At 42.6% G+C, this 101,226-nt stretch overlaps 3 protein-coding genes across 4 annotated transcripts; 1 reads left to right on the top strand and 2 right to left on the bottom strand.

The window, feature by feature from the left end:
- The first annotated feature begins 4,022 nt into the window (after window positions 1-4,022).
- LOC109905340 (guanine nucleotide-binding protein G(t) subunit alpha-2-like) lies at window positions 4,023-20,793 on the top strand. The gene is made up of 9 exons (XM_031820790.1): window positions 4,023-4,806; window positions 12,576-12,618; window positions 16,325-16,466; window positions 16,687-16,844; window positions 16,966-17,094; window positions 17,268-17,397; window positions 17,904-18,057; window positions 18,249-18,455; window positions 18,707-20,793. Exons 1-8 carry the CDS (start codon window positions 4,689-4,691, stop codon window positions 18,437-18,439), a joined length of 1,065 nt encoding a protein of 354 aa, XP_031676650.1. The 5' UTR covers window positions 4,023-4,688; the 3' UTR covers window positions 18,440-18,455; window positions 18,707-20,793.
- Window positions 20,794-22,387: 1,594 nt separating this feature from the next.
- LOC109895913 (guanine nucleotide-binding protein G(i) subunit alpha-like) lies at window positions 22,388-47,380 on the bottom strand. Of its 2 annotated transcripts, none has more exons than XM_020490020.2 (9): window positions 47,153-47,380; window positions 46,613-46,777; window positions 45,585-45,627; window positions 45,227-45,368; window positions 43,458-43,615; window positions 34,546-34,674; window positions 34,172-34,301; window positions 33,904-34,057; window positions 22,388-23,694 (listed from the first exon to the last, which is right to left on the bottom strand). In XM_020490020.2, the coding sequence occupies exons 2-9, from the start codon at window positions 46,728-46,730 to the stop codon at window positions 23,504-23,506; spliced, it is 1,065 nt and encodes a 354-aa protein (XP_020345609.1). In that variant the 5' UTR covers window positions 46,731-46,777; window positions 47,153-47,380; the 3' UTR covers window positions 22,388-23,503. The 2 variants fall into 2 exon arrangements, with proteins under 2 accessions (XP_020345609.1, XP_020345600.1); XM_020490011.2 differs by having other exon boundaries at window positions 46,613-46,781; window positions 47,153-47,361.
- Window positions 47,381-55,604: 8,224 nt separating this feature from the next.
- LOC109874315 (G-protein coupled receptor 61) lies at window positions 55,605-61,635 on the bottom strand. The gene is made up of 2 exons (XM_020466212.2): window positions 61,235-61,635; window positions 55,605-59,298 (listed from the first exon to the last, which is right to left on the bottom strand). The coding sequence occupies exon 2, from the start codon at window positions 59,095-59,097 to the stop codon at window positions 57,709-57,711; it is 1,389 nt and encodes a 462-aa protein (XP_020321801.2). The 5' UTR covers window positions 59,098-59,298; window positions 61,235-61,635; the 3' UTR covers window positions 55,605-57,708.
- Between the last annotated feature and the right edge of the window lie 39,591 nt (window positions 61,636-101,226).

Genomic DNA, 101,226 nt, shown 5'->3' with positions numbered 1-101,226 from the left:
CTGTCCAGGTAGCTAAGTGTGCCACACATTTGATTTACAAATAACGTTAACAGCTTCTGTTCTGTCCAATGTGGCTCTCTAGATATTTTACATTTATAAGCTAACTTAGCTACTACTGTACTCATGAAAATAACGAACTGTGTATTTTACATTGTTTAGCTAGCCACAATACATTAAGTCACATACCAAATAACTCAAGAGGATTGGTCATGAAAGTTCTGACATCAACACGTGGTTAGAAAAACACTGGTTTAGCTAGCTATCTACTTAACACCTGCCATTGTTGCGACCCCAGTCTTAGCTCGAAGAGGTGATACAGATAGTCGCTGTAGCTTGCCTTGCCCTAGGAAACAACTGGTAACCTTACTGTAGCTGACAGTTGTTGTTTTTCTCAGACGTCCGTAGTACAGCCTTCTAACAACTTCTCACTGGTAACTAACTTAGCTTGCTAGCGAGCTAGTTTTGTTAGCTCCAACTGACCAGTCATAAGAGAATGTGGAAATATCCAGAAATGTGAATTTATTGTCTAGCTATAGACACATCTATTTTCTTGAGTAAATATATTTCCCCCACCGAATGTATATCTCATATCAGATAGCTATGTTAACTAAACAATAAGATGTGTGTTTTTGTTTGTTTCGTGTGTGACTGAAGACTGCACACATTACCATTTGGCTGCACTTTTGACTGGCAAATGTATTAGCGGTTTTGACGTCATGTAAAATAAAATAAAATAAATCACATACAGAAAAAAGTGGAGAAAGTTTTAAAGGGGCCGTGTTAATTAGTTGTGCACAGGTCAGAATTCAAGTAGTCCTACTAGTAGTCCGTGGCTTTAAAACAAAAATGCTGATACATTTTAAACTTTGTTTGACAAGTGGTTCTGAAAGGTTATGACATTAGCTTTCATGTTATATATAATACAGTGCATTCGGAAAGTATTCAGACACCTATACATTTTCCACATTTTGTTAAATTACAGCCTTATTCTAAAATAGATTCAATCGTTTTTTCCCTCAATTTATATAAAGAAAATAAAAAAGGAAATATCACATTTACATAAGTATTCCGACTATTTACTCAGTACTTTGTTGAAGCACCTTTGGCAGCGATTACACCCATGAGTCTTCTTGGGTATGACGCTACTAGCTTGGCACACCTGTATTTGGGGGGTTTCTCCCATTCTTCTCTGCAGATCCTCTCAAGCTCTGTCAGGTCTCTCCAGAGATGTTTGATTGGGTTCAAATCCGGGCTCTGGCTGGGCCACTCAAGGACATTCAGAGACTTGTCCCGAAGCCACTCCTGCGTTGGCCGGGGGGGCTTTACTTGGATCATCGTGCTCTAGCGACTGCTTGTGGCGGGCCGGGCGCCTGCAGGCTGACCTGTGTTGTAAGTTGAACAGTGTTTCCTCCGACATATTGGTACGGCTGGCTTCCAGGTTAAGCGGGCAGGTGTTAAGAAGCGCGGTTTTGCGGGTCATGTCTCATATCGAATAACTCGACCTCCGCATCCTTAGGCCGTTGAGTAGTTGCAGCGATGAGACAAGATCGAAATTGGAGAGGAAAGGGGTAAAAAAAAAAGAATAAATAAAAGAATAAGGCTGTAATGTAACAACATGTGGAAAAGTGGTTTGAATACTTTCCAAATGTATAACCAATTTTCAAAGCATCAGCTACAACTATTGTTTAAAAATTATCCATATTGTGCCATTGACATTAGAATGTTGGAAGCTTAGCCATAAAATTCCATGTCCTGGGGCAGCTGTTTTTGGATTGTAACTTTGATGATAGAGGCACCAGATTTCACACAAACAGCTAGAACAGGGCTTTAAAAAAAAATTGTAGATACAGGGTCATCACAGAATTCACTCATTAACCCACAGGAGACTTTCCCAATATGCCTGCCAAACACCTCAATGGGGTCTTGGACAATTTCGCATGACAATACCTGGATAAAATATAATTGCAGTGTGCCCCAAAATATCTTAAAATGTTCATAGTGGGCCTCCCGAGTGGCACAGTGGTCTAAGGCACTGCATCACAGTGCTAGCTGTGCCACTAGAGATTCTGGGTTTGAGTCCAGGCTCTGTCCAGGCCGCGACCGGGAGACCCATGGGGCGGCGCACAATTAACCCAGCGTCGTCCAGGTTAGGGGAGGGTTTGGCCGGCATAGATGTCCTTGTCCCATCGTGCACTAGCGACTCCTGTTGCGGGCCGGGTGCAGTGCACGCTGACAGGGTCGCCAGGTGTACGGTGTTTCCTCTGACACATTGGTGTGGCTGGCTTCCTGGTTAAGTGGGTATTGTGTCAAGAAGCAGTGCTTCTTGGTTGGGTTGCGTTTCGGAGGACGCAAGGCACTCAACCTTCTCCTCTCACGAGTCTGTACGGGAGTTGCAGTAATGAGACAAGAATGTAACTACCAATTGGATAACATGAAATTGGGGAGACAACAGGGTAAAAAAAAAATGAGAAGAAAAACTTACGAGAAAAAAAAAAGAAGTTCATAGTGATGTAGAATACACAAGTCAGGTGTGCCAGATATAAAGCTGCCAATGGATGACATCGCTGCACCTCAATCCACCTCAAATGCCCTCAGATGAACAGTAATTCGTATTGCACAGAATGAGGCCAGAATCCTGAGGCAAGAATAGTAAGAAAGTTTATTTATCCACTCTTCCTCACTCACTTAAAGGCTCTGTAATACTTTCCCAGGCATTTCTCCCACTCAGACAAGTAGGGCAGAAAGACACACACAAAATATTGTCTATTTATAGTCTATATATGTTGTAGCCTGCACATAGTGACACACTTTTTTAATCCAAGAGTTGGATGAGATGTGAATGAACATATTTAAAACTTGTCTAGGGTGTCAACCTCAGTCACTCTCAGATTAACTCAAGTAGTTCATACTGAACAGTGTTCTGGGGACAGTTGGATGTGCATTTATCCAATCACCCTCTTACTTCCTACTTACTTTCAAGGGTCTGACTGGCCGACTAGTCACTCAGGTGAGCAGAGAGGGAAGAGCTATTCTGAAAGAGGGGTGGACTAGTATCATTACACTTGTTCCCTGCTACTGTACCACCAGCACTGCACTGCACACCCCAGCATCTCTCAACCAGCGCCCCTCTCACAGTAAGTGGCCATCTGCTGGCCTAAGCTGTGGCCCAAGATTTAACAGGGGCCTCTGGATAATCTTGTCAACAGATCAGCTACACCAGGCCAATCCCATGATAAAGTAGGTAGCATATAGTCAAAGATCGAAGGGTCAGAATTAGAAAGGGACAACGGAATTGGAGGATGCCCTAATTAGCAACCCGGTTCTAGCCATGAGACCAATCTCTCTTTCTTTCTTTTTCTCTCTTTCACTGCACGTTGAGCAATCTCATAGTATCTGCAGGTGGAAGGGCCAATGTCTGGATTTTTGTCTTCATTCAGCACAGTTAGAGCCACCTACCTAGTTGGTTAACCACAACTACAGCGCCACTCCATTTGAGTTTGTTCACATAAAGTATGAAATGCTATATCAGGTGTATGAAGCATTTTTACATTAGAATGGCCTTTGTTACTCTGTTACAACCAAGCCCAGTCAAACAGTAGCTAGCTGTTCATGGCTCTTTTGTTTTGTCGCAGAGGTAATCCACTTTGGAGTTCACTACATGCAAAGTTATTGGAGATGAAAATTCCTGACAAAATAGATCTATAAAGAACAGATCTATCAATTAGGCACATGCAAGCACAGAAGGCACTGTGCACAGAAGGCACACTACTGAGTACAGTAAATCTCTGTGCTGACCCATGACACAGTTTTCTGAGATGAGTGAAATCTCCCTCTGTTCACATTGTCTCTCTACTCATCTGAGTGCAAAAGGCCAGTGACGTATAATTTATTGTAAGTGGTAGAGCTTGACCAGAAAGGCAACACTGTTGTTTAATGCGTTCTATCCTCAACGGATCACTCAACCCGTGCCAGGAAACGAGACCTGATGCCTGTTAAACTCTCCATCCTTCACCAGCATAGTCACAAAGCTAAGGTCTTACGTTGTAGAAATGCCTTATGATCACACGGCCTTCACAGTCAAATCACAAAGTGACAAATAACGTATTTTCATGGCTCAGATTTGCATGCCAATTGTCACTGGCCATGGAACAAAAATAACACCTGACACCATCTATTTTTGAGTCATACTTGACAGAAGCTGGGCGAGCTAAATTGTGCAAGAGGAAGTCAACTTGGAACATCCATATGTTCTCTATTTCTAATCCACCCATCTCTTTCTAAATCCAATGGAGTTTGCCATTTTTAACCTTCACTTTTGCCCTCTGCTTCATCCTAATTGGATCTAACGGTTCCCATGGGAACGCCAGAAAAAGCCCTACCCAATCCCAACCTGACGGCAAGATGTCAGGTTTAGCGTAGGGGAATTAGGGAGGGCTAACACCAGAGAGGACAGCTTCCCTTAGTCCCCAAGCAGTGATTGTCTGACTGTGTGTCAGTATACATCTCCGGTACCCTCTTCCTCCAGTCACCAACCACGGACTGAGGCCAGGATCCCCTGTTCCCAGCCCCCACCTCTGCCTCCCTCTGTCCCGGTCTCCCAGTGCACCCCTCAGACGCCGGGAGCGGCCGGCCGCATTTCCGTACCACACAGGATCTTGGCTTGAAAGAGTGATAAAAAAAAGTAAAAAATGGGAGCCGGAGGAAGTGTCGAAGACAAGGCATTAGCCGCAAAGTCCAAGGAGCTGGAAAAGCAGCTGGCGGAGGATGCGGACAAAGAATCCAAGACAGTCAAGCTTCTGCTGCTTGGTAAGGAGCTGTTGTGCTTGTGGGGCTTCTTCTGAAAGTGCAGAAAAGTAGAATGGAACACTCAACTGGCTTATGGTCTGTTAGCATATAAACCTGAACAGTGTCTGATGCAAACGCTTAGGATAAGCATAATCTTCTTTAAAAAACTGGGGAAAAAAGATATTGGTTGGAGATGAGAAAGTATGCAACTACAGTATGTGCCCTGTTTTTGGAGAAATAGTCACACCTCTTTTTTTCTTGTCGGAGTTGGGGGGCATTGTATTGGAAATTTCCCAGCAATAAAAGTTACAAATAAGTTTAAGTTTACATTATGTAAACATTAGAGTTTTTGCGATGAGGCAGCCATAACAACCTGTAGCTTAAGCATCAGCCATAGCAAACCTTTATGAGCATAAGCATAATATAAGATTTACATTGGTAGGTTACACTAATGACAACAGTTGTGAAAATTCACTGGTGAAGTTGACATAGTTGTTGTGAAGTCTTTAACACTTTGATATGGTCACTTGATCGGTGGAGCTCTTTTCTCAAGGACATTCTGGAACATTTTCAGTAGCTAAATAGAGGCTCTTGTGGAAGCACCTCTGAAATTATCAGAATTTGGATAAATGTAATACGCGTTTCCATTTGTGTAACACTTCCAGACTTGTGGAAACTTGCCAATGCTGAAATGGTACATTCTAGCGTTGATCCTGACATTGTATCTAAGTCTCCGGTATATATGAAAAGAGTTTAACAGTAAAAGTTATTAAAGTAGTTCATAATCTGTTATATACTGTATTGGTGTTCTGTCTTTGCACATTTACTATATTTGCACATTCAACGTGACCCATGTCACTATAATGGATGCAAACAGATAAACATGTCAAGCTGAAAGTAGCTTACATTAAGTCAGATAAGCCCAGAGTGGCTGCTGCTGTTACCTCAAGACTGAGATGAGAAATCATGAGCTTGTGAGGTCAGAGGTGTAAAAATAAAACATAGTAAAAGGCAATACCATTTCTATTGACCGAAACAACAAGTTCTCTCATACTGACATAATCTGTATGACAGTCGTTACTGTAGTATAGGGTGTATGGGATAATTTAATGTTTCTCAGCAGCAATAAAGTTAATAGGTGAGTAAGTTCCCCTGAAATGGAACGTGTTGATTCATAACTAGGCTACTAGAAGGGAAGTTGTAAGTATATTTCTATATTAGTGACATCAAAATACATTTTGATTCTGAGAAAGGTCTGGAAAGTGTAAAATATGGAGCACTACCTAGCAGGGAATCAGATTAGTGTTAATGTTTGGTTCTGAAAGGATTGGAAGAGCCCTATGTTGTCTTCATAGGTTATGAAACCAGGCTTATATATTTATATATTTCTGTATAAGTGGCCAAGGTTATGAATGTTGACATATCAGATGCATTTTTTCAATAGAGTATGTAAAACAATGAGCCGTAGATACGTGTCATGAGCTCTGGTTATAAATAGGTTTGTGAGAGTTCAGGGGCAGGATTTAGTAAGCTTTTCTCATAGGATCATGGTAACCCAATTATGCTTTCTTTCCTGCCACTTAGACTCCCTGTAATCATTTCTTTAGCACTGGGTTACAACATGGCCCCACCATGCAAAATGCATAGTCAAATGAGACAAAAAAGTAAGGGCCAAGCTAATTGACAAGGGCCAAATAGATCAATACTGCAATTCTGAGGAGCCAAATACAACAAGTACCAAGCCACTAAAAGGTTGCAGACTATAGAGTCAACAGAGGACTTCCAGAGAAACTCAGTTGGGTCAACCATCAGAGTAACCAGAGCTAGCAGCAACAAAGCTCATTAGGATAAATTACAAGAGCCAATTACTATCTGGGCCATAGATCATGCATTTACAATAATGGAGCCAGAACATCCACCTGAGTTTACAACAGATCAAAGATGCAGATGTTACATCCTATACACCATAACCCCTGTCTACACCCCTCACTAACAGTAAATAGGGGCCATGGTCCACATTTTAAAGTAAACAAAAGAGATACAGTGGCAGCTGAAGCAATTGGTCAAATATTGACACATTGCAAAAGTGAAGTCCTGTGAAATGACTGACCCACAATCCAGGTGGCAGTACTGCAACCATAACATTGTGAGTTGAGGCTCTGTGGACGAAAAACAGCAATTTAATGCCATCAAAAGTCATGTCTCCTGTTGCTCCTGCAGAACACAACACAGATGCAACACAGCCAACTCTCTGGCAGAACTATGGAGTAACAATTACTAAACACAGAGTTGTTCTGTATTTTGAATTAAATGTGAAACATCTGTATTACTTTTGTCATATTCAACAACATTTGCTGTCAGAGCTTAGTGTATGATGTGTGTCTTGGGTGCAAGAACAGTGACTACTCAACTCTTGCTTAAAAATAAATAAGCAATTGAACATTGCCTTGGCAGAAGGACATTTTCTGTAGCTTCATGGGTGAGCCACTTTATCTGATACACGGTGCCATCTTCTGGTTCTAAGCTGGAGTTGAGAGATGCTTCGGGTATCAATGACAGATTAGTATTTACAGTATTATTAGGCCAACAGTTTATTTCTGTGTCAGCTCATTATAGTCTTTTCTTTCATCGGGAGGTAGGGATTCAAGAGTTAGGTATAAGTTTAAACTAGGTCTCTGTTTATCTAAAGCAGTTTTAAAACTAAATTGGTGGTGAAGTGTTTTTACAGGATGAAAATATATTTGGCTTCATGGGAAACATGGAACCTCAAGAGACCATCAAAACAACTATGAAATCAGAGAGGCAATTGCTTACAGACATTTGGCACAAATAAAGCATGGATTAGTGGAGACGTGTTGCAGAGACAGCCCCTTAAGCATGGACCCACACATGTTTTTGGACATCTTGTTTTGGTCCTGTCCGGACCGGCGGTCTTTTACTTTGTGTGGTCCGAACAGCCTTGATTTCAACGTCGGACTGGACTGAATCTTAACCAAATTTCACAAGTTTGGACAACACAGTACAGTAGAGCACAGTACATTACAGTACAATAGATAACATCTAAGTATAGTGTACAGTACAATAGAGCACAGCAGAGCACAGTACATTACAGAACAGAAAATAAAAGTTCAGTACAGTACAGAAGAGCACAGTAGAGTGAAGTACAGTAAAGTTTAGTAAAGTTCAGAACAGCAAAGTACAGTATAATGCGCTCTACTCTAATGTACTCTACTGAACTAAACTGTACTCTACTGAATGAAACTGTACTGCATTGTGCCCTACTTTACCGTACTCTACTGAATAAAACGACTGTCCTGTACCATACTGTACGCTACTTTGCTGTGCTGGGCTGTTCAAGCTTCTGAAACATAACCTAAACATCTATCTGTTCAGATTTCAGATTTGTATTTGTTTGGGTGCAGAGTTTATTAGAATAATGCCCAGCAAGGTCTGCAAGTGTTTGTTTTTACATTTTGGCCATTCAGCAGACGCTCTTATGCAGAGTGCATTCAACCAAGGTAGATAAACAACAACATATCACAATCATAGCGACAACAAAAAAAGATCTGTAACTGTTGCTAAGAATGTTATTGTAGTTGAAGTGGTCTGTTGGATAATTCCATAGGTTGGACTACTTTGAACTAGCCTGGCTGACTTGACCCATGTCACTCACAGCGCAGGAAGAGTTGTGACACACATTAATATTTGTTAATGCAATATTTGTTCAGAAAATCTGTGACGGGTTTGATTGGTTCTCTCAAATGTTTTTTTGTTGAAAATCCAACTGTTGTAATAGAAGGGGGTGGAGCTCAGGGGCAGTGTGTGACTGTGGTTGTTTGTGAGAAAGACACAAAGGAGAGCCAATCAGTAAAAGCACAGCCACCTTTCATTATCGACACATTGTGCTGACAACATCAAAAGAGCCATTCAGGAGGACTTGAGAGTTAGGTCTTAGCCAGACTAACTTTGAACATCGTCGTTGCCAGTTTTAAAGCTTTTGATCTTCAGTTGGCTCCTCTTTCCTTTATGGATTTAAAAATAATTATTGTGATATAATGCTTACTTCATTGTGCAGTGGACATTTGTCATTGTAAATTTCCTACATTGTAAATAATAGTGAAGACATCAAAACTATGAAATAACATTCATGTAGTAACCAAAAAAGTGTTCAACAAATCAAAATATATTTTAGATTTTAAATTCTTCAAAGTAGCCACCCTTTGCCTTGATGACAGCTTTGCACATTATTGGCATTCTCTCAACCAGCTTCATGAAGAATGCTTTTCCAACAGTCTTGAAGGAGTTCCCACATATGGTGAGCACTTGTTCCTTCACTCTGCGGTGCAACTCATACCAAACCATCTCAATTGGGTTGAGGTTGGGTGATTGTGGAGACCAGGTCATCTGATGCAGCACTCCATCACTCTCCTTCTTGGTCAAATAGCCCTTACACAGCCTGGAGGAGTGCTGTGTAAGGGAGGAGTGCTGTGCCTGGAGGAGTGCCTGGAGGAGTGCCTGGAGTGAGTGCTGTGTACACAGCCTGGAGGAGTGCTTCTACACCTGCATTGCTTGCTGTTTGGGGTTTTAGGCTGGGTTTCTGTACAGCACTTTGAGATATCAGCTGATGTACGAAAGGCTATGTAAATACATTTGATTTGATTTGATTTGATTTGTTGGATCACTGTCTTGTTGAAAAATAAATGATTGTCCCAATAAGTGTAAACCAGATGGCATGGCGTATCGCAGCAGAATGCTGTGGTAGCCATGGTGGTTAAGTGTGCCATGAATTCTAAATAAATCACAGACAGTGTCACCAGAAAAGCACCTCCACACCATCACACCTCCTCCTCCATGCTTCACAGTGGGAACCACACATGTGGAGATCATCCGTTCACCTACTCTGCGTCTCACAAAGACACGGCGGTTGGAACCAAAAATCTCAAATTTGGACTCATCAGACCAAAAGGAGAGATTTCCACCGGTTTAATGTCCATTGCCCTTTAGTAGTGGTTTCATTGCAGCAATTCGACCATGAAGGCCTGATTCACGCAGTCTCCTCTGAACAGTTGATGTTGAGATGTGTCTGTTTACTTGAACTCTGTGAAACATTTATTTGGTCTGCAATTTCTGAGGCTGGTAACTCTAATTAACTTATCCTCTGCAGCAGAGGTAACTCTGGGTCTTCCTTTCCTGTGATGGTCCTCATGAGATCCAGTTTCATCACAGCACTTTATGGTTTTTGCGACTGCAAAGTTTTGGACATATTCCGGATTGACTGACCTTCAAGTTTTAAAGTAATGATGGTCTGTCGTTTCTCTTTGATTTTTTTTAGCTGTTCTTGCCATAATATGGACTTGGTCTTTTACCAAATAGGGCTATCTTCTGTATACCACCCCTACATTGGCACAACACAACTGATTGGCTCAAATGCAATAAGAAAGAAAGAAATTCCACAAATTAAATTTCAACAAGGCACACCTGTTAATTGAAATGCATTCCAAGTGACTACCTCATGAAGCTGGTTGAGAGAATGCCAAGAGTGTTGCAAAGCTGTCATCAAGGCAAAGGGTGGCTACTTTGAAGACTCTCAAATATAAGATATATTTTTATTTGTTTAACACTTTTCTGGTTACTACATGATTCCATATGTGTTATTTCATAGTTTTAATGTCTTCACTATTATTCTACAATGTAGAAAATAGTACAAATAAAGAAAAACCCTGGAATGAGTCGGTGTGTCTAAACTTTTCAACTTTCATTCAGAACCGAAAATTTACCTGATTTCAACGTCAGGAAAAAACATATTTTCACCTTTTATTTAAAGGATGGGCAACCGGCTGTTTTATTGTCACATATATTGGATAGGTGCAGTAAAATGCGTTGTTTTAAAGGGTCAGCCATAGTAGTACTGCACCCCTGGAGCCTTGCTCAAAGACACATTTTTCACCTCTCGTATTCAAACCAGCGACCTTTCTGTTACTGTCCCAACTCTCTAACCTCTAGGCTACCTGCCGCCCTAATAGTAGAATACAGATGCAATTTCAAAATTTGGTTGTGCATCAGTCTTCCTATTGTTATGTCAGTCACTGAGAGTCACTCAGTTAGCTAAACATTTTAGTCTAGCCGGCTATCTAAACGTAGTAATCATGGTCAAATTACCGACCGGCGGGGCCTCATTGATTTTGTTAGTCACTTTCACTCAGATATAATATATTTTTTAATGGAAAAATGACTCTCCACCCTATGGCAACGTGTATAATTGCAAAATAAATGCTGTAAAACTGCAAAATTATATCTCCGCCCCATGGAAAACTGTGTAGAATTGCAGCAAACTTGCTTTAAAATTGTAACATGTTCAATGCCCCATGGCAAAATGTGTAGAATTGCAGGAAATTAACTCAGTTTTGTCCCTACACTGTCAAGAGGGGGTCCACTAAAATGTTTTGCTCACAAGGTGGAGAGGTAAACAAAATTCCACTTAGTGCCCCCAAAAGGCTATAGGGCTGGCTCTGACTGCATGTGTGGGTATGAATGCTGGTACACAGACCTGCGAGCCACTGCGGCTCCTCATGAGGAGTTTTCCTGGCGTCCCCCACCCCCATCAAAGTTGCCTATCCTTTGTTCAGAACCTAAAATGTACCAAACTTCAACGTCTGGAGAATACGTCTTTTCAACATAATTTTGCCTACTGGGAGACTTCTGGTTAATACCTTAAACCTTTACCTACACATAAGTAAGAGAAGAATCAGCAACAGAGTGTAGAGGAAAACCAACCATCCTGCAGATATTAAACAGTTGTGATAACTGACATGAGGTCAAGAAGACAGAGCAGTGACGTCTTCGCTTATCGGACAATCCTCTGAGAGGCTTTTCAACCTCAGGCCTCCTTACCCAAGGCCTCTCAAATCCCTCCATTTAGGCCTGAGCTAATAAGGTCACTGGCCTCTGCTAAACCATTGGGACAGATGTCAATCACATTAGCCATAAACCCTTTCATACGCCCAATTCAAAATAGTCAGGAATCTTAGATGGCCCCCTTGAGGTGGTGTGTGGAACAACAAATCAGCTCGTGGTGACAATCTCGTTTGATATAAACCCAGTGAAATTTGCTTACTGGTATTATTACATTAAAATTCACTGCTCATCTAAGTCTGCCCTACGGCCCAGAACTTGTTTACTCTGTTCCTATTCCCCCCCAACTAAGTGTGTTGTTACAGTTCATGCAGAGAAATGGGCTAAGCTGTTAGTGTAGTGTGTGATGGGAAATGTCCTATAGGATATGCAATGGTACAAATGCAACAACAACATGCAGAAACAAAGCTAAACACAAAACAGAAGATCATGATAGAACGGATGTGAAAGAACTGTAACTGTCACTTTTGCAACACCACTGAATGCTTGTCATGTCGTGTGTCTAAAAGCACTGGATCTGTGGCAGTGGAGGGGAGGGGCAACTGCTGACGTTCCTCTTTCACTATGTGCCATCATTATGAATCTCTTTGCTCATGCTATGTTTCAGCCCTTGGGTTCCCTTTAACCAACTACAGGGTGAATGATGATGATTTTTACCTTTATTTAACTAGGCAAGTCAGAACAAATTCTTATTTTCAATGACGGCCTAGGAACAGTGGGTTAACTGCCTGTTCAGGGGCAGAACAACAGATTGTGCTTGGGGGTTTGAACTTGCAACCTTCCGGTTACTAGTCCTACGCTCTAACCACTAGGCTACCCTGCCGCCCCAACGTGGGAAAGCCCTTGTAACATATCTACTTCTTAATTTGTTTCACCAGGTGCTGGTGAGTCTGGGAAGAGCACAATTGTTAAGCAGATGAAGTGAGTATAACAAAACAAATGCATTGTATCTCTCATTCCTCCTCACTCACATGCAGGCAACCTTGTCCAAATACTGTAACATCACTCTAAAAGGTATAAACTGGGTGTTCAACAAGATGGACTAAGTTAATAGCTCATAATCACAACAGAATTAACCATAATATAATAGATTGTGGTGGCTGCAATTGACATGTACCCTTACAGAACAAAACACTTGCTGCAACATGCAACAAGTACCAGTTCTTGCCACTAGTGATTTTTGGTATGTACACTGCTCAAAAAAATAAAGGGAACACTAAAATAACACATCCTAGATCTGAATGAATGAAATATTCTTATTAAATACTTTTTTCTTTACATAGTTGAATGTGCTGACAACAAAATCACACAAAAATGCTCAATGGAAATTAAATTTATCAACCCATGGAGGTCTGGATTTGGAGTCACACTCAAAATTAAAGTGGAAAACCACACTACAGTCTGATCCAACTTTGATGTAATGTCCTTAAAACAAGTCAAAATGAGGCTCAGTAGTGTGTGTGGCCTCCACGTGCCTATATGACCTCCCTACAATGCCTGGGCATGCTCCTGATGAGGTGGCGGATGGTCTCCTGAGGGATCTCCTCCCAGACCTGGACTAAAGCATCCGCCAACTCCTGGACAGTCTGTGGTGCAACGTGGCGTTGGTGGATGGAGCGAGACATGATGTCCCAGATGTGCTCAATTGGATTCAGGTCTGGGGAATGGGCGGGCCAGTCCATAGCATCAATGCCTTCCTCTTGCAGGAACTGCTGACACACTCCAGCCACATGAGGTCTAGCATTGTCTTGCATTAGGAGGAACCCAGGGCCAACCGCACCAGCATATGGTCTCACAAGGGGTCTGAGGATCTCATCTCGGTACCTAATGGCAGTCAGGCTACCTCTGGCGACCACATGGAGGGCTGTGCGGCCCCCCAAAGAAATGCCACCCCACACCATGACTGACCCACCGCCAAACCGGTCATGCTGGAGGATATTGCAGGCAGCAGAATGTTCTCCACGGTGTCTCCAGACTGCTGGAGGTCATTTTGCAGGGCTCTGGCAGTGCTCCTCCTGCTCCTCCTTGCACAAAGGCGGAGGTAGCGGTCCTGCTGCTGGGTTGTTGCCCTCCTACGGCCTCCTCCACGTCTCCTGATGTACTGGCCTGTCTCCTGGTAGTGCCTCCATGCTCTGGACACTACGCTGACAGACACAGCAAACCTTGCCACAGCTCGCATTGATGTGCCATCCTGGATGAGCTGCACTACCTGAGCCACTTGTGTGGGTTGTAGACTCCGTCCCATGCTACCACTAGAGTGAAAGCACCGCCAGCATTCAAAAGTGACCAAAACATCAGCCAGGAAGCATTGGAACTGAGAAGTGGTCTGGTCACCACTTGCAGAACCACTCCTTTATTGGGGGTGTCTTGCTAAATGCCTATAATTTCCACCTGTTCCATTTGCACAGCAGCATTTGAAATTTATTGTCAATCAGTGTTGCTTCCTAAGTGGACAGTTTGATTTCACAGAAGTGTGATTGACTTGGAGTTACATTGTGTTGTTTAAGTGTTCCCTTTATTTTTTTGAGCAGTGTATTTATTTGGACAGTGAAGATAAACATTTAATTTGGCTCTATACTCCAGCATTTTGAATATATGAGGCGGCAGTACAGGATTTCACCTTTTATTTTAAGGTATTTTCATACCTTTTTTTAGAAATGAATGCACTTTATGTATTGAGTCCCCACATTTGAAGGTTTCATAGTACACTATATATACACACAAAAGTATATGGACACCCCTTCAAATTACTGAATTTGACTATTTCAGCCACACCTGTTGCTGACATGTGTATAAAATCAAGCACACAGTCATGCAATCTCCATAGAAACATTGGAAGTAGAATGGCCTTCCTGAAGAGCTCAGTTACTTTCAACACGGCACCGTCATAGAATGCCGCCTTTCCAACAAGTCAGTTCATAAAATGTATGCCCTGCTAGAGCTGCCATGGTCAACTGTAAGTGCTGTTATTGTGAAGTGGAAACGTCTAGGAGCAACAACGGCTCAGCAGCGAAGTGGTAGGCCACAGAAGCTCACAAAACGGGACTGCAGAGTGCTGAAGCGTGTAAAAATCATCTGCAACACTCACTACAGAGTTCCAAACTGCCTCTCGACGCAACGTTAGCACAAGAACTGTCTGTCGGGAGCTTAATGAAATGGGTTTCCATGGCCAAGCAGGCGGATACAAGTCTAAGATCCCAATGCGCAATGCTAAGCGTCGGCTGGAGTGGTGTAAAGCTCGCCGCCATTGGACTCTGGAGAAGTGGATACGCGTTCTCTGGAGTGATGAATCCCGCGTCACCATCTTGCAGTCCGACAAACAGATCTTGGTTTGGCAGATGCCAGGAGAACGCTACCTGCCCGAATGCATAGTGCCAACTGTAAAGTTTGGTGGAGGAGGAATAATGGTCTGAGGCTGTTTTTCATGGTTTGGGGTAGGCCCTTTAGATCCAGTGAAGGAAAATCTTAACGCTGTAGCATACAATGACATTCTAGACGATTCTGTGCTTCCAACTTTGAGGCAGCAGTTGGGGAAGGCCCTTTCGTCTTTCAGCATGACAATGCCCCTGTGCACAAGGCATGGTCCATACAGAAATGGTTTGTCAAGATCGGTGTGGAAAAACTTAACTGGCCTGCACAGAGCCCTGACCTCAACCTCATTGAACACCTTTGGGATGAATTGGAATGCCAACTGCAAGCCAGGCCTAATCGCCCCATATCAGTGCCTGACCTCACTAATACTCTTGTGGCTGAATTGAAGTCCCCGCAGCAATGTTCCAACATCTAGTGGAAAAACCAACTCCATATTAATGCCCATGATTTTGGAATGAGATGTTTGACCAGCTTTGGTCATGTAGTGTATTTGGACAAATTCACTTATAGTGTATCGCATTTAGTCAAAAGTTTAGCATTTGGTCCCATATTTCTAGCACGCAATGACTACATTAAGCTTGTGACTACAAACTTGCATTTGCAGTTTGTTTTGGTTGTGTGTCAGAGTTACAGATGCACAAAGATCATGCCACCAAAACATACCTCTCGCCATTACCAATAACAGGGAAGGTTCATATTTTTGGTGGGGAATAATTATTTATGCTTCTTTTTCACTCATCTTTATTCACTCATCATTCATGATTGCGCGTAATCATGTTAGCATCCACATTAATGTAGAAGTGTTTAGAAACATATTATATTCTTATTTACAATAAAAGTGACTCCAAAATGACACAATACATTATTTAACATTCATTGCTTTTGGGCACAACAATCCAAAACACAACCAAAACAAACTGCAAATGTATCCAACAAGTTTGTAAAGTCACAAGTTTCATGTGGTCAATATAAGTGAATTTGTCCAAATACCATCAAATGGAAGGACTAGATACATAACATGCTTTCATTTCTTTACTGTAAACCAGATATGTATGAATATACTCTCAATTAAAAAGTGACATTCTGTACTGTCACCTCATATAAAACATTTGATATCAAATCCAAAATGCTGGAGTAGAGCCAAATGAAAAGTTATCTTCACTGTCCAAATAAATACATAGGGGAGTGCATAATGTCAGTTGTATTTGAAACTGTAATTACAACCCAACTGTTTTCTTCCTCTTATGTGGGGTAGAATTCTCCATCAAGGTGGTTATACCAAAGAAGAACAATTGGAGTTCAGGGCGATCATCTATGGTAACATCCTGCAGTCTGCTCTGGCCATCATCAGAGGCATGGAGATGCTGTCCATTGACTTTGGATCACCAAAAGGAAGTGTGAGTTCCACTCTGCATCTTTAACCTCTTCTGATCCTCCAAACAGACAATGACACACACTGATAGACATTGACACACCAGCAGAAGTTTTGGTAATTGCATGTTATTCCAATAGAAAGAACAACAATACATTGTTAGCTTAGCGAATTAGCTACTTTAGAATGGAAGGAAATTTAAGTTTTAGTAGCGGTAAAACTCACCATTTGACTTCATGGTGCAGGAAGACGGGCAGAAGCTGTCCAACCTGTCAGACTCCATTGAAGAGGGCTCCATGCCCCCTGAGCTGGCTGATGTCATCAAGAGGCTGTGGAGTGACAGTGGTGTCCAGGCCTCCTTCGAGAGAGCAGCCGAGTATCAGCTCAATGACTCTGCTGGCTAGTGAGTGTCACAGCAACTGTTATAGTCTGTTATGACAGTCATATCTTTGCTGGTACGTGTGAGAGTGATTATGTGGGTCTGGGGGTGTGGATGTATGCTAAACTGAAATCTCGCTAAACAGCTACCTTGGAGAATTGGACAGAATCACAAAGTCTGATTACCTGCCCAATGAGCAGGACGTGCTGCGTTCTCGAGTCAAGACAACCGGTATCATCGAGGAGCAGTTCTCCTGCAAAGAGCTGCATTTCAGGTGAGGGAATGTTTGCCAAGCATGGGAGACCACAAGCGGCCAATAGTGGATCTCCCATACATCCTTGTAGCGTGTTAATTCCCTTTGATCTTGGGTTTGATTTTGCACAATCACCGGTTAAGTCTGTACAGTCAGATGTTAACATCTCACTTCTTTAACCTCTCTTCTGACAGGATGTTTGATGTGGGCGGCCAGCGGTCGGAGAGAAAGAAGTGGATCCATTGTTTCGAGGGTGTAACCTGCATCATCTTCTGCGGAGCCCTCAGTGCTTATGACATGGTGCTCGTAGAGGACGATGAAGTGGTGGGTTTGGTTCTACAGTTGACATCTGAAAGGTCCATTAGTTTGTAACAGTTGTGGCCTTTTATGCCCAAATTCTGTATTTTTGTACTGTTTAGTTCCAGTTCTCTTTTTTACGCTGTGATCAATTTGGTATTATTGAAAGAGCATCATGATTTCTGATTCTAACTGAAGAGTATTTTCTCCAGTCTGACTTTGAAGTAAACAATGGATTATTCAGTCACAAGGTTACATAACTCTACTATCCCATCACATGTTAAAGTCCCTAAGGACATAGCTCAGATGACTAAACATTATGATTGCGTCACAGTCCTATGCCTGATACCACCACCCCAGTTCAAGCACAGAAGACATGTAGAGTTGTGTTTGTGTGATAGTCAAAGGCCCAAAATAGGAAGAAAGATCATATCTGTGGTTTAGAGTAGTTATTATACTAATCCAGCCTGAGGGAGGATTGATGAAACAGAGATTGTTGGCACTTAACCTAACTTTCCTACACTTCTCCACAGAACCGTATGCATGAGTCTCTCCACTTGTTCAACAGTATCTGCAACCACAGGTTCTTCGCCACCACCTCCATTGTGCTCTTCCTCAACAAGAAGGATCTTTTTGAAGAGAAGATCAAAAAGGTCCACCTCAGCATCTGCTTCCCAGACTACGATGGTAAGAGTAACCACAAGTAAAAACAGCATAGTACGATTTCCCACGAGCAGGAATGATGGAAACGTTCTGTCTCTTCTTCTGCAATATGATGTAGCAGCAAGATAAACAGAATAGGTACTGTCAATTTCATCACCTACAATTTTAAACAAATGAGAACCACTTTATAAGCTGCCCGCTTTCTCTACCACTAGGCCCCAACACATATGATGATGCCAGTGACTACATCAAGAAGCAGTTTGAGGAGCTGAACATGAAGAAGGGTGTCAAAGAAATCTATTCCCACTTGACCTGCGCCACGGATACAAAGAACGTGGAGATTGTGTTCGGAGCCGTGACAGACATCATTATCAAAGAAAACCTAAAATCTTGCGGTCTGTTCTAAGCAGATACACAAAGAGGTACAGTAGTTATTGCGTTGGTTCTTGAATTCCAAATCGACGCCTAGCCTGTACAGACACTTCTACTAGATTTGGACAAATCAGATAATAGACTTGCCTCAGACTAGGTGAAATTTTCACCATGATGGATACACCCATCCAATCTTTTCAGATTTAAAGTGCCTCAAGGGTAGGTTCAATTTGGAATTCAGCATCTTATTCTTTTATGTTCTTTTTTTTGCCTAATTTAAAAAAAACTTTCTTCCTCACAGATTGTATTTTTCCCCTCTTCCCTTCACTTGGATTCATGTTGAAGTTGAGCAGTAGGAACAGAAGGCACAACAGAAGGCTTTGTAATGTCATAAGACTCTTCAATTCTACACTATCCCTTCATTCCTAACTCAACACCCTAAATTATGGGTAATGATGGCAAATACTAAGAAAACAGCCCCAAACTTACTCCAAAGGGAGTCAACACATGTCCAACAAATCGAACAAAGATGGCAACATGTTCCTCACGGAGACAATGTGGATGATGTCCTTTAGATGGAAATGTGGATAAGAAGTCAGAAGAACAACCGAATGAACACGTTTGATATTAGGTACTTTATTAGATATTATGGGGTTATTTCTGGCTCTTAAATGGTTTGTGTTGAAGAAAGTGTAGAAAGCTGCTCATGGAATCCAATTGATAAACTTATGAAAGGATACATTTTGAAGTGATCCATCTTACTCAACATGGTCAGAGTGAAGTCCTTTCCAATTACACTGTTCTTGCCCAATGATTTTTAATGTTTATATCTAGTTCTGTTTGGATATGCTTACTGTTTCGCACCAGATGTAACACAGTAAAAAGTTATTCAGCTAATTTCAATCAGCGAGTTCAAATAGCTGAAATTTAAGAAAGAAAGTACCATCAAAACAAGTTAGCAATGTATTTTGTAAATAGGGGACCTTAAACATTAATATTCGAATACGTTATGAAAATGTTCAACATCAGTGACATGTTTAGTGATGTGCATGTATATTCCATTTTGACTACTGACAAATGAACCTGTAACTGACCGGTCTTGTGAAAGATAAACATTCAAAATAAAAATGTATACATAGCAACTGCCATTTCCGCATGTCATCATTCTTTGTTTTTTTTTTCTACAAAGATATGTGATGTGACCTTCATACAAAGTTGATTTACTGTTTAAAGGAATACTTTTTTTTTAAATGTGAGGTGAGCGAGCAAATAAAAATATGAACATGTAAAATAAAATTTCAACCCCTTGTAAAAAAAACGAAACAACATTAATACAAACACCTTACCAAGACATTTTTGCCTTTTTGTATAATGGTTTTGAAATTCACACTCACAGGGACCACAGTTTGAGTCCTGGTTAGGGTCCCCCTCTAATGAACTACATTGATGTTAAGTTTTGTAGCCACATAATGAATGCTCGACTTGGACTGTTACCATTTAGGTGCAGGATACCTACAATACTATTGAACTAAAATTCTATAAAGACGAACAAGAGCTCAAGCATTAGAACATTTGAGGTGCTGGTGCTCAGCTCAGCTCCGGTGAGCTCCTGTCCAAGTCAAGCACATAATCCAAAAGGAAGGCTACAGGTAATCTTTTTTCCTAAAATTACTGTTTGCGATTTACAAATGATTACTTTGATTAACCACGCTTCAACTGAATTCAACCGAACCGAATACTACAAGGGCAAAGTGAATAATTTAAAATATTAAATTCATATGAATCACAATTTTAAATGTATTTAACCTTTATTTAACTAGGCAAGTCAGTTAAGAAATGATTATTTACAACGACGGCCTACCCCGGCCAAACCCGGATGACGCTGGGCTAATTGTGCGCCACCCTATGGGACTCCCAATCACGGCCGGATGTGATACAGCCTGGATTCGAACCAGGGACTGTAGTGACGCGTTTAGCACTGAGATACAGTGCCTTAGACCACTGCACCACTCGGGAGCTCAATTGTCCCGTCAAAAAAATGTTTGGGGATGAAATGTGAAACGGGGCATCCGTTAAACAATAAATTAACTTTGTTAGACCTAAGACTTAAATGTGTGTTGTATGACATAACCCCCATTGCAGGTGGTGTTGTCAACCACTGACTCATATAACCTTGTGGAGAGATATACAATACAAACAAACATTTATATGACACTATATGATAATTACTGGTATAATAAGTCAAGTCTTTTACAATCTTGATTGTAATTGACACTATTGAATAATTAAAAGACAAGTTTGGGCCACATTCCATTTTAATGCAAGAAGGAACATTCAGTGTGTTCAATTTAGACAACTGTTCAAATGTCCATTTAGCAATAGTTTTTTGCTTGCTTATATATTTTGTAGGTTAACTATGTATTTTTATTAATGTTTTTTGTAACTTTCTACAGAAGCCCAGAGGACATATGAATAAAAATACAATTCCCTCCTTATGCCGAGATCATGACTTATGTATTTATCTCATGATTTCTACATAACAAAAGTTGTTTTGTCGAGATCACCAAAAGTAGCACACATCATCCATTCATATGTGCAGATGCACGATAGCCCCCTAATCAAGGAGCCCTGTGGCTGCGTTGAAGGTAATGCGGGGCATTTAAGCCCTGAATGCTGCCTGACAGGCAGCGGCATCTCCCAGGCTGCGTGCTGCCCCGAAGACCACAGCCAATCTCATGCAAGGAACAACGTAACTAACTAGGCTAGTCTTGTGAGCTCGCTAGTTAGCTAGGTAGTCCTGTTAGCTAGCTAGCTAACTTGTTATATTGCATAACTGATGTGTATAATTATAAAAAGGTAAATTAATATAACATTTACAGTGAGTGATGTCCATTCCTGACAGGCTGATCAGATTCAATTTCAGCCTTAGAGGCTGATAAATCAGGATGTTGCCTTGTAGGCGGTTTCATATGTAAGGTTCCTTGCAGACAGCCTACAAGGCAGCATCCTGACTGATCAGCCTCAGACACTACTACTGAATTTTATCAGCTGGCCAGGAATAGAGTGCACCCACTCTTGATCATATGCATAATGCACCAATTGCTAATCTGCCGGCAAGGAGCTTCACCTATGGAACAGAAGGAGTTTTACCTATGAAACAACCTACAAGGCAGCATCCTGATGTTTCAGACGGAGGCTACTTTTGAATCTGATCAGCCTGTCAGGATTAGAGCTCACCCACTCTGTAAATGTAAATATTATCCATAAAACAAAGTGGCCCTTACAATACACATATCAGTTATGCAAGCTAACAACCAGCATAGATAACAAGACTACCTAGCTAACTCGCTCAAAAGAGTAGCCAAGTTAGCTGCGTTGTTGCTTGCATGCGATTGGTTGTGGTCTTTGATGTGGCATACAGCCTGGGAGACAGAGGTGCCCGTCAGGCACCATGAGGGCTTAGCTGCCACATGAGCTTTTAGCTCAAGGTAACATAGAATGTTATCAAGCTAACTTATAAACGGATAATGAGCTCAAAACACAAATGAAAGCATGAGGTTAGTATTAAATGTACCATCCCTCAGTGTAGCAATCAATAAAAACGTATGCGCTGATCCACTGTGGGCTCTGCCACCCCAGTCATACTGTTATTCAATAGGTCTACTCCTATTTATATAGTTTCTCGTGATCTCAACAAAACAACTTTTGTGATCGACATAATGAGGGATTTAAAAAAATATATTCATATGTCCTCTGGACTTCTGTAACTTTCCCCAGGCCTTTGCTATAAATAAGAAGATATTTTCAGTCAACTCACCTGGTAAAATAAAAAAAAGAAGCATGTTTTCAAAAGGAGGAGCATTTAAAATGGCTTACAGGCAAATACTTTTAGCTTATATTAAGGCCATTGTCTTCAACGAAAGGCCATAATAATCTTTATACAAAATAGTTCTATCCAAAATAAAATAATACAAGTTAAGGCAACCATTAAAAAAAGCTTTTTCTTTCAAAGTGGTTTTAAAACATCAAGTGATGTCTTACAGTCCGCTAAGAGCTAGTATAATACTTCAGTGTTATGTAACGATCTGAATGGTGATATATTAAAACAATCAGAATTCAGCACATTAAAATCCCCACGAGAATACTGATTAACACTTGTGGACACAATTCCACAACAACAATTTAGGTTGAGCAATGACCATTTACACTAAGTGTACAAAACACTAGGAACATCCACTCTTTCCATGACAGACTGACCAGGTGAATGCTATGATCGCTTATTGATCACTTGTTTAATCCACTTCAAATCAGTGTAGATGAAGGTGAGGAGACAGGTTAAAGAATGATTTTTAAGCCTTGAGACATGGATTGTGTATGTGTGCCATTCAGAGGGTGAATGGGCAAGACAAAATATTTAAGTGCCTTTGAACAGGGTATGGCAGTAGTGTGCCAAGAACTGCAACACTGCTGGGTTTTTCACACTCAACAGTTTCCCGTGTGTATCAAGAATGGTCCATCACTTAAAGGACATCCAGCCAACTTGACACAATTGTGGAAGTATTGGTGTCAACATGGGCCAGCATCCATGTGGAACACCTTGTAGAGTCCATACGCCAACAAATTGAGGCTATTCCGAGGGCAAAAGGGGGTGCAACTCAATATTAGGAAGGTGCTCCTAATGTTTTGTACCCTCAGTGTATACAGTTATAAAGATAAGTTGTCAAAACTCAGAAAATGCATAATAGTTGTGATCCCTTATTCAACATTTACAATGTAATTAATACATTTGAACCCTTTACAGTGAATGCTGAAAGCCTAAAAAGTGCAGAATGTTTTAAAGACATTTTACAGAAAATCAGTCCATAGCTAAGGAATCCATAACAGCAAAAAGATAGAAAACCAAAACCACATAAGTGCTCCATGTAATCTTGTTTTGAAATATCCAAGGATTCATACATTATGGCAACAGTTTATAGTCTAAAAACCCATCCTGTATATGGTCTAACTGTCAATAAGGCAATGATTGATTTACACCGTAAATGTGTGATTCCTAAACACTCCAGCCCCGATGATGACAAGAGATGATGGTGCAGGAGTCTCAGTACAAGCCGACCTCCTTCAGGTTGGCTTTAATGATGACGTCAGTGACAGAGTCAAAGACAAACTGCACGTTCTTAGTGTCAGTAGCACAAGTGAAATGGGTGTAGATCTCCTTTGTATCCTTACGCTTGTTCAAGTCCTCAAACTGACACTGAATGTAGGTTGACGCCTCTTTGAATACGTTTGAACCTAGAGCAGAGGGGAATATGTATTCAATATAATTTATGCAATTATTCTCACAAGGACATGCAATATATGTGTGACTTAATTAATACATTGCTTTGAACAAACTAGTCATTTCCTACTATAGACTAAACTTGCTAGACTCAAATATCCTGCTTCAGCAAAGTGTGCCATGAAGCTCCTCCCATATTGCACAAGCTAATATTTCATAAGAGAGGTAGAACTCATTACTCAGACATCCCAAACAAGAATCCACAGTGTGCATATGCACTGCGGTTACTATAACAATCCCACAGGAAATTGTGCTTTGTGCTGTTTTATAGGATGCTGATTCCTAAATATCCACCTGTATATCTCTGAAATGTCAAAGACTGTATTAGTAGCCCTTTACACCCGTAAACAAATGGAAAATGGAAGATTTTGGTACTGATAAGTGCCTTAAAATTGGTACACAGTGGCTGCACAGTAACAGGCTAATAAACATGATGTCAGAGCTCAGACTGTGCTTCACAGTGCTGTATAGGTTTTGACTGACAGCCGTTGTGAACTTGAGCACCGTTGTGATTCATAATGGACCGTTTTTGGGTTGCATAAACAACAGTAATTGTGTGATGGCGGGGATGCAGGGATGTGTTCCAAACAAAAACTACAAGTGTGCTTGCTCTAGTTCCTCAACTGCATAGCTAGGATATCTAAAATAAAAAAAACACCTTAGTTGAAGACTCTTCTTTGAGTCATAAAAGTGCTTTGAAAATCAAATGTTACTTGTCACATGCACCGAATACAACAAGTGTAGACCTTACAGTGAAATGCTTACTTACAAGCCTTTAACCAACAATGTACTTAAGAAAAATGCGTGGTAAGTAAAAAAAAAAATTGATAAGTAAAAATAAGTATAAAATATTTAATGAGCAGCACTAAAATAGCAATAGCGAGGCTATATAAAGGGGGAACCGGTACAGAGTCAATGGGGGCACCAGTTAGTCGGGGTAATTGAGGTAATACAGTTGAAGTCGGAAGTTTACATTCACTTAGGTTGGTGTCAATAAAACTTGTTTTTCAACCACTCCAAAGTTCTTGTTAACAAACTATAGTTTTTGGCAAGTCGGTTAGGACATCTACTTTGTGATTGACACGTCATTTTTCCTACAATTGTTTACAGACAGATTATTTCACTTATAATTCAATGTATCACAATTCCAGTGGGTCAGAAGTTCACATACAAGTTGACTTTAAACAGCTAGGAAAAATGTCAGGGCTTTAGAAGATTCTGATAGGCTAATTGACATAATTTGAGGTGTACCTGTGGATGCATTTCAAGGCGTTCCTTCGCCTACCTTCAAACTCAGTGCCTCTGATTTAATTGTGACTCTACTTTGTCTCTATACTGACGCTTAGCTTGTTTGATTGCCTTGCGGAGGGAATAGCTACACTGTTTGTATTCGGTCATGTTTCCAGTCACCTTGCCCTGGTTAAAAGCAGTTTCAGTTTCGCGCGAATGCTGCCATCAATCCACGGTTTCTGGTTTGAGAATGTTTTAATCGTTGCTGTGGGTATAACATCGTCAATGCACTTTCTCATGAACTCGCTCACCGAATCAGCGTATTCGTCAATGTTGTTGTTGGACGCAATGCGGAAAATATCCCAATCCACGTGATTGAAGCAGTCTTGAAGCGTGGATTCAGATTGGCTCTGACCAACGTTGAACAGACCTGAGCGCGGGAGCTTCTTGTTTTAGTCTCTGTCTGTAGGCTGGACGCAACAAAATGGAGTCGTGGTCAGCTTTTCCGAAAGGAGGGCGCGGGAGGGCCTTATATGCGTCGCGGAAGTTAGAATAACAATGAACCAGGGTTTTACCAGCTCTGGTTGCGCAATCGATATGCTGATAGAATTTAGGGAGTCTTGTTTTCAGATTAGCCTTGATAAAATCCCCAGCTACAATGAATGCAGCCTCAGGATATGTGGTTTCCAGTTTACATAGTGTCAAATAAAGTTTGTTCAGGGTCATCAATGTGTCTGCTTGGGGGGGAATATATACGGCTGTGATTATAATCTAAGAGAATTCCCTTGGTAGATAATGCGGTTGACATTTGATTGTGAGGAATTCGAAGTCAGGTGAACAGAAGGACTTGATTTCCTGTATATTGTTATGATCACACCACGTCTCGTTAATCATAAGGCATACCAGAAAGATGCTCTCTCGAGTGAGCCATGTTTCCGTGAAGCAAAGAACGTTAGTCTCAGATCTCTCTCTGGAATGCTACCCTTGCTCAGATTTCATCAACCTTGTTGTCAAGAGACTGGACATTGGCGAGTAGTATGCTAGGGAGAGGTGCGCGATGTGCCCGTATCCGGGGCCTGACCAGAAGACTGCTTCGATCTCCCCTTTTACGACGTCGTTGTTTTGGGTCGCCGGCTGGGATCCGATCCATTGTCCTGGGTTGAAGGCAGAACACAGGATCCGCTTCGGGGAAGTTATATTCCTGGACGTATTGATGGTGAGTTGACGTTGCTCTTATATTCAGTAGTTCCTCCCGACTGTATGTAATGAAACGGAAGATTACCTGGGGTACCAATGTAAGAAATAACACGTTAAAAAAACGCGAAGCGAGGCGGCCATCTCTGTCGGCGCCGGAAGTACAGGAGGTATGTGGCAGGGTCTACAGTCAATCACGGGTTACAAAAAGAAAACCAGCCCTGTCACGGACCAGGATGTCTTGCTCCCAGACAGACTAAATAACTTCTCTGCTCGCTTTGAGGACAATACAGTGCCACTGACACGGCCCGCTACCAAAACATGCGGACTCTCCTTCACTGCAACCGACGTGAGTAAAACATTTAAACGTGTTAACCCTCACAAGGCTGCAGGCTCAGACGGCATCCCCAGCAGCGTCCTCAGAGCACGCGCAAACCAGCTGGCTGGTGTGTTTACGGACATATTCAATCAATCCTTATCCCAGTCTGCTGTTCCCACATGCTTCAAGAGGGCCACCATTGTTCCTGTTCCAAAGAAAGCTAAGGTAACTGAGCTAAATGACTACTGCCCCATAGCACTCACTTCCATCATCATGAAGTGCATTGAGAGACTAGTCAAGGACCATATCACCTCCACCCTACCTGACACCCTAGACCCACTCCAATTTGCTTACCGCCCCAATAGGTCCACAGACGACGCCGTCGCAACCACACTGCACACTGCCCTAACCCATCTGGACAAGAGGAATACCTATGTGAGAATGCTGTTCATCGACTACAGCTCAGCATTTAACACCATAGTACCCTCCAAACTCGTCATCAAGCTCGAGACCCTGGGTCTCGACCCCGCCCTGTGCAACTGGGTACTGGACTTCCTGACGGGCCGCCCCCAGGTGGTGAGGGTAGGTAACAACATCTCCACCCCGCTGATCCTCAACACTGCGGCCCCACAAGGGTGCGTTCTGAGCCCTCTCCTGTACTCCCTGTTCACCCACGACTGCGTGGCCATGCACGCCTCCAACTCAAATCATCAAGTTTGTGGACGACACTACAATGGTAGGCTTGATTACCAACAACGACGAGATGGCCTACAGGGAGGAGGTGAGGGCCCTCGGAGTGTGGTGTCAGGAAAATAACCTCACACTCAACGTCAACAAAACAAAGGAGATGATAGTGGACTTCAGGAAACAGCAGAGGGAGCACCCCCCTATCCACATCGATGGGACAGTAGTGGAGAGGATTGTAAGTTAAGTTCCTCGGCATACACATCATGGACAAACTGAATTGGTCCACCCACACAGGCAGCGTGGTGAAGGCGCAGCAGCGCCTCTTCAACCTCAGGAGGCTGAAGAAATTTGGCTTGTCCAAAAAGCACACAAACTTCTACAGATGCACAACCGAGAGCATCCTGTCGGGCTGTATCACCGCCTGGTACAGCAACTGCTCCGCCCACTTCGCCCACAACAAGGCTCTCCAGAGGGTAGTGAGGTCTGCACAACGCATCACCAGGGGCAAACTACTGGACCTCCAGGACACCTACACCACCCGATGTCACAGGAAGGCCATAAAGATCATCAAGGACAACAACCACCCGAGCCACTGCCTGTTCACCCCGCTATCATCCAGAAGGCGAGGTCAGTACAGGTGCATCAAAGCAGGGACCGAGAGACTGAAAAACAGCATCTATCGCAAGGCCATCAGACAGTTAAACAGCCACCACTAACATTGAGTGGCTGCTGCCAACATACTGACTCAACTCCAGCCACTTTAATAAGGGAATTGATGTTTCAATTCAAAATGTATCACTAGCCACTTTAAACAATGCCACTTAATATAATATAAAATGTTTACATACTCTATATTACTCATCTCATATGTATATACTGTACTCGATACCATCTACTGCATCTTGCCTATGCCGTGCTGTACCATCACTCATAAATATATCTTTATAAACATATTCTTTATCCCCTTACACTTGTGTGGATAAGGTAGTAGTTGTGGAATTGTTAGGTTACTCGTTGGTTATTACTGCATTGTCAGAACTAGAAGCACAAGCATTTCGCTACACTCGCATTAACATCTGCTAACCATGTGTATGTGACAAATAAAGTTTGATTTGAAATCAAAAGAAAATCAGCCAAGATCTCAGAAAACAAATTGTAGACCTCCACAAGTCTGGTTCATCCTTGGGAGCAATTTCCAAACACCTAAAGGTACCAAGTTCATCTGTACAAACAATAGTACGCAAGTATAAACACCATGGGATCAAGCAGCCGTCATACTGCTCAGGAAGGAAACGCATTCTGTTCCCTAGAGATGAACGTACTTTGGTGCAAAAAGTGCAAATCAATCCCAGAACAGTAACAAAAGGACCTTGTGAAGATGCTGGAGGAAACAGGTACAAAAGTATCTATATCCACAGCAAAACTAGTCCTATATCGACATAAAGTGAAAGGCCGCTCAGCAAGGAAGAAGCCACTGCTGCAAACCAGCCATAAAAAAGCCAGACTACGGTTTGCAACTGCACATGGGAACAAATATTGTACTTTTTGGAGAAATGTCCTCTGGTCTGTTGAAACAAAAATAGAACTGTTTGGCCATAATGACCATCGTTATGTTTGGGGGAAAAAGGGGGAGGCTTGCAAGCCGAAGAACACCATCCCAACCGTGAAGCACGGGGGTGGCAGCATCATGTTGTGGGGGTGCTTTGCTGCAGGAGGGACTGATGCACTTCACAAAATAGATGGCATCATGAAGAGGTAAAAATGATGTGGCTATATTTAAGCAACAGTCAGTCAGGAAGTTACAGCTTGGTCACAAATGGGTCTTCCAAATGGACAATGACCCCAAGCATACTTCCAAAGTTGTGACAAAATGGCTTAAGGACAACAAAGTCAAGGTATAGGAGTGGCCATCAAAGTCCTGACCTCAATCCTATAGAAAATGTGTGGGAAGAACTGAAAAAGCATGGGCGAGCAAGGAGGCCTACAAACCTGACTCCGTTACACCAGCTCTGTCAGGAGGAATGGGACAAAATTTACCCAACATATTGTGGGAAACATGTGGAATGCTCCCCAAAACATTTGACCCAAGGCAATGCTGCCAAATACTAATTGAGTGTATGTAAACTTCTGACCCACTGGGAATGTGATGAGCGAAATAAAACTCTGAAATAAATCACTCTATTCTGATATTTTACATTCTTAAAATAAAGTGGTGATCCTAACTGACCTAAGACAGGGAATTTTTACTAGGAGTAAATGTCAGGAATTGTGAAAAACTGAGTTTAAATGTATTTGACTAAGGTGTATGTAAACTTCTGACTAACTCTACCGACATGTACAAACAGTTGATGTGAATGTGCATAGATAATAAAAAAGGAGTTACATCAGTGTAAAAGAGGGGGGTGCAAGGCAAAAGGTCTGGGTAGCCATTTGATTAGCTGTTCAGGAGTCTTCTGGCTTGGGGTAGAAGCTGTTAAGAAGCATTTTGTAAATAGACTTGGTGCTCCGGTACCGCTTGCCGTGCGGTAGCAGAGAGAACAGTCCATGACTAGGGTGGGTGGAGTCTTTGGAAATGTTTAGGGCCTCCCTCTGACACCGCCTGGTACAGAGGTCCAGGATGGCAGGAAGCTTAGCCCCAGTGACGTACTGGGCCGTACGCACTCCCCTCTGTAGTGCATTGCAGTCGGAGCCCGAGCAGTTGCCATACCAGGCAGTGATGCAACCAGTTAGGATGCTCTTGATGGAGCAGCTGTAGAACCTTTTGAGGATTTGAGTACCCATGCCAAATTTCTTTAGTTTCCCGAGGGGGAAAATGCTTTGTCGTGCCCTCTTCACAACTATCTTGGCGTGCTTGGACCAAGATAGCTTGTTGATGCGGATGCCAAGGTACTTGAAGTGCTCAACCTGCTCCACTACAGCCCTGTTAATGAGAATCGGGGCATGCTCGGGTCCTCCTTTTCCTGTAGTCCACAATTATCTCCTTTGTCTTGATCACCTTGAGAGAGAGGTTGTTGTCCTGGCACCACACGGCCAGGTCTTTGACCTGCTCTCTATAAGCTGTCTCGTCGTCATCAGTGATCAGGCCTACCACTGCTGTGTCATCGGCAAACTTAAAGCTGGTGTTGGGAGTTGTGCCTGGCCATGCAGTCATCAGTAAACATGGAGTACAGGAGGGAACTGAGCACGCACCCCTGAGGGGCCCCCATGTTGAGGATCAGCGTGGCGGATGGGTTGTTACCTACCCTTACCACCTGGGGGCAGCCCGGTGTTTAGTCCCAGGGTGTTAAGCTTTGTGATGAGCTTTGAGGGCACTATGGTGTTGAACGCTGAGCTGTAGTCAAAGAACAGCATTCTCACATAGGTGTTCCTTTTGTCCAGGTGGGAAAGAGCAGTGTAGAGTGCAATAGAGATTGCGTCACCTGTAGATCTGTTGGGGCGGTATGCAAATTGGAGTGAGTCTAGGGTTTCTGGGATGATGGTGTTGATGTGAGCTATGACCAGCCTTTCAAAGCACTCATGGCTACAGACATGAGTGCTACGGGTAGATAGTCATTTAGGCAGGTTACCTTAGTGATCTTCGGCACAAGACTATGGTGGTCTGCTTGAAACATGTTGGAATTACAGACTCAGACAGGGAGAGGTTGAAAATGTCAGTGAAGACACTTGCCAGTTGGTCAGCGCATGCTCGGAGTACACGTCCTGGTAATCCATCAGGCCCTGTGAATGTTGACGTGTTTGAAGGTCTTACTCACATCGTCCAGAACAGCTGATGTGCTCATGCATGTTTCAGTGTTACTTGCCACAAAGCGAGCATAGAAGTCATTTAGCTTGTCTGGTAGGCTCGTGTCACTGGGAAGCTCGTGGCTGTGCTTCCCTTTGTAGTTTAATAGTTTGCAAGCCCTGACACACCCGACGAGAGTCGGAACCGGTGTCGTTTGATTCGATCGTAGTCCTGTATTTATGCTTTGCCTGCTTGATGGTTCGTCGAAGGGCATAGTGGGATTTCTTATAAGCTTCCTGGTTCGAGTCCTGCTCCTGGAAAGCGGCAGATCTACCCTTTAGCTCAGTGTGGATGTTGCCTGTAATCCATGGATTCTGGTTGGGGTATGTACGTACAGTCACTGTGGGGACAATGTCATCGATGCCCTTATTGACAAAACCAGTGAATGATGTGGTGTACTCCTCAATGCCATCGGAAGAATCCAGGAACCTATTCCAGTCTGTGCTAGCAAATTAGTCCTGTAGCTTAGCATCTGCTTCATCTGACCACTTTTTTTATTGACCGAGTCACTAGTGCTTCAGCTTTTGCTTGTAAGCAAGAACCTGGAGGATAGAATTATGGTCAGATTTGCCAAATGGAGGGCGAGGGAGAGCTTTGTAAGGATCCCTGTGTGTTCAGTAAAGGTGGTCTAGAGTTTTTTCCCCTCTGGTTGCACATTTAACATGCTGGTAGAAATGAGGTAAAACGGATATAAAAGTTTCCCTGCGTTAAAGTCCCTGGCCACTAGGAGCGCCGCCTCTGGATGAGCATTTCCTGTTAGTTTATGGCCGTATACAGCTCATTGAGTACAATCTTAGTGCCAGCATCGGTTTGTGGTGGTACATAGACAGCTACGAAGAATATAGATGAAAACTCTAGGTAGATAGTGTGGTCTACAGCTTATCATGAGATACTCTACCTCAGGTGAGCAAAACCGAGACTTCCTTAGATATCATGCACCAGCTGTTGTTTACAAATATACAGTGCCTTGCGAAAGTATTCGGCCCCCTTGAACTTTGCGACCTTTTGCCATATTTCAGGCTTCAAACATAAAGATATTAAACTGTATTTCTTTGTGAAGAATCAACAACAAGTGGGACACAATCATGAAGTGGAACGACATTTATTGGATATTTCAAACTTTTTTAACAAATCAAAAACTGAAAAATTGGGCGTGCAAAATTATTCAGCCCCTTTACTTTCAGTGCAGCAAACTCTCTCCAGAAGTTCAGTGAGGATCTCTGAATGATCCAATGTTGACCTAAATTACTAATGATGATAAATACAATCCACCTGTGTGTAATCAAGTCTCCGTATAAATGCACCTGCACTGTGATAGTCTCAGAGGTCCGTTAAAAGCACAGAGAGCATCATGAAGAACAAGGAACACACCAGGCAGGTCCGAAATACTGTTGTGAAGAAGTTTAAAGCCGGATTTGGATACAAAAAGATTTCCCAAGCTTTAAACATCCCAAGGAGCACTGTGCAAGCGATAATATTGAAATGGAAGGAGTATCAGACCACTGCAAATCTACCAAGACCTGGCCGTCCCTCAACTTTCAGCTCATACAAGGAGAAGACTGATCAGAGATGCAGCCAAGAGGCCCATGATCACTCTGGATGAACTGCAGAGATCTACAGCTGAGGTGGGAGACTCTGTCCATAGGACAACAATCAGTCGTATATTGCACAAATCTGGCCTTTATGGAAGAGTGGCAAGAAGAAAGCCATTTCTTAAAGATATCCATAACACAGCTCATCACTCTGAACACACCATCCCCACTGTCAAACATGGTGGTGGCAGCATCATGGTTTGGGCCTGCTTTTCTTCAGCAGGGACAGGGAAGATGGTTAAAATTGATGGGAAGATGGATGGAGCCAAATACAGGACCATTCTGGAAGAAAACCTGATGGAGTCTGCAAAAGACCTGAGACTGGGACGGAGAATTGTCTTCCAACAAGACAATGATCCAAAACATAAAGCAAAATCTACAATGGAATGGTTCAAAAATAAACATATCCAGGTGTTAGAATGGCCAAGTCAAAGTCCAGACCTGAATCCAATCGAGAATCTGTGGAAAGAACTGAAAACTGCTGTTCACAAATGCTCTCCAACCAACCTCACTGAGCTCGAGCTGTTTTGCAAGGAGGAATGGGAAAATGTCAGTCTCTCGATGTGCAAAACTGATAGAGACATACCCCAAGCGACTTACAGCTGTAATCGCAGCAAAAGGTGGCGCTACAAAGTATTAACTTAAGGGGGCTGAATAATTTTGCACGCCCAATTTTTCCGTTTTTGATTTGTTAAGAGTTTGAAATATCCAATAAATGTCCTTCCACTTCATGATTGTGTCCCACTTGTTGTTGATTCTTCACAAAAAAATACAGTTTTATATCTTTATGTTTGAAGCCTGAAATGTGGCAAAAGGTCGCAAAGTTCAAGGGGGCCGAATACTTTCGCAAGGCACTGTACATAGACCGTCACCACCTGCCTTATCAGAGGTTGCGGTTCTATCCTGCCGATAGTGTATAACCCGCCAGCTGTATGTTATTCATGTCGTCTTTCAGCCACAACTCAAATTACTTAACTGTGCACACTCTGGAGAGTTGTGTAGCCACTTGGAGACACCAGTTAGTCCTCTCACTCAAACAATTGTATTTTTGTTTTGTGTTGCATCTACCCCACATTTTCCAGGAATATTCATATCATGTTACTGAATGTACCCAGAGTATTTTCAGATTTCTTATCCACAAATGTGGCGAAAAGTACAGAAAACGTATAACGCACATCAAATCAACAGCGGCTTGTCCCTACCTTTAGTCTAATAATTTTTCCATAATTTACAAACTGTTTCCTTTCAATTGTTTAAATGGTTGTGCATAGGCTTTTCATATTTCTTCTGTAAGAAACATTTAAATGTATCCCTATCCATACAGGCCAATTCCAATGAGTGTAAAGAGTTAAAGATGTACCGGAGTACTCTGGGTAGCAGATAGTGAGGGGGCTCTTCTGGATCTTGTCCTCAAACAGATCCTTCTTGTTGAGAAAGAGGATGACTGAGGTGCCCGTGAACCACTTGTTGTTGCAGATGGAGTCAAACAGCTTCATGCTCTCATGCATACGGTTCTGTGGAGAGATGAGCAGTGTTGGGGTCAGCGTGTGGGCAATCTCTTTTGATAAAGAGTATCATGTCATTACCACAGGACTATAGATCTAGAGTTTATGCCCTGTCCCACTCACCATCTCCTCATCCTCAGCCAACACCAGGTCATAGTCACTGAGCGCAACACAGAAGATGATGGCTGTGACTCCCTCGAAGCAGTGGATCCACTTCTTCCTCTCAGACCTCTGACCCCCCACATCAAACATCCTGCAGCCACGGAGATTCAGACAGAGAGAAATAACATGAGGAATTGAGAGAAGAGGACATAAAAAAAAGGAATGAGTGGGAGAGAGAAAGACAACACTTTTACAGTAAATTGTGGTCACTAGGGTGTTGTACAGACAGCTTTGCGATTTTCTACATTAGTGAATCACTAACTGTAGGGACAATGGTCCTCAGGTATTATTAGTGTAAGTCGGCGCACGGAGTGCTGTGTTAACAGCTTACTGACTTGAAGTAGAGGTCCTTGAATGTGAAGTGTGTCTCCACAATGCCGGTGGTCTTGACTCTGGTGCGCAGGACATCCTGCTGCGTGGGCACGTAGTTCTGCTGGGATATCCTGTCCAGGTCATTCAGGTAACTGAAGAGGAAGAAAAGGAAACTGACTTAACATAAATTACTTACATACACCACTAGTTACCAATTGTTGGATAATGCCATTTCAAATTGATGAGCTAACACATGTAATAGAAGTTCTGGATCAACCATGGATGTGAACAATGCAAGTGAACAAATTAAGCCAATATGGGAGGAATACAAAGTAAACAAAGAAAACTATTCCCAAAACAAACTCAGAGTAATCATATGGGCAATTCTCACAAAACTGACACTTGACCCAAAAGAAATTGACAAAATATTTTCCACCATAATTCCTCTTGGATCACTAAGATTAGGATCTGTATGTATCCATTTCATAATCATTGTTATGTTTATTGCACATATATTATGCATTTCACCACAATTTCCACAACTACCCAAGCAAGAATTATCATTAAGTTCAAAAAGGTAAAACAAATCCCTTTCTAATACGTTTTAACATCGCTAACTTAATAAAAAGGCCTGAGTTAAACATGACACTTAACATGTACTTAGTAATTTCTCATAACACAACCTTTCCTGAATATTGTTTTTTGGTAATAATTACTTGTTATTTTTATGTACACGTATTTGGATAAAATAACAAAAAAGGCACACTATCAGATTAAGCAAAAATTACGAAACGCAAACATTTTATTTTTCCTAATATTTCCAAAATATTGGTGCATTACAGAAAAGCAGGTTTGGGAGAATGCATGTTGGGGTAATGAGTGTTTCCTAGTTTACCATTCAAAAACTGTACTGAGCTCTATTAGAGATTCAGTATTCCAAAACATCAAACTTTCATTTGTCAATCCCAAATGACTTGCATAAACTATTCTTTTAGGATAAGTACTGTAATTACGTGCATGTATTTTCACAAGTCACTTCAGCATAAAAATGTGACTTAAAAAAAAAAGGGAATTTAGGAATTTACAGGGAATATTCATGTATTAGGGCATGGATGTGTGGTTCTAATGTATTTTAGATGCATTTCTAAATTGAATGGGATTCTACAGGCAAATGGCACAACATGATATGCCTAAAACTTCTAAATACAGTTTCTTCAGAAAGTATTCACACCCCTTGTCTTTTTCCACATTTTGTTGTGTTACAAACTGGGATGAAAATGAATTTAATTGTATTTAAAAAAAAATGTTTATACCAAATACTCTCATGTCAAAGTGGAAGAAAAAAAATCTAACATTTGTAAAATAAAACACGAACACAGTGCATTTGAAAAGTATTCAGACCCCTTAACTATTTCCACTGTTACATTACAGCCTTATTCTAAATTCTTTTCTTTTTTTATAAATAAAGATCATTAATTTACACACAATACCACATAATGACAAAGAAAAACAGGTTTTTAGAAAAATGTTGAAATGTATTAAATAACTGAAATATGACATTTACATAACTATTCAGACCCTTTACTCAGCAATTACAGCCTTTAGTATGATGCTACAAGCTTGGCACACCTGTATTTGGGGAGTTTCTCCAGTTATTCTCTGTAGATCCTCTGAAGCTCTGTCAGGTTGGATGGGGAGCGGTGCTGCACAGCTATTTTCAAGTCTCTCCAGAGATGTTTGATCGGGTTCATTTCCTGGATCTGGCTGGGCCACTCAAGTACATTCAGAGACGTCCCGAAGCCTCTCCTGCGTTGTCTTGGCTGTATGCTTAGGGTTGTTGTCCTGTTGGAAGGTAAACCTTCACCCCAGTCTGAGGTCCTAAGCACTGGAGCAGGTTTTCATCAAGGATCTCTGTACTTTGCTCCATTCATCTTTCCCTCGATCCTGACTAGAATCCCAGTCCCTGCTGCTAAAGAAAATCCCCACAGCATAATGCTGCCACCACCATGCTTCACCGTAGGGATGGTGCCAGGTTTCCTCCAGGCGTGACACTTGGCATTCAGGCCAAAGAGTTCAATCTTGGTTTCATCAGACCAGAGAATCTTGTTTCTCATGGTCAGAGCCCTTTAGGTGCCTGCAGAAATGTTTTGGTACGCTTCCCCAGATCCGTTGACACAATCCTGTCTCGTAGCTCTACGGACACTTCCTTCGACCTCATGGCTTGGTTTTTGTTCCGACATGCACGGTCAACTGTGGGACCTTATAATAGACAGGTGTGTGCCTTTCCAAATCATGTCCAATCAATATAAGTTGTAGAAACATCAAGGATAATCAATGGAAACAGGATGCATCTGAGCGCAATGTCAAATCTCACAGAAAAGGGTCTGAATACTTAAGTAAATAAGGTATTTCTGTTCATTTTTAATAGAGATTTCTAGAAACCTGTTTTTGCTTTGTCATTATGGGGTATGTATGTGGATGGATTTTTTTTATTTTTATCACACATTTTAGAATAAGGCTGTAACGTAACTAAATGTGGGAAAAGTCAAGGGGTCTGAAGACTTGCGAAAGGAACTATCTTGATTAGAAAGTATTCAACCCCCTGAGTCAATACTCACCGTTGGCAGTGATTACAGCTGTGATTCTTTCTGGGTAAGTCTCTAAGAGCTTTCCACACCTGGATTGGGCAACATTTGCCCATTATTCTTTTCAAAATTATTCAAGCTCTGTCAAATTGGTTGTTTTCATCAATGCGAGATAAGCATTTTTCAGGTCTTGCCATGGATTTCAAGAAGATCAAATCAAATCAAATGTATTTATATAGCCCTTCATACATCAGCTGATATCTCAAAGTGCTGTACAGAAACCCAGCCTAAAACCCCAAACAGCAAGCAATGCAGGTGTAGAAGCACGGTAACTCTGCCACTCAGTAACATTCACTGTCTTCTTGGTAAGCAACTTCATTGTAGATATGGCCTTGTGTTTTAGACTATTGTCCTGCTGAAAGGTGAATTCATCTCCCAGTTTCTAGTGGAAATGTTTTCCTCTAGGATTTTGTCTGTGCTTAGCTCCATTCAGTTAATATTCAAGAAAAAAAGTGAATTGCGTTGACACATTTTTGCAGTATTACTTTAGTGCCTTGTTCCAAACAGGATGAATGTTTTGGAATATTTTTATTTTGTACAGCCTTAAATTATTTTCACTGACAATTAGGTTCGTATTGTGGAGTAACTACAATGTTGTTGATCTATTCTCAATTCTCCAATCACTGCCATTAAACTCTAACTGTTTTAAAGTCACAATTGGTCTCATGGTGAAATCCCGGGGTTATTTCCTTCCTCTCCGGATGCCTGTATTTTTGTAGTGACTGGATGTATTGATACACCATCCAAAGTGTAATTAATAACTTCACCATACTCAAAGGGATATTCAATGTCTGCTTTTTTATTTTTACCCATCTACCAATAGGTGCCCTTCTTTGCAAGGCATTGGAAAACCTCCCTGGTCTTTTTTGGTTGAATCTGTACTTGAAATTCACTCCTCAACTGAGGGACCTTAGAGATAATTGTATATGTTGGGTACAGAGATGAGGTAGTCATGTTGAACACTATTGCGCACAGAGTCCATGCAACTTATGTGACTTGTTATGCTAATTTTTACTTCTAAACTTACTTAGGCTTGTCATAACAAAGGTACACGACATCCCCCATTTTGACCTCCTTTAAAGTACATTCATTTTTTATTTAACTCGGCTGGTCAGTTAAGAACAAATTATTATTTACAATGACGACCTACCCCGGACGAGGCTGGGCCAATTGTGCGCTGCCCTATGGGATTCTCAATCACAGCGAGGATGTGATACAGCCTGGATGGCGGGTTGCACTTTGCTGAATCAAACTCCAGATTGTTGCCTTAATTAAAAATGGTGTTTATACACTCATATTTCATGACAACCCCTATTTAATCAAATAACGGATGTAACAAAAATGCTATACAATAGATGTAAGGAGTGGTACTAGTAAATAAAGTTACCAGCACAGCAAACCCATTGACTATATGTTAGAATTAAATTATTATAATTTGCTGAAATGAAAAATATCATTACTGAAACTGACCTAAAAAAATATGCGGTCATGAGAAGTGTGTGGTTCGGTAATGAGGCCAGTAGCTCAATCTGCAAGTAATAAGAGACGGCCACTATAATGAGCACACAAAAAAAAAGACCACATTGATGAAGCCCCATTCATGGCTCCATGTTGGTATGGTAAGTTTTCCCAATTTGAGTTGTCATTTCAGTATGTCAAGAGTCATAAAGGGGGTGTTTGAGAATAAGATTCTCATTCTGAAGGCATATAAGTGAAGAAATTAAATGAACTTCCGCTCGTCTAAGGACTTCTCCTCTAGATGATGCGTGAATAAAACAATAAACATGAGTTTTTACAGCAACTTGAAAAAAGTTAGACACTTAACGTAATAAATATTATAGTTTACATTAAACTTCAATTGGTATAAATGTTTTGATTTATGGACATTTTGCATTTTATAGAAATAAATTGCATTTTATAGAAATAAATAACATTTTACTTATTCAAATGACCTGAGAGGCATTTCGATAATGAGAATTTGGGGTGAAAATGTACAAAATTCAGGTGCCAGTGAGTTCAGGACAGACCAAGCTGTAGTGCTATTTGTGCAAATAAGAAGTAATCAAGTATTTATTATATTTCCACTGGATCAGATCATTAAAACCTTTCCCTTTCATGCCAAGTGGTTATCGAAAGGGAGAGAGAGCGGGAAATATTTTAAATACATTGAGGAAATAGTCATTCACAACAAATAAATAAATACAAATATATAAAAGTATGCTAAATAACCTAAATAATTTGATTTTAAAAAGTCAAAACTCATAAATAGAATGAAATAAACAAACTTTCTCACACGCGTGTGCTCTGCAATCATGTCCACTCTGACAATGAACGGTAAACAATTAATAATATTGAATGCATTAAACAGAAATGACCATAACCAAACAAACATTGTAGATTAGAAATGATCAGAATTAACGGTAAATGTAGGCTACTACTGGTGATATATGTAAATGGGGAATTGATAGACAGTAACAATCAAAGGGCAAACAATTCACACAATGAAGTTACAAAACAACAAATGCACACGAAATGGCGGGACAGAGAGCATTATGAGAGAGAGAGACGTGCCTTGTGCATCTTAGCCACACTCCCTTCTTGGACCATGGCATTCCAGCAGCCTCCTCAATGGATTAGTCCACTGAGACGGGCACAATTCAGACAGGTGTCTCCTGTGCAATAAAATATGTTTTAAATAATATATCTATATATTGCACACAGTACCAGTCAAAAGCTTAGACACACCTACTCATTCAATGGTTTTTCTTTATTTTTTACACATTTTCTACATTATAGAATAGTGAAGACATCAACGCTATAAAAATAACACATTTGTGACAAGGTAGGGGTGGTAATAGTCAAAGTCCATATTATGGCAAGAACAGCTCAAGACTGCGTGAGTCAGGCCTTCATGGTCGAATTACTGCAACAAAAAAAACTACTAAACGACACCAATAAGAAGAATAGATTTGCTTGGGCCAAGAAACATGAACAACAGACATTAGACCAGTGGAAATCTGTCCTTTGGTCTGAGGAGTCCAAATTTGAGATTTTTGGTTCCAAAAAAGCTGGTTGAGAGAATGCCAAGAGTGTGCATAGCTGTCATCAAGGCCAAGGGTGGATACTTAGAAGCATCTCAAAAATAAAATGTATTTTGATTTGTTTAACACTTTTTGCTTACTACATGATTCCATATGTGTTCGTTCAAGGTTTTGATGTCTTCACTATTACTCTACAATGTTGAAAATAGTCAAAAGAAAAGAAAAACCCTTGAATGAGTAGGTGTCCAAACTTTGACTGGTACTGTATATAAAAAGCAAAGAATATGCATGTGCTGCCATCATTCTATTTCTATGTGTGTGTAACAGTATAACTTTAGACCGTCCCCTCGCCCATACCCGGGCGCGAACCAAGGACCCTCTGCACACATCAACAACAGTCACCCTCGAAGCATCGTTACCCATCGCTCCACAAAAGCCGCGGCCCTTGCAGACCTACTTCAAAGTCTCAGAGCAAGTGACGTCACCGATTGAAACACTATTTAGCGCGCACCACCGCTAACTAAGCTAGCGTTTCACATCCGTTACATGTGCTGATGCTGACATGCGCAAAATGTAGTAGACCTTACAGTGAAATGCTTACTTACAGGCTCTAACCAACAATGACATTTAATTATTATTATTATTTTTTTTTTTTTTAAATAGGTATTAGGTGAACAATAGATAAGTAAAGAAATAAAAAAACAACAGTAAAAAGAGTGAAAAATAACAGTAGCGAGGCTATAATAGTAGCGAGGCTATATACAGGCACCGGTTAGTCGGGCTAATTGAGCAGAGAGTAGCAGTAGGGTAAAAGAAGGGTTGGTGGGTGGTGGTGCACAATGCAGATAGTCTGGGTAGTAAACGTGTGGGGTCACCAGTTAGTCGGGCTAATTGAGGTAGTCACTTTAACCATACATTCATGTACGTACTATGCATATGATAAACATAGGGTAGCAATGCATAGGGTAACAATGCAAATAGTCTGGGTAGACATCTTATTAGAAGTTCAGGAGTCTTATGACTTGGGGGTAAAAGCTGTTGAGAAGCCTTTTGGTCCTAGACTTGGCGCTCCGATATGGCTTGCCATGCGGTAGTAGAGAGAACAGTCTGACTGGGGTGGCTGGGGTCTTTGACAATTTTTAGGGCCTTCCTCTGACATCATCTGGTGTAGAGGTCCTGGATGACAGGCAGATTAGCCAAAGTGATGTACCTGCCGTACGCACTACCCTCTGGTTGGAGGCCAAGCAGTTGCTGCCATACCAGGCAGTGATGCAACCCATCAGGATGCTCTTGATGTTGCAGCTGTAGAACTTTTGAGGATCTGAGGACCCATGCCAAATCTTTTTAGTTTCCTCAGGGGGAATAGCCTTTGTCTTCACAACTGTCTTGATGTGTTTGGATCAAGAGAACTTGTTGGTGATGTGGACACCAAGGAACTTGAATCAAGGATGTGTTGTTAATTACCCTTACCACCTAGATGCGGTCTGTCAGGAAGTCCAGGATCCAGTTGGTGTTTAGTCCCAGGATCTTTAGCTTAGTGATGAGCTTTGAGGGCACTATGGTGTTGAACACAGAGCTGTAGTCAATGAATAGTATTCTCACGTAGGTGTTCCTTTTGTCCAGGTGGGAAAGGGCAGTGTGGAGTGCAATAGAGATTGCATCATCTGTGGATCTGTTTGGGAAGTATGCAAATTGGAGTGAGTGGGTCTAGGGTTTCTGGGATAATGGTGTTAATGTGAGCCATTACCAGCCTTTCAAAATACTCCATGGCTACGGACATGAGTGCTACGGGTTACCTTAGTGTTCTACAATTTAGGCAGGTTACCTTAGTGTTCTACATCTTGCTTGTTTCAGCAAGGAGCAACAAAGTTTAGTCACGTTGTTAGAGTCCACGTTACCGCAGAAACGGACTCAACCACACGAATGCCCGGCCACCCTCTTTTCAGTCAGCTGTTCGTTAAAAAAATAATAATAATAAAATCTAAATTATACTTAACACTAGATCTGCTAAAGCAGTCATTTTGACTGCTTATTAATTAAATTAAATCACTCAGTCAAGCCTCCGTCCTTCACTTTTCCTAAATAACACACTGCCGTTGTTAGAATCATAATATCACATACAGAACTGGAGCTATAACAAGTTTTCGGAGGGTATGTAATTTGTTTTATGGTCTTCCCCCCCCGTTGACCCTCCTCCTCCACCCATTCTCCCAACATTGGAAGAACAAGCTACGGGCCGATTATCATCACAAAATGTCATCACAGAGAGCAGGTCATACAGCTCAAGCAAAAACATCAGCAAATCATGTAACATGATCGCTTCAGAGAGATCATGTGTTACCTCCGTTTTGATGACACAGAAATGAGAAATCTGAAAACAGACACATTTGCCATGGTATCTGACGTTTGTATAGAACAGCATTGCAAACCAGGAGAGAAGATCCCTGTTGATTAACAATTGTTCACAACAAAGGCTTGTTGCTTTGCGCAATACATTGCGAGTAAACCCGACAAGTTTGGAATTAAGTTTTGGTTTGACGTGGACACCAAGTACATGCCGAACGGCTTTCTTAGAATAAGGCCGTAACGTAACAAAATGTGGAAAAAGTCAAGGGGTACTTTCGGAATGCACTGTATATTAAATGTATTTATTACACTGTAATGACTGCTCGTTAGCCTCGATTCTAACACCAGCAATTCAAGTGTTAAACAGTTCTGGCGTTTATTTTTTCATTACAGTCTTCATCCATAATACGGTCATTGTGCCAGCCTTACTCTTCACACACCCACACATTGTAATAGTGTATTGTTGTATTGTACATTTTATAATGTAAATTTGAAGTAATGGAGCAATGTACATACTGTATGTATAATGCAATGTCTAGTTTGATGTACTATTTTATTTATGATGTAGGCTATTGTTTAATTCCTGTTTGGACCCCAGACAGGCAGTGGAAAACAGAAAAACATTTCAATGTATACGAAATTAGTCCAGGCCGCATTAACATGATTAACATGTCACATAAGACCTTAGGTACAAGTTCATTACACTTCTCCCTATTTCCAATGATTTTCTTTTCAGATCATCAGGCTTTCCCTAACCTTGGATGAATTACAGTCATTTGGATTACAGTCTCGCTTCTCATGTTTGAGGATAACCAATATTCCTCCAATCAGTCACAATGGTTCTCTAGTCGTTATAATATTTGATTCAAGTTGTGTTAGAGCAGAGATTTGTAATGCTCTTACTATGAGGCGGAGTCGTTAAGCTGGTATTCTCTAGACCTGCCAAAGCAGATCTGGACCCCTCCGTCCTGCCATAACCTCTTGATGACCCCAGCCAGTTCAGGGGTCATGACCCCTTCCTCTGCAGAGCTGGCCAAGGCAAAAAGCTGGCGGGCATCATCCTGGAGACACAGCAAAACAAATAAAACCACAGTTACCAACAGGAAACAACAACGCTCGTCTATCGTGGAAACAAAGTATGACAACAGAAAAACGTCAATCCCAAATAGGGTTGGGCGGAATCCAGTTTTCCATACTGTGCCTGCGATGTCCTGGGAAATATGTTATTACTGGTAGTGCACACAGGGGGCGCCATCCCCCCCACAAAAAAATCATAATTTACCAGAATGCTAACAAGTACTAAGGAATCCCCATAGTGGATGCTTGGTAAATGCTAACAAGCTCATGGAAACATTTACTACCAAGAAAACCCAGTTTCTCAAAGCCTCTCAAAACGTAGTTTGCAGCACGCACAAAATAAATATTAAATAGCAGGGATCTTAATCCAGGAGGGGATTGTCTCTGCTGCAGCTACCAAGAAGCTTGAGCTTGCAAGCTAACATTAGCCACTTAGCTAAACCCAACTGGGGACAATTTATTTGGCACAATTTGATAGTTAACTTAATAGTTATACGATATAAAGCTGGGAAACAACAGTAGTGAATTTCACACAATTGCAACTTGATCACCTCACTTAGGTTGCACTACCAGAGTGACAGTACCCTTGTGAAGCGCCCATTTTGCTAGTTGTGTTTCTTTGTAAACAAACACATGTGACTGGCTAAAACATATGTTTTGTGAAACTAGTACCAGTAAGCTTAATAATGAAAAATAATCTAACAGGCAAAATGATTAACACGGTCTGCTTTATTCATTACCTAGTGCACAAGTTGACAGAAGGTATTTATTGAACAAAGTACTAATATTCAAATGTATCAAAAATTTTTTTTTACTGATGGTATTTCAAAATACACCGGGATACTGTATACTGCCCAACCCTACTCCCAAATGAACATGTTCGGTGCAGTCAGGTTTCAAGTGATTTACTTCACATGCTGACCATAGATGTTGTTCCTAGACTGTTGTCCTCTGCTACCGCATGGTAAGCGGTACCAATGCCCCAAGTTTAGAACAAACAGGATCCTGAAAAGCTTCTACCCCAAAGCCATAAGACTGCTAAATAGTTAACCAAATAGCTACCCGGACAATCGGCATTGAGCCTTTTTTGCACAATTTTTTTTGACTCATCACATACACTGCTGCTACTGTTTACCATCTGTCATTATATGCCTAGTACACATACATATACGTACATATGCATACACACACACCTACCTCGATTACCTCGTACCCCTGCATATCGACTCGGTACTGGTACTCATTGTATATAGCCATTACTTACTGTGTATGTATTATTACGTGTTTTACTTTTCTATTGTTTCTCTCTGCATTGTTTGGAAGGGCCTGTAAGTAAGCATTTCAGTGTTAGTCCACGCCTGATTTTTTTACGAAGCATGTGATGAATACAATTTGGAACAAAATGTCACTGCAGCCAGTAGATAATTCTGTACACTGTTCTTGTGAAATATGTACTTCCTTGTAGTCATAACAACATAAATAGAAACAACACTTACTATGGCATTTTCCAAGGAAACAATAGTAAATGAATCTAACATAATCTACTAAACTAATTAAGAGCACTGGAATGTAAAATAATCTTCAAGCTGACTCACTGATCGTGCTGTGTCCCCAAAGTCTATGCCCAGCCTGCCCATAGCTCTGATGATGGCGATGATGGACTGGATGGTGTTGCTGTAAACCACCACTCTGTACTGGCTGCACTCCTCCTGTGTGTACCCGTCCTCATGGATAATTCTGGGGGCAGGAAGAGAAGGTTAACATGCGCATCTTACTGGTGCTTGCGGTCAACATCTAATCTAGGCCTCGTGACATAGATAACATCATATCGCAAAGGCTCATAGCTGATACAGCACTTCACATGGGTTCCTAAATCAGTCAAAAGATGTAAACAGAATGCTAGTTTCTTATTTTCTTTTGGGTGTGCACAAAACGGTTGAAACGTGTACTCACTTCATCTGCTTTACAATTGTGCTTTTCCCAGACTCTCCAGCACCTTGAAGTGGAATGTTTAGAGGCAAAGAAAGGAGACATAATATCAGGAGAAGTTTCAAATCCTTAGCTCTACTAAATGTGTAGAGATACAACAACAAACATGCACAGTCAGAGCTCAGAAACAGCTGATTCCATCTGTGACAGTACTACAACCCCCTACTGTTTTGGGGCCTTTGCACCTGCCCTGAGAATCTAGGGGAAAACATCAGGCTACATCATAAGCATGAACGCTAAAGTGGTTTTTTAATGCAGTCTGTGGAAGACTGAATTGTAATGACAGCTTTCATTTGAGTAAAGTAGGTTCCACCATAACCATTGCCAGGTAGCATCTATGAACAGGGTAGGCTCATGACTAACTGCTTTAGCGCCTATTGACCATAGTATCTTCTGACTGGGGGTGTTTTGTTAAGAGCCCAGACGCTTGCTCTAAACATTAACACTTGCGGTATGTTTTTGGAAACATAAGGAACATATTTTTAAAATTAGCGAGCCGCTTGCTCTAAACATTAACACTTGCAGTATGTTTTTGGAAACACAAGGAGCATATTTTTTTTAATTAGCGAGAAATCATTTTCAAAAAACCGTGAAAAAAAAAGAAGTTTAAAACAATGTGTTCCCAGACGGCCATATCTCAATGTTACATCTCTTGTTTATGAAAGCCATAGGTGGCCACCTGCGATAATTAGCTCAAACAAATGTGTGCAAGGGGGGAGTATTTTTTAAATATATTTTTTAAAAGCATGTCTCGAAAACCGATTTGAAAGCGATGATTGACTTTTCAACATGTTAAAACCATAGCGTCGGAATTGTAGTTCACACGGAGCCAAATGTGGCCCAATGTAACCTCAAACCCTAAATACAGAAGAGTTTTCGAAAGCTAGTCATGAGCCATACATAACAGTAATTCGATCAGTTAGACAGACACTCTCCAGATCTCATATAATTGATATACTAGCTGCGAATGTCAGTCACATATGAACACTCACCTAGAAGCAACAGTTTGACTTCACTTGATGCCTTTTCGCCAGCTTCTCTCAGATTCCGATCAATATTTTTACTCCTCTCCATGGCAGCTTTATCTTCGGCACTTAGTGTGCAACCCATTTTGATCCCAGCAGGTAAAACCTATGAAAATGTCTCTTATAATCTACCTGGCTTTTGACAAGCCGACCAAATGGAAAAAACGAAGGTGTTCAGTAAAAAGAATGAATGTCATCCCTAATTCTACAAAATTGTATTGCTGTGTCTGTCAAGCGCTTGACGCAGAATTCTGTCAACTACGACACATTTTCAAACGAAATGTGTGCGACGACGAGCATGAGAAAAAAGGAAGGGAGAAAGGCGTTGGCCGGGAAACTAGCACATTAACCATACAAATATGTGTTAGCTTTTTCTATGCACATGGAAGAAGCCGAATACTTTTGATAGAAGAGTAAGAAATTCATACGAAGAAATTAAGTAGTTAACATTAGTTACTATATTAACTTAATTGGCTAGCTAGAAACGTCACTTTATAACGTTACTACCTGTATGTTCTTTCCGCGTTGCGTTGGCTGTGTAAAAATTTAGCTAGAGAGCTGAGTTATAACTTCACTAAAAATAAATAGCTACAATCTAAACACCCTTGACAGTGACTCAAAATACTCACACACTTCTAAATACTATTGTCTGTTAACTGTTCTAACTTGTCTGGTCCTACAATAACGCAGAAGAGCAAAATATGTTTACTTTCAGAGACACGTGACGCGGAAATTGAGGAAAATAATTGCCGGGCTAATGGGAAATGAAGTTAATATCTATCAGTAATTGATTATAGTGATTCTCAACCAGGGGGTATAGGAGAATTTCGAGTTTTCAGGGGTCCCTAAAAAAAATGCTTAAAACTAACACATAGCACCCAACCCCTCTGTAGTATATAATGCAGTATTTACAGTTAACTATAGTATAAATAATGTAGTAAAAGAACTGTAGTATATACTATAGTAATTAGTGTAGTGTTTTTGCAGACTGTACTATACTGTAGTATTTACTGTAGTGTTTTTTGAGGACTGTAGTTTACTGTAGTATTTACTGTAGTGTTTTTGCAGACATTACTGTAGTATTTACTATAGTGTTTTTGTTTTCTAATCCTTGACATAGAAGTGGAGGCTTTCTCTTTCAGGGAACATTCTGTAGAAATACTAAAATAGCACATTTTCCATAACCTGTAGGTAGGACTGGGGTCTGAATGGATAGTTCAGATCTACTCTTTTCTATAACCTGTAGGGAACACAATAAATGGTGTATACTTGGCATGTAGGTTTCTCACTTATGGGTGGAACAAACTGTGATTTGGGGGAGGAGATTGGGTAGGGCATATGAAAACTAAATATTGTAGATTTTATTATAGTTTAAAAAGTGTGGTGTTTGTGGACATTAGTGTTTTTGTATATATTACTGTAGTATTTACTACAGTGTTTTTTGTTCGGATAATGCTGTAGTATTTACTATAGTATTCTACAGTATACAGTTGAAGTCGGAAGTTTACATACACCTTAGCCAACTACATTTAAACTCAGTTTTTCACAATTCCTGACATTTAATCCTAGTACAAATCCCCTGTCTTAGGTCAGTTAGGATCACCACTTTATTTTAAGAATGTGAAATGTCAGAATCATAGTAGAGATAATTATTTATTTCAGCTTTTATTTCTTTCATCACATTCCCAGTGGGTCAGAAGTTTACATACACTCAATTAGCATTTGGTAGCATTGCCTTTACATTGTTTAACTTGGGTCAAATGTTTCGGGTAGCCTTCCACAAGCTTCCCACAATAAGCTGGGTGAATTTTAGCCCATTCCTCCTGACAAAGCTGGTGTAACTGAGTCAGGTTTGTAGGCCTCCTTGCTCGCCCACGCTTTTTCAGTTCTGCCCACACATTTTCTATAGGATTGAGGTCAGGGCTTTGTGATAACCACTCCAATACCTTGACTTTGTTGTCCTTAAGCCATTTTTCCACAGCTTTGGAAGTATGCTTGGGGTCATTGTCCATTTGGAAGACTCATTTGTGACCAAGCTTTAACTTCCTGACTGGTGTCTTGAGATGTTGCTTCAATATATCCACATAATTTTACTTCCTCATGACACCATCTATTTTGTGAAGTGCACCAGTCCCTCCTGCAGCAAAGCACCCCCACAACATGATGCTGCCACCCCCGTGCTTCATGGTTGGGATGGTGTTCTTCGGCTTGCAAGCCTCCCCCTTTTTCCTCCAAACATAACGATGGTCATTATGGCCGAACAGTTCTATTATTGTTTCATCAGACCACATTTCTCCAAAAAGTATGATCTTTGTCCCCATGTGTTGTTGCAAACCGTAGTCTGGCTTTTTTTATGTCAGTTTTGGAGCAATGGCTTCTTCCTTGCTGAGCGGCCTTTCATTGATGCATTTGTACCTGTTTCCTCCAGCATCTTCACAAGGTCCTTTGCTGTTGTTCTGGGATTGATTTGCACTTTTCGCACCAAAGTACGTTCATCTCTAGGAGACAGAACGTGTCTCATTCCTGAGTGGTATGACTGCTGCGCTGTCCCATGGTGTTTATACTTACTATTGTTTGTACAGATGAACGTGGTACCTTCAGGCATTTGGAAATTGTTCTAAAGAATGAACCAGACTTGTGGAGGTCTACAATTTTTTTTCTGAGGTCTTGGCTGATATCTTTTGATTTTCCCATGATGTCAAGCAAAGAGGCACTGAGTTTGAAGGTAGGCCTTGTAATACATCCACAGGCACACCTCCAATTGACTCAAATGATGTCAATTAGCCTATCAGAAGCTTCTAAAGCCATGACATCATTTTCTGGATTTTTCCAAGCTGTTTAAAGGTACAGTCAACTTAGTGTATGTAAACTTCTGACCCACTGGAATTGTAATACAGTGAATTGTAAGTGAAATAATCTCTGTAAACAATTGCAAAAACTAGATGTCCTAACCGACTTGCCAAAACTATAGTTTGTTAAAAAGAAGTTTGTGGAGTGGTTGAAAAACAAGTTTTAATGACTCCAACCTAAATGTCGTGTCTTTGGCTATGCCGGATTAAGTGATATGGCATGCTATTCTATAAAATAATTTCTCTGTAATTAATATTACCTCATTGAGCTAATCATGTAAATGTAAATAACTAGAGAGTTGGGCACCACAAAATAATATTTATAGAGCTGTTATCTTCCAAATAAACTCTTAAAGACCTAGTAATATTTTACATCAATAGCAGTCAATATTAATCGTCCTCTTAATTCAGTCTCATCTGAAAGTTGTAAATTCTTAGTTATCTGCACAAACCCTGGCTAACAAGTTGAATCGGCAATACAAAATTGGGTTTAATTATTTACAGTGCCTTGCGAAAGTATTCGGCCCCCTTGAACTTTGCGACCTTTTGCCACATTTCAGGCTTCAAACATAAAGATATAAAACTGTATTTTTTTGTGAAGAATCAGCAACAAGTGGGACACAATCAGGAAGTGGAACGACATTTATTGGATATTTCAAACTCTTTTAACAAATCAAAAACTGAAAAATTGGTCGTGCAAAATTATTCAGCCCCCTTAAGTTAATACTTTGTAGCGCCACCTTTTGCTGCGATTACAGCTGTAAGTCGCTTGGGGTATGTCTATATCAGTTTTGCACATCGAGAGACTGACATTTTTTCCCATTCCTCCTTGCAAAACAGCTCGAGCTCAGTGAGGTTGGATGGAGAGCATTTGTGAACAGCAGTTTTCAGTTCTTTCCACAGATTCTCGATTGGATTCAGGTCTGGACTTTGACTTGGCCATTCTAACACCTGGATATGTTTATTTTTGAACCATTCCATTGTAGATTTTGCTTTATGTTTTGGATCATTGTCTTGTTGGAAGACAAATCTCCGTCCCAGTCTCAGGTCTTTTGCAGACTCCATCAGGTTTTCTTCCAGAATGGTCCTGTATTTGGCTCCATCCATCTTCCCATCAATTTTAACCATCTTCCCTGTCCCTGCTGAAGAAAAGCAGGCCCAAACCATGATGCTGCCACCACCATGTTTGACAGTGGGGATAGGGTGTTCAAGGTGATGAGCTGTGTTGCTTTTACGCCAAACACAACGTTTTGCATTGTTGCCAAAAAGTTCAATTTTGGTTTCATCTGACCAGAGCACCTTCTTCCACATGTTTGGTGTGTCTCCCAGGTGGCTTGTGGCAAACTTTAAACAACACTTTTTATGGATATCTTTAAGAAATGGCTTTCTTCTTGCCACTCTTCCATAAAGGCCAGATTTGTGCAATATAAGACTGATTGTTGTCCTATGGACAGAGTCTCCCACCTCAGCTGTAGATCTCTGCAGTTCATCCAGAGTGATCATGGGCCTCTTGGCTGCATCTCTGATCAGTCTTCTCCTTGTATGAGCTGAAAGTTTAGAGGGACGGCCAGGTCCACGTGAATCCGATAACTCTGATGTGTAGACTTTCCACTGTAGAGTTGATCAAATTAAATTTATTGATATAGCCCTTCGTACATCAGCTGATATCTCAAAGTGCTGTACAGAAACCCAGCCTAAAACCCCAAACAGCAAGCAATGCAGGTGTTGAAGCACGTTGGCTAGGAAAAACTCCCTAGAAAGGCCAAAACCTAGGAAGAAACCTAGAGAGGAACTAGGCTATGAGGGGAGGCCAGTCCTCTTCTGGCTGTAACAGAACATGGCCAAGATGTTCAAATGTTCATAAATGACCAGCATGGTCAAATAATAGGTCTAGGACAGGTAGCACGTCCGGTGAACAGGTCAGGATTCCATAGCCACAGGCAGAACAGTTGAAACTGGAGCAGCAGCACGGCCAGGTGGACTGGGGACAGCAAAGAGTCATCATGCCAGGTAGTCCTGAGGTATGGTCCAAGGGCTCAGGTCCCCCGAAAGAGAGAAAGAAAGAGAGAATTAGAGAGAGCATACTTAAATTCACACAGGACACCGGATAAGACAGGAGAAGTACTCCAGATATAACAAACTGACCCTAGCCCCCGACACATAAACTACTGCAGCATAAATACTGGAGGCTGAGACAGGAGGGGTCAGGAGACACTGTGGCCCCATCCGATAATACCCCCAGACAGGGCCAAACAGGAAGGATATAACCCCACCCACTTTGCCAAATCACAGCCCCCACACCACTAGAGGGATATCTTCAACCACCAACTTACCATCCTGAGACAAGGCCGAGTATAGCCCACAAAGATCTCAGACAGGAAGATCACGTCAGAGACTCAACCCACTCAAGTGACGCACCCCTGTAATAGGGTTTAAGGCAGAGAATCCCAGTGGAGAGAGGGGAACCGGCCAGGCAGAGACCGCAAGGGCGGTTCGTTGCTCCAGAGGCTTTCCGTTCACCTTCACGCTCCTGGGGCCAGACTACACTCAGTCAAATGACCCACTGATGAGATGAGTGTTCAGTAAAGACTTAAAGGTTGAGACCGAGTTTGCGTCTCTCACATGGGTAGGCAGACCATTCCATAAAAATGTAGCTCTATAGGAGAAAGCCCTGCCTCCAGCTGTTTGCTTAGAAATTCGAGGGACAATTAGGAGGCCTGCGTCTTGTGACCGTAGTGTACGTGTAGGTATGTATGGTAGGACCAAATCAGAGAGATAGGTAGGAGCAAGCCCATGTAATGCTTTGTAGGTTAGCAGTAAAACCTTGAAATCAGGCCTTGCCTTGACAGGAAGCCAGTGTAGGGAGGCTAGCACTGGAGTAATATGATCACATTTTTTGGTTCTAGTCAGGGTTTTAGCAGCCGTATTTAGCACTAACTAAAGTTTATTTAGTGCTTTATCCGGGTAGCCGGAAAGTAGAGCATTGCAGTAGTCTAACCTAGAAGTAACAAAAGCATGGCTTAATTTTTCTGCGTAATATTTGGACAGAAAGTTTCTGATTTTTGCAATGTTACGTAGATGGAAAAAAGCTGTCCTTGAAACAGTCTTGATATGTTCGTCAAAAGAGAGATCAGGGTCCAGAGTAACGCCGAGGTCTTTCACAGTTTTATTTGAGACGACTGTACAACCATTAAGATTAATTGTCAGATTCAACAGAAGATCTCTTTGTTTCTTGGGACCTAGAACAATCATCTCTGTTTTGTCTGAGTTTAAAAGTAGAACGTTTGCAGCCATCCACTTCCTTATGTCTGAAACACAGGCTTCTAGTGAGGGCAATTTTTGGGCTTCACCATATTTAATTGAAATGTACAGCTGTGTGTCATCCGCATAACAGTGAAAGTTAATGTTATGTTTTTGAATGACATCCCCAAGAGGTAAAATAGATAGTGAAAACAATAGTGGTCCTAAAACGGAACATTGAGGAACACCGAAATTTACATTTGATTTGTCAGAGGACAAGCCATTCACAGAGACAAACTGATATCTTTCCAACAGATAAGATCTAAACCAGGCCAGAAGTTTTCCAATCTGTCCAAAAGAATGTGGTGATCGATGGTGTCAAAAGCAGCACTAAGGTCTAGGAGCACGAGGACAGATGCAGAGCCTCGGTCTGATGCCATTAAAAGGTCATTTACCACCTTCACAAGTGCAGTCTCAGTGCTATGATGGGGTCTAAAACCAGACTGAAGCATTTCGTATACGTTGTTTGTCTTCAGGAAGGCAGTGAGTTGCTGCGCAACAGCCTTTTCTAGGAATGGAAGATTCGATATAGGCCAATAGTTTTTTATATTTTCTGGGTCATGGTTAGGCTTTTTCAAGAGAGGCTTTATTACTGCCACTTTTAGTGAGTTTGGTACACATCCGGTGGATAGAGAGACGTTTATTATGTTCAACATTTGAGGGCCAAGCACAGGATGCAGCTCTTTTAGTAGTTTAGTTGTAATACGGTCCAGTATGCAGCTTGAAGGTTTAGAGGCCATGATTATTTTCATCATTGTGTCAAGGGATATAGTACTAAGACACTTGAGTGTCTCTCTTGATCCTAGGTCCTGGTAGAGTTGTGCAGACTCAGGACAGCTGAGCTTTGAAAGAATACGCAGATTTAAAGAGGAGTCCGTAATTTGATTTCTAATAATCATGATCTTTTCCTCAAAGAAGTTCATTAATGTATTACTGCTGAAGTGAAAGCCATCCTCACTTGGGGAATGCTGCTTTTTAGTTAGCTTTGTGACAGTATCAAAAATACATTTTGGATTGTTCTTATTTTCCTCAATTAAGTTGGAAAAATAGGATGATCGAGCAGCAGTAAGGGCTCTTCGATACTGCATGGTACTGTCTTTCCAAGCCAGTCGGAAGACTTGTGCCATTTCCGTTCCAATTTTATGTCATCTTATCATTGATGACAATGTCTCAGATGACAACCGAACTGACATCATATTCATTAAGTACCACCGCATATGTTCAGTTGGTCGGATTACCAGAATATAGTTCATTTCCCCCCAGCTTCTGATGTTCCCAGAATCTCTATGTTAACCAAGGGTTTTGCAAAAAAGGGGGGAAGAGGTATTTATGACTGTCATAACCCTTTCCTCAGGCCAACGTCATGACATAAGTGTATGTAAACTTCCGACTTCAACTGTTCTACGATATTCTATAGTAAGTAGTATAGTATACTACAGTTTACTATAGAATTCTGTAGTAAACTGTAGCATTTTTTCATGTGGGTAGCTGGACTCATTTACTATTTTTTGAACATCCATTATGCTTACTACTATGTGTACAGTGCAAACAACTAATGACAATTGTAACCAACAAAACCTGAATGTGCTTTCATGTAGAACTCTAGCCATTGGTGGTTGTGAAAAGATCAGGTCTTGTGAACGATTCCAACAGGAGAAGCTCCTCCCACCACCCCCACTACTGAGAAATGTCAGTGGTTATATGTTGCCATGGGAATGGCAGAGCCTGGAGAAGCTGGGGGTGGGTTGACTGAGGCCCTTTGCTGAGGATGAGGTGTGATGCGAGGCCTTTCAACAAAAATGTAGTATGTTCACACAGCAGCAAGACAGTGGTAAAAAAACTATAGGGCATCTCATGCATAGTATTACACTTCTTCAATAGAATCAGATTTATCCATTGAAGTTCACTCTACTCTTTATTTGATGTGTTCACTCTAGTGTTAATTGCAACTAAAGAATAATATATTCTTTCCTACACTGTAAATTGTGTTACTGCTGATTATTTCAACAGTATCTATTTGTCCTATGCTGGTAAACCCTGTCCTCCACACTGTCTATCCATCACTCTCAAAATATAATGAGTGAAATGTGAACGTATCCGTCGTGCCCTTTGTGACTGTTTTTCTGTTTTCTTTTACCTGAAGGTCAGATTACTGGCTTTGAAGTTGAAATGTTGCCCTGAGGTTAGAGTATTTTAACTGCATATCTCCCCCTCTTTCAATGGTATATCAAAGCAATGAGGGGCACCAACCATATACAGTATAGAAAAAGATGAGCGAGTGGGTGGAACAGAGCGATCCAAGTATCCCTCCACCCAGCAGCTTGTTAAGAACGACATTCCTGGGCCCACTTTAAGTCTGAACTCAGCCACTTAGTGACCTCTCTGAGGTTAGGAGTTACCATAAAGTAAATCCCGGTACTGCAGGTGACTCCCAAATGACAGAGATGGCTAATATACAATTCACACTGACCCAAGTAGTCTCAACAGCAACCTTGATCAATGTTTAGAGAACGAACAGAGATAGGATGGTATTTAATAAGCTTCCTGGCCTTGGAGGGGCAGATTGTTGTGAGCTCTTCTATGTATCACACCACTCTCACTTGTGCACAGGTCTGTTAAATCCTCTAAAATTACAATCATCTTCATCTTGTCTTTCATCCAGCATTTCATCACATAGATCTATGATTCCTAACAAGCTAATGGAAATAGAGATGAGGTTAACAGTAGACCTGCACACATTCAAACATAAAGTACCAAATAGAAAGATGTCATACATTTATTTGTTAAAACAATCTATAAATGAGTCAGAAGCCAGAAAGAAAATGTTTAATTTTGTACTCTTGCGTTAACCGTCTATGGTTTCACAGGGCTGATGATACCTCAAAGTGTCCAGTACTGTTCTGGACAACTCAAACGACTCTAAATTCCCTCACAATGTGACACCAGAGAGAGCAGACGTAAAGCAGGCGTCATATCAAGCCTCTCAGACAAAGCCTTGTCCAGCTGCAGAAGGAAAGCAACCCAGGGAGCATAGAGTAAAAAATATGTGGCATGACTTACACAATATCTTTTCTATCGGTACATTGCGTGCTGACCTTCAAATGAAATCAATCTTGTATCTGAGGTAGAGAACCCTGAGGAGCAGGACTGTTAAATATAATTAGGTTTATTATATTCTCCAAACTGTTGCTCCACAGCTAATCAACACACACTGAAAAGACAGTTACTGTATACCATTTGAATACACCATTGTCTTTTGTTAATTAATCACAAAAGATACAGTAATCAATAATACCTAATAATTATAAATAATTTTCAATAATTAAATGCTTAAGTTGAACTCACTATTAGTTTTTTTTATCAAACATAAAACACAGCTACATTTGTAGAACGACATCTGTCAAAATCTTAATTGTATAGAAATGTAATGTAGTGCATCAGTTAACAAAAATACTCCTGCCTTAACTGAATGTCTGCCAATGTACAGAACACCTTCCCTTGTCAATTTGAGGGGTACTGTACTATCTAAATGGTAGATAGATGATACATAAATGTACTTTTCTGACAGACCAGAAGTAGTTTAGGAGGAGTTAAGAAAAGATTGCCTACATCCTCACTGTGGTCACAACAAACCTGGTCTGCTTATGGGAAAACACAGATGATGTGTTAAGGAAAAGCACCAGATAGAGGGGGTATCTGCCCAGAGGTTTACCTATCAACAACAGGTGGCTGATCCATGGTACTTCTTACTTCATACCCTACCCTACCATCCTCTTCAGAACCAGGGCACAATTACGGTACAGTAGCTCTGTCATCATCTCTAAAAGGCACAACTTATCTTTATCGTAGAGACATGGTGACCACTCACTCACTGTCTACTATACATCTGTGTCATGATATTTTACAGAGGTAAAGGGATTAGGAAAACTTCATATTTTCAAACATGACTTCCTGCACTCCAACATTGGTGTCTTTGTTCTGCAGCTTACATAAATAAGCTGTCATAAATCAGTTCCTCAAAAAGAAATTGATCTGCCAGTATTAAATATTAGATACATTATTTGTGGATGCCTTCTGAAAGTCATAGATCCTGATATGGTTTAAGGTATGCTAATAGAAGGAAAGTAATCTATATCCTCTTTGCTCAAGGGCTTGTTTGGTTTGAAATCCAAAAGGAAATTCTCAGAAGAGATAATGGTCACACTTTATTTGGATAGTCTGGTCATACTATCAACAAACTATCTGTTGATAAGCAACTGCTTGCTAAGGATACGGTTAGGGTTAGGTGTAGAATAAGGTTTAAGGTTAGGCTAAGGGTTAGGATAGGAGTTAGGGTTAGTAGATAGCTACTTTAAATGTTACTGATAGTCTGTATATAGTCTGTAGAGCTACAAATGGACTATCCAAATAAAGTGTTACTGAGATATCTGTATTAATAACATACTGGCCCTATCAATGCGTTGTGGGGGAAAAAATGTATGTAAAGAATTACATCTTTAAAACTCATTCTAACAAACAACACCAATATCGGCATCACTGGCAATATTAGCCTGTTCCCTGCAGCTACAGTTGTGCCATTTTGTCTTTCTCCCAAAAATGCCACGACCCTTTCCCAGCAAATGATTCCAATGGAAACATTACTCAAAGAAGATCAATTCCATAACATTACAGCATTTACAGAATGGAAAGTGAAGCTGCAAAATGTGATCCAGGACAATACAGACTCCACAAAAATCTCAGTCAATTTCCCATTGCACAACTTTTGAGTTTTAAGAATAATATAATCAAAAAGAAAATATCAAAACATTGTATAGTAATACTCTGTGACGTAAACCAGAGTGTGGTTATGTTACTGTGGTAATTGTTATCCAAGTAACTTTTTGTGTTGGTTTTTACATCAAATAAATACAAAACCTAACTGTCTGATAGGATATGGTTGTTTTTAATCTGGTGATGCTCAAGGAATTCTGAGGTCTCCTCTGCAATCTGTCCTGGGATGCGGAAGTCGATGGGAATGGGTTGAGGGGGCTGGGCCAGGGGCCGGCAGGCCTCTCCCTTGGGGCTGGAGGTGCTGTGGGAGTCCTGGGGATCTAGGTTGCAGCCAGTGCCCTGGAGGAACTGCAGGAAATTCTCCTCTATGGATCCCTCACGGCTGGGCAGTCGGTCCTCCTCTTCTGTCGCACGGCGGAACAGGCAAGGCACATGCTTGCCAAGCTCCTCGCGGATCTGCCGGTTCAGACAACCATAGAAGAAAGGGTTGGAGGTGAAGCAGAAGTAGCCGATCCACGTGACGACCTCCTCCAGGGGGGCCAGCGTGGCTGGAGGGCTAGAGGCCAGAGCTGAGTACAGATGGAAGGAGAAGTAGGGCAACCAGCAGCACAGGAACTGTCCTCCCACTGCTGCTAAAACTGCTGCCGCCTTGCCCCCTCCGAATGTGCGGTGAGGGGTGTCGCGCCCCACCCCTGTCCCCGTGCCTGTTCCTGAGCTGGTCACCATGGTGGAGCGGCTGCTGAGCGACTCGGAGCGCCGGCGGCGGGGCGTGTCCATCCAGGTGGGCAGAGGCCCATGATGCATTGCCGCAACCCGCGCCACCTTGAACATACTGCAGTACACCACCAGGATGACCAGCAGCGGGCACAGAAAGTACACCAACGTGAACAGGACCATGAAGGCCATGCGGTTCGACCCACCCCCCGTCCAGTGCAAGGAGCAGCGCCTGTGACTCTGAGCTGGGGGTGAGGGGACACCCTCACCCCCTCCCCCAACTCCAACACCCTCCAGAAAAGGAGTCCTCCCGCCCTGTAAGGCCCAGGCCAGCAGCGGCAGGGCTGACATGGCCAGGGCTTTGACCCATATCCCCACCAGGACTGAGGCCACCAGGCCCAGGGTCATCTTCACCTCGTAGCGCATGGGGTGGATGATGTAGTAGTAGCGCTCCACGTTGATGGCTGAGATGGAGAGGATGGCGGCGGTGACCAGGCACACACTGAGGAAGAGGTAGCTCCGGCACAGGGCTTCGCCAAAGAAGGCCCTGCCTGAGAGCATGCCCAGGGGCATCAGCACCAGGGCTGCCAGCAGGTCCACCAGGCACAGGTGGAAGACAAAGGCAAACTTACGGAGCTGTGGGGCCTTGGCGATGACAGCCATTACGGCCCCGTTGCCCACCACGGCCAGCAGGTCCATGAGCAGCATGGCGAGCAGTGCTAGTGACTGGAACAAAGCCCCGCTCTCAGGTGACTCAGAGGCTGAGGTGTTGGGCATTGTCTGTGAGAAGGGGAGGGAGGAGTTCCACAACGGCTCCATCGGATGGCGGGACAAGGTAGACAGAGGGTGTCAATCACAGGCCCATCACCCATCCTTCACAGCCAGGGAGCAGGGCCAGGAACCAGAGGCCCAGTCTGGGAGGAGGTCAGATAACAGCAGCTCTGTAAAAGGGGCCTGTGAGCCTGGGTCATCCTGGGAATGCTCAACCTCCCTTAATAACCTCCTCAGAAATGCAGGCCTCTGGAACAGAGAAGTAGGATGAAGGACATTAGCTACTGCAATTCACAATGGCTGACACAGGACAATAGAACAATGTCACTGTTTTTCTGCAGATGGACATGGTTTTATGAGATAATCCTAACACAAACTCTGTCAGAGCTCTATGGCAACCAGTATTATTTTAAGATTAATTCATTAGGGTGACAGTTTGTAAAATTCTTATCAACTCAAATCTGTGGGAAACTAATCCAAAGGCAATACATTAATCCAAAACCAGTGTTTGAAGGGACTAATTCCTAATTAATTCCTGATGAAAGGAGAGGACATTTTGCAATGTGTTTTCAACATGTTGAGGACTGTGTGTATTGTGTAAATTGAACCACTATGCAACATTTTGAGATTGAATAAGAGAGTAAACCACACCCATGGCTTTATGGCTCCTGTTTAGTGTCAAGCCACAATGTCCCTGTAGTGTTTTATGAACACTATTTTCCCCAAATAAACCTCCCAGTGGGAGTTCCAATCGATTTATACAGCAACATATGATGGTGCATTAGAGTCTTCCATTGTCAGAAAAGTGCACTATTTTTATTTGATTAATGCCCCAGGCCTGCCCCGGTTGAACCGGGTTAGCGTTGATTGCATTCATTTTGGAACCGGGCTGCCTCCTGGGCTTGAGTCAGGTGCCCCGTGTGGGCCGACGGCGAAGTTGGCTCAAAACAAAAGTAATGTAGGCCTAGGTTAAGCATGTGGAGTAATGAATAGGATTCTGTGTTTTCACATGCAAGGGTGATTGCTTTGATAATAAAGCTTTATCAGCTTTCCCAATGAAAATCTGTTTGAATTTTAAAACATATATTTAATTGAAAATGTTTCTGAATGATGCAGCGTGCTGCCTGCCTTGTTGACAACATAACAGAGCAGCACAGATTACTGTTAGATTTGAGAAGGGCATTCCTCCCTCACCGCTTTAGCCCGTTCACATCACAGGCCATAGCCCGGTGCACTTAATTGAAGTCCCTCATTGTGCAATACCCCCACTTTGACTGTTGAGTGACAGACTCAACTCAAGCACACCTGTCAACTTTGGCCACACCCACAGCCCTCATCTATGAAACCTGCTACTAAAACCGACCAATACACTTTGATTTGATTCATGAATTTAATATTCTTGTTATTCTGGTTGTCTTCTAAGTTTGTGGTTACGTTGAGTTGTAGCCTAATAATTCTGATTGTATCCATTTAGCACAGTCGTACTTCCTGACACAGTATTTCATGTATCTCATCTTCTTCCTCCTCCTCTTTATCCTCTTCCTTCCCATCCTCCTCATCCCCCACTCCAATACAATGATAATTGCTTTTCTTCCATACCCTGGGGCTCTTTTTTCTTAACAATATCACATACAGTTTAGGCCTAGGTCTGGTCTTGATATGTGCTAGCAGACCTACAGCACATATCAAGACCAGACCTACAGCACATATCAAGACCAGACCTACAGCACATATCAAGACCAGACCTACAGCACATATCAAGACCAGACATAGGCCTAAACTGTATGTGATATTGTTGAGAAAAAAAAGAGTCCCAGAGTATGGAAGAAAATCAATTATCATTGTATTGGTGGGGGATGAGGAGGATGGGAAGGACGAGGATAAAGAGGAGGAGGAAGAAGAAGGGAAAGGGCAGGAATACATAGGATTGAGTGTCATTCTAAAGGCACCCTTTTCCAGTGCTGTGTACTCTGCAAGTGCATATTGGGACAACACATCTATTACATTCCCAGTCTAAAGGGACCAACCCATGCCCAACATTACAACACCATGTTACAGTATCAAGACTGGATCACATAATATATTCTACATTCAAGGAGGACTAGAGGAGGAAGATAGAACTACAAATAAAGAGAGAGAGGGACGGAGAGAGAGACAGAGAGAGAGACAGAAACCCACAGTGTACCTGGATCAGGGCAGGTTTTGTGATGATGTAGTCTGCTGTCTGTTCTGCTCTGCTCTTTAAGGATATTAAGCTGGTTGGTTAGCTCCCAGTGCTGGGATGCAGGATAGACATCAGTCAGCCGCATGCGTTGTGTATGGTGCTGACTGCTGCTATGGCACTCCCCTTCTTTATCAGACTGCTCTTCTTCTCCTCCTCTGCCTTTGCCTCGTCTTTCGGTTATTTTCCGGATGAGGGTAGCTGTGTTGACAGTGATAGATTTAAGGGGATGAGAGAGAGAAAAAAGAAAAGGAGCAAATGTTGTCTCCCTCTACTTGCTAATGTAAACCGCACACTCACACACATATAAACTCACTCTCTCCCTCTCTCTTGCACACTCACACACAGTGACTGCAGAGATGGAGAGGGAGGCAGAGGCACAGGCACAGGCATAGGACCAGAGCCACTCTCTCTGCTGGGTCTTAGTGCCCCTGATGTTTGGCTATCATTTTTATTTTGCATACAGAGGGTTAAATGTTAAATTAATGGAGATAAATAGAGAAAAACAGAATGGCTTATGTAGATGTTGGGTTTTTGTTTTGTTTCTCAGGACAAAATAAAAATGTGATTTTTTTTCCATAAACGCTCCATTACACAAAGAACTTAGCCCAGAGTCTTTGACCTCTTGACCTCCAGGTGACCCTTTGTTGTGTCACCTCTCTCATGGTTTGTCAATCCCATTCAAACACACCTCTATGGCACATACCCACATGCCCCATAAACATTTACTCAACCTGTCTTGTGAATAAATGTTTCAATAATTACAGAGGGAAAAGGAATCAGTGTGAAGATCACCATAAAGTGGAACCTGGTACTCCCCCCAAGTCCAATGACCCCCCCCCCCCCCCCCAAGTCTGTACATTTAGCCACTTGTGGTTTGAAATGGTAGATATGGCTAATATATACGATTCACACTGACCCAAGTAGTCTCGACAACAACCTCGATTAATGTTTTGACCAGTGCCCAGGTACTTGGAGAGCGAACAGTGATAGGATGGTATTTAATAAGCTTCCTGGCCTTGGAGGGGCAGATTGTTGCAAACTCTTCTGAGTATAACACCACTCTCACTTGTGCACAGGTTTCTGTCTGTTAAATCCTCAAATTACAGTTGTCTTCGCCTTCTCTGTCATCCAGCATTTCTTCACATTTGAGCAAATCTACGCTTTCTTACAAGCTAATGGAATTAGAGATGAGCCATCCCAAATAACTTTCCTAATGGAGAGAGCAAGGTTAACAGGAGACCAGCACACAATAACATATACCTTTATTTGTTAAACCAATCAATAAACAAGTCAGAAGCCAGAAAGGAAATAAATAAGTTAAATGTTGTACTCCATTACCAATAACAATCTCTGATTCCTCTCACATGATGGTTTCAACTGAGACAAAGAGGCATTAATTAGCTCAGGTCCTCAGTTAAGGCATCAGCACCCATTCCACCCAGACCATCATACTGGGATAACACAGCAGCGTTAGTCTCAAGTTGCCACGGTGATCTTCGCTGAAATGAGGAAGACAGTGGCTGATGGACGTTTTCATAAACACTCCCTCTCATTGCACTGCCAGATCATCTCCACTCCACTGTCTATGGGAGACAATGAAATGGAGACCCTGCCAGGCAATATTTCTCAATGCTATGAGTCTACAGCTGCTGCTGGGTTTTAAGTGCTTTTCATTTGCGTTTAAAGGATGCAGATGGTCATTCATGCACATTAGCATTTATATAATTCGCACCCCAGTTTTCAACTCCCCTAAATTTGAATTTGTTCTCTGGCTGGTACAATCATGGCACTGATGACACCAGTCTATTGCTAGCAAAGGTCGGATCATATTGAAATCAATTGATATTACTTTTACATTTCATATGGGAATACTTGAAAGGCCAGATAATGCTCAGCCTTGTATCCTCTGATGACAACAGAATGGAAATGCATCATAATGTTCTGCATTGTCATCATAACCCGATGCTAACATAATTATGTGATCTAATCATCTGATGATGGTTGCACCCGTCTCTCTTCCTGTTGAACGACTTTCATCATGTCATCACTCTAAACACAAAACAAGCCAGGCTGGACCAGAGCACAGATACAGACACTGTGTCCTCTCACCACACCAACAGCACTATGCTGCAGAGATACGGTTTCACAGTAGTGACACAGGCTTTATGGCCATTTCTAATACTGTTGGAAGAGAAGATGGAGAGAGAGAGATTTAAAAATAAGGCTGTTCTAGAAAGGTGTGTGAGGAAGATAAAGTGTGTGTGTGTGATTGTGTGTGTCTGTGCATGTGTGCATGTGTGCATGCGTGCATGCGTGTACATGCACATGAGTGTGCACATTTGTACATGCGCGTGTGTGTGTGTGTCAGGTGTTGACTCATGACAGAAATAGCAGATTCTTGCTCGCCTGGCAGCACCAATCACTGCCACTGCAAATACAATGGTTTCCATGACAACCTTGAAAATAGACTTCACATTCCCAGTCAGAAATAGCTACGGCCAGCGTGCTAACCCCACTGCCCCCACAGACAATAATAACCAGCCATAAATACGCACACACAAATATCAACTGCGTTCATAAATACAATCTTGCAATTATTTATACCAAAACACAATTACTTGCACAAACAAAAAAACACATTCAAACATGAATGTAACATACAGGGCTACTCATGCACGCAAAAAAACGTGAACCAGCTTTTTGTTCACGCAAGCATATATATATACTACCATTCAAAAGTTTGGGGTCACTTAGAAATGTCCTTGTTTTTGAAAGAAAAGCTTTTTTTGTTGGTCCATTTAAAATAACAGGCCAGCATCCTGGAGTCGCCTCTTCACTGTTGACGTTGAGACTGGTGTTTTGCGGGTGCTATTTAATGAAGCTGCCAGTTGAGGACTTGTCCTTGTCGTACTTGTCCTCTTGCTCAGTTGTGCACCAGGGCCTCACACTCCTCTTTCTATTCTGGTTAGGGCCAGTTTGCGCTGTTCTGTGAAGGGAGTACAGCGCTTTGTACGAGATCTTCAGTTTCTTGTCAATTTCTCGCATGCAATAGCCTTCATTTCTCAGAACAAGAATAGACTGATGAGTTTTAGAAGAAAGTTACATGTTTCTGGCCATTTTGAGCCTGTAATCGAACCCACAAATGCTGACGCTCCAGATGCTCAACTAGTCTCAAGGCCAGTTTTATTTCTTATTTAATCAGAACAGTTGTCAGCTGTGCTAGCATAATTGCAAAATGATTTTCTAATGATCAATTAGCTAATCCAAGTTAATAATTTTAAAAGGCTAACACAGCGTGCCATTGGAACACAGGAGATATGGTTGCTGATAATGGGCCTCTGTACGCCTATGTAGATATACCATTAAAAATCAGTCGTTTCCAGCTACAATAGTAATTTACAAAATTAACAATGTCTACACTGTATTTCTGATCAATTTGATGTTATTTTAATGGACAAAACATTTGCTTTTCTTTAAAAAACAAGGACATTTCTAAGTGTCCCCAAACTTTTGAACGGTAGTGTGTATATATACAGTACCAGTCAAAAGTTTGGACAAGTTTGTTTTTTCTTTATTTTTACTATTTTCTACATTGTAGAATAATAGAGAAGACATCAAAAGTATGAAATAACACATATGGAGTCATGTAGTAACCATTTTGGAATGGTCCTCTGAAGTATCCATTCTAACCACAAAATAATTTGATCTTCAGGGAAGCAGAGAGAGAGACTATGATGAATTGACTCTCCAACAGAAGGACTGACGACTCCTACAAAGATCACGACAACACACTGGGCATAAATATATATTGATTGCAATTATTCCCGAATGAGTGAGCGTTCATGTGCAAAGGATTAGCATTTCAATTAATATAACTATCAACTGTGTAGTGACTCCTTTCGTCTTTCCCGCCCTTCTCAATCCACATCCACTTCCCTTTGTTCACCAAGCTGTCATATCGGCTTAGCCCACTAGGGAACCTCCCCTATCATTTCCTTGTAACATATCTACTGTTGTTTGTTCATGCATTTCTGTGATTATTGATTTAGTTAGTAAATAAATTATTAAGACAATTGGTGTATGGATGATTCATAGTAAAGGCTGGGTTCGTGCAGATAACCAACCATTTGTGACGTTTGGAATAACAGTCTTCACTTTAATGATGCCAAAAACAACATATTATGACACCCCATGCAAGGAATCTAAGATAGAATTGGACTTTGCTTTTGAATTATATATATATATATATATCAATTGTGCAAAAAGTATTGTACAAACAGACTGCATTGTATACAGATATTGGTTGTGTGTGTTTCCATTTGAACAAGCTTCCAGTAATGTGTTGTTAGCTTCAGAGCAATGAGTTGTAAATTCCAGATTTTGTCCGTTAGGCCAAACGGTACTATTTCTGTCGGTCAATATACATTTCTAGAGCAAGGGCATAGAGCCAGTAATTTTAGAAATGAAAGAGATCTCTTCGGTGACCGAGCCAAAGTTCTGTGTGCCTACCTCGCTAAGCCAGTGTGCGTAGGCCACAGGAGTATCTGTATTTATGTACCGTGTCGCTCCAGTCAACATAATGCTAGCAAAGTATGCCGAATGGGTTAATGTGAGACGTCACTGGTTAAACCCTCCTTTCCATGGTGAAGGGGACCCTATTTTGTGCTTGGAAGTGAGATTTCTGTACAAAGTAGGACTAGCTTAGCACTAGATGCTACAGCTAACAATGGGAAAACTGCATTTTCTTTTTCCTGTGTTAAGTTGAAATTCCTCCGCCTTGCGCGACGGATGTCCTGCCCTTTGCACTTCCATTTGATTTCAGCTTTCTGCTATCAGTGACCCCCTCGTGGTGAAGAATCGCCAGTACATTTCTTGAAAAAAAGAATTAGGTGACACACAAATGTGGATCACGTTCAACAAGGTTTATTTAGGATATCCAGCCAATCAATTGATTGGATATCGATGTCTCATTCAATTGAACTAACAAGTGAAATTGCCAGATTTACCTTTCAAGTGGATCTTTTAAATAATATCCAAATTGATTGGTTTTATACATTGTGACAATTTGAACTTTTCACATTAACCTAGATCAACAAGGTTCAGGTTAATTTAAAGTTGAATTCCCAAACAGCCTATACAGGTTTGATTTATCATTAAAATATATCAATCAGTAAAATCTACTTTTGCAAAGCACATTCAGTATACCCAGTAATGACGGAAGTCCCGCCTCCAGCTGGAATCCCATGTGGCTTCGGCCTTAGGGAGAAGTGAACCTAGTGGTGAATGTACTCTAACATTTAAACTACTTGTATGATAATCCAAACAATCCCAATTGCTTGGATATCATCGTCTCATTCAAATTAATAAGTTAAATTGTCGAACATATCTTTCTAGGTTCTTCCAATTTAATGAGACATTTTAAACTTTGCTATAGTAACCTAGATGAACCAACTTCCCAGGTTAAGTAAAGTTTAATTCCCAGATTGCCTATCCAGTTATGATTAATCATTATCATTTGCTTTTGCAAATTCATTCATGTCCAACTCCCACATTACTGGTACAGTATTGAGGATTAATTTAATGTTTATAAATAGATTAAAATCGTCTTTGCAGCTTCCAATGCATTCCAAAACCAAACTTTGGAAAATTAGGAAAAACATTTTTCCTTTCAAATGTTCTAATAATGTGCAATCTATCAGAGGGGGTAGTCCCCACTCTCCCGCTAATTAGTGAACCTCCACCCATAAATGGATTGATCTCTGACCTCAGCAGCAATACCAACCTTAATTATGCCATTAGTGGAATAACAGAAGGCAACAACGCTCTCCAAAATCAACCATAGGGTGCAGGCCTCGTAAAGGTTCTCTCCAGTCTAGCCCTGATGTCTTACCATCCGAGATTGGCATTGGTCCAATACCGCAGTGCACAGCTGAAGCACGAGCAGGTAACGGTAGACAGAAAGGAACAGGTGGAGAGAACCGGGAAACCAAAGACAAATGCAGAAAAGGGAAAAATTCTGCTAGCTATGGAACTGCGTTTGAAAACTGAACAATTAAAATGTAATTGCAAAAACTTATGACGATGAACAAACACAAACTCTTCAACAAAATCATCTTCTACGGGAACAAAATCGTTTGCTGCAGGAACAACTCAATTTAGCCAAAACTAAATATGATGATGTCCACGCCAAACTAGATAAATCTGACGAGTTATCTGCAAACAGGTGCGCTCAACTTGATAACATGCATGCAGTTTTGTTGAACACTACTCAAAGTAACAATGTTCTACTCAACATGCTGCAGACCAAAGATGATCAGTTAATGAACACAATGACTAAGTTGGATGACAAACCAGCGGAAACTCAAGAACTCAAGTGATGAAGATGGAAATATTGATTTCTAAGCAAGCGGAGGAAATCTCATCACTGAATCTCTCAAGACCTCTACCTGCAAAGTAGAGTGGTGGGTGTGGAGTCGGGTGTGGAGTCAGGCGCAGAGAGCAAAGTTTCCAAATGAGACGTATTTATTCCAAGCTGGGTGAAGCCAAAACAACAGGCACAATGACCACAAAAACAGGACAGTAAACAATCCGTATAGGAACAAAACAAACATCCACTGACAGAAAGGAAATAAGCCCACACAAAAGCAGGCGGGCCCTGAAGGCTTAAATAGCCCCGAATTAACAACAAATAAGGTACAGGTGAAAACAATCAAGACAAAACCAACAGAAAAGGGAAAAGGAATCGGTGACAGCTAGTAGACCGGTGCCGACGACCCACCTTCGGTGGAAGTCGTGACAATGATAGATAAGTTTGAGACCGAAAGGAGCGAGTGCGACACTCATGTGTCCAGTGGACTCTGCAATACAGCAGAATACCACCCTTATGTACAATCTGGTGGAATTACAGAACGATCACGTGCTACAGCGTGACTACCCAACCAAGCAACCAGAGCCCGGCACTCAAAGGAGTGAAGACAATAGGTTTCAGACTTTGCCTCCCTCATGCATCCCTCAGTCTTCTCCTCTTGGCCTTTCGTACAGGTGTATCAGGCTGGTAGTGTTATACCTAAGACTCAAGGCTGTAATTGCTGTCAAAGGTGCTTCAGCAAAGTACTGAGTGAAGTGTCTGAATACTTATGAAATCTGATATTTTTGTTTGACATTTTTATAAATAAAAATATGTTTTTGCTTCGTCATTATGGGGTATTGTGTGTAGATTGAAGAGTGAAATAAAACAATTTGATCAATTTTAGAATAAGGCTGAAACGTAAAAAAATGTGGAAAAAGTCAACGGGTCTGAATAGTTTCCGAATACCCTGTGTGTGTGTGTGTGTGTGTGTGTGTCTTTACTATCATTAACTGAAGACTTATAGTTTTTATCAAAGATTCTCAGTAATTAGTATTATGCGATTATACAGATTAATCATGTAACCGTGCAATTATACTGATTAATCATGTAACTGTGCAATTATACTGATTAATCATGTAACCGTAATTACTTGGAAGTTGGGGCACCAAGGAAAAATATTCAGATTAAAGTTATCATTTCCTAAAATAACTTTTCAGATATTTTATCTGATCAATTAGTCTTCGAATTAATACTTTTTTTACTTTACCTCACGTTAGTCTCATTCCAAACGTCGTAAATTGTTGGTTATCTGCACGAACCCAGTCTTCACTATGAGTCATCCATACATCAATTGTCTTAAATCATTTATTTATTACTAACTAAGTAATTCACAGAAATGCATAAACAAACAAGGTAAATGTAATGATAGGAGAATGTGCCCTAGTGGGCTAAACCGGCATGGCGGCTTGTTAGACAAAAGGGGAAGTTCAATTGAAATGCTAATCCTTTACACATGAACGCTCACTCATTCCGGAACAATTGCAATCAATATATATATAAATATTTACGCTCAGTGTGTCGTCTTGATCGCTGGTGAAAAGTTTGTGTTTCTTTTGTAGAATTGTCCGTCTCTCTCCGTCGTGGTTATAGGGGATAGTTCAGAGTGACATTCATTCATTTGTTATAGAATGAATGTTTTGGCGGTTGTCGTTCTTCGCGTTCAATGATACCGAATTCCTAGCTGCAGACTAGTAATTCATATCAAAGACTTGTTCTTATTCTGTCGGTATCGATAGAGAGTTTAACCACATGGTATGGTTAAAAGATTCAGCAATGGTCTACAACCTTTGTACACCCGTGATTGAGAGAAACATGGTCTGCAACCTTTAGCCATCTCGTAATTGAGGTAAGCTCGGTCTGCTGATCGAAAACCCGACTGGTGGTTTTATTCGGAAGGCAGAAAAGGGCTGTCCCAGGATGTCTGACCCTAACTGGGGTGGTCCTCTGATTTAGTTAACTCAAAAAGAGGATTGGAGTTTTCCTTCATTAAACAGTCCAAAATCATATTACACAATTTTACAAACGGTATCATACTCACTCATTCATCTTATACAACAATTAGATGTAAACCTCATATCAGAGGCTATTATATAAACAGAGTTATGGTAATGTGGCCACACCGTCTCCCATGAGCTTCCCCAAGTTGTGTCAAACGGACCAGTTCGTAGCTGGGTTCTTCACCGATCTTTTATACTTTCTCCGGAACATGAAATTTGTTCATACCTCAAATTATGTGAGGTGGAAGGAATTGCTTTGTTCTCTATGAAAATTTACTCTCTCTATACTGTGTGTACATGAGGCTATCCTCAGGAATTTACGACGTCTTTCTGACCACAGCAACCTGGTTGAAGGAGGAAAGGGGGAGGCAGGGGGATGGGGCTTGCTATACCCAAAGAGGCCAACGTCATGACAGTGTATACACATTTAGTGTACAAAACATTAGGAACCCCTTCCTAATATTGGGTTCCCCCCTTAATTTGTTGGGGCATGGACACACTACAAGGTCAATCAATCAATCAAATGAATTTATCAAGCCCTGTCACAAAGTGTTATACAGAAACTCAGCCTAAATCCCCAAACAGCAAGCAATGCAGATGTAGAAACACGGTTGCTAGGAAAAACTCCCTAGAAAGGCAGGAACCTAGGAAGAAACCTAGAGAGGAACCAGGCTCTGAGGGGTGGCCAGTCCTCTTCTGGCTGTGTCTGGTGGAGATTATAACAGTACATGGCCAAGATGTTCAAACGTTCATAGATGACCAGCAGGGTCAAATAATAATAATAATGGTTGTATAGGGTGCAACAGGTCAGCACCTCAGGAGTAAATGTCAGTTGACTTTTCACAGCCGATCATTCAGACAGCAGGCACGGTAGTGAGAGAGTCGAAAACAGTAGGTCTGGGACAAGGTAACACGTCCGGTGAACAGGTCAGGGTTCCATAGCCGCAGGCAGAACAGTTGAAACTGGAGCAGCAGCATGACCAGGTGGACTGGGGACAGCAAGGAGTCATCAGGCATGGGTATGGTCCTAGGGCTCATGTCCTCTGAGAGAAGAGAGAGAGAGAATTAGATGGAGCATACTTAAATTCACACAGGACACCGGATAAGAGAGGAGAAATTCTCCAGATACAACAGACTGACCCTAGCCCACCGACACATGAACTATTGCAGCATAATTACTGGTGTCAACAACATTCCATAGAGATGCTGGTCCATGTTGACTCCAATGCATCCCACAGTTGTTTCAAGTTATCTGGATGTCCTTTGGTTGGTGGAACATTCCTCATACACACAGGAAACTGTTGAGCGTGAAAAACCCAGCAGCGCTGCAGTTCTTGACACACTCAAACCAGTGTGCCTCGCATCTACCACAATACCTCTTTCAAAAGGCACTTCAATCTTTTGTCTTGCCCATTCACCCTCTGAATGGCACACTATACACATTCCACGTCTCAATTTTCTCAAGGCTTAAAAATCCGGTCTCCTTCCCTTCATCTACACTGATTTGAAGTGGATTTAAGAGGTGACATCAGTAAGGGATCATAGCTTTCACCTGGTCAGTCTGTTATATAACAGGCAGGTCTTCCTTATATTTTGTACACTCAGCGTATAAACTGTACTGGTGAAACATACAGAAACACTATATGGACAGAGACACATGAACAGATACTTTTTCTTGCACACCAACATGTACACATATCACTTGACCTGTTCCACCACCCCCATGGTAGACCACAAATAAAATGGTGGTCCTTTGAAGTAGTTAAAGATAAGGGCTCTGTGATGTGAATTGCCAGGGAGTCAGGGACAGAGGGGGTCTTACCTCACTGTTGACCAAGACTTTGTCACCACACACACACAACCCTTCCAACCATCAACCAAGCACTAATACCTCATGAGGGTTGATGAAAGTGTTAAAGGCAGAGCTGATATTCAACCTGGGTGGATACTAGACACCTGAACCGTTAAAACCTCTTGAGCTGACAGCCATTTTGCTATGGCTGTATTCAATCTGGCAATAATTAAATATTTAGAATAATGTGGTAGTGTTTAGTAGTGGTGGTGCTATGGGAATGGTTAGCCTATAGACATGCTATTGAGCAACATTCACTGAGAGAATGATTGCATGCTGAAATGCTCAAAGGATGGATGGCTAAAGTGTCGCATCGAGGCGCCTTGTGTTCCATTGCCGTGGCCTTTGTGTTCCATTGCCGTGGCCTTTGTGTTTCATTGCCTTGACCTTTGTGTTCCATTGCCTTGGCCTTTGTGTTTCATTGCCTTGGCCTTTGTGTTCCATTGCCTTGCCCTTTGCGTTCCATTGCCTTGGCCTTTGTGTTCCATTGCCGTGGCCTTTGTGTTCCATTGCCTTGCCCTTTGTGTTCCATTGCCTTGACCTTTGGGTTTCATTGCCTTGGCCTTTGTGTTCCATTGCCTTGACCTTTGTGTTCCATTGCCTTGGCCTTTGTGTTTCATTGCCTTGGCCTTTGTGTTTCATTGCCTTGCCCTTTGTGTTTCATTGCCTTGCCCTTTGTGTTCCATTGCCTTGCCCTTTGTGTTCCATTGCCTTGCCCTTTGTGTTCCATTGCCTTGACCTTTGTGTTTCATTGCCTTGGCCTTTGTGTTTCATTGCCTTGGCCTTTGCGTTTCATTGCCTCGGCCTTTGCGTTCCATTGCCTTGACCTTTGTGTTCCATTGCCTTGGCCTTTGTGTTTCATTGCCTTGGCCTTTGTGTTTCATTGCCTTGGCCTTTGTGTTCCATTGCCGTGGCCTTTGTGTTCCATTGCCTTGACCTTTGCGTTCCATTGCCTTGCCCTTTGTGTTCCATTGCCTTGACCTTTGCGTTCCATTGCCTTGACCTTTGCGTTTCATTGCCTTGGCCTTTGCGTTTCATTGCCTCGGCCTTTGTGTTTCATTGCCGTGGCCTTTGTGTTCCATTGCCTTGCCCTTTGTGTTCCATTGCCTTGGCCTTTGCGTTCCATTGCCTTGGCCTTTGCGTTTCATTGCCTTGGCCTTTGCGTTTCATTGCCTTGGCCTTTGCGTTTCATTGCCTTGGCCTTTGTGTTTCATTGCCTTGGCCTTTGTGTTCCATTGCCTCGACCTTTGTGTTCCATTGCCTCGGCCTTTGTGTTTCATTGCCTCGGCCTTTGTGTTTCATTGCCGTGGCCTTTGTGTTCCATTGCCTTGCCCTTTGTGTTCCATTGCCTTGGCCTTTGCGTTCCATTGCCTTGGCCTTTGCGTTCCATTGCCTTGGCCTTTGCGTTTCATTGCCTTGGCCTTTGCGTTTCATTTCCTTGGCCTTTGTGTTTCATTGCCTTGGCCTTTGTGTTTCATTGCCTTGGCCTTTGTGTTCCATTGCCTTGACCTTTGTGTTCCATTGCCTTGGCCTTTGTGTTTCATTGCCTTGGCCTTTGTGTTTCATTGCCTTGCCCTTTGTGTTTCATTGCCTTGCCCTTTGTGTTCCATTGCCTTGCCCTTTGTGTTCCATTGCCTTGCCCTTTGTGTTCCATTGCCTTGACCTTTGTGTTTCATTGCCTTGGCCTTTGTGTTCCATTGCCTTGACCTTTGTGTTCCATTGCCGTGGCCTTTGTGTTCCATTGCCGTGGCCTTTGTGTTCCATTGCCTTGACCTTTGTGTTCCATTGCCTTGGCCTTTGTGTTTCATTGCCTTGGCCTTTGTGTTTCATTGCCTTGGCCTTTGTGTTTCATTGCCGTGGCCTTTGTGTTCCATTGCTGTGGCCTTTGTGGCCTACTGAAATAACAATAATTGACTGATAAAATCCTTATTCATTAAATTTGCCTAGATGTAGATTGTTACACTTCAAGTCTTCATGTGAATGACCAGGGGGTGGCAGTGTCTTATAACTCTACAGAAGCTGTTAACTTTGCCTATTACAGGAGAATGGTATTACAGTCTTAGATGTTTCATGTTTTTTTTGTCACATTCTGGTACAGTGAAATGTGTTGTTTTACATGGTCAGCCATAGTAGTACGGCGCCCCTGGATGAAATTATGGTTAAGTGCCTTGCTTAAGGGTACCCGAGTGGTTCAGCGGTCTAAGGCACTGCATCTCAGTGCAAGAGGTGTCACAACAGTACCTGGTTCAAATCCAAGCTGCATCACATCTGGCTGTGATTGGGATTCTCATAGGGTGGCACATAATTGGGTGAGTGTTGGCTGGGGTAGGCTGTCATTGTAATAAGAATTTGTTCTTGCCTAGTTAAATCTTTTTTTTATTTTTTAAAGGGCACATCAACAGATTTTCACCTTGTCAGCTGGTGTATTCGAACCAGCAATCTTTTGGTTACTGGCCCAATGCTAACCGCCCAACCCTCTACTGGCCCAATGCTCTTTGCCGCCCTCAAAAGCCCAATATTGAAGATAGTATGACATCCATATGACCCATACCGTAGTTTATTTTCCTCAACACACAAACTCACCTAAGAATGCTCTCCCTTTCTCCCACACACAGCAAAAATCTGCCATGAAGACCAATTACTGCACTGAACATAACCTTACAAATGAACAAAAAGCACTCAAGGAGTCATTTCCTCCATAAACTCTCTTTTGTGTTTTCCAATAACATTACCGGGATGCTGTGAACAACACGCACACAAAGGGGCCAGTGACATCAGTGGACTGCATAATGACTGATTTAAAAGAACAGCTTCCTGGCTTGTTTAGACTGTAAGATGTGATTTATGAATTACTAAACAATTCAAAAAGTGCATTGTAATACAAGAGTATTTGTTTTGTTGAGAGAGAGAGAGAGAGCTTTGGCAATATGTATATTGTTACGTCATGCCAATAAAGCTAATCGAGAGAGAGATGCTTTGATCTCTTCTCAGATATTTTTTTTAGAAACATTTTGAATTCCCATGAAAAGAACAGATGCTCTTTCTTCAGTGTGACCAAACAGGACAATAAAGAATTTCCGGACACAAGACTCAAGAGCACTATAACAAGAGGCAGGAAAGGAAATAAGTGTTGCATTTATCCTAATTGACAAACTAATATAGTTAGAATGGATCTACTCTCTCTCTCTGGGAGAAAGAGGAGAAGGTCAAGGAGGAAGGAAATCAGAGTCTGGCTCTTACATATCACATATCAACTTCCATAGAAGGTTCCATACAGTGTCTGATGACAGAATATGATACTGATCCCCCACAGCCCACAGGGTGAGGAAGAACAAATGTAAAACAGCATTCAAAAGGGTTAGGTCAGAGCATGAAGACTGTGTGGCCATATAATCAAACCATTTTCTTGCCGTTCAACAGCTACTTATGTTTTATGAGCTGGTTTTCCCACTGTGTTTATAATTAGGTCTCTTATTTTAACACAGATGAGGTCAGACAAAGTCAGTTCTAGTACACTTATCATACATATGTTGTCCAAGAAAAAAGGCTGTTGTACAACCAGTATGTTTAACTATGTCATAAGAGAATTGCAAGCAGCAGGCTTTGTATTCTACTGGGTAAACAAATGATTGACAGATTCATTCCTTGAGTGTTACCTGATCTCTCCTATATCAAAGGCAGTCATTGGCGAGGACTTTCCTAAGTGGGCATCCCAATTAAGTTGGCCCATAATTGGCCAATCCAAATGTCTATGTGTAGCTGGCAGTTTGGGTGTCTGGTTGCCCTAAACGGAATCTCATTCCCATGTTGACTTGGGTGCGTGGGTCCATTCGATAACAAAGAGAGCATGACAGAGACTTAAGGCGGCTCATTAGGGATGGTTAGAAATTTACATAATGGGGATAAGGAGGAAAATGGGGGAGGGTCATGTTTTTTACATTTCAGTCAGGGGGAGGTTTTAGAAATGTTTAATCTAGTCCAGGGGAGGGTCATGTAATTGATGAAATTCAATATTTTTTCAAATTTGTTTCCGCCCCTCATCTTCTCCGCTGGGCGCGCAATATCAAGTGCGCTTGTAGGCTATTTAGTGTGGTCTCAATCAATTCATCCATAGGCTATAAGCTACGAATTGCATGCTCGGAGAAGCACAGAGCAAAGTTATATTTCTAAGAAAATGTACTTCCATCCTGAGTCTTTTGAGCTGCTGGGATGGTGTAAATAAAATATTTTTGATAAGACCTTGGCCAAAATATTCAAAATATTCAATATCGTGCTCGTGGACAAGCCTCGTGGACAAGCATGGTAACGACTGGACCGGAAACGACTACGAGTAATGAGAGCACAGCACAAGAGAACACCACAGCAACTGTCACAAGTCCTGCTGCAACAGCGGGCCACAAACAGATGCAGGTATGTGTCTGTGGTTGGAGGAAAGTTACATCACACCATGGGTTGAGGATCCACCAGGGGAAGAAGGGGTGTTTGGGTAAAGAGAGACAGAGGCCTCGCATTGATTACTTTCTGCGAAAGCGATCAAATCAGTCGAATGAAGCACAGCAACTGGACGCAAACCATAGTTTGCAGTGCATCAGTACCACTGTCATGGAGGACGTAAACTCAAGCACCGAAGTAACAACTGAGGTGGAACCAACAACAGGAGTGGAACTCACCGAGCCTCCCAGACCTGCAGTCGAGAGGAGACTACCAGGGCACAGACCATATGTGAAGTGGCCCGGCGCCAGTGACAAGAAGTTGTGGGAAACAGTGAATACTGACCTTACCTTGACCCTCGAGAAACTTCGAGGCAAGTGGAGAAGAAGTTGGAGAGGATGGGGGACATTATCTATGAGTACGGGACAGAAAGATTTGGAGTGGAAGAGGCAAAAGGCAGAAGAAAGGTTCCAACCCCACCAGTTTCCAGGAGACAACAAGAAATCAAGCGCCTCGTTCAAGAAAGGCGACAGCTTAAGAAACAGTGGAAGAAGGCCTCGGAAGTGGAGAAGGAGGGCATAGAGGCACTTCAGGCTGATATCAAAACCCGGTTGGCATCCCTCCGTAGAGCAGAGAAGGAAGAAAGAACAAACTAGAACTCGATTCTATAAAGATGCCTTCAAGTTCCTTAAAAGTCTCTTCACGAAGGAAAAAAGTGGAGCTCTAAAAACAACAAAGAAAGACCTAGAGGAGCACCTGAGAACAACAAACTTTGACTCAAAGCGACATGAACATCTGGCCATCCCATCAGATATCCCACCCATTGAACCCCCGGAACATCATATTGAGACCAGCCCTCCGACATGGAAAGAGGTGGAAAACACAGTTCGAGGGGCAAGAACAGCATCAGCCCCGGGGCCAAATGGAGTCCCGTACAAAGTGTATAAGAACGCACCAGACGTCCTGAGGTTCCTCTGGAGGCTTATGAGAACAGCTTGGAAAAATAAGATAATACCCAAAGTGTGGCGTAGGGCAGGCGGGGTCCTGATCCCTAAGGAGAAGGATGCAGTGAACATCAGCCAATTCCGCCCAATCTCCTTACTGAATGTCGAGGGTAAAATCTTCTTTAGGGTCATTGCCCAGAGGATGGCTGAGTACCTGCAAAGGAATGCGTACGTCGATACATCTGTACAGAAGGCAGGAATATCAGGGTTCTCTGGCTGCTTGGAACATTCCAGCATGATCTGGCACCAGATCCAAATGGCCAAGGTGGAGAAAAGGGACCTCCATGTAGTCTTTCTCGACCTCGCCAATGCATTTGGCTCTGTGCCCCATGAACTCCTGTGGTCTGCCTTCAGATTTTTCCACATACCGGACACCATCACAACCCTGGTGAAGTCGTACTTCCAGGATCTGCAGTTCTGCTTCACCACCTCAGAGTTCACCACCTCATGGCAGTGCCTGAATGTAGGTATAATGGCAGGATGTACCATTTCTCCGTTGGCATTCATAATGGCAATGGAGGTTATCATCAGATCCTCAAAATGGGTTGCTGGTGGACAGCGAGTCGACTCTGGTTTCCGCCTCCCTCCACTCAGAGCCTACATGGACGACATTACAACATTGACCACCACTGTCCCATGCACCAGGAGACTGCTCAGAAAACTCGAGGAGAACATCAGCTGGGCCCGTATGAAGATTAAACCATCCAAGTCACGCAGCATCTCGATTGTGAAGGGAGTACTCTCTGACCTGAAATTCTTCATCGGAGATGACCAAATCCCAACAGTGTCTGAGCAGCCGGTAAAAAGCCTTGGAAGGTGGTATGATGCAAGCCTGAAGGACAAAGACCAGGTGCAACAGCTGCGCAAAGACATCAGTAGTAGCCTACAGTCCATCGACAACACCCAGCTACCTGGAAAGTTAAAGGCCTGGTGTCTGCAGTTTGGTCTCCTACCCCGGGTGTTGTGGCCCTTAGCAGTGTATGAGGTTCCAATCTCAACAGTGGAGAAGATGGAAAGAGGAGTCACAGGCTACTTAAAGAAGTGGCTCGGAGTTCCACGATGCCTTACCACCATCGGCCTCTATGGAGATGGTGTCCTCAAGCTGCCCCTCACCAGTCTAACAGAGGAATTCAAGTGTTCAAAAACCAGGCTCCAGATGACACTGAATGAATCTCGAGACCCAGTGGTGAGCAACAACGCGCCGACCTTGGCAACTGGGCGCAAATGGAGGCCAGGAAAAGCAGTCCAGGAGGCAACAGCAGCCCTCAGACATGCTGACATTGTGGGTCATGTTCAGCAAGGGAGAGGAGGCCTTGGGCTAACTAGCCGTGCTGCTTGGAGTAAGGCCACTGCACCAGAGCGGCGGAAGATGGTAGTGCAGGAAGTACGCCATCAGGAGGAGGCTGCAAGGTGGGCCAAGGCAGTCTCTCTTTCCAAACAGGGACAGTGGACTCGATGGGACAGTGTGGAGAAGAGGAAGATCAGCTGGAAGGATCTGTGGGCCATGGAAGCGAGGCGGTTGAGCTTTTCCATCAGAGCAACATATGACGTCCTTCCAACTCCAGTTAATCTTCACCAATGGTATGGTGAAGATCCGGACTGTGCCCTCTGTTCCATGCCAGCCAACCTCAGGCACATTCTCACGGGGTGTAAAACAAGCCTCACCCAAGGACGCTACACTTGGCGACACAACCAAGTCCTTAAAAACCTTGCGTCCGCCCTGGAGGACAAGCGAGCTGCCACCAACTCCCTACCACCCCCAGCAGCATCACACCCCTTACGGACAAACTTGGTCCGCGAAGGGGCTAAACCACCGAAGCGCGGCTCGACACCATTAGAGCGAGACCAGCTGCGCTTGGCCCGCGACTGGAAAATGCTAGCTGACATTGGCCGGCAACTTGTGTTTCCTCCGGAGATCGCAACCACCACCCTAAGACCTGACATGGTGCTCTGGTCCCGTTCGCTCAAGAAGGTCTTCATCATTGAGCTCACAGTACCCTGGGAGGACTCAGTAGATGAGGCTTATGAGCGAAAGCATCTGCGCTATGTCGATCTAGCTGCCGAAGCACGGCATCATGGCTGGAACACACAAGTCCGACCAGTGGAGGTGGGCTGCAGAGGTTTTGTGGCAACATCTACAACCAGACTGCTTAGAGACCTTGGAATTAAGGGCCAGAGCCAGCGTTCGGCAATCAAAGCTGTATCGGAGGCGGCAGAAGGCAGCAGTCAGTGGCTCTGGATGAAGAGGAAAGACCCCAGCTGGGCCCCGAAGTGAGAGGGCCAGGAGGTATGCGGTCAACAATGCTTGACTCAGGGAGGAGGACGCCCCTGCCATGCATAGTCCCATGGGATGTTGGCTATCATCAACAAGGCAACTCCTATGACTAATTGGGAATGGGACGCAAGCGTAGGATTGATCACCCTGTCGCTGGCCGCCTTTGGGGAGGGTGTATAGTGTGAAAGGCCGAAACACCCTAGGAACCAAAGGTACACTACTGACGATGCGCTCCCCAAATTTCACCAGGCTCACTGTTCATTAACTCTTGGAAGTGCTTGCACAAAGGATAGTAACATCTCATCCTGTGTTCTTGGAATCTGGGTACTGTCACGCCCTGAACTTAGAGAGCTTTTTATGTCTCTATTTTGGTTTGGTCAGGGTGTGATTTGGGTGGGCATTCTGTTCCTTTTTCTATGTTTTGTATTATTTTTGCATTGGCTGGGTATGGTTCTCAATCAGGGACAGCTGACTATCGTTGTCTCTGATTGGGAACTATACTTAGGTAGCTTTTTCTCATCTATGTTTTGTGGGTAGTTAATTTATGTTTAGTACCTTACAGAACTGTTTCAGTTTCCGATATTCTCTTTGTTATTTTTGTTATAGTGTTCAGTTCCAATAGAAAGCATGAACACTTACCACGCTGCGCTTTGGTCCGATGATTCCTCTTCTTCTGACGATGAATACCGTTACACTCCAATGCAACAAAATGTAGAAGAAGTCAAGGGGTGTGAATACTTTGAAGGCACTGTATATTTGTCCACGCCTCAATTGTTCCATGACTAGCACCATTCATTCTCACTGTTGATAATTTTGTTATAACTTCTACTAGTAAGTATACATTGTTTAAGGGATATCAGTGAAGAACACCTCTTCCTTGGCAATAGGAGACATATTTCCCTCTCTACTCAGCCAGGTGGCAGAAGAATAACGTCTAAACCAATTTAGGATGGGGCGAAATACTAATGCCAATTTAAAGTTTGGTATGGATAGCCCTCTTACGTCTTTCCCACTCATTTTATCCAGGATCGTTTAACTTGTCATATGAACTCAGCAAAAAAAAAGAAACGTTCTCTCACTGTCAACTGCATTTATTTTCAGCAAACTTAACATGTGTAAATATTTGTATGAACAGAACAAGATTCAACAACTGAAACATCAACTGAACAGGTTCCACAGACATGTTGTCATGCCCTGGTCTAAGTATTTTGTGTTTTTCTTCATGTATTGGGTCAGGCATGGAGTTTTTGTATTGTGGTGTGTTTTGTCTTGGGGTTTTGGTGTGTATGTTTTTGGGATTGTAGCTAGTGGGGTTATCTAGCAAGGTCTATGGCTGTCTGGAGTGGTTCTCAATCAGAGGCAGGTGCTTATCGTTGTCTCTGATTGGGAACCATATTTAGGCAGCCATATTCTTTGAGTTTGTCATGGGTGATTGTCCTATTTGTCTTGATGTCCTTGTTTGATGTTAGTTGACACAAGTATAGGCTGTTTTCGGTTTTCGTTTCGTTTATTGTTTTTGTAGTGTTCGTGTTTAGTCGTGTTTACGTTTGTTTAAATAAACATGGATCGCAATCGACACGCTGCAGTTTGGTCCGACTCTCCTTCACCACACCTAGAAAACCGTAACAGAATCACCCACCACCAACGGACCAAGCAGCGTGTCAACAGGCAGGAGCAGCCCAAAGAGGAGATGCGCTATAAGGATTTCTGGACATGGGAGGAAATCCTAAACGGAGAAGGACCCTGGGCTCAGCCTGGAGAATATCGCCGCCCCAAAGAAGAACTGGATGTGGCGAGAGCGAACCAGAGCCGGTGTTGGAGGTGAGCGAAACAGAGACTGTGAAGGAGTTAATGGGGAAATTGGAGGAGAGAGAAATGAGGGAGTTGCTGTGTTGGTGCTTTTTTCATGGAATTCGCCCGACGGAACGTGTTGGGGATTTGATGGCACCTGGGTTAGCGCTCCATACTCGTCCTGAGGTGCGTGTTAGTCGGCTGGTGAAGTTGGTGCCAGCCTCATGCACCAGGCCCCCTGTGCACATCCCTAGCCTTGCACGTCCTGTGCCAGCACTGCTCTCAAGATCTCCAGTACGCCTTCACGGTCTAGCCCATCCTGTGCCACCTCCACACTCCAGCCCTCCGGTAGCAGCTCCCCGCACCAGGCTTCCTGTGCGTGTTCTCAGTTCACTACCACCAGTACCAGCACCACGCATCAGGCCTACAGTGCGCCTCGCCTCTCCAGCGCTGCCAGAGCCTTTCTCCTCTACAGCGCTGCTGGATTCTCCCGCCTGTTTAGCGCAGCCAGAGCCTTCCTCCTCTCCTGCGCTGCCGGAGTCTCCCGCCTGTTTAGCGCAGCCAGAGCCTTTCTCCTCTACAGCGCTGCCGGAGCCTCCCGCCTGTTCAGCGCAGCCAGAGCCTTCCTCCTCTCCTGCGCTGCCGGAGTCTCCAGCCTGCATGGAGAAGCCAGAGCTGCCAGCCTGCATGGAGAAGCCAGAGCTGCCAGCCTGCATGGAGCAGCCAGAGCTGCCAGTCTGCATGGAGCAGCCAGAGCTGCCAGTCTGCATGAAGCAGCCAGTCTACATGGAGCAGCCAGAGCTGTCAGTCTGCATGAAGCAGCCAGAGATGTCAGTCTGCATAGAGCAGCCAGAGCTGCCAGTCTGCAAGGAGCTGCCAGTCTGCATGGAGCTGCCAGTCTGCAAGGAGCAGCCAGAGCTGTCAGTCTACATGAAGCAGCCAGAGCTGCCAGTCTGCAAGGAGCTGCCAGTCTGCAAGGAGCTGCCAGTCTGCAAGGAGCCACCAGTCTGGCCAGCGCCGCCGGTGCCGCCAGTCTGCCCAGCGCCGCCAGTCTGCCCAGCGCCGCCGGTGCCGCCAGTCTGCCCAGCGTCGCCAGTCTGCCCAGCGTCGCCAGTCTGCCCAGCGCCGCCAGTCTGCCCAGCGCCGCCAGTCTGCCCAGCGTCGCCAGCCTGTCAGGATCAGTTAGATCCACCAGTCAGCCAGGATCCACCAGTCTGCCAGGATCCGCCAGAAGTGCCAGTCGGCCAGGATCCGCCAGAAGAGCCAGTCAGCCAGGATCCACCAGTCAGCCAGACTCTTCCAGATCCGCCAGTCAGCCAGACTCTTCCAGATCTGCCAGTCAGCCAGACTCTTCCAGATCTGCCAGTCAGCCAGACTCTTCCAGATCTGCCAGTCAGCCAGACTCTTCCAGATCTGCCAGTCAGCCAGACTCTTCCAGATCTGCCAGTCAGCCAGACTCTTCCAGATCTGCCAGTCAGCCAGACTCTTCCAGATCTGCCAGTCAACCAGACTCTTCCAGATCTGCCAGTCAACCAGACTCTTCCAGATCTGCCAGTCAACCAGATTCTTCCAGATCTGCCAGTCAACCAGATTCTTCCAGATCTGCCAGTCAACCAGATTCTTCCAGATCTGCCAGTCAACCAGACTCTTCCAGATCTGCCAGTCAACCAGACTCTTCCAGATCTGCCAGTCAACCAGACTCTTCCAGATCTGCCAGTCAACCAGACTCTTCCAGATCTGCCAGTCAACCAGACTCTTCCAGATCTGCCAGTCAACCAGACTCTTCCAGATCTGCCAGTCAACCAGATTCTTCCAGATCTGCCAGTCAACCAGACTCTTCCAGATCTGCCAGTCAACCAGACTCTTCCAGATCTGCCAGTCAACCAGGATCTTCCAGATCTGCCAGTCAGCCAGGATCTTCCAGATCTGCCAGTCAGCCAGGATCTTCCAGATCTGCCATTCAGCCTGGATCTGCCAGTCAGCCAGGATCTGCTGAAACCACCAGCCAGCCAGGATCTGGTAGATCTATCTACCTGCCTGAGCTTCTTCTCACTCCTGAGCTTCTTCTCACTCCCGAGCTTTCTCTCACTCCCGAGCTTTCTCTCACTCCCGAGCTTTCTCTCACTCCCGAGCTTTCTCTCACTCCCGAGCTTTCTCTCACTCCCGAGCTTTCTCTCACTCCCGAGCTGCCTCAGTCCCGAGCTGTCCTTCAGTCCCTGTGGGGTTCTGGGTGAGGACTACTAGGCCATGGTCGGCGGCGAGGGTGGTCTATCCAGGGACGCGAGGAGAGGGGACTAAGACATTAACTGAGTGGGTTCCACGTCCCGCGCCGGAGCCGCCACCATGGACAGACGCCCACCCGGACCCTCCCTATTGTTTTGAGGTGCGTTCGGGAGTCCGCACCTTAGGGGGGGTGGGGGTTCTGTCACGCCCTGGTCTAAGTATTTTGTGTTTTTCTTCATGTATTGGGTCAGGCCAGGGTGTGGCATGGAGTTTTTGTATTGTGGTGTGTTTTGTCTTGGGGTTTTGGTGTGTATGTTTTTGGGATTGTAGCTAGTGGGGTTATCTAGCAAGGTCTATGGCTGTCTGGAGTGGTTCTCAATCAGAGGCAGGTGCTTATCGTTGTCTCTGATTGGGAACCATATTTAGGCAGCCATATTATTTGAGTTTGTCGTGGGTGATTGTCCTATTTGTCTTGATGTCCTTGTTTGATGTTAGTTGACACAAGTATAGGCTGTTTTCGGTTTTCGTTTCGTTTATTGTTTTTGTAGTGTTCGTGTTTAGTCGTTTACGTTTGTTTAAATAAACATGGATCGCAATCGACACGCCGCAGTTTGGTCCGACTCTCCTTCACCACACCTAGAAAACCGTAACACATGTGACTAACAGAAATTGAATAATGTGTCCCTGAACAAAGGGGGGTCAATATCAAAAGTAACAGTCAGTATGGGGCGGCAGGGTAGCCTAGTGGTTAGAGCGTTGGACTAGTAACCGAAAGGTTGCAAGTTCAAATCCCCGAGCTGACAAGGTACAAATCTGTCGTTCTGCCCCTGAACAGGCAGTTAACCCACTGTTCCTAGGCCGTCATTGAAAATAAGAATTTGTTCTTAACTGACTTGCCTAGTAAAATAAGGTTAAAAAAAATAAAATCTGGTGTGGCCACCAGCTGCATTAAGTACTGCAGTACATCTCCTCATGGACTGCAGCAGATTTGCCAGTTCTTGCTGTGAGATGTTACCCCACTCTTCCACCAAGGCACCTGCAAGTTCCCTTGACATTTCTGGGAGGAATGGCCCTAGACCTCACCCTCCGATCCAACAGGTCCCAGTTGTGCTCAATGGGATTGAGATCCAGGCTCTGTGCTGGCCATGGTAGAACACTGACATTCCTGTCTTGCAGGAAATCATTCACAGAACGAACAGTATGGCTGGTGGCATTGTCATGCTGGAGGGTCATGTCAGGATGAGCCTGCAGGAAGGGTACCACATGAGGGAGGAGGATGTCTTCCCTGTAACGCACAGCGCTGAGATTGCCTGCAATGACAACAAGCTCAGTCAGATGATGCTGGACCCTCCACCTCGATCCCGCTCCAGAGTACAGGCCTCGGTGTAACGCTCATTCCTTCAACGATAAACGCGAATCCGACCATCACCCCCTGTGAGACAAAACCGCGACTCGTCAGTGAAATGCACCTTTTGCAAGTCCTGTCTGGTCCAGCGACGGTGGGTTTGTTCCCATAGGCGACGTTGTTGCCGGTGATGTCTGGTGAGGACCTGCCTTACAACAGGCCTACAAGCCCTCAATCCAGAATCTCTCAACCTATTGCGGACAGTCTTGAGCACTGATGGAGGGATTGTGCATTCCTGGTGTAACTAGAGCAGTTGTTGTTCCCATCCTGTACCTGTCCCGCAGGTGTGACGTTCGGATGTATCGATCCTGTGCAGCTGTTGTTACATGTTGTCTACCACTGCGAGGATAAGCTGTCCATCCTCTCTCCCTGTAGCGCTGTCTTAGGGGTCACAGTGTGGACATTGCAAGTCCTCATGCTTCCTTGCAGCATGCTTAAGGCACTTTCACGCAGATGAGCAGGGACCCTGGGCACTTTTCTGTTGGTGTTTTTTAGAGTCAGTAGAAAGGCCTCTTTCATGTCCTAAGTGTCCTAAGTTTCCATAACTGTGACCTTAATTGCCTACCGTCTGTAAGCTGTTAGTGTCTTAACGACCGTTCCACAGGTGCATGTTCATTAATTGTTTATGGTTCATTGAACAAGCATGGAAAACCGACTTTAAACCCTTTACAGTGAGATCTGTGAAGTTATTTGTATTTTTATTAATTACCTTTGAAAGAAGGTCCTGAAAAAGGGATGTTTCTTTTTTTGCTGAGTTTACATTTTTAAACAACACTGTGAATCTTATCAAATCAAATTCAAATCAAATTTATTTATATAGCCCTTCGTACATCAGCTGATATCTCAAAGTGCTGTACAGAAACCCAGCCTAAAACCCCAAACAGCAAGCAATGCAGGTGGAGAAGCACGGTGGCTAGGAAAAACTCCCTAGAAAGGCCAATACCTAGGAAGAAACCTAGAGAGGAACCAGGCTATGTGGGGTGGCCAGTCCTCTTCTGGCTGTGCCGGGTGGAGATTATAACAGAACATGGTCAAGATGTTCAATGTTCATAAATGACCAGCATGGTCGAATAATAATAAGGCAGAACAGTTGAAACTAGAGCAGCAGCACAGTCAGGTGGAAGTTGAAACTGGAACAGCAGCATGGCCAGGTAGACTGGGGACAGCAAGGAGTCATCATGTCAGGTAGTCCTGGGGCATGGTCCTAGGGCTCAGGTCAGTTGAAACTGGAACAGCAGCATGGCCAGGTGGATATCCCAATAGCCAGATGGGGGGAGCCATGGGAAGCATTGAACTACATATTCATTTTGACAAAAGATATGCCTGTTATAGCAACTGGGATATTATTCCATCTGAGGTCGGTTTGCATTGATTTCAGTGTTCTATTAAAGTTTCGGTCAATGGTTTTATCTAAGGAAGGAAATATATTTACTCCACAGTATTTACAATTGGGATTCCATAAGTAGAGATGGAGTCCTCCACCAGGGTCGTGAGAGGCAGTAGGGCTGTAATTTGTGATGAAGCTGAATCTATCTATGATCTTCAATGCGTTTGAGATTAATTGTCTAGATATTGTAAAATATTGTCTGCGTATAATGAGATGAAGTGCTCAGTAGATTTTAGAATAAAATAGCAAAGGCGAAATTGGATCGCCTTGTCTTCTGCTTCTAGTGATTCTGAAGGGAACAGAGCAGATATTGCCTGTTATAATATTGGCTGAGGGATTGGCATATAGCATTTTAATCATATTAATGAAATTGGAGCCAATTCTCATACGTTCCAAGACAGACCAGAGATATGTCCATTCTGGTCTACCAAAACCTTTTCTGCACTGAGAGATAAGAGCCCAATGAGCTGTTGGTTCTGATGAAGCATTTAAGATATGTAATAGTCTGAGGTTATATGAGGATAAAGGTTTTTGAACAAACCTGCTTTTAGACTAATTTGGGTAAGTACATTTTGGAAAACAGTTTAACATACGTTTATCAAAGAGTGAGAACACTAGGTGGCATCCTGACCTTATTTTAATAAAAGTGAAATGAGTTGCCTTATTCACATCTCTCTACAATGAAACTTTGTGAATGGCTGTGTTAATAATTTAGAGTAATAGTTGACTTAACTTATTCCAACATTTTGTACTGAACAAAAATAAATGCAAGAAAATAATTTAAAAGATTTTACTGAGTTGCAGTTCATATAAGGAAATCAGTCAATTTTAATGAATTAGTCCCTGATCTATGGATTTGACAGGGCTGGGCAGGGGTGCAGCCATGGGTGGGCCTGGGAGGGCTTTTAGGCCCACCCACTTGTGAGCCAGGCCCCGACTACTGGGGAGCCAGGCACAGACAATCAGAATTAGTTTTTCCCCACAAATGGCTTTATTACAGACAGAAATACTCCTCAGTTTCATCAGCTGTCCGGGTGACAATCCCGCAGGTGAAGAAGTCGGATGTGGAGGTCCTGGGCTGGTGTGGTTTACACGTGGTCTGCGGTTGTGAGGCCGATTGGACGTACTGCCAAATTCTCTAAAACATTGGTAGATAACATTCAATTCTCTGGCAACATCTCTGGTGGACAATCCTGCAGTCAGCATGCCAATTGCACGCTGCCTCAACTTGAGACATCTGTGGCGTTGTGTTGTGTGACAAAACTACACATTTTAGAGTGGCCTTTTATTGTCCTTAGCACAAGGTGCACCTGTGTAATGATCATGCTGTTTAATCAGCTTCTTGACATGCCTTACTTTTCAGGTGGATGTATTATCTTGTCAAATGAAAAATGCTTCACTAGCAGGTTCATAAAACAAATTTGTGCACAACATTTTAGAGAAAAGCTTCGTGCGTATGGAAAATTTAGTGGATTTTTTATTTCAGTTCATGAAACATGAGGAATACCATCCCATACAGGTGATTTGCCTTTATTCATGCAATCCAATGCCCTTTTGAGTTCATTGAGAGAGATTTGGGCTCCCAGTGAGGTAGCATCTTTGTTGAGAGTTCTTAATTATTTTAGAAATGACTTAGTCTGGCTTGTGGTGGATTTAAAAATAAGAGGGTACAGTGTTTAATTTGAGCCTGATCCTGCCGGAACAGGATCCGGCAACTTACAATTTCGGACTGTTTTGTTCGTGAACCCATTTGCCAGGATTAGTAGCTCTTGGCATGAAAAATAATTGTCACCATTTTCAATGTAACATTATAATAAAATCATAGCTAATTCAAGTTTCCTTCTCTAATTATCCTGCCCCCTAATAAACGTAATGTGAAAACGTGCCTGATGTTCTAAAAATTGATTTGTGTTGGGCCGGCCCGGGTTTATGGTTTGTTCAACATTATAGCCTGTATAGAGCCAATTTGTGACCATTGCTGTGGCGAGAAAGAGAAGTGTGCGCCTGTATCTCACAGAACTAGAATGAGAGTCACTTTATATGATTTCTCTCTCTGCTCTGATGGACATGCTCCTGCAATTCTCATCTCTCCTGTATGCACTTCATAATTTATTTCCTTTAGAATCATACTTAGCACCTTTTTTATCTATCTAGAACCATAGGATAGGAGAACCTTTTTTGGTTCCAGGTAGAACCCTTTCCAAAGAGGGTTCTACATGGAACCCAGAAATGTTCTCCATTGGGGACAGACGAAGAACCCTTTTGGAACCCTTTTTTTCTGAGTGTAGCAAGCGGAAGGATGCTAGAGGTGCCGCAGCACCCCTGATAAATTGAAATACATTTGCCAAAGTTATCAAATTACTGCTGTCTGTTCAGAAAGAAATGAAGTAATTCAGAATACTACACCAGGAGTAGGTCTATCATTTAGCTACAGAGGATCAATAGCTTATTTCATTTTTGAATAGCCTAGCTGCAAATTGTGTGAAGCCCAATCACAAGGAGAATTGTTTTACAAAGTAAAACAAGAGAGCATTTTCTTTTGGCACAAGCACATCGGGGTTGAGTGAGCTGCACATCATTGGGTGAGTCAGTGAAACTGGAAAGCTTTATTAGGACTATAATTTCCTCCTTATAATTGTACAATGTGTGACTCCACAAACCTAGGCCTAGGCTATTGATGGATTCAAGACAGTCATTTTTATTGATCTCAGATTCTCCAATTTGTGAGGTATTAAAAAAGATTATGCTGAGGTCTCCAGTCATCTAAAATGATGTAGAATTGCATGAAATGTGTTTATAAAAGGTAAAAATTTTCCCAGATCCTAGGCTTCATTTTTTTTCTCCTATGTGTGCATCTTCTGCAAGAGGCTCTCAACTACTCTCCAGCACGCAAAGCGATGATAAGCATGCATTGCTTTATAATAAACGTGATTTAATTTTTTACATTTGTTCCGGTACCTCAGAGCCCCCCAGGTCAGCCCCCTCTCGGATCACTTTTTGTTCCCGCATCTCCCAATATACGGATTAAGCACTGGAGGTGTACAGTTCTTTATAGAAGCGGGAGAATTTGAGACATTTGGGTTCTGATAGTAATTCCCCTGTTTCAAATTCAATAGTTGCTATATCAGCTAATTTATCATTATTACTACATAGCTTGCTGAAAATAATGGTCGAGTCTAACTCGATGGGTGGCAAATTCTGCTCTGTGATTTATCAATAAATTAAGTTCGGTCTTGACCTTGGAAAGAGTAATAGCTACCTGTGTCACGTTCATCGTATAGAGGAGACCAAAGTGCAGCGTGATTAGAATACATTCTTCTTTTAATGAACAAAGAACGCTTTACAAACTATACAAAACAACAAAACGAATGTGCCGCTACATACAACAAGTGCTGAAACAGGCAACTACACAGAATAATAACCCACGAAATACCCAAGGAATATGGCTACCTAAATATGTTCCCCAATCAGAGACAACGATAAACAGCTGCCTCTGATTGAGAACCAATCAAGGCAACCATAGACATAAAAACACCTAGACGAGAAACAATCCCATAAACATACAAAAACAGGACAAAACACATATCACCCTCGTCACACCTTGACCTAACCAAAATAATAAAGAAAACTAAGGTCAAGCCGTGACAACCTGGTCTAAAAAGAGTGTATGTTGAGAATGCTTTTGTAATTGTGATTTATTCAACCCAGATGCAAATGCAGTTGCATTATTTTTAATAAAACCTTTGGTGACATCCCATAGAATCCGGGGGTCATCAAATACATTTTTATACGTCATTGTGAATGAATTTAATTCAATTTCAAATTGATCATAGAACGCAAGATTTTGTAGTAATGAAACAGTGAAATGCCATCTTGTGGCACTTCTTGTGGCACTTAGTAGATTCTAAGATTTGAAGTTGGCAGTAGTAAGCATGCTGGTCAGACAAGTTCATACGTCTAAAAAAATTGTATTGATTAAAGAAATTAGAGGTATAGATAATAGTATGAAATCGATTTGTGGGAATGATTTTAATGATTCTTGAGTAGAAAGTATACTCTTGCTTTAGGATTATTTGCTCACAAGGCATCAATGAGGTTGTAGTCAGAGAGTATATGCTGGAGAGCCTTGAGTGTGTGTGGATTGTAGTTGGTCTTATTAGATTTGTCTCACATGACCAAAATTGCATTCATGAAGAATACAACAGGTGTAGACCTTACACTGAAATGCTTGTCTTCACTATTATTGATGTCTTCACCATTATTCTGCAATGTAGAAAATAGTAAAAGTTAAGAAAATATATTGCCCACCTTAACTCATCCAAGTCTGTTAACTAAAGTGTAAAGGTCTGAAAATGGTTACCTATTTAGTTTTACTTCATTTTTTATGACCTAAAAATAGCTGCTAAGAGACACCAGGAGTAAGGCTGCCACTCGCGGTTATGCTGCAACCCTGTAATGATAGTGCAGGGCAGGTGTGAGTTTCCTTGTGGGTCCTGCTTTTGTTACACATCCATTGGCTTATCAACACTAAAGATAACAATTATATCATTAATATAACATCACTGTCTGAAAAACAATGGCAACGCTAGTTATTCGGTGTTAGAATTTGAAAGGCCTAAATGTTCCTATCGAGCGTTCCAGTTGTCTTGAAGTCCAAGCAAGAAACCATATTCATCCTCTAGTTACTGCCCTTGTTATCCTTGAGGTGCTTTCTTTGAGCATGATATGCCGGCATAGGGGTGGAGGGGCAAGACCATGCAGGATCTTAAAGACAAGGCTTGCATCTACATACTGCTAAAAGCTATCCACACTAAATAAAGTATGTTTGTAAACTATATGACCATGGTGGTAACTGTTCGGTTTATTGTCAAAAAAATTAAGTGTTTGTTTGTAGAGTGATTCAATTGGTTTTAGAATATTAGCTCCTACTTGTGACCAGTATGTGTGGCAATATCTCAGATGTAGGAAGATCATAGCATGATAACTATATAGTTTGGCGGCCTCCAGAGGAAGGAAAGGTCTTATAAACCTAAAGTTGGATAATCCAAACTTGACCGTATTAACCACCTTCTTCACATGTTTCTTAAATGTCAAGTTGGAGTCTAAAATGACGCCGAGATACCTGAAGTTAGACACAACTTTCAGATTCTCCCCATTAACAAGAACAGCTCGTTGGGAAGAATCAATGGATTTCTTAGAGAAGTACAAACAAACAGGTTATCAACTAGTTGTCTATTTTTTGTGTACATACAGAACTGTATCATCTGAATACATATGCATGCTAACTTGTGGGCAAGCAAGTGGGAGATAATTTATTTACACTACAGTTCAAAAGTTTGGGGTCACTTAGAAATGTCCTTGTTTTTGAAAGAAAAGCACATTTTTTGTCCATTAAAATAACATCAAATTGATCATAAAAACATTACCTTGGATTACGATTGTCACTGGTCTCAGAAGCCACTTTCCCAGCTTTATTTTTTAGCATTTTTCTTCTAATTCTTCTTAGTTTCCTTGGAATGAGAGGTCACTGTTGTAGACTCTGGCTCACCAGGTACCAACTCCAATTTTCATTCACTCTGTCTTTGTCTTTGGGAGCCGAGGAATTATCCTCTTAATAAAACTCAGTCTCACGTTCTGTCATTTCAGCTGAGATATGTGATACGTCTGCCCTACTCATGGGGACAGGATTGCTGTCCTGCACATAGTGTGAAAAAGTTCTCTCTATGCACCTTATGTTGTCCAATGTAGTAGGACTGTACTCTACTATCTCCTGACCCCATCTAGCGTTGGATTGTATCAGCCAGTTGTCACGCCCTGACCTTAGAGAGCCTTTTTGTTTCTCTATTTGGTTAGGTCAGGGAGTGATTTGGGTGGGCATTCTAGTTTTCTATTTCTTTGTTGGCCGGGTATGGTCCCCAATCAGAGGCAGCTGTCTATCGTTGTCTCTGATTGGGAATCATACTTAGGCAGCCTGTTTTCCATCTGAGTCTGTGGGATCTTGTTTTTTGCACAGTTGCTGTGGAGCATGCAGAACTTTACGTTTGTTTGGATTTATTTATTTGGGGGGGGGTGTCGTCATTTGAAAATAAAGTAAAATGTACGCAGACCTTGGTCTCCTTCTAACGATGGACGTAACACCAGTCCTGTCTACGCGCAGGACCTTGTCCATCATAAAATACTAAGATCCAGTCAGGGCCTCATCTTTACAGACCGTGCTACAGGAATGATGGGTGCTGCTTCAACAAATACAGTACATACACCTTAGCCAAATGCATTTAAACTCAGTTTTTCACAATTCTTGACATTTAATCCTAGTAAAAATTCCTTGTCTTAGGTCAGTTAGGATCACTTTATTTTAAGAATGTGAAATGTCAGAATCGTAGTAGAGAGAATGACTTATTTCATTACATTCCCAGTGGGTCAGAAGTTTAAATACCCTCAATTAGTATTTGGTAGTATTGCCTTTAAATTGTTTAACTTTGGGTGAAATGTTTCGGGTAGCCTTCCACAAGCTTCCCACAATAAGTTGGGTGAATTTTGGCATGTTCCTCATGACAGTTCTGGTGTAACTGAAGCAGGTTTGTAGGCCTCCTTGCTCGCCAATGCTTTTTCAGTTCTGCCCACAAATTTTCTCTAGGATTGAGGTCAGGGCTTTGTGATGGCCACTCCAATACCTTGTCTTTGTTGTCCTTAAGCCATTTTGCCACAACTTTGGAAGTATGCTTGGGGTCATTGTCCATTTAGAAGACCCATTTGCAACCAAGCTTTAACTTCCTGACTGATGTCTTGAGATGTTGCTTCAATATACATATCATTTAACTCCCTCATGATGCCATCTATTTTGTGAAGTGCACCAGTCCCTCCTGCAGCAAAGCACCCCCACAACATGATGCTGCCACCCCTGTGCTTCACGGTTGGGATGGTGTTCTTGAGCTTGCAAGCCTAACCATTTTTCCTCCAAGCATAACGATGTTCATTATGGCCAAACAGTTCTATTTTTGTTTCATCAGACCAGAGGACATTTCTCCAAAAAGTACGATCTTTGTCCCCATGTGCAGTTGCAAACCGTAGTCTGGCTTTTCATGGCAGTTTTGGAGCAGTGGCTTCTTCCTTGCTGAGCAGCCTTTCAGGTTATGTCGATATAGGACTCGTTTTATTGTGGATATAGATACGTTTGTACTTGTTTCCTCCAGCATCTTCACAAGGTCGATTGCTGTTGTTCTGGGACCTTTGGCACCAAAGCACATTCATCTCTAGGAAACAGAACGCGTCTCCTTCCTGAGTGGTATGATGGCTGCATGGTCCCATGGTGTTTATACTTGCGTAATATTGTTTGTACAGATGAACGTGGTACCTTCAGGTGTTTGGAAATTGCTCCCAAGGATGAACCAGACTTGTGGAGGTCTACAATTTTTTTTCTGTGGTCATGGCTGATTTCTTTGGAATTTCCCATGATGTCAAGCAAAGATGCACTGAGTTTGAAGGTAGGCTTTGAAATATATCCACAATTACACCTCCAATTAACTCAAATGATGTGACTACAGTATAGACTTATCATACTGGTTTGGATTTGGCTCAATGTTCTGTTCACCTAAAACAGCACAGGTTTCCAGCCATAAATCCACCATCATCAAAATATTCCACTTTATTGAAATGCATGGTTCTATACTTAATGTATATTTACAGAATATATATATATATATCAGAAGCTTCTAAAGCCATGACATAATTTTCTGGAATTTTCCAAGCTGTTTAATTTTATTTTATTTCACCTTTATTTAACCAGGTAGGCTAGTTGAGATCAAGTTCTCATTTACAACTGTGACCTGGCCAAAATAAAGCAAAGCAGTTTGACAAATACAACAACACAGAGTTACACATGGAATAAACAAACATACAGTCAATAATGCAGTAGGGAAAAAAAGTATATATACAGTGTGTGCAAATGAGGTAAGAAAAGGGAGGTAGGCAATAAAATAGGCCATAGCGGCGAGGTAATTACTATATAGCAATTAAACACGGGAGTGATAGATGTGCAGAAGATGAATGTGCAAGTAGAGATACTGGGGTGCAAAGGAGCAAAATAAATAAATAAATACAGTATGAGGATGAGGTAGTTGGATGTGCTATTTACAGATGGGCTATGTACAGTTGCAATGATATGTGAGCTGCTCTGACAGGTGGTGCTTGTAGTTAGTGAGGGAGATATAAGTCTCCAGCTCCAGCTATTTTTGTAGTTCGTTCCAGTCTTTGGCAGCAGAGAACTGGAAGGAAAGGCAGTCAAAGGAAGAATTGGCTTTGGGGGTGACCCGTGAAAGATACCTGCTGGAGCGCGTGCTACGGGTGGGTGCTGCTATGGTGACCAGTGAACTGCTTTACCTAGCAAAGACTTGCAGATGACCTGGAGCCAGTGGGTTTGGTGACGAGTATGAAGCGAGGGCCAGCCAACGAGAGCGTACAGGTCGCAGTGGTGGGTAGTATATGGGGCTTTGGTGACAAAATGGACTGCACTGTGATAGATTGCATCCAATTTGTTGAGTAGAGTGTTGGAAGCTATTTTGGAAATGACATCGCTGAAGTCGAGGATCGGTAGGATGGTCAGTTTTACGAGGGTATGTTTGGCAGCATGAGTGAAGAATGCTTTGTTGTGAAATAGGAAGCCAGTTCTAGATTTAATTTTGGATTGGAGATGCTAATGTGGGTCTGGAAGGAGAGTTTATAGTCTAACCAGACACCTAAGTATTTGTAGTTGTCCACATATTCTAGGTCAGAACCGTCCAGAGTAGTGATGCTGGATGGGCGCGCAGGTGCAGGCAGCGATCGATTGAAGACATGCATTTAGTTTTACTTGCATTTAAGAGCAGTTGGAGGCCATGGAAGGAGAGTTGTATGGCATTGAAGCTCGTCTGGGGGTTAGTTAGCACAGTGTCCAAAGAAGGGCCAGAAGTATACAGAATGGTGTCGTCTGCGTAGAGGTGGATCAGGGAATCACCAGCAGCAAGAGCGACATCATTGATGTATACAGAGAAGAGAGACGGCCCGAGAATTGAACCCTGTGGCACCCCCATAGAGACTGCCAGAGGTCCGGACAACAGGCCCTCCGATTTGACACACTGAACTCTATCAGAGGAGTAGTTGGTGAACCAGGCGATGCAGTCATTTGAGAAACCAAGGCTGTTGAGTCTGCCGATAAGAATGTGGTGCTAGACAGAGTCGGAAGCCTTGGCCAGGTCGATGAATATGGCTGCACAGTATTGGCTCTTATCTATGGCGGTTATAATATCGCTTAGGACCTTGAGCGTGACTGAGGTGCACCCATGACCAGCTCGGAAGCCAGATTGCATAGCGGAGAAGGTACAGTGGGATTCAAAATGGTCAGTGATCTGTTTGTTAACTTGGCTTTCAAAGACCTTAGAATGGCAGGGTAGGATAGATATGGGTCTGTAGCAGTTTAGGTCTAGAGTGTCTCCCCCTTTGAAGAGGGGGATGACCGCGGCCGCTTTCCAATCTTTGGGGATCTCAGACGATACAAAGGGAGGTTGAACAGGCTAGTAATAGGGTTTGTAACAATTTCGGCAGATCATTTTAGAAAGAGAGGTTCCAGATTGTCTAGTTCTGCTGATTTGTAGCGGTCCTGATTTTGCAGCTCTTTAAGAACATCAGCTATCTGGATTTGGGTGAAGGAGAAATGGGGAGGCTTGGGCGAGTTGCTGTGGGGGGTGCAGGGCAGTTGCCCGGGGTAGGGGTAGCCAGGTGGAAAGCATGGCCAGCCGTAGAAAATTCTCATTGAAATTCTCAATTATCGTGGATTTATCGGTGTTTCCTAGCCTCAGTGCAGTGGGCAGCTGCCTTTGCTTTTCTAACTGCCTGTGTATATTGGTTCCTAACTTCCCTGAAAAGTTGCATATCACGGGGGCTATTTGATGGTAATGCAGTACGCCACAGGATGTTTTTGTGCTGGTCAAGGGCAGTCAGGTCTGGAGTGAACCAAGGGCTATATCTGTTCCTGTTTCAATTTTTTTTGAATGGGGCATGCTTATTTAAGATGGTGAGGAGGGCACTTTTAAAGATTAACCAGGCATCCTCTACTGACCGGATGAGGTCAATATCCTTCCAGGATACCCGGGCCAGTTCGATTAGAGAGGCCTGCTCGCTGAAGTGTTTTAGGGAGCGTTTGACAGTGATGAGGGGTGGTCGTTTGACCGCAGACCCATTATGAATGCAGGCAATGAGGCAGTGATCGCTGAGATCTTGGTTGAAGACAGCAGAGGTGTATTTGGAGGGCAAGTTGGTTAGGATGATATCTATGAGGGTGCCCGTGTTTTCGGATTTGGGGTTGTACCTGGTAGGTTCATTGATCATTTGTGTGAGATTGAGGGAATCAATCTTAGATTGTAGGATGGCCGGGGTGTTAAGCATGTCCCAGTTTAGGTCACCTAGCAGCACGAGCTCTGAAGATAGATTGGGGGCAATCAATTCACATATGGTGTCCAGGGCACAGTTGGGGGCAGAGGGTGGTCTGTAGCAAGCGGCAACGGTGAGAGACTTGTTTCTGGACAGGTGGATTTTTAGACGTAGAAGCTCGAGTTGTTTGGGCACAGACCTGGATAGTATGACAGAACTCTGCAGGCTATCTCTGCAGTAGATTGCCACTCCGCCCCCTTTGTCAGTTCTATCTTGTCTGAAAATGTTGTAGTTTGAGATGGACATTTCTGGGTTTTTGGCGGCCTTCCTAAGCCAGGATTCACGGATAGGACATCCGGGTTGGCAGAGTGTGCTAAGGCAGTGAATAAAACAAACTTAGGGAGGAGGCTTCTAATGGTAACATGCATGAAACCAAGGCTTTTACGGTTACAGAAGTCAACAAATTAGCAACAAATTAGCACCTGGGGAATGGGAGTGGAGCTAGGCACTGCTGGGCCTGGATTAACCTCAACATCACCAGAAGGCCATTAACTTCAGAACAGAGAGTAAAAAGAGCAGGTTTCTGGGCGCGATAGAATAGATTCAAGGCATAATGTACAGATAAAGGCATGGTAGGATGTGAATACAGTGGAGGTAAACCTAGGAATAGCGTGACGATGAGAGAGATATTGTCTCTAGAAACATCATTTAAACCAGGTGATGTCACCGCATGTGTGGGAGGTGGAACTGAAGGGTTAGCTAAGGCATATTGAGCAGAGCTAGAGGCTCTACAGTGAAATAAGACAATAATCACTAACCAGAACAGCAATGGACAAGGCATATTGGCATTAGGGAGAGGCATGCGTAGTCGAGTGATCATAGGGGTCCACTGAGTAGTTAAGCTGGCTGGAGACACGACGATTCAGACAGGCCGGGGCTAGCAAGCTAGCAGAAGGGACTTAGAGGTACGTCGCAACGGAAGAAGTCTGTTGTAGCCTCCTTGTGCGGTTCCGTCGGCTGACCAGCCGTGATGGATTAGTAGGGTTCCGTGTAGTAAAGGTGCCCAGTCCATTTGGCAAAATAGGTATTGTGGCCCAATAAATTGGCCAATGGACCTATTCAGCTAACAGTCCGATATGCTCTAGACAGCTAGCGGGCCGCGGCTAGCAGGCTAGCAAATGGGCATTCAGAGGAGGTCGCGATGGAGGGGCCTGTTGCATAAAGAACCCTCGGGCAGATTACGTCGGTAGTCCAGTCGTGATGGATTAGCAGGGCTTCGTGTAGTAAAAGGGGTCCAGGCCAATTGGCAAAATAGGTATTGTAGCCCAAGGAGTGGCTGATGGAGCTCTTCAGCTAGCCGGGAGATGGACCTAGCATGGGATAGCTCCAGGCTAATTGGTGCTTGCTTCTGAGCAGAGACGTTAGCCAGGAGTGGGAACTCGGATTGCAGCTAGCTAGCTGCGATGATCCAGGTGAAAAGGTTCCGAGCTTGCGGTTGGAATCCGGGGATATGGAGAGAAAATAATTCTGGTATGCTCTGGTTTGAATCGCGTTGTGCAAACTGGCAAGTGTTGGGGCAGCAGGGTAGCCTAGTGGTTAGAGCGTTGGACTAGTAACCGGAAGGTTGCAAGTTCAAACCCCCGAGCTGACAAGGTACAAATCTGTCGTTCTGCCCCTGAACAGGCAGTTAACCCACTGTTCCTAGGCCGTCATTGAAAATAAGAATTTGTTCTTAACTGACTTGCCTAGTTAAATAAAGGTAAATAAAATTTAAAAAAATGGCAAGTGTTTCAGAGCTAGAGGTTAGCAGTGGTTAGCTGACTACTAGCTAGTAGCTAGTTAGCTGGCTAGCTTCTGTTGGGGGATTCCGGTTCAAAAGTAAAGAAAAATACTTTAGAAAATAGCAGATTCATACCACATTGGATGAGGCGGGTTGCAGGAGAGTATATTGAAGTTGAGGTTTAGGAAAAATATAAAAAAGATATGTGAAGAAAAAATATATTAAAGGTATACAAGGTATATACACGGGCCAAGATGAGGACAAAGACGTCTGACTGCTACGCCATCTTGGCCATTAAAGGCACAGTCAAGTTAGTGTATGTAAACTTCTGACCCACTGGAATTGTGATACAGTGAATTATAAGTGAAGTAATCTGTCTGTACACAATTGTTGGAAAAATTACCTGTGTCATGCACAAAGTAGATGTCCTAACCGACTTGCCAAAACTATAGTTTGTTAACAAGAAATTTGTGGAGTTGTTGAAAAAATGAGTTTTAATGACTCCAACCTAAGTGTATGTAAACTTCCGACTTCAACTGTACAAAACCCTCTCCATTGGAGCAGTTTGTAAATTGACCCTTATATCTTATCATGCGCCTCATCACTCTCCCCACCACCCTACATCCGGCTTTAGCCAGAAACTCAGTCACAACACTATCATCTGCTGATTCAGGTAGTTATTTAACTGTAACTTGAATTGAGTTCTAGTCAGCCATGCGTGACTTCAAACTGAACAGATTATTCTCTGACTGTTATTCCTCTGATCAGAAGCTTTGCCCTTGCTTCCTGACTGAGAATATATTTACGCCAGAGTGCACGTACTGTCTGTACTGACCTCAAGTGGTTTGGATGAATTTCATGTATGAGACTGTGGTAGAGCTTCTCCTCCTTAATGAGGTTGGCTATGGCCTCCTCCTTTGTCAGGATTTCTCTCTCCATGATAAAAAATATGTAAAACAGTCTCCTTTGGGGCATTTTGACCCACAACCTCTCTCCAGTTCTCATTTTCCTTGACATCAGTTTTTGCATTGCTGGAAATAGCCGCAACTACAGCAGCCATTTTAATTGTAGTGTAAATGATTAAAATAATTTGTTTAACATTGAAATATATCAACAAAACTATTCAGCATTATACAGTGGGGATACAACTGATTTGGCTTAAACGCATTAAGAAGGAAAGAAATTCCCAAATGAACTTTTACGAAGGCACACCTGTTAATTGAAATGCATTCCACCTCTCTGTTTGAGAGAATGTCAAGAGTGTGAAGAATCTCAAATATAAAATTGTATTTAGATTTCTCTAACACTTTGTTGGTTACTACATGATTCCATATGTGTTATTGCAAAGTTTAGATCTCTTCACTATTATTCTAGAATGTAGAAAAAATAAAAATAAAGAAAAGCCCTACAAAGACACAACAAATTAGTTAGTGTGTCAACTTTTGACTGGTACTGTACTTCTGACCTGATGCTACCTAAGCCTGATGAGCCCTACATTAAAGACATTTAATGATCCCAAGCCCAAAAAAGGCCAAATGATTGTGCCGTTATCCAATACATATATGATATAGGCTACTGCACATTATGCACATCTGAAAAACATAAAATCCCATAGATGTAGCTCGCTATATGCTCTCTTGGATAAATAAATTAAACTAGCTCCAGTAGGCTAATCTTTTTGAGTGTGGACTGCGTTACTGTACTGTATTGTATTATACTGTATTATATGGACTGGAATTACGCACATCGTTCAAACCATGATAAAGCAGAGGGAGAACATGTGATTCAGGTGCAGCACATGCAGCCTAAAAAGTATAGGTTAATGAATTTGATTTTAATTTTCAAATATAATAGGGGCTATTTGTATAATTAGTATGCTGACGTGTATATACACTGCTCAAAAAAATAAAGGGACCACTAAAATAACACATCCTAGATCTGAATTAATTAAATATTCTTATTATTATATTCTTATTTTTTCTTTACATAGTTGAATGTGCTGACAACAAAATCACACAAAAATGATCAATGGAACTCAAATGTATCAACCCATGGAGGTCTGGATTTGGAGTCACACTCAAAATTAAAGTAGAAAACCACACTACAGGCTGATCCAACTTTGATGTAATGTCCTTAAAACAAGTCAAAATGAGGCTCAGTAGTGTGTGTGGCCTCCACGTGCCTGTATGATCTCCCTACAACGCCTGGGCATGCTCCTGATGAGGTGGCGGATGGTCTCCTAAGGGATCTCTTCCCAGACCTGGACTAAAGCATCCGCCAACTCCTGGACAGTCTGTGGTGCAACGTGGCGTTGGTGGATGGAGCGAGACATGATGTCCCAGATGTGCTCAATTGGATACAGGTCTGGGGAACGGGCGGGCCAGTCCATAGCATCAATGCCTTCATCTTGCAGGAACTGCTGACACACTCCAGCCACATGAGGTCTTGCATCAGGAGGAACCCAGGGCCAACCGCACCAGCATATGGTCTCACAAGGGGTCTGAGGATCTCATCTCGGTACCTACTGGCAGTCAGGCTACCTCTGGCAAGCACATGGAGGGCTGTGCGGCACCCAAAAGAAATGCCACCCCACACCATGACTGACCCACCGCCAAACTGGTCATGCTGAAGGATGTTGCAGGCAGCAGAACGTTCTCCACGGCGTCTCCAGAATCTGTCACGTCTGTCACATGTGCTCTGTGTGAACCTGCTTTCATCTGTGAAGAGCACAAGGGCGCCAGTAGCGAATTTGCCAATCTTGGTGTTCTCTGGCAAATGCCAAACGTCTTGCACGGTGTTGGGCTGTAAGCACAACCCCCACCTGCGGACGTCGGGCCCTCATACCACCCTCATGGAGTCTGTTTCTGACCATTTGAGCAGACACATGCATATTTGTGGCCTGCTGGAGGTCATTTTGCAGGGCTCTGGCAGTGCTTCTCCTGCTCCTCCTTGCACAAAGGCGGAGGTAGCGGTCCAGCTGCTGGGTTGTTGCCCT

The sequence above is a fragment of the Oncorhynchus kisutch genome, linkage group LG1 (genome assembly GCF_002021735.2).
Source record: "Oncorhynchus kisutch isolate 150728-3 linkage group LG1, Okis_V2, whole genome shotgun sequence".
Taxonomy (NCBI): domain Eukaryota; kingdom Metazoa; phylum Chordata; class Actinopteri; order Salmoniformes; family Salmonidae; genus Oncorhynchus; species Oncorhynchus kisutch.
This window is presented reverse-complemented; position numbering and strand designations above follow the sequence as displayed.

Coding starts and splice junctions, on each gene's coding strand:
- LOC109895913 (XM_020490020.2), bottom strand. CDS start 46,730: ATGGGTTGCACACTAAGTGCCGAAGATAAAGCTGCCATGGAGAGGAGT. Junction 45,369..45,584: donor ACAATTGTAAAGCAGATGAA/GTGAGTACACGT, acceptor TCCTGCCCCCAG/AATTATCCATGAGGACGGGT. Junction 43,616..45,226: donor TTGGGGACACAGCACGATCA/GTGAGTCAGCTT, acceptor CTGTGTCTCCAG/GATGATGCCCGCCAGCTTTT.
- LOC109874315 (XM_020466212.2), bottom strand. CDS start 59,097: ATGGAGCCGTTGTGGAACTCCTCCCTCCCCTTCTCACAGACAATGCCC.
- LOC109905340 (XM_031820790.1), top strand. CDS start 4,689: ATGGGAGCCGGAGGAAGTGTCGAAGACAAGGCATTAGCCGCAAAGTCC. Junction 17,095..17,267: donor TGCAAAGAGCTGCATTTCAG/GTGAGGGAATGT, acceptor CTCTTCTGACAG/GATGTTTGATGTGGGCGGCC. Junction 17,398..17,903: donor TCGTAGAGGACGATGAAGTG/GTGGGTTTGGTT, acceptor ACTTCTCCACAG/AACCGTATGCATGAGTCTCT.